Consider the following 144,179-nt stretch of genomic DNA (forward strand, 5'->3'; position numbering starts at 1 on the left):
GAAACCACTCAGTGCTTGCTCACTTCCTGCATGAGGCCCTTTTAGCGTCCTACGTCCGAACTTCTTGAAAAATGATTCAAACGACTTCCTATGACAGTGTTCAAACATGTGTAAAACCACAACATGACTTTCTTTTATCTGCATTGAAACAGCTCAGCCCCTCTCACCTTTGCCTTCTTTTTCTTTTTGAGGCCGCCCGTTCAGAACAACCATAAACACTTCAGTTGTGTAAACCGGTTGAGTTCGAGCATATACCCTGAACGTTCCCCCTTGTCTATAACATGACAACAGGCTCTTTCTCCAATGGGAACTTTCCAACCGCTGGTTTCTGTGTTTACACAGTCTGGCCGCCCCGTTCTTAAAGCCTGTCACTTAGATGGCCTCGACTTGGCGTGCGGCACTCTCGGGCTCATGGGAAATGGTGTTTCTCATTTAAATAAACATTGATACCCCCTCCCCCCCAAAAGTCACCTTTTTGGAGTGAAGGGCACCAGAGGGGTTACGTTACTCGGCTGCATTTTTCGCATCATATCGAAAGTCAACGTGATTTTGAGTGATATTTTCTTAATCATGTAAAAGAGCATAGACAGTTTCGCTTCAGCTCAAGCAGGAGTGAAACCGTTTGGACTTTCTCTTCAATATCGAATGACTTCATGCACATTCCTGTCGGCTCCTTTCTACATAAAGTCCCGTTGAGACTGAGAAAAAAAAACATGTAATAGATTTTTAAATGAAGCAGTGACGCTGTCTAATTCTACCCTCAGAATGAAAGCCACATGTGGCATCTAAAATCTCTCCAAACCACCAACCCTACATGGTTGGAAACACTCCCCCCCCTCTTTTGAAGAATGTGTACTTTGTGAAGAGGCAACATCATAAAACAATATTTTCTGATCAGCACCATTTTGTCCCGCAGACGTCTTCCGTGTCTCCTCCTGCGATTATTAACAAATGAATTCATCGCACCAAAGAGGAGCGGGGATTTTTTTTTTTTACTGTTCAGTTAGTCACCACAGCTGCTCTTAAAAAAATGTGTCGAGGAGGGTGATTCACATCGATGTAAAAAGATCAGAGGTTGGTGACTGACGTCGTTTTCACGGTAGTGTTAAATCTGCTCAAACGTATAAAAGGGGTATTTCTAATCCAGAGGCATTGGGCGTTCTGCACCATTATGTCAAGTTAGTTAGTTAGTTAGTGCCTGTAGCACCCCTGCTGGGGTATAGGCCGTCGACAAGGGACCTCCAGAGTTCACGGTCGCTGGCGTTCTTTTCTATCTGCGACCAGGTGCCTCCCAGTCTCTTTGTGTCTGCCTGAAGGTCCCGGCGCCAGGTGTTTTTAGGACGTCCTCTGCTTCTCTTTCCTTGAGGGTTCCAGGTCAGAGCCTGTCTGGTGGTGTTTGACTCTGGTTTGCGTAATGTGTGCCCGATCCATCTCCATCTTCTTCGTCCAATTTCGTCTGCTGCTGGGGGTTGTTTTGTTCTTGTCCACAGATCGTTGTTGCTGACCTTGTTTGGCCAGTAGATTTTCAGGATTCTTCTGAGACATTTGTTTATGAAGGTTTGCACTTTATTTATTGTGATCTTATTGATTCTCCATGTCTCTGCCCCATAGAGCAGGACGGATTTTACGTTGGAGTTAAAGATTCTGATTTTAGTCGTTTCCCGTATCTCTCTAGAGTTCCAGATGTTCTTGAGAAGTAGAAATGATGTCCTTGCCTTACCTATCCTAGCTTTTACATCTGCATCTGTACCACCCTGCCTGCTGATGATACTCCCCAAGTAGGTGAAGGACTCTACCTCTTCTAACATGGTGTCACCAAGGGTGATCGGTTCCGTACTAGTTGTATTTATCCTTATGTTTTTAGTTTTTCCCTCATGGATGTTAAGTCCTACTTGTGAGGAAGTCTCTACGAGTGTATTGATCTTGTCTTGCATCTGGTGGTAGCTATGTGACAGTAGTGCCAGGTCATCTGCGAAATCTAAGTCATCCAGTTGGGTCCATAATGTCCATCGGATTCCGTTCTTCCTTTGTTCTGTTGTTGTTCTCATGATCCAGTCAATGGCTAGTAAAAACAGGAATGGGGATAGAAGACAACCCTGTCTGACCCCAGTCTTGATCTGGAACTGTTCCGTGAGCTGTCCATCATGTATCACTCTACAGGTCATTCCAGAATAGCTGTTTTCAATGATGTTCACTAGCTTAGTGGGCACTCCATGGTGTCTCAATAACTTCCATGTGGTCTCTCTATGTACACTGTCGAATGCCTTCTCGTAGTCGACAAAGTTGACATAGAGTGGGGAGTTCCACTCTAGTGACTGCTCTATGATAATGCGAAGAGTGGCAATCTGGTCGACACAGGACCTATTCTTTCTAAATCCTGCTTGCTCGTCTCTCAGTTGGTGGTCAACTGCATCCTTCATTCTGTCCAGGATGACTCTATTTAGCACTTTGCCTGGCACAGAGAGTAGGGTGATCCCTCTATAGTTGTTGCAGTTTCCCAGGTCTCCTTTCTTTGGGAGCTTGTTAATAAGGCCCTCTTTCCAGTCAGATGGTATCTCTTCTTCTTCCCAGATCCTTTTGAAGAGTGGATGCAGCAGGCTCACCGTGATACCAACGTCTGCCTTTAGGGCTTCTGCCGGGATGTTATCTGGCCCAGTTGCTTTCCCACTCTTCAGCTGCTGTATCGCTTTCCTGATCTCCTCTCTGCTGGGTATGTCACAGCTGATGGGGAGGTCGGTCTGTGCTGGTGGGATATCTGGTGGGTTTACTGGTGGGGGTCTATTTAGCAGTTCCTCAAAGTGTTCTGCCCATCTGTGTAGTTGTCCGTCCTTTGTTTTAATGCTGTTTCCCTCTTTATCCCTGACCGGTCTTTGTGGCCTGCTGTATTTGCCCGACAGCTTTCTGGTGGTGTCATACAACTGTTTCATGTTTCCATTTCTTGCTGCTTCCTCTGCTTCTTCGGCTAGGTTGTCGATGTATTTCCGCTTGTCCGCCTTAATGCTCCTCTTAACCATTCTATTGATATTAGTATACTCTTCTTGTGCCTTTGCCTTGGATGCTCTTGTACGACTGTTTGTCACTAGTGCTTTCTTCTCTTTTCTTGTTTGGATTCTTTTTTGGGTTTCTGTAGATATCCACTCCTTTTGCTGGAATTTCCTGCAGCCAACCACTTCTTGGCATGTGGATATTAGTGCGTCTTTAATATGTTGCCACTGACTGTCGATGCTGTTTTCGTCTTCAAGTAGGTCCTGGAGAACGTCAAATTTGTTTGATAGTTTCAGTCTGAATTCCCCTTGTTTTTCTGCGTCCCTCAATAGGCTCACGTTGTATTTCTGTCTGTTAGCTGTTGTCTCCGTCTTGTTCTTCTTGAGCTTGAGTTTCAGTCTAGCAGTTAACAAATGATGGTCAGATGCTACATCTGCCCCCCTTTTAACTCTCACATCCTGTAGTGATCTTCTGAACTTCTTGCTTATGCAGATGTGATCTATTTGGTTCTCTGTTGTGTGGTCTGGTGATACCCATGTTGCTTTGTGTATCCTCTTATGTGGGAAGATGCTGCCTCCGATAACAAGCTTGTTCAGTGCGCAGATATCCATGAACTTCTCTCCGTTTTCGCTTGCTTCTCCAAGTCCATGTGTTCCCATCACCTCCTCATATCCGATGTTTACTTTTCCTACCTTTGCATTAAAGTCACCCATGAGGACGGTGGTATCTTTCTCTGGATATTTGTCCAGGATGTTCTGAAGCCTGTCGTAGAACTCCTCTTTTTCTTCTTCTTCACTGGGGTTCGTTGGTGCGTAGCATTGGATGACATTCATCTTTATCTTCTCCTTTGTTGTTCTGAACGATGCTGTGATGATCCTTGGTCCATGGGCCTCCCATTCTATCAGTGCTCTCTGTGCGGCTCTTGATAGCATGAGGGCTACCCCTTCTGTGTGTGGGGCATGGTCATCTTCATGGCCCGAGTAAATCAGCAGCTCTCCACTCATTAATCTTTTCTGGCCTGATTGTGTCCATCTTGCCTCACTGATGCCCATTAGTACAAGATTATAGTTTTTCATCTCTTGTGCTATTTGAAAGGTTTTCCCTGTTTGGTACATTGTTCTTACATTCCATGTTCCAATGGTAATGTTTTTCCTGGTTGAGAACCCACTATTATCTATAAACAGAGCGTCGGGACGGAGGCGTGAAATAGAAATCAAAGTTCATATTATGTGTATTGACAAAAACAAGAACGTTATGGAGTAATTGTGATTGCGTTGCCGTCGTGGGCTGCACTTGGCGAGACGGCGAGCGAAGCCTCCCTAATCTCCATTTATCTTCTGAGGGTAACTGTATCAATCCAATACTTGTTCCACAGAGAAGTGCATTGATTACATCTTTACTCATTGTGATGAGTGGCTAACTGAGCCGTGCCTGTGGCCTAAATCGACTTTGAAATGGCTGATGAAGTGCGGCTGTTTACTGCCATCAGAAGTAGTCACAGCGCCGGCGTGTAGAATTCACCGAAACGGAAGATGTTTTCACCACTGAGGAAATCTGATGTGACTCAGTGTCCTCTGCTTTCATCTTTGATGTTTTGTGGTTTTCAAATTAGACACACAAGTCGAAACAAGATCTGCGAATCCGGTCCATCAGGTTTCTTCTTTTGTTTGTCTACTAATTGTTTAGTTTGGCTGAAACATGCTGAATCCAAGGTGACATCAATTCGTTGAACAAACTAAACCCAGATATTTTAAAGGACAGGATTTAAAGTTGGAAACGCTAAATCATCACAATGGAGAAGCTGGAAACTGAGAATGTTTCACAGTTAATCATTAATGGAGTCAGGGTTTTCCTCAGGAAACAGTTTTAGCCGAGTTGGTAAACCCCCAATTTTGTTTGTAGGAAAATATAACCCATAGCTTCTCTTTTTAAATCTGCATTTACTGTGTAAACATAAAAATATGTAACTGGGTTAATGGTCAGTTATTCAATGCTGATTTCTTTTCATGCAAAAATGACAAACACTGGTTCAAGCCTCAGCCCACGATTTGATGTAATGAATGAATTGATCGATCAACTAATTACCTCCACCAAGGAACTAATGATTTCACCTCTGTCCGTTTATTTGTTAGTTGATTAAAAAAAAAATAACAGATTTTTATCTAATTTTGTAGAAGGATGCTTTCAGGTCGGTGTAGAAGTTTCACTTTCTCAAACATTACTCTCTTTTTCTAGAGAATAAATCTGGCATATTCAGGCGGCTGATATTTATGAGTGTGTGAGACTTGGTGCAGCTTAATTAAATTTAAGGGGACCGTGGGGCCTTGGCGGAGGTATGTTGTTTTACAACTTAGATAAATACAGAAGGATTTTTTTTCACAATCAATCAGTAAAATCACTCTTAATTGATATCCAAGTAACTTACATTTATTTCCCTATTAATCCCACAGCATTGTTTAGATATCAACTTACACAATGTACTCGGTGCAACTGTTCCTTCTGTTGTGTGGATGATAAAGTGCCAAGTGGAGTGTAACTGCAACAAGGGCGCTGTGGAAAACATCTGTTGTGAGCATCAGTTCCCATACTCCTCCCCGCATTCCCCCTTTTCCTCTCTCTCACTCTCCGATTCTCTCTCTCTCTCTCTCCCCGTCTCCTTCTGTCCGCTCCATCTGTGTACCCAGCATGCATTGGCTCGTGCATCAGCGCAAGTCTTTGCCGTTTAGTCGGAGCTAGCTGACTGATCCGGGCGGAGAGGGGACGTGGTGAGCGGCGCTGCTGCGACGTGAACTAGGTCGCAGTGACAGCATCATGTCCCTGAATGTCGATTTACAAGTTGTGAGTGTGCGCTTGGACGCAAACACCACAAGGTGGGGTAGTGGAATTTGTCATGGCCACTGGAAAGGTTTCAGTTGGCTCTGGATTAAACACATTAATGCCTGATAATGCGTCTTGGTTTGTCCTGTGAATAACAGGAGGAAACGTTTAAACAGTGCAGAGTAAATAATGTGGCCAGTCAGGCTAAAATACCATGAAATTCAGCCTGTAAATTATTCATGCGAGCTTTTTTTAAATAAGAAAACACTTCATATTAAACAGAGAGGACAGGCTGCAGGGGGAAAGGAAGGGGGGTTGTCCTGATGTCATCATACCCCTGAAGGGTGGGGGGTTGTGGCACCCACATCTCTGCTTTCAAACCACACCACCACCACCACCACCACCACTGGCATCCAGCTTAAGTATGAGGTCATCAGAGCAGTGTCTGGATCCGACTCCCCCGCTGCCCACCCCCAGGCTGGTTCCAGGCACCTCACCAAAACCCACGACCCCTTTTTATGGGTTTTGTGGAAAGGCAGGGAGGGGCCCAGAGGACTGGAGGGAGGAGAGGGAAAAGAAAACATAGAAAAATTGTAGAAAGTCTCATAACCACTCGCATTGAATGGTAGTGTGTTCGGGTTATTAATTACGGAGAGAGTCACTGCCTGCTGTTGGATAACAATTCCGTTACTGTTTCCTTTTCTTGTGTCTGGTGTCTGCCTGCGCTCGATTGTTTGAGCTGGCATGTTTCTCTGCGGTCGCCGAGAGTTGGAAATGAGCTCCTGGAAAATAACTCATTTCAAAATGAACTCTCCAGCTACAACACTAAGTATTTTAATGACCTGTGGCTTTGCTGGATTGGCCTGGAGATTGGATAAAAGATTGGTCTGGGAGGTGGGGTGGAGGAATGCACCCTAAGGAGATGGATTATGGGTAAAGGGAGCACTTCATAACACAGTAAACGTATAGGGGAAATTTTGCTGAATTTCTGGGCTTTTCCTGTGTGTGTGCAGTATATGTATATTAGGATAATGGGAAGAAAAAAAACAGTGTTGCACCGGTATAAGTAAGTGTATGCACGATTGTCATTAAGATAAGTACCAGATGCCTCGGGGTCGCCCTCCCTTTTATAGTATATTCAGTTGCTATGGAGAAGCTTTTAGACAGAAATAATTCCACTGGAATCACATACAAGGCAGTCGTGTAAGTAATGTCTGTCAATTGTGCATTACAATTCATCCAGTAGTATTATTCTTTGCAGTGGTCCTGGCAGTGTAATCCCATTTCCAGTTAGTGCCGCCTGCCCCACGCTCATGCATAAGTCAATGTGTGTTTAACATTCAAATCATGCCATGAGTACGTGACATGTCACACTATACGAGACAGTTGTTTTTATTTCTGTTGCCGTGTAGCATTCGCTTTGAGTTAGCGTGTTAGTTTTTATTCATGTATGCACGGCAGACCAAGGCCAAGGCTTTAGCAGTGGTTCTCGTGTGCGAATGAAAAGGGACGTTAACAAAGCAGTGTGGCCGCCGCTGCCGCCTCGGCCGTGTGTCTGAAGTCTGATGAAGCAAACGAGCAGAGCTGGGTTTCAGAAGGGTGTGAGCGGGGAACGTGCAAGACGAACATGTGTGTGTGTGTGCGTGTGCAGGTGTGTGTGCGGGCGTATATGGATAGAGGTGTGAGTGTGAGTGACAGCAGATATCCAAAAGGGCTCGTGAAGTCTCGGTTTCTAAAATGCAAACTGGGCCGGAACATGTAACAAGAAACACAAACAAACACACACTAACACACACCCATGGTTAACTGCAATATTAATGAAGAGGCCTCGACTGAATGTGGGAGATGTTGAGGGTTTGTCAAACATCATCAAACGTCTTGTGTGACTCTGTTACACATCACGTCTGTCTGTTGATTTTAAATTTTCTCTGCTACTAGAAGGATGGTGTTGTATCAGAGTATAAATACATTATACCAGGCTATAGTAAAGCATCCTCTGAAATCTATTAGCGTGTAGAAGAACTCTGAACTACATAATTGCATCGTTCCACGAGGTTCATTAACTCGAGGTTTCTGTATGTTTCTAGTTCCATAAAAATGCTTTCCTCAGTCAAGTCTTATTCAATGTAAGGTCTAAGCTTCTGCTGGGGTGGTATTATATTTGCTCTGAAATCCCCCCAAGCTTAATTCCTAAATCCCTCTGTTACAGTGAATCTGGCGGTGTGTGCACAGTCTGGCAAGTATGACAAATGGAGAAACATTAGAATTTGAAAGTCAAACACTGTTTAGTTTGAGACAAACAGAACTCTGCGACGTACTCTCCTGTCGGGATTAGATCTGCAAACTCTAAGTGTACACACCTCTGCCCCCCCCGTCTTTCTGTCTGAGGTTTGACTTTATGAGGTTGTGTGATCTGCTCTGCTCTGCCGAGAGCCAGAGTCTCCGGAGAGACAGGCTAGAAGAAGTAATGAGACGAGTGGATAAGGTTGGTGAAAGAAGCCAAGGGATCACGTACACTGTACAGACTGCTGCCCTTGACATGGATGTGTGTGTGTGTGTGTGTGTGTGGTGTTTGAATATCTTTGCAGGGAGCCAGAAACATTTTCTCCTAAATCTAATCAGCTATTTTAAGAAGAAAAGAGGAATTATACACATGAGGTCTGACGTCTACATTTGGGTCATGTTTTAGAACTTTTGACGTCTTGAAGTTAGTGTGTATTGGAGATGGTTAGATCGCATTTTATTTCTTTTCCAATTACAATTCCTGTAATGTGGACTTTGTTTATCAGCCGATACGAAGTGCGTTTGACAAAATAACATCATATATCTTGTATTTTAACGTCTGTATGTTACTAACCCTGTTTGGCAGTAATAATTGCTCTCATTGGTGTGTGGCCTGACATGTAGTTGGCAACACTAGTGCCAACCCTCGAAACTGAAGTCTTGCCTACAGTACACGTTACCATTGTATTCCTTGGTCCTTGGCTAAGGTTACACTGCAGGAAATGACTTCTTCTTTCCCTGTAAAGTACTTGCCAGTGTCAGTTAAGCACAACTGCTGTTACGGAGCGGAGTAGAAGAGGAGATTTCCAGCAAGAGAAAAGATGCAATTTTATCTGGTTGAAACTAAAATACTTTAAAGGATAGTATCGGATCCGTACATAGATTTGCGTACTCCTGCAATAAATCTGTACAAAATATTCCAGATAGTACCTGTGGAGAAACGACTTGTATAATCTGTTAACCGTGACACAGGTTTATTTACACTGGGTTTAATTATACTTGTTGGCGCTGTAGAAAATATTGGAATAATATTTAATGTGCTGTGTATTTATGCGAACCCGCCTGGGTCCACATCGTCGTCTCTCTTGACATTCTACCACACCTTTGTTAACCAGGACAGGATATGAACATAGCTTAACCATCAGACATCTCATTGGACACTCTACTACTAGTATCTTCAGAGTTAGTGTGGGAACTTGTATCTGTACACACATGTTCACAAAAGTATAGCTCTGTGTAACTTCACCACACACATCATTCGTTGACAGATGTTTTTCACACAAATACAAGTCCTGTCAACACATGAGCTCTCACTTAAACACACACGCTGAGGAATAAAAACACAAAGGACTTTGTGCCTCTAGGTGGTGACACTTGAAAACTTGATTGACTTTATGTAAAAAAACTAAAACAAAATACAAAACTAGACAGTTTATTAAAACCACAATGGGCTTTAAAAATTTTGTTTTTCCAGCTCTGAATAATTCATCTTCCCTGTCTGTTTTGGATCTCTGTGATGGCTCGCTCCTGCCTCTTCTCCTTCCCATTTAAATTTCCTTTTTTCCATCAGGCTGCCTGATGTTCCTCTGCGTTAGCAACACAAGTTTTCAGTCATCCGCACTATTGGTTTTGGAGCCACTGTCATCAGCTTTTTCCAGACATCTCGAGCAAACAGCAGACTTCTTTGCTCCCTCTCCGATATCTTCCTTCTCTAATTGCACAACCGTGATTACACAATATATAAGTTTTGACGACAGAAGTGTCGGCACGCTTTCCACATGTTCAGGAACAAGATACTGACGTTACCAGACACTTTTCTCACAGTCTAAAATATGTATTACTGACCCTGGATAGTTGTGAGATTAGATTTGGATGAAGATGGACACTTCCTCACCTTACATCTGTTTTCATGCAATAATAAACAGGGAACCTCCGAAGAAGGGATCGATATTCCGCCACAATGTCATCTGAGTGCAGGAAGTTATACGTGCTCCCTCATAGCCTTACACTTCACTGAACATCTCCATGGTTAAACAAAATGATAAATGTACTATATATAACTAAATCTTCATATATGTAGCTCACAACCATTATTCACGCTGTCTTCTTTCCACTATGGCATATTTGAATGAAGTGGAATGAGCTCCTGTTGTGTTGCAGCTCAAGCAGTGTGTTTTTGCAAGGCAAAGGTTGTAGGTACTTTGGATTAACTGCTATTGCAAAAAGAACCCTCCCCCTCTCACACACATGCAACCTACACATACACACACACACACACACACACACACACACACACACACACACACACACACACACACACACACACACACACAACCACACACACAGATGCACAAATCACACTCCCCCAGTGTTTTACTTTTCTCTTCAAACTGGCAAATCCAGATTACAGAGTCTCTCTTAGTGGAGGAGATCAGAGGAGCTTTGGGGACGAGGGGGAAGGTGCCGTATTTTGCTCACAGGAAGATGCATATGGTGTGAATTTGTGTGGTAATACAAATGGCCACATTTAACAATGTTGACATTTATTTTTCATACTCAACAAGAGAGGCAGAAATATTGATAATTGAGTGGATCCGTGCATGAAATCACAATCAGCTGGAGGCAAATTGGACTCACACTGCAGACTGATTTGGTTATGCATTCTGTAATCTCCATGCAATCCAGTTGTATGCAATCCTCTGTGCCCTTCAGTTAACATACGGACTTCAGGTGTCAAATCGAGGAGAGTGAGAGGCAGTGACAGTGAGCACCACAGAGGCATCAAGGACATTTCAGAGTGAGTTGGGCAGCAGTTGTGTTGGGGGCTCTGCTGCAAGCATGGGGCCTGGAGGATTAGTGTCCAATCAGAGTGGATTTGATGTTTACTGACAGGACATGGGATTTAGCAGAGAGAACTGTATTTCATTTGTATTCAATGAAGCCGTGCACCCTGCCTGGCCTCCCCCTGCCTTTGCTGTGAATGTGGCAAACTAAAGGCTGAGACCTGTGGAGGAAAGCTCATCATCAACATCCTCAGGTAGGTGACTCTGCAGGAGAGGGTTTGGAGTTGTTGCGGGGTGGAACCTGATTCATTGTTATCATCTTTTACCATAATCATCACTATCACCGGATATGCTTGTATTTGGTCCACATGACGTCACAGTGGGAAGTGGAATTAAAAAAGGCTTTATTTAGATGTAATCCCTCAGAGCAATCGGCGGAGCGAGTAAAATGTCCAAGAGAAGAGAGAGAGAGATAAATCCCATTGGATTAGTACAAGCCCCTGCCCATCCAAATCTATAACCCAACCTATCCCCTCTTTTGCTGTTTTTTCCTTCTTTTTTTTTTTTTTTTACATTTGGTTGCCATCTCACATTTGCATCCTGTTACCGTGCCATTCATGGAGTAGCTGTCCTGCCTCTGCAGTGTTTGGTGTGATGTGTTTGTGTGTGGTGTCCTCTTTCCTCGTGCACAACAAGACAGCATGACCGGAGATTAATTATTCAAGGACTGCCCGCCAAAGGGAGAGTCACCTGACACGGACTTACAATATTACAACCCGATATCAGGTGAAGCGGTAGACCCTGCTTCATCTTCTTTTCAGCTTGTTCTTCTTCTACATCTCTTTGCTCTATTTTGTGATGCTACATTACCTGAAGACTTGAAAGAGAACTTTTGCTACAGGTGGAACAAATTTTTCTATTTTCTTGTTTTGTGTTTCCTCCGTTAAAACTTCTGTCGAGTGTTTTTTGCCAATGCTTGTCCCTAACAAACAGTTGAGTCTTGGTCGCTCCCACAGCTGGGACACTTTAGGTGGGAATGATGTTCAGTGGGAGAGGGCTGAGGGCGTCCACGAGCAGCAGGCAAGAGTAGCGGGCCGGCGGAACTCTCTGTCCTATGGGGAGGGAGGAGGCTGGTACGAGCCTCCACCAGGGGTGCGTCCCCCTGACCTGGATTTGAAACGAGATTTGTATTCCTATCCAGACTCTCATTACGGGCAACTTTACGCAGAGCGACACGACCCACGAGGGATGAGGAAGGGCTCTGTGCCGGATCTAAACCACTACGAACGAGCGACCATGGCTCACAGAGGATCCATTCCACATCAGGATTACTATTCCCATGACCAAGCCATGACTCCTCGAACAGCGGAGGGCTTTTACAGACCAGAACACCAGCCTGGGCAGCCTCAGCCTCATCCACTCAGTAGGTCAAGCTCTCATTTTGGGATGACTCCTGGGGCTCGTGCTGCATGGGATCAGAGTCAGGGAGGGAGAGCGGGACCTCAAGCCCCTGCATCACCTCTACCGCCCCCTCCCCCTCCCCCAAGTGTTCACGAGTTGAGTCGAGCTTATAGAGAACCTGGTGCTGTAACTGCTGCCAAGATGATGCCAGATGGCCAACAGCGTGTACCCTCCCGAGACCCATCTCCTGCTCACTACGGTATGGAACATATGTCTCCCCGGTATGCTAGTGAGCCTCCACCTCTGACTGGTCAGTCAGTTTATACTGATGTTAATGGGCGCCCATTGGATGCACAGCAGCAGGCTGCTACCTGTCTTGTAGTAGATCCTGCCAGTCAAGGTATGATTATGAGGCAAGAGACGGCCTCACCCTACACCGTTCAGCAACAGCAGCAATTACAACAGCAGCAACAAATACAGCAGCAGCAATTACAGCAGCAGCAACAGCAACAACTTCAACAGCAACAAATCCAACAACAGCAATTACAGCAACAGCAACTTCAGCAACAACAGATACAGCAGCAACAGATACAGCAGCAGCAGCTTCAGCAACAGCAGTTACAGCAAGAACAGCTGCAGCAGCATTTGCAACAACAGGCCCTGCCACCTCAACCTACCATGCCTGTCAATGACCCTACCCTTTCTATGGTGGGCCCTCTTCCCGTTGCCACTGTCCCATTGCAGAATGCTGTAGTTGCCACGGCTACACCTGTTCCTATCGAGACTGTCCCAGCTTTAGCACCTCATCATCCTGCCGCTCCACTACCTGCGCCTCTTCCTGCTCTTCCTCCCACTGCCCCACAGACGCTTTTGTCTGTGGTTTCCAAGAAATCTGTTGATCCCGAGTTCCTCGCCCTGCTGCGAAATGAGGGTCTCTCTGAGAGCACCATCTCCTCTCTTATTCATCAGGGATTTGACTCTACTAGCATGCTGGCTGTCATGGAGGAGAATGATGTCCGCACCGTCGCACCCAACCTAGGCCAGGCTCGGGTACTGTCTCGCGTGGTCCAAAACTGCAAGCGGCCCGCTGAAGCTCCACCAGCCCCCTCCCAACCTCAGACCCCCATGCGAGGGCGCTCTAATAGCTTTAGCCATCGCTCAGACATCTACCACCATCAGCAGCAGCAGCACCATCCACAACACCCTTCACAGGCTTTGAATGTGGACACACACCTAATGGGCCCACAAACCCCGGGGGCCATGCACACTATCTCCCCAAGAATGGGAGAAGTAATTGGTAGGAGGCCCAGTAGTGCCCCATCTCAGCAACTCCTGGAAGCCTCTGGAGGCTACCCGGGTCAACCACCTCGCTCACCAGGGTCATATACTGGAGCCCTGATGCCTGTTCAGTCAAGACCCATGTCAGCCTACTCCTCTGGGGGCACAATGCATGGGATGCATGGGATGCCTCTGCAGAGTATGCAGATGATGCCACAGCATATGACTGGGTCTATGCCTACCATACCCGGGTCTATTCACTCCATGCATGGTATGCCACAACATATGCCTGTGTCCATGCCAGCTTTACCACAGCCACCACAACAGGCACCTAAAGCCTATTCCACCAACTACACAGTGCCCATGGAGCTGATGAAGAGGGATAGGAACGCAATGCCCCTGTCACCCATGCATAGTCCTCATCCTAGTCCTCAAATGATGCGTAAGGGTGGGGGATCTGCATCAGACAATATCCATATGCCTATGGGAGCCCCCATTCAAGGCCAAGGTGCCCTGGTTGCTAACCAGAAGCTAAGTCGACGCACAGGTCCACCAGTCATCGTGTCCACTATGCAGTCTCCAGATACAAGTAAATCCTTTAAATCCTTCGCTCTTTCATCCGTGTCATCTGCTGTTTGGCTGATCTCTTGATACATCTTTCTCGGCTGTGTCATTTTAATTGATAAGAAAATGCATGTTAGAATCCCCCCCCTCCCCTTTGTTTTAAAGGTCCACATATCAGTGTGTTAATCAATCATATCATGTTTTAATATATCTGAGAGCTTTCAGGTATAGTGAAAACAACAACATGAGTATTCAGTTGCATATCGCTTAAAAGTATCAGGGATGATGCATCACAATCTTTTTATCCTTCGTCGTGATGAATCATTGATATGTGCTTACCATCAAAGAAGTGGACTTTATTTTTTGTACTCCTGTTTGTGCGCAGCCATCTTTGAGCTGTGGGGGTATTAGTGATCTGTTGGGCTGAGTGTTTAGCGGTGTGTGATTCATGGTGCTTGACCTTAAAAAAGTCCAAACACAAGGAGGATGCTCATAGAACGTTTTTATCTTCCTGGTCTGTGCTGTCATTTGTTTTCTGTCCTGTGTTTGTTCACATTACATCAACAATAGATACATTCTGGGTCTTTTCATCTTATCTAGGCCAGCAGAGCGAAATCTAAATGTCGCTGTCTATCTGTTTTTCAAAACTGTCAGGATTATGAATTAATACCGTAGAAGGAAAAATTTGGCCATTTTGGAAATACATCCACGTCCTATTTTCCATGTCAGCATTTGCTATGATCCTAAAGTAATACTTACATTTCTTTTTCCTCTCTGCTTATCTCTGTAAGTGCCAGATTTTTATCACAATTCCTTAGACTTTGTGTGAAGACCTTTTTATTATTTCAATAATCTCATGATGTTCTTTTGCCAGAATCACATATCACCCCATTAAATACAACAGGAAATGGCATTGACTTGGCACAGTACAGAAGATTTGAGTAAAACAGCTGTCAGCGTTACCCTTTATCGTGCTTTTTAAATTTTAACAAATGTGCGCAATCTTCTTGTTACAGTTACTGTAATCAAACGGTTCCCATTAAGACTTCCCTGATCAGTCATATCACATTGTGTGGAACATGAGGCGCAGGGTTGTATATTTAGCAGTGCTGTACATTTTTGTACAAAATGGATTATTGCATTTGTCTTTTTGCAACGTTTTTCTCCTCATTTCGCTCTTATCAGCCCTATTTAATGCGCTTGGTTAGTAATGGGCAGCTTTGGCTCAGGACGTCGTTCACTAACTAGAAGGGCGGTGGTTTGATCACCGGCTTCTCCAGTTCAAATGCAGAAGTGAGATACTGAACCCCAAATTACCCCTGACAGCTTAATGGTGTGCGATATAGAAAGTGCTGTGTATAGAATAGTGTTTGTGAATGGGACTCGTGCTGTACTTTGAGTCCATTTAATAAAGTAAAAATGCTAGCCTCAGAAAGTTGCATAATGTTTAATGCAGCTGCTCACCTTCTATCACTGCAGCTGCTTTTTGATGAAGTCTTTTCTGCTATGCTACGCGCCATCTCCCCACAGCCCCCCGAGCCCCTAGTGTTGTAAATACGGATGTCTTAGTGCATTATGGTAATGAGGATGCATCAGTGGAGCCGGGGAAGGCTTTACAACCACTTGGACAACACAGCCTTCCTTCAGTTCTGCTGGTGTCAACGTGGACCACTGACCTGCGTGGAATAGCAATAAGCTTTGTTTGGTGCTTCTGGGAGAGATTTGCTCAGGAATGTGAAGATTTAAAGGTAGAGTTTATGTGTTAAGATTTTCATTTATTGTTTATTGTTTCGGATGAATTTATTGAAAGCTGATCTGTGGCCCAAATTTATGTCTCATTTTCCATTTGAAATTAAATATATTCAGTGAGTGCGTCCTTATTATGTAATCAACTGAATCTTTCATTTGGATGCACATATCACTCTTAAAGCTTTAATTCAGCTGCCAAATAAAACTATCTTCACTGTCTTCCACACCCCTGATCTGATAGAAGAAGATTTTCAACATTTTGGACAGACACTGGCTGATTTCGCCATGAGCACATGCTCAGGCCGAGGCTGACTAGCAGCATCATTGAAAAGATAAAATCGAATTACAGCGCTGATGGCCGATGTGTGATTGTGTCATTTTCTCTCTGCAGGTTGTAATGAGCAGAGAGAGAGGGGGCAGTTTAATCCTTCGGATCCTCCATTTCCACTGCTGCACTAATCCACAGATACTCTCATTGTGTTCAGACCAGCCTCCTGGCTTCCTGTGAGACCCTGTGCATTACTGTACGTAGCCAGTAGGTTGAAATGGACTTTAATGGGGGTGAAATGCACACTGGGAACAAATGATTTAACTGATTTTGAGGCCCACAGGAACAGATATTAATCAAATCCCACTGCTTGGCTGTTAAAGCAGGCTGCCGTTCCTAGCACAGGACACATGGGTTTCTTAAACTCTGCCACAATCTGTACAAATACTCTGTGAAATGTGAAAGTGGTGTCAGACTGTGCGTTGGGTTGTTAGCACACACACAGTCGGCGTGAGTAGACCTCATTTGCATGTGGCTGACATTTGCTGCTTCGGTAATTTCATCTGTTAATGGACACGGCCGCAAAGCTGCTCTCAAAGCATGCTTCTAATATGTATGTTGGTAGGCAACATTGGTTTTCTTAGTTGCAATCTCCGGCCCATTGTAAGAAAACACTGCCGATTTACTCATTACGTTTTTTTTTTTCTTTCTTTCACAAAATGGTCGGCTGAGCTAATACATCAAGAGGAAGGTATTAATAAATCATGTTGATTCACTTCTTTTCATGTGGGGTAAATTAGGAGGCTTTGCTTGGTGGATATTAAACCAACAAAATGTGATTTAGCAGCACAATTAAAATTTCATATTCATGTTTTGTCCGGTCAGCACATTGTGGTGTGGAGCACATTTTGCAATCCTTGAAATTCCCTTGTCAGTTTATGATACCTTCAAACTTACAATCTCAGATGATTCATCAGATGAGTGCAGGAGGCAGGACATGATGAATAACTTCAAGAATTCAGATGAAGCCACACATTGTGTGAGGCAACTCTTTCATCCTGAGATGTTTGTATTGTGACAGGGTTTGTCCACTGCATGTTATCATGTTATCATCAACGGGCGGAATTTACCAGCTTCCAGGAACATTACCAGAAGATTTCCAGAACAACTGACTATCACATTTGCATTCTCTCATACAGCCCCCTCAGAACATTTCAGGAAAGTGTTGCATCTGAAGACAGGAAATGATTCTTCGTGGAAAACCCTTAAGCAAAACCCCAGCGTTATATGACTAGCTAGTTCCCGCTCTACCCCCCCACACATACACACTTGCGTCGCTGGTGACTCTGTGGGACTTCCACTCTGCGGAGTGCGTTGACTGGTCAGTTCTGTTCTGTTCTGCGTGACACCGTGATGGGGGGGGGGGGGGGGGGGTCAGATGGTTGTGGCATGTTAGTTCTGGAGATGGCAGATTATGTATTAGCGTGGGTGGGTCAGAGATACAGGCAGTTGTTACGCTGAGTGGGGGATTAAGGGAGAGATGGAGGGAGGGAGGGACACACAGTCCTACTGCAGATGATGATGATGATTGCTGGGTGCAGGGTGGGGGGAGGGGGGATAAGGTCGTTGACAGCTGTCCATCAACTTTGAACTGACTTTGTGAGGGCTGAGTTTTGGCCTTAATCTGTGCTGACGTAGAAAGGTTGTGTTTTTTTATGCTGCTGGTCACTGTGTTGAAACCACTGGATTGAATTGAGATATTTCAGTTTTTACATATGAAATTAGACATCATTAGAACCTCTTGTTCACTTTCCTGGGTGTAGGCTAGTACTTCCAATGCTTGAATGCATAAAGCAAACTCATCAACTTTCTAAGAACATTACTGTTTTCATATTGAATAAAATGTCTTAGGTGCAAGCTTGCACAAAAAATGAAAGAAAGCATTACCCACAATGCCCAAGGAGTATTTTGTGATCATCCAATCACTGAGCTAAAGACTCGTGGTTTGCAATCCATACATTTTCAAATTCTGGGTCATTTCTGGATGTTGTTTGCAGATCGCGACTATTAAGCATTTTTTTATTTCTATTGTTTGGATTTGAGCCTGAGGGGGTTCTTCATTTAAACGTGGCCAGCTGAGTTGCATGGGCTTCACAGTATTTGGAGCCATTAACCATTCTGCCGTATTCCTAAAAATTGAAATAATTGATGCTGATGGCCATATCCTGTGACACCTCCCCGCTCTCTGTGCAGCTTGTATGTAGGATGATGCGTGCGTCTATGTATGTGAGCCTGTGGAAACCAGCAGGTGACAGCGGCGACATCCGTTACAGCACATTGCAGAGCTGCTCTCCCCCACAAGAGCTTCCTCTTAATATCAGTCAGTGTTTCCTTTTCCCTCATGTGGGAGTCGCTGGTCTCCGGCTTTCTCTCACGCTGTCGGGATTACATACACATCTCTCTCCTTTCTTTCTTTCTCTGTTTAAATTGATCCTAGTTTCTCTTTGTCGTCCGTTGGCTCTTTTTTGTTCTCTTGCTCCATCTCTGTCCTCCCTCTCTTTGTAAAATATAGCATTTTGGAAATGAGAGGGAGGTGGGGGAATATTTGGGGGAATGGGAGAAGTATGTTTCTGAAACAAAACGTCATACCCAGCTCAGCAGATTCATTCATGACTGTGGTTGTGGGTAACTGAGCCCGTCTGCATGAAAATGAGGGAGATGAGGAAAGCGAAGATGGGAGGACTGATCCCAGCCAGCGACAGTAGAACAGAGGAGATTAAGTAGGAAAGTTAAGTAAGAGGACTGCTTCAGATTAGATAGCGAGAGACGGACTTGCTTTAAAGCAGCGAGTCTAAAAAATGGGTGGAGGAGTGCAAATGGGGAAATTATCTAAATTGAAAGTAATGCCATCTTGGAGCAAGTGAAGGAGGAGAGGAAAGCAGGGGGAGGACATCTTCAGTCCAGAGTTTATTTCTCCTAAACATCAGATTAAATAACTGAGATTATCTTGTATTCAGACTCAAAAGGGAGGAATCACAATATTTAGAGAATTCATTTGTAATATTATGTAAATAAAGTCAAAAAATATTAGGATATGTGAAAATCTTTTTGTGGAATGTTTCACAAATAACAAAATACTTTAATACGTCATCACCACATTATGAAGTTGCTTCTTTTGTTGAGGAGAAAATGTTTGCTGGTCGACTCAATATCAGGCAGATGTAACAAACAAAGGTGGGTTAGTTTCTCAAGAAACAAATGATTTTGGATCCAGAGGAAATTAACTCGGCGAGCATGGGTTCTGCTTGCAGTTTATTTTCTTTGAAACAAATCTCATTGAAGTAATATTATGTTTTTCCCCTCATGAAATATCGACTCTCCTTGATATATTACAGGTTTTCTTTCTCAATTATGATTTTCTCCTCTATAATATTGCAACATAGTTCTCTAAATCTCAGAAGTAATTTTTCTTCAAAATGGCCCTAACATTCAAAATTGTCAATTTTCAAAATGGCTGTTTTTGTCCAACCAGCAGTCGAAAATCTATTTTACTTAACAAATAAAAGCAGCAAATTCTCACATTTTAGAATCTGGAACCAGTACATTTCTACAACCGTTACTTGATGAATTAATTACGCAATCAAAAAAACTATTATTTTGCATGTTTACAAGTCAAACTGCCAATCTTCATGAAAACTCTATTACATCTGAGCACCTGTTGGGCATGTACTTTTCTTTTCATGCATGTGTTTCTTTGCAGATGTAGTCATGTTCAGAGCCTGTACAGATAATATAGCGCACACAAGCCATGTAAAGAAACTGGACCTTTGAAAGGCAAAGTTCGAGCACTGAGGCAAAAAGCTCTTTGTGGCAAGTTTGCTGCATCTTGTCGGAGACTTGAAGTGATTAACTGCTGGTTGTTGGAGCAGAGGCTGAAGGAAGGACAGAGGAGGTCACACGCTCAAACATTTTGCAGCTCAAAAGAAGAAAAGATGAGGAAAAAGAGAGCAATGAAGTGAGAAGCTGAAAGACTCCTTCCCTCATCAAACCTCCTCTCCTCTCCTTTCTCTCCTCTCCTCTCCTCTCCTCTCCTCTCCTCTCCTCTCCTCTCGGTGCCAACCAGCAGTCGCCCTGAATTATTCATTTTGAGAAAATGAAATCTTCACGGGTGTTAAAGAAGAGGCAGAGGCTGGCTATGTTCTGTGTATACAATACTCGGGTGTGTGTGTGTGTTCGGTGCTTAAAATGTTACTGATGTTGTGGGGACCTAAATGTGTTTACACCAGTAACATGTGGGGACAATTAGCAAGTCCCAATAGCGTTAATCGTTAAATTTAAGGTGAAGACTAAGTTAGGTGTAGGTTAAAGTTGAGGTGTGGATTTGGCACGTACTAGTTATGGTTATGTTTACCGTAATCGGAAATGTGTGTGTGTGTGTGTGTCTGTGTGTGCAGGGCCAGGTGCTGGCATGGATATGTTTAGAGGTGCGGCTGAATGTCATTTGCACCCCGGGAAAATCGTATATACATTTCTCAGCAGGCGTGTCAGTCATGTTCACGGATGCCTGTTCTCACTCTGTTCGTCTAAAACTGCAGCACACATGAGGGATGTAATGAGCAATGCCTCCCTCCGTTTAAACCTCATCCCGTCGCACACACACACACACACACACACACACACACACACACACACACACACACACACACACACACACACACACATACTCGCATCCTCTTTACATCCTCCTCTCTCTCTAACCAGGGCAGTTGGCCACAAGTCACAGTGAAAGAAAAAGGTGGAGGAGGAGAGTGATGGCGGGGGAGCGATGCACAGACGGGGTATGAATGGGATGAAAAGAATTTATGTTCGCCTACCTAAAAGAATAAAGAAAAAAATCCCTCAACATCTGCTGTCCACCTGCAGCCGTGCCATCTCTCGTTCTCACTGCCCTTCTTTCCCTCTCACCCTTCTCCCTTCACAAGAATCTCGTTTTCTGGTGCTTCAATCATTTGGCACCGGCGCGCCGTGCAGATCACAGGAGGCAGATGGGATGGCGAATTTTTGAGGTCAAATTATACAGTAGGCCCTTCTCCCTGCCGCGCCTTCTTTTCATGAATGAGGCTTTTTCCCTCCCGGGCCTGGTTTGTGGGCTCTGGTTACAAGTCGTAACCGAACCTGCTCAATGGGAGTGAGTTAAACTCACCGCTCTCCTGTTGAGTTTACACCAAGTACATCCAACATGCTACACACAATTACAGCATACCACAAAATGCATGTATTGGCTTTGTGCAAAGCTTGCCTCCTTTCTCAGATTCTGTAGAAATGTTTTACTCATCAGCCGACCTGTCCACTGTCACTGATACATGTGTAAGAGCTTAAAAACAGCCGTTTTATGAAAGTGACTCTAATGTCCACAGACAGAATTAGGTTTGAATGAATAACAAATTCAATATTATGTTATATATCATATATTTTATTTTTGTAAAGAGGAAGTACACAAGAAAAGAACACAAAAAAATACAAGTGATATAACAAGGATATTTCCAACAATATGTTTTTTTTTTACATATTTAAACTTTTTGAAAAAATCTGTGAAATTGTCCAAAAGTTTCATATTCTGGATTTTTTGTGGATGAGAAGTTGAAGATCTAAATCCCCCTTTTCCAACCTAACACCCATTAACATCTGGCTTTTGTCTGCAATGGGAATGGATACAATCTGCAATCACCCCTGCGTAAAATGACTCTGCAGTAGACTAAGGTTTTTATCCGCTCCGGCGATCGGCAGTACAGGAAACATGACGCCTCGGTGAAGGCACTAATTTCTTCTTCTTCTAAGCTGACGCGGCACTTTTTCCACTAAGACATGAAGTGCATCGAACTCTGGGGATTTGGGGCTTATATATAGCCATTACTGTTTGTGTACAATATATTGTTTTATTCATCTTGGGAACAATGTACAATTGTGATTTTTCTTTTTTCTTCATTTCCTGCAAGATGCAGCTCTGGAGTGGTTTCAGATACGATGCTTATGATGCATTTCTTTCTGTGACATTGCTTTCTGGGGAGATGCTTTCTGGGGCGTTGCTTTCTGGGGCGTTGCTTTCTGGGGTGCTTGTGATGTCAAACAAGACTTAGCAAAGTCCTCACCAAGCAATGGAAAACCATCTAATCACCATTTATAACCGGGCTTATACCTAATTAAACAAAAGACTATGTATACATGATTATTTTGATGGTATAAGTATAATTAATTAATTAAATTATATTATATTAATTAAATAATCATGACATTTTTTTTATCAATTATTATTACAAATATTCTTGTGACTTGTGGGGACCTTTAAATATGATTCAGGAAAAAATCTGAACTTGTTACATCTAAAACATGTATGCACCGTTATGTCTGTAATACTCAGTGTCTGTCAGCACATGTCTGTTAAAAGTCATTATTTGATGATTTGTTGGTTGATTGATGAATCGTGTGTGTGTGTGTGTGTGTGTGTGTGTGTGTGTGTGTGTGTGTGTGTGTGTGTGTGTGTGTGTGTGTGTGTGTGTGTGTGTGTGTGTGTGTGTGTGTGTGTGTGTGTGTGTGTGTGTGTGTGTGTGTGTGTGTGTGTGTGTGTGTGTGTGTGTGTGTGTGTGTGTGTCCAAATCACACATAATAAAACAGAGATGGAGGGAAGGAGGGAGGGACGGGAGGAAAAAAAGAAAGAAGGGGGGAGCGAAGGCAAAAATGTTGAGCGGAGGGGAAGGTCGAAGAGAATGGAAAAGGGAGTCGAATGTGTGCCAGGAGCGCTGCACCTCTCGCTGTGACTGGTGCTCTTCAAGGATTTTTTTCCCTCACTCTCTCTCTCTCGTCTCTTTTATTTACCTCCCCCTTTTATTTTCTCGTGCATAGCTGTGGCACCAGCTTGTTTTCTCTGGGTTTTTTTTTTCCCGTCTTTTCCATTTTGTCCCCCCACCACCCCTTTCACACTCTCTCTCTCTCTCTCTCTCTCTCTCTCTCTCTCTCTCTCTCTCTCTCTCTGGTGCTCTCTCGCTCTCTCGCTCTCTCTCTCTTTCTGTGACTTGCAACAAAAGGCTAACGGAGTGAGCCTGACGTCTGGATGAATAGCCCAAACCTGCCGTGAAGGGAGAGAGGAGGGAGCCGGAGCAGGAAGGAGGAGGCTGAGGAGTGATTCGGCTGAAGAAGAGCGCAGATTCCCGGCTGAAGACAAATAGAGATCCCAATTTTTTTTTTTTCCTCCTCCTTCTTTGGAGATTAAAAGGAGTTTAACCGCACGGGCGGGTGGCGATTGTATAGTTCTCGCTCCCCCGCACTCAGCCTCTGCCCCCCCCCCCCCTCTGCCACCTTCCCTTTTTTTTTTTCCTTCTCCCCCTCCTCTCAGGAGTCGACCGGTCGTTGGAGAAGGAGGAATGGAGCTTCTGGAGGTGAGGTGACGAAGGCGGACAGATTTGGAAACAAGCAGCGGGGAGAGCGAGTGAAGACAGCGGAGGACGACAGACAGACAGACAGAGAGAGAGTGAGAGAGAGCGAGAGGGAGGGTGGGAGGCTGGAGGAGGAGGTAGAGAGGAAACAAGAGGATAACCCCAGGGCAGTGTGTGAGAATCCCCCAACGCCCACTTCTTCTTTTTTTTGTGTCCCTCTCCTCCACATTTCCTCCTCTGCCATGTGCAGTCCTTGATTTTGAAGAATGTGGAGACAGCATTTCCCAGGCAAGGAGCATGTATATCACGTTATCTTGTGCATACAGTGTGTGTGTGTATATATATATATATATATATGTGTGTGTGTGTGTGTGTGTGTGCATGTACTCATTAAGGGTAATAATACAAATCTGTGGTGTGTGTGTGTGTGTGTGTGAAATGGCGGGATGGGAGGAGTTAGATTTGGCTTTAGGGGTAATGAGCCTCTTATGTTTTTGCAATGAAGTGTGTCATGAGGTGTGTGTGTGTGTGTGTGTGTGTGTGTGTGTGTGTGTGTGTGTGTGTGTGTGTGTGTGTGTGTGTGTGTGTGTGTGTGTGTGTGTGTGTGTGTGTGTGTGTGTGTGTGTGTGTGTGTGTGTGTGTGTGTGTGTGTGTGTGTGTGTGTGTGTGTGTGTGTTCTCTCTTGGTTTTAAACCGCACCGCAGCAAGAGGATGGTGCGATTGGATGGGCTGTCATTTGGAGGGTCAAAGGTCGCAGGAGAAGTGTCTTTATGTGTTAACGGCTGTTCGTGTGTGTGAACGCTCTCGACCTCATTGTGTGTATTCAGGCAGCGTGGATTTAAAGAATGTGGGCTTTAAAGAGCAGTCAGTGTTTAGGCCTCATTAGTTTTGTTTTTTAAAAATACATTTCTGTTCTTATTTAGATGCTTGTAAAAAAAACAAAAAAAAACAGCCGGTGTTATTCAGCAAATTGAATTAAATATAATTTGGAGCACAAAATAAAATAGTGTAACTGAAATGCCTCGTGATCATAATCAGCAGCCATTAGGAGACTTTCTCCCCGCTTTTCTGTCAATGACCAGAGTCTGAGCAGTGACATCAGCCTTCCGTCCTCCAAACACAACTTTCCCTGCTCAACCTGCACACACTCATTTGTGGGTGTGCATGCCAAGAAAGGCTGGCGTGCACTGTCTGCTGTTCATTTGCACTGACAGCTGCTTTTGTCTCTGGACCGGGCAGTTGTTTTTTAGGCCCTGCTATAGTAAAGCACAAAAGACAACTTTAAAGGAAGAGCCGGATGGATTCTCAGCTCCTCCCCCACCACGTTGTCAATATCACACTGATGTCACCTGTGATGTCGTCATGTCAGCTTCTGTTTTCTGCTTTCTTCCTCACCTCTGTCTCTTGTTTTTTTTCTTTTTACATGTAGCTTCACCCTGCCTTCCTCTCTCTCATCCCCTCCATTTCCTCCCCCCACCACCCTCACCCACTCTTGGCTGGGCGTTTTGGGTGGTGATAAGTTTGGATGTGGGCAGGCAGAGGGGAGGACAAACAAGGTCTTTGTGTGTCCACATCGGGGGAACAAGAGACAGGCTGGGGTGGCGGCGGTGCAGCCGGGTTGTGATAGGGTCCGGTGCGGGGGCCTGGAGGAGGCAAGTCTGTCGGGAAAAAAAGGATTACACCTCCCCTCTTTTCTACCGATGCCAGGGGATCATAAACACACTCGGGAGACAGGCGCTGGATTCTCGTTAACATGCATGTTGAGTTGTTGCATGTGATGTTGAGGTATGTCATGGGAATTTCTCAATAATCAAGCACAAGTCATTACAATGTCTTTCTGGAAGTTTATTCTTTTTCCTTTTTTGTTTATTTTATCTATATTTATCTATTTTTTAATTTGAATTTTGATTTGAGATTATTTTCTTTTCCTTTTTAGCTTTAATAAACCCAATTATATCTCGTATTTAGTTACTTTTCCTAAATAGGAGGTTTTTTAGAAAACCTCTTCTCCCCTTTTTTTTTTTTTTTTAAATACCCTTAGTGCATCATAATACTTTTAGAGAAATATCATTCAAATCTCTAGACACACTCTTCTCTCTAGTAATACGCCTCTAGGTATTAAATACTTGGAAATGCTATTACTTATTTTATGATAACAGTTATTTTATCATGAACTCGACGTCAGAGCTCAAACTTAAAGGTGTGTTTAAATAAATAAACACTCCATACATTTATAAATACCTTGTTAAACCCGTTAACATTTGGACCTTTTTCCTGAAAGGTTCCTTCCTGGAGCGCTCCTGGATCCTACACCGATTTTGTAACTCAAAACCTTGCCATGCAAACACGTCTGTTCCTCACTAAATGAGTGGATCTCTTTACCCTTGACCTTTTTCTAAAGATCTAAAACCAGAATTTACTTGCCAGAAAGAAAACTGTAGCTTGTCGTACTCGGTTCGCTTGATCACTTCAGTGAGAGGGCTCTCCTTCTCTTCAGCATCCAGTCCCCACTTCTCCAAACTGTTTAGGGAGGTTGAGGTAAGAGTCTTTTAGACTCTTTTGTGCACTATTACCTTCAGCTTTGAGATCCAGAATGTCCTCTCACATCAGTGATCCTGCCGACAACGCCAAATTGTCATGGGAATTTCTCAATAATCAAGCACAAGTCATTACAATGTCTTTCTGGAAGTTTATTCTACATCTGCAGATGGGCATCAATGTACAAGACCATGGAATGGATCTCATACAATGAGCAATGACATACAAGAAAAGCAGCACTTTATACATCTCCAAGCCCCTCCTAGAGAGGAGATAAATGTTATCGATCAACCTCTTTCATGTTAAGCAACAGGTGACCATTATCCTGTCACCTGATCTTTCCCAGACCTTTGGAATGTAGCATCTGTTTCTCAAAATCCCTTGAGTAGTTTACAAACACAAATCCTCTGTTCTGTTAAGTCTTTGTTTGGTGACCTCGTCAGTGAGGATGTCACATAACAGTCATGAGGGCAACCCCTGACTTCTCAGGCAACATTTGTTATCTTTCGAAAACATCAATATCAATCATTGCCCTAATGAGTAAAATTTCTATCACAGGTATTATGTCACATAGCGTGCAGGTGGACACACACCACCAGCGTTAAGAAAACACAGCGTTGTGAGCTGTGATGCCCTCGAACATTTAATTCATGTGTGTATGTTTTGTTCTCTGCACCCAGGTCAGCAGGACCAGTAGATCTCATGGGGACCATGTCCTAATGAGACAAGACACAATTTCTGAGGTCCTTATGTAGGTGTTAGAGGAGAATTGTGGTTTGGTTAGGTATGAATTGGTCCTGGTTAAGGTTAGGCTGCCCCCCGATGAAAGGAATCCATGTAAAGTCCTAATAAGGATAGCTGTGTGTGTGTTGGCAGTACTGAACCATGTTGGCTTCTGACGGCTCCCTGGAAAATGCCGCAGAACGGCGCCGCTTGTTCCGCTCGTGTTCGGACGCTGCCCTCCAGACCTCACGCTCCGGGTTTGGGTTGCCAGGTTGGGTGGCCTGTGGCACGTTGCCTTCTGGTGGCACGATTTGGTATCATGGAATCAAGCTTTCCCTTTTTTTTTTCACTGCTGCACTTGCCACAATGAAAACCTGCTGGGTTATCAGCCCCCCTCCCCTCTCTCTCCGTTTGGACTATCCCATCACTGGAGCCCCCAGCTTGGGAGTTGCTAGGTAACCAGAACCAGCTGTTGGGCCTAAGTCGGCGTTGAGCCCGTTTTGGCTCGGTGTCAACCGCGGAGTAGTTTTCTCTGAAAGCTCGCTGTGAACCCGGTGACCGCCGCCGTTGTGGCCCCGAAATCATCGTGCCATGGAAAATCTTCCCTCACTTCCTTTTGTTTTTCCAGGTTTATTGTTCCACTGATGCTGCGGCTGGTGTGGGAGCAACCATGGCATGTACCACACCAGTCTGAGTAATTTAGGAGCGCTTCGTCGGCTTTCACACACGACGAGGGGGGAAAGGAGATGGGAGAGGAGCGAAAAGAATGAGCTGATGCTTGACGAGGCTTTGCTAGAAGAGGCCACATGTCATTTAGAGGGAGTTGAAGATGACATCAGGAAATAAGAGAGAATCTTCCAAAGTGAGTCCCTCCTTTTGTAGGTCAGGCTACTTAACTGTCTCCGAGTGCTATTAAAAGAGATTTGAGATGGACACAGTGTAATTATTCTGGAAATCACAATAGTGCAGGTAAGGTTATACCACTCCACACTCCCAAAGAGCACCATTTACCTTTCAAAGTGTGTGGGACTGCCTTTGCAAACAGGTAAATCTGAGGGGAGCACATTAGCTTGCAAATGAAATCATCTTTGCAAACCGACCGAGGAGGGGGAAGAAAAAAACACAGGCCCTGTCAGAAAATAGAGCTGCAGAAGTAAAGATAACCGATGTTGTGCGATGTTATTAAATACCAATTTGAAGACTTTCCAAACCCAAGGGGAGAAGTACAGGTTTGAGCGAGGGGTTTATTTTCTTTCATTGATTGTTTGCGCTCTACTTAGGGAATGATCCCTCTCCCTCTGAAAACTGTGACTCACGGCATCTGGCAGCGGAGCTTTTCTGAGCTGCTTTTCCAAGATCAGCCCCTCCAAATGAGAGAATTAGACAGCAGATCGTATTCACCGGGGAGAGACATATTTATACGAGTTCTGTGTCTCTTTTTTCCCCCCCTTCTTTTTCTTCTTCTTCTGCTTCTTCTAACATTTAAAAAGATTACTTCTATTCCTGTTGTCGGAATCCAAAAAGACTTTCTAGTGTGGAACATCTGCAATCCATTTGCGGTGGAGAGAGTACGCTCTTGACGGCTCTGCCAAAAGTTTTCTTACTGCCTGGAGAATCATCCAGTTTGTGATTAACATTGGCTAAAGGATGATATCAACCTCAGTGCGTTTGAGCTTCCCCTTGTGGGCTGTAACAATGCACGACCTCCACTGAATAAGCCTGCTGTCACTTTGAGCACGGGTTAGATGTAGTTAGTCAAGCTGCTGGCTTTGTTCCTCTTTACTTGCTTGGCCTTCACACAATGCTGGCTGTTGCGCTGTGATAAATACTTTGGGTACAATAACAGGAAATTGGCACAGGCCATTTGCATTTTTTTTATCTGGCCAAGATATCATACCGCTTAATGTAAACCATCTTTAGTCGTGTGTGTGTAGGCTGAGCCGCTCACAGAAGTTTTTTACGTTACAGCGAATGTAGGGGCCTTGAGAAACGCCTCTGCGGTGCCTTTTTTTGTCCTCGATTAAAAGCGAGTCTGGTGTTTTGTCTGCTGTGGGGTGGGGCTCTGTGTTTGGACAGGGAGGAGAGTTCTGGCTCTGCTTTAGTTTCCTGGACAGGTTCTGTGTCTAGCTGCCGGGCGGGGAAGTTGGCATGCTGCTGCCAAACCCGCCGGGCTGGTGATTGACCCTGGGGAGAAAGAAGGATGGAGAGAGAGCAAGATGGATATAAACAGGAGAGGAAGTAGAAGTACCCAAGTTAAAAATATATTGTCTAATATTTCTTCATTTAAATGACTAGACATGCGTTATATATTTTGCTGACTTGTGTACTTGCATTATCCAAAATGTTTCCAACAGTATTCAAACCCAGAGAAATCACCAATTTTATTCTAGAAAACGATTCTTCATTTTGGTCGACTTTTAATTAAAAGTTAATAATTCATAACTGTTACAAAATTACTGATCATAATAATACTATAGAGCACTTTTCAAAATCCCCATTAAGCTGCAACACCAAGGGTGGTGAAAAAAACTACTCCCATGATCCTATGCTGCTTCACCACACCATCACATTAGGTCTTTTGTTATTGTTTTGTTTGAGAGACCCCTAGTGGCCAGTATTACATTGTACATTTTAAAAGAAGTAAAGATAAAAGAACTAGATGCAACTTTTTTCTGCTCTTTATTAAAAGGAGGCTCTCTGGCCACGAGGGACACAACAAATATAAGTTATTGGATAAAGACGTCACTGTTCTGACCCAGAACTTATCATCTGTATGCTGAGAAAGCATTAGGCTGTAATAGTTATTGTTATTAGGGGATAATTATTTCATAATCTTTTTTTAACAGGATCTGTTTTGAATTTTGATCACAAAACAACTAATTCCTCATGATCCACATATCGCAGATTGGCTTCTCATGCATTAATCATCCACAGTCTACACGCATACGGTAACCATTGCCAGTTATGTTACTGCTCACATCTAACATCAACAGATGATGTTATTACAGCCGTCTGCAGCTGCGAGCTAATTCTGAGGCTCGGTAATATCCCACAAGGCCCAATCAGGCCCCTATGGTAATGAACGTTTAGTTTACAGAAGCCTGTAGTGACATAGTGGGTCATAGAGTGAAGCAGTGCTGGAATATTACTACGAGTGTTGCTGTGGTGCTTTTTCAACACAGTGACCTTTATATATTTAACCTTCTTTATAACAGAGATGTTTGAGGCTGAGACTGGCTACCTCAGATTTTACACAAACAAAAAATAAATTTATTAGGATTTCTTTACTTTTATAAATGTTTTTGTTTTACACATTTGTGGACAAGTTTTATTGAATGTAAAAAAAAAATGTTTAAATGATTAATATTAACTGTCAGTGTGTGTGTTAACACTATGCTCACACTGATCAACTAGATTATAAAAAAACATTAATTACAAAATTGAAATACATACCTATAAAACACATGACAAAGATAGAAAAGCCAATAAAACTCTTTGCAGGGGAAGGTCAGAATCACATTTAAGCTCAGAAAGTACGACAGAAAATCCACAGGGAGCATATAACTTTTCTTATCAGACCCACGCACAGTTTATTGAATTTACTCGCGGTCCCCAAGTGAAGACGTTATCGTCTCAAGCCTGAAAGTGTGATATTGGTGTTTCCTTCCCTTTCAGCACTTGAGTTAGTAAAGTGGCAGAATACAGTTATGGTAAAATGTGAATATTGAAAGCAATTGTGTGTTTTCTATCTGAACCTGCTTTCATTTACATTAACAGTATTTTAATTTCTGGTTACATTTGATCATTTTCTTTACTTTAGCAACACAAGCTCTTGAGGCCATTTTAATGAGTCAGGGAGCGAGTGTCATCATGTTGTCAGTGTCTTTCTGAGTCATGTTTCCCTGCTGACACTTTCATCACTGTTGAAGCTCATCGCTGGTGCTTTTGAGGAGTTTACAAAATGATGATGGATTCTGCTCGACCTGCGCTGGCGGCAGGAAAATGTAGTGTAGTGTAACCGTCTGAGTGTGAGACACGAGAGACTAAAGCTCCAAACTCATTAACACTGACGTGACAGACGGTCCCTAGAGCGACGGTCGACAACAGGCTGATCCAGAGTCAACAACGGCAACACTCTTGATTTCTTAGTGAAATACACACTGATTGATCGGGAGAGGATTTTTTTAATTCTCTAAATGAAATCCTTTGAAATTAAGAAACCAAAACACACAACTGCTCAGGTGCAATTCTGTCCTTTTCACTTTTTGTGGGGGAAGGCCAGGTATCTGAGTCATTAAGAGCCTCATTAACGGCCTTGCTGGGCGTTAATTATCCGCAGATTCATCATGTGTTGGATGCAGGGCCACGTTCTGCCTTATTAGGCGGGAGAGAGGCTATTAGCCACCGGGAAAATAATTAATCAACAGCATTTTTTTACCCACTTTCCACAAGTGACGCTGCTGTTTCCAGCTGCTTCTCACTGACATGTCTATACAGTAAGAGGAGCGGATGCCGGGAGGATCAGTGCGTTTCCTTGTGTGTTTGTCGGTTGGATGATGAAGAGGCTTTCTTCCTCAGTCAGGCTGAGCTGTGATAATGATGAACTCTGCAGGCGTGTGATGAAGAGGTGCAGGGAGAGATGTGGAGCCACAGGTGTGTTGGCAAACGGTTTTCCTCTCCCCAGAGCTGCCTCGCTAACACACACACACACACACACACACACACACACACACACACACACACACACACACACAGACACACACACACAAAATGGGTTCCTCCTGTGAGAATAATACATGCTTTCTTATCCGCTATAAAAAGAAGAAAATGGTACAGAAAGCTTGAGTTCACCTCCTCCACATCACTCCTTTTTTAACCTTTTCTGTCCTCTTTTCTCATAATTCTTCTCTATTGATATGACATTTGGGCTTTTATGAATCGCTCGCTTTTATAACGCGCACTGCACAATCTTAAGAATCACTCAGCAGAGCACATACCTTCACCAAGGCCCAATAGTCCCTTTAAATTCAATCAGGCTGCATCAAATTGAACACACTTATAGTTATCAGTCCTCGGAATACCCCTGATTTTTTTTTTTTTATCATCAAGATCCATTAATTATTCCCAGGGAAATTTGAAATATAAAAAAAGGAAGTGGGGGAAAAAAAATCCAAGACACGCCTAGATCCCTGATCCACATCCTCAGCAGAATTTAATGGGTTCTTTCCTGACCCACAATGCATCCTTCAGCCAAGTTTCACGGAAATCCGTTCTGTAGTTTTTGCATACTCTCACTAACAAACAAACGGACAGGGGTGAAAACATAACCTCATTTTGCAGAGGTAATAATAATGATAACGGTTGTAATATAATGAGTATAATAAAAAGTAATGTCTTCATCTGCTATAAGTGGCTCACGTAGCAGTTATAAAAAAAATCTTCAGCTCGTAAAAAGCAACACAAAACATTCAAGAGTAGAGTAAGCAAGATACAAAACACGAAGACAAGGCAATTATATAGAATAAACCGCAGGACAAGGCTAATCCTGATCAACAGCTCATCATTTTAGTCATGGAAATGGCTAGGGAAATCTTTCCCTAAATCACAGTGAGCCGTTCACCGTGAATGGGTTGAAGGAAAAACTCCATTAATTCTTATTGCACATTTTCAGGAACTCATAAGGAATATATTTAGGCTCGCCATAAAAGAGTGAATCCATTTCCCATAAAGTAACTCGAGCCTCTCTGCTTCCTCGAGGCTGTGTCAGACCCCTTCAGGCTTTCTGTGGAAGAAACACCATATGCAAAATTATAAGAATAATCAAAATAATTTCCGAGTTCATTTATATATTGCACGTTTCTCATCAATGTTACCAAGGATTTGTGATGGGGGGGGTCAGTGGGTGGTCTTGATCACACAAGTAGGTGCACCAATAGAGATATTAAGCTTCAGACATAACAAGGATACAGTTTTTCATCAGAGACTCTGCTCCTCAACCGCTGCTCCCTCCCTCCTCACCCACTGCTCCCTCCCTCCTCAACCGCTGCTCCCTCCCTCCTCACCCACTGCTCCCTCCCTCCTCACCCACTGCTCCCTCCCTCCTCATCCACTGCTCCTTCCCTCCTCACCCAGTTTCTTGCCACTCTCTTCCTTTCCCAGTTACCTCCGCTAAGGAGTTTGTGTTTTCACCCGTTTCTGTTCGTTTGGTTATTTGTTGGTTTATTCGTCAGCAGGATTACCTGAGAACGACTTAACCCATCTCTGCCATTTTCTACCAGTTTCGAGTTCTTTATCTTTACGAAATCGGCTTGTCAGGGTTTTGTGGCACACGCCTCACTTTCTCCGATTTTGAATCTGGTTCAATACTCTCCCCTGTGGTTTGATAGGAACGTGGAAGGAAAGAGACAGAAATAACAGTTTATCAAAACCAGTGAGGGCACCGAACAAAAAAAAACTATCAAGCTAAATTAAAGAAAATTCAGGGTATTCAAATTTCAGAACAATACGAGGAAAACACCCTGTGGAAAGGAACAGAATAAGAGCGAACACAGTTTACTGAAACACTGCTGCCTTCACAAGGACCTCCTGTTGTCCCATTAAGTGCATCTACTGTGTTTAAAGCTCATATGTTGTCATGCTGCAGTCGTGTAGGTCACAAACATCATCTTTTCCTCCGAAAAGCTGGAGGAGTTCTAGCGAGAGACACAGAGCGAGCGGGCTAGGATTTCCTCTCCAGCAGCGCAGATGCCACTAAATAAAATATTTCATAATCCTGCCCAAATCCTCTAATCACCATGACAACAGGCAGCAGGGAGCCGGAGAGTGGTGGTGCATGGACCCCACCCCTCTTTTTTCTCGTCCCTCTTTTTTCTCGTCCCTCTTTTTTCGTGGAATTTGGGTCCGCAAATGTCAGATTCCTTCCTCCTCTGCGTGATTCTGTGTTTTCTTATCACATAAGAACACGTTGCATTGTTGTTTTTTTCTATTTCTGAGGGAAAGTTAGTAAATTGTTTGAGTCCGTCAGAGTCGACTGAAGGCGTTCGTTTATTAGTCAGACGAGATTATTACATTTACAGAATCTAGTTGACGGACCTGAAGAGGGTCACAAGTTTAGATGTGATTATTGGTGAACCGGCTGTTTTTTTTCTTTAGGGTTGGAAGGAGGCTACTCTGTTAAGTGGGTGAAGGTTGTAAACTGTACAGTTACAAGAAGGTGCAGACACACACACACACACACACACACACAAGAGCACACATTTAAGGCCTGCCAGCTTCTGTATGGTGATAGGATAATGGAGGTGATGACCTCATGGGGTGAAAGGACCTGTTGCCTGGTAACAGTGTGGATAGCAGCGCAGCAGACGGGTAGTCACATGATCACTCTGTGTCATATCCAGGAGGTGATTCGATCACTCTCACCAGGGAGGTGCTTGTGCCCCCCCAGCCTGATTTTTAACTGGTTTGTTGTTTCTTAACTGTTCTCGTGTGTGTGTGTTGGTGGAGGGTGGGTGTGGGTGTGTAACTCAACAAAGCACAGACTGATTTTCACCAAACTTAGAGTTCATATTCCTTGAGGTACAGATTCCAATACCTGGACTTTGCATATCGGCCGATACTAGTGCATTTAACAAATAACTTATATAACATTTGAACAGCTGAGGGGTAGGGCACCCCCCCCCCCCCCCAATCCTCCTCTAAATCGTTCATATCATATTTGTGTGTGTGTGAGCGCGAGCATGTGCGAGTGAGAGACATCGACCAGTGTTGCCAGGGATGGGAGATGATGATTGTGGTTTAAAGTAGACAGTGGCTCAGTCCAGGTTAAAAGCATCGATTCCACTCAGGGGTATGTGTGTGTGTTTGTGTGTGTGTGTCTGTCATCACACAGGCATAACACACAGTCCTATCCTGTGTAAACACTCCCTGCTCTGGGATGCAATTTCATTTTTTACTGATCCCTCTGCAGCTCATGCTGTGTGTGTGTGTGTGTGTCTTTGTGTGTGTGTGTTTGCGTGTGGGCTTGCATGCAACATAAATAATTAACTCCCTCTCTCCTCTTTCCTTCTCTCTGCAGGTATTCGGCCCCAGATTATGAATGGACCTATGCACCCACGCCCCCTGGTGGCGCTGCTGGATGGGCGCGACTGCACCGTGGAGATGCCCATTCTCAAAGACCTGGCCACTGTGGCCTTCTGTGACGCCCAGTCCACACAGGAGATTCACGAAAAGGTACAAAAATAAAAATCTCTGTTATCCTATGAAAATGTAGCAGCCACTGGTCCGACTGGCAGAAAATTAACCGGTTACATTTTCTCCATTTTATTTTATATTTTCACATAAGCACTGAAACGTTTGATGGTTCTATTCGCAGAAATTTGATATAAAATATCCAGTGCGTTTCATCTAAATTTTATAAATAGTTTTCTTGGAATGGGTCCTTTATATTGAAACACTTTATATTTACATCTGGAGAGGGTCCTCTCTTCGGAGGCAGCCATGTATTTTAACAGTAGCCCAAACTGGACAAAATAGACACCTTTTGAGTTTTTATTGCAACTGAAGGTTTCCACAGGTCCTCTTTCATGCTTGGAGGGGGAGGGTGAGGTGAGGGCTATTCAGCTGCAACATGCAACTTCACCACTAGATGTCCCTTAATCATACACACTGAACCTTTAAGGACACTTATGTGTTATCAAAAGTACAAGTGTAACTTATTTAGAACTAAAACGTTATTATACTCTGTGGTGTCACTTTGCTATTTGCTCTAACACTAACAGTATCTGCAGGAGCTCATGATCCGAAGCAGACACACGCTTTGTGCTCCCACTTTGACTGCGTCTCTTGAATAATTTGCCCTCAGTCGAGTCCAGAACAATGGTCCCTCTCCTCTGTGTCCCCTCCTCTGTAATGTTTTAATAATATTCCAGCCCACTTTCCTGGTCCCCTTTCCCAGTTCAACCATTATGGTTTCATCACTGACTCTAATCCCTCCGGGTGCTGAAGTGCTGCCTTGTTAAATAAGGAGGAGGCTGGTAATAGAAATACAGTGTAATTGTTCCGAGCCACAGCGAGTGGAAGGTTTGTCATCACATTACTGTCTATACACCGGAGCACGTTAACAACCCAACCTGGAGGGTTTGTATTTAGAAAGGAGAATATTATTTTTATCAATCTATGTAATTCTCTAAATCTTCAGTATTCCTCATGTACAATTGAAACGCTGTCAGTTTTACTCTCCTGCCAAACTTACATTAAGTTTAGAGGTTAAATGGAAGAAATGCTTTCCTACATAGAACTCCAGTATTTTTCTTGCAACACGCACACACACACACACACACACACACACACACACACACACACACACACACACACACACACACAATCAATCTCTGTCCAGTAAGATGATCTCGTAGTGAATCCATTATAGACACACAGAGGACCCTTCTGGGAGTGTAGTTGTTGGCAGCGTTCCCATAACTGCACAGCAAACGGTACAGATGGGGCACGCTACACACACACACACACACACACACACAAAATGACTAATAACTTCACTGCACGTCTGAAGTACTGTTCCTCCACTAGTATATAAACATCCTCACACACCAAGCATGCAAACAACAGCACGCGGCCGTCTTCTCCCGCGCTCTGCCATGAAAGTAAGCAGATGCATCGATTAACAAATCTATCACTTAAGGAATCAGTGGAAACTGTAGCTGCTGGTGACCTGCCAAAATGCCGCCGCCTCCGTGGAGCACACATTACAGAAAAGAATAAGATTGGAAAGCACTCATTGTGTGTTCACTACTGTAATTCGGCGCTGTCCTTGGAAAGACAAAAAAGACCTCGTGAATTGCTGGATGTGTTTTTCAAGTGTCTCTTCTGTAACCGCAGCTGAAAGTGATGAAGAGCTGGTGTTTCTGTGCAAAGTACAACTGGTTAAAACCACAGTCGAGAATGCATCTGAGAAAATTACAAGTATCTCGCTGAAAGAACGTGTGAAGGGAGATGGGGCTTGTCAGCGCTCTGTCAGTGTTTTTAAATTCATTCACTTTGGTATTTGCGCAGCTTTAGCTGACAGTGCAGTTATGGTGATTATTTGCGATGTGGCTTAACCGTGTTGACATGCGATCTGATAATGGAATGTTTAGGGGATGTACCACATGGACAAAACATGGCCTGAGCCACAGGAACTGGTTCCATTACCAACTGGCCGGATCATTTTCGGCCTGTCATTCCCCGTCTCAATTTCCTACAACATTTCCTGTCTCTATGTAATAAAGGCACGAAGGCCAAAATATATATGACGATATCGATGTATAAAATTATTGTTCTGGACAAACCACAACTCCAAACCTCAGGCATTTCCTCTGAAGCTCAGCGGCTTATGATCGCAGAAGAGATTCAGAAAACACAGATGAAGTCAAATTACTAACAAAAGTTGAAAAAAAAAAAAAAAATCTAATAATCTATTGAACTTTGTTTTAAAATTGAGTAAGTAAATTAGATTAGAAGATTGACACTATTTTAGAGTCATGCTCACAATGAAGCTCAAGCCGGGGGGGGGGGGGGGGTGATGAGCTTAGCTTAACATTAGAGAACACAGGGAGGAGAGAAAGGCCTGGTTCGTGTTAAAGCTAAATAAATCTAAATAAATACCCTGCAAGCAACTCGAAAAACTCACTTATCAACATGTTTTATAGCTAGAGCCAGGAGGAGATTAGCCTAGCTTAGCATGAAGCTCACTTTAAAGTTAGGTAAATAGCCTACCAGCACCTCTACAACTCATTAAATAACACATATCTCCTAGCTGGAGTCGATAGGTTATTAGCTTAGCTTCGCTTACAGGAAAATGGGGCCTCGATCGAGCCAGAAGCTCCTTTCTTTAAATTTTAACTCATTAACTCTTTACAAAATCCATTTGCTGCTTTTTTTCCACCTTATATAAAAAAAAAATCCTGTTGCTGTGAATCTGTGTCATTTTGTTTGTCTCCAGCCACGAGCTGCCACGGACCCGCTCCACTCAAGTAATGAGATTAATGCACGAGAAGAGCTTTAACCTTGAATTTAGCACCCGGCTCCCACTGCAGCTAGCTCCAATAATAATAAAAAAAAATGTTGCATGTAAATTCATGGCCATGCTAATCTGGCTCGGTTGGGTTAATTCAGTTAGCAGGGCTGAGAATTTAAACCTGTTATTTTTTTTAACGGCCGTGTCTCACAGAAGCTCCTTGCGTATGCTTTCTGGGTTGCTCAGCAGCTGTCAGTTTACTTTATGGCGCTGCCTGCATCCACTCTAAGCTTGTTTGCATACACTCTGAATGAATGCTTTGTGACAAAAACAAGCTTTGGCGGGCACTCATAATAAACACACGGACAAGCACTCATATTTTAGAGCGAGCACATAAACAAGCCATTTGCATTTAGATGAAGAATCGCAGACAAACTTTGGTCGAGAGGAATGAGAGGGTGGTGAAAGCACTCGGGTCGCAACTAGTGGATGATAATGGTGAAGACCAACCATGACACTGTGAGAGTGATAGAAAATGCACGTAAAAGTGCATTATGATTTGAAAAGGAAATAGTGACGCAGTAAGTGATGATGATCTCTAATGTCCCTCCAGGTGCTGAACGAGGCAGTAGGAGCCATGATGTACCACACCATCACCCTGACCAGAGAGGACCTGGAGAAGTTCAAGTCGCTGCGCATCATCATCCGCATCGGCAGCGGCTACGACAACATCGACATCAAGGCGGCCGGGGAGCTCGGTGAGGCTGAGGGACAGATGGGGACAAAAGAGGAAGGGGGACAGATGGGGACAAAAGAGGAAGGGGGACAGATGTAGGAAACACGGGCAGAAGAAGACAGTCGTCATGTGCTGAGATTAATGAACAATGAGGGTCGCGTGTGCACATATGGCTCATTCATCCCCAATCACATGAGAGGAAGTAAAAAATTAGATAATGCATTATGGATATGGACAGTGCACCTTTTGGACAGGGGCCAAACCAAACTCTTAACACAAACAACACATGTAACAAGAGGGGTGACATACTGTAAACAGAATATGTAATGTGACGGATCTCATATGCAGAGCAGATGCTCCAACTGATATGAACCCCCCCCCCCCCTCTCACATTCCCTTTTGGCCCCTTCGGCATATGTTTGGTTTGAGAGCAGGATTTAGTGCGTTATCCTAACTGTTGTCATTTGAGCTGATACAATTCATTACGGTTTATGTAGAGTCCTTTTTTTTTTATGAAATAAACATAATTAGAAGTTTTAATTATCCTCTTACCCTTCACAGTTTAGTTTCATACACGGTGCTTTTTTTATTTTGCACAAGGCCTTAAGAAAATAAATATCCTGCTAATTAAACGTAAATAAAACCTCTAAATTGATCTCCTCAAAATGACGCATAAGCAGCTATTATATCTATTAAATCCGTAAGCATTTTTATGATGCTAATCAATTCAAGTACTTATGGTTGTCACTGTCCTGATCTCCAGGCATCGCAGTGTGTAACATTCCCTCAGCGGCTGTAGAAGAAACCGCCGACTCGACACTTTGTCACATCCTCAACCTGTATCGACGGAACACCTGGCTGTACCAGGCTCTCCGGGAGGGCACGCGGGTCCAGAGCGTGGAGCAGATCCGGGAGGTGGCGTCGGGGGCTGCGAGGATCCGAGGAGAGACGCTCGGCCTCATCGGCTTTGGTGAGTCTCCTTATTTAGGGTTTAATGGGTCAAATTAAACATTTGATAATTTCTGTTAAGCCTTGTAATGTCTCTCTCTCCCCCCCCCCCCCCCCCCCCCAGGTCGCTCGGGCCAGGCGGTGGCGATACGGGCCAAGGCGTTCGGCTTCAACATTCTCTTCTACGACCCCTACCTCCAGGACGGCCTGGAGCGCTCGCTGGGCGTTCAGCGGGTCTACACGCTCCAGGACCTGCTCTACCAGAGCGACTGCGTCTCCCTGCACTGCAACCTGAACGAACACAACCACCACCTCATCAACGACTTCACCATCAAACAGGTCGGGGACCCCGGGTGCTGAGGAAGCTCCAGAAATTAATTGCATGTCTTTCGAAATATGAGCCTCAGGTGATGGAGGATAAAGGAAACTGATTTCACTGCTTCACATTAAACACGCAGCCTGGTCGGAGGAGCTGACGGAGCTGGCAATTTATCAGAAACTGATAAGCCTCGATTTGGCAGAAGCTCTTTCTCATTACGCTCAAAAGCAGGCTGCACATTCTCTTTACAGAGCTAATGTTTCTCCGAGGTCGCTAGGACAGCTTCATGCCAGCGAACCGGCAGCGGACTTGGCCGGCCGCTGGTTCTCCCCGGCTGCCAGCGCTCCTTTAGTTGGCAACTTCCAGTTATTGTCTGTTTAATGCGAGTGGTGAGATACTCGGAACAGACACAGAGGTTTGGAAAATCGCCGGATTCAGAATAAGTGGGACAAACGTATCGGGGGGGATAATTATTGGTGGTGGGACATGTTTTATATTATTTATAAACACACTATAATTTGTAATCGCTCATGATTTGGACGTCAGCTTTGTATCGCTCAATGTGAGGCCCCAGAATGAGTCTGATTGAAAATCCTTCTGCAGCTCTAACATGTTAGAGTGTTGAGTTACTGCAGCTCTGCTAGTCCTTACTACTGCTGCCACCTGGAGGATATAAACTGAAGGGCGATCTGTGTTTCGATTCAATGGTTTGACCATTTGAATCCCACATGTTGACATCGATACAACTTCACATCACAAGTGTTATAAGCTTCAGTCTACGTATGTCTGTCTGCTAGGTTTTCTTATAAACCCTGAATAAGCGCTTGTTGGAAGATGATAGTATTTAAAGGACCAGCACGTAGGATTTTGCAGGTTGCAACCAAATGAAAACCTTTCACCTTGCTCCTAAAGTTCAAAGCTTATAGGAGAAACTTTTATGCTAAAAAAACAACTAAAGGAGATCTTTAGAGCCAGCGTTTGTTAGTTTTTCCCATTATGGAGTATTGTGTTAAACATGGCGGGCTGAAGACGACCCGCTGAAGGCCTCATTCTGCAATAATGAATCCACCATTTTTGTTTCAGGTGATTGTAAACTAATGAAAACATAATTACTAATAATAATTTTTAATGTGTGTGTGTGTGTAGATGCGTCAAGGGGCTTTCCTGGTCAACTCGGCGCGGGGAGGTCTGGTGGATGAGAAAGCTCTGGCTCAGGCCCTGAAGGAGGGCAGGATACGGGGAGCCGCCTTGGACGTCCACGAGTCGGAGCCTTTCAGGTGTTTGTTCACAGCCTCAGCTTTTTAGTGACATTAACATTATCTGAGCTGAAACCCCGTTAATAAGTTATGACAGTGGAACAATCATGATAAAGGAAGTTGTATCTGTTTACCTCCATGTTCTTCTCATCACTTTGCTTCTCCTTTCTTTCCTTGGTTTGCCATCGCAGTTTTTCCCAGGGTGCCCTGAAAGATGCCCCCAACCTGATCTGCACCCCCCACACTGCCTGGTACAGCGAGCAGGCGTCACTGGAGATGAGGGAGGCCGCTGCCACGGAGATCCGCAGAGCCGTCACCGGTAACGCCTCGGAACGCGCCCACCACCACACTCTGCCACGTTGTTGGTCTCTTTCATCTCAACTTTGTTCCATCTTGCCTCCGACACAGGCCGCATCCCCGACAGCCTCCGGAACTGCGTCAACAAGGAATTCTTCATCACCTCGGCGCCCTGGGGAATGATGGAGCAGCAGCTGACTCAAGTTCACCCTGAGATCAATGGCGCCGCCTACAGGTAGGAGGTGGATTTGAAGCAAACCCTGCAGGCAGCTCGCATCGCACAGAGATCCCCTGAACACTGCAGTGGATGAGGCAGAACACGTGGGGGGGCGGGGTAGACTAGATGTTCATGTGTATGTTTGTCACACTTTTGACTTTCTGTTCCTGAATTTTAAGCTGGGTCCCAGTTTTTGTGGCGTATTTCTACGCAGAACTTGGCCCACGTGAACTTGTCCATTGGTTTCTCAGTCTCTACATTGTCTCAACCAGACTGAACTGCTTCTCTCACACAGCCGAGTGAACCAAACCATGGTACAGGCCATAGCAACGGGGGGAATGCAGGACAAATTATATACGTAATTCTCAACCAGGTAAATGAAAGCTACCGCTGCTGGCCCACAGGCCAGCGGAAATGAAAAGTATCATGAATTAAACCCAAATCCCATTGAAACCTGTAGAGTTTTTTTTTGTTGCTTCACACTCCTCACATGCCCTGTAGCTGTACCCACAATGCACTGCATCTCATCAATGCTCCGACCCCTTCTCCTCCCCCCCCCCCCCCCCGAAACTGAATCCATAACTCTGGTGTTGGACATGTTTAAAGAAGCACTCACACATTTAACATTGTGACACATTGGAAATCCAGAAGTGTAATAGTTGTTCAACAAGCAGCACATGTGTAGACAGAACTGTTTTCAGAGTGTGTGATGGGTGAAGACGGGATGAGGCCTCACATCATTGTTTACCGATGAGACTCTCACAACAAACCTGGGACTTTATCACTTGTTTTATTTCCCACCACACTTTCCCCTTCCAGCTCCCTGTAGTAAAGGATCCGTTCACCCACATTACAGAGGTTTGTCCCACCCGCTCAGACACTTTGAGGAGAAGGGCCAATCAAAATATCAGATCTGAGAATCAACATTTACAAGAATAAATTCATAATATGACTGGAATAGAGTCTTTAAGATTTAGATGAATAAAGTTGTATTATTACCAGAATAAAGGTAAAAAATGTATGAGAATAAAATCCTTGTTTTAAGCGACATTTTATTTTATAGGAGGAATATCAAACCTCTCGGCTTTTCCTGCAAAATGGCCCTAATATTTAAATTAATGTATTTTCTCAATATCACGAGACAAATAAATTCCCTCTGTCCTCAGTTGTATTCCTTGAGCAGCAGAACTTTCAGAGATGGAAATCTGTCAGTGTGGTTAAACACCCTGAACAGCAGAGGGGGAATTAGAGTGGGAGTTTGTTCTTTGTAATCTGGGTGAATGAACCTTTAACGTGGTCCTCTACAGACACAACCACTAACATCCTCATTCACTGACTTCATGCTGCACTGCTCCTCGTCACGTTTAACCCTGAACCATCTCTTCACAGAGCTGGTGCTTAGCACGTCCAACAAACACGGACATTTTCAGATCTGCAGTGTTTTATCTGTGTCCTCAGAAGTTTAAGTCTTAGCTACTCTAAAGATTTGGTTGTGACGATCGTCCACTGAGCAGCAGCCAAAGAGAAAAACCCTGATTTTTGAGTCCATGAGTTTTTTCCTTTGCTCTTTGTGGCGTCTGCTGATCGTCTCCTGTCCGTCTCCAGATTCCCTCCTGGCGTGGTGGGCGTCGCCCCCGGTGGGATTCCTGGACCTATGGAGGGGTTGATGCCCGGGGGTGTCCCCATCACCCACACCCTGCCCCCTGGTACCCATCCGTCACAAACCACCTCCCCCAACCAACCCTCCAAACATGGCGACCCCATGAGAGAGCACATGACTGAGCCGTAGGACTGCTGCTGCTGCTGCAAACGAGCGAAGGGGGGGGGCGCAATTCAAAATATAAGAAAAAAATAAACCACGTACATTTAAAACCAACTCGACCATCCGACCGTTTCGCTCGAGTCCATCTGAAGCTCCCAGCAGAGCGACCGCCTGCAGGTCTCCCACTCTCCTCTTTTTGTATGAAGCCACTAAGCCCGTGTGAGGACAGCTGGACGTTCAGACACACGAGCTGCCGCACTGACACGGGACTGACCCCCCCCCCCCTCCCCCCACTCTCTGTCCCTCATTGATTTAAGTGATGCTTTTTGTTTTTTTATCTTTTATTTTTGAGTATATCTTTAGGGAGGCTCCAACTGAACTACTCGGACACGTTGACACGAACCACGTGCAGGAAGGAACCTCCCCCCCCCCCCCCCCCCCCCCCCCTCGTGGGGATGAACTCAAAGGGCAGACGGACCCTTGGTCCTTTTGTTCCTCTTTCCTTCCTTCCACAGTTTCCCCCCCTTTTCCAGTGTTGTTATTCATATTTCTTTCTTTTTTTTTTACTTTCATCTGTTTATCCTATATTCAGTGTTTCTGTTGCAAGTGGATATCTTTTTGCTTTCCGTTCTCCAGTGTGTGAAAATGAATGGATTCACAGTGACTTGTCTGTTTTGAGGAAGACGGGCTGCAGCCTCTGTCGTCTCCGTCCGATTCCTGGACTCTGTCTCCGCTGCTGCTGCTTTCTCATGGTGGTGGCCGGCGGCCCTGAATGTAGAGAGTTGAGCTGGGGGGGGGGGGGCAGATGTGGTTTCTTCAGCTCCAGTTAGAATCTTTCACCTTTTTAGAGTCAAAATGATCCAAGAAAAAAAGATTACAATTTGTGGTTTTGAATTCTACACTGATTCAATTGATTAAATGAGCTGAGGTGCGGAGAACACCTGGAACAGTTTCCTGAAGAGTTTGCATCCAAAGCTCCGACTGTTAGTTTCAGTCAGCGAGGTGAGAGACAACATGGAACTTCTTTCTGACTCAGGAAAAAAATTTAAATAATAACCTTCCCATTCGTACAAATCGGGAAAAAATTTTTAAAAGAAAAGACAAAATGATTCTGGCTTTTCACGTCCTTTCTCCATTGTGTTTTTTTTTTTTTTTTTTTATATATCAAATATATGTTTTTTGATGTTCGAGGTTTTCAGTCCTGTTAGATTTGTATTGCCTTGTTAAATGTTCTTATAATCATAGTCTCATGTGAGCGACCCCCCCCCCCCCCCACCCCTTTCCCTCCGTATAGTTTCTCCTTCTACTTTCTTTTCTCTGTTTGTTGTCCTGCTCTGATGAAAGCCAGCTGTGGCTCTCGGAGAACAGCAGCCACATCCGTCCCTTTAGCTCCGCCGCCATAGACACAGACGGCTGCTAGCAGATTGTTTGGTTTTTAGTGTGAGTATTTGTATTTGTTTCTTGTACAAGGTGAACATATAGTTAACGGTGCAGCTGGAAACAATAAATAAAACTCGCTGTTCTGATTGACGATCGGCTCCGTGGAACGTTTGTGGGTTTTTTCTTTCCCCCTGGACGCTTCGCAGTCTTTCCTCTAGAAGAGAATTTGAGAAATGCGATGAACATAATGCTTGAGTGTTACAAATTTCTCTTTCAGCCAATGTGTGTTATCATTAAAAGTCTGAATTAGTGGTTACTGTTTGCAGTGTCCCCCAGGTTCCAGAGGAAACTAGAAAAATGTTTTGGAGGCTACAAGCAGCATCATTTTTTTCTAGAAGTAAATGAATCAGAGATAATTGTTGGAGGAGTGACGGGGAATCTGAAACGGTGTGTGTCAGGTCCAGGTTCAGCACCAAGCGAGTGAAGAGTCAACTTTTGGATGGAAACGGCTGAAATCTTCACTTTCACCTCCACGACTTCCCATGTCTGAGCAGAAGAAGCTGCTGTGATCTACAGTTTCAATGAGTAATAGTAACATCACACATCTATTTATAGTGGATCACTTGATTACTTGTTTGTAAAAGGACTCAGCAGCTCGTCCCACCAGCCTCAGTTTCTTTAATCTCACTGTTGTGACTCTCCCACGTGAAACCGCTCTCGTGTTGCAGAAGAGAAAAAGAGCCCAACTATTTCCCTCAGGAGTCGCTGGAGACAGAAGCTGGAAGGAGGGAGAGGAAATCGGAGGCCGGACTCTGAACGAATCTTAATGTCGCTGCTCACAAAGAAAAGATCAAAACTCAACTGGTTTGTTTGCAGCTCGGCTCTGCTGCTGAGCTGCTTTGTGTTCACTAAAGAAAACCACAGACAAGACCTGGTCTCTTAAATATGATTAGTGATCATTTTTTAGAAATCAAATTCTCATGGATATAAGAAAATAATCTATAAATAGATGGAAAAAGTATTTTGGAAAATGTTACATTAGTAATTGATGATCTTGATTTTTTTGTTTCACAGATGTAAACTTAATAAGTAAAAGGACGTTTCCACCCGTTACCTGTGATCCAGAGATTTTCACTGTAGACTACAACTCCAGACTACTTATTTTACATTTAGGACCCTTCAAAATAAAGTTATATAAATTGTCTCAATGACCCTTTTGTACAGAGAATTCTGAACTCTTGAACTTAGAAACGTTCTTCAGAGGAGCGCGTGCTGTATTCTGTGATTCTGATTTGAACACATTTAAAAAAAGAGCATAAACCTGAAGAATCTCGGACAGGAAACAGTTTAGTTGGACATTCAAAAAGGTTTCCTTTATTTTTTTCCGTATTTTACCTGTTCTTTGCGTTACACTCCGTATAGTGAAGTCAGGCCTAAATCCACAAACCGTCATAGTCACAACTGCAACTATTGCATAAATATAAAGCAACATACAGGTGATGCTCAAAACATGTATGAGTCGGATGAAACACAGACGAGGTTACAGTGCGCAATGAAAGAAACAAAGAAATGCAAAACATTCACAGCAAAAGAAAAAGAGAAAGGAACGAAAACTCGTTTTGTTTTGTTGGTTTTTCTTCTGTCAGCTTTGGTTTTGTACGATGTGATCTCACGAGAACCCGGATGAAAAACTTTAAGATGTTTTCAGGTGATGACGACGAGCAGGCGTGAGACAGGGAGGGGAACGGACGTGTACCGTGAGGGTGACGACAAACGCTGATAAGGAAACAACGGACAAAAGAGGAAGTGGGAGACGACAGGGACACAAAGTGTGACTCTGGGTTTGAAACCCCCCCCCCCCCAAAAGAAACAAAAAAACAAGAGCACCAGATTTGAGGCAAAACAAATGAGGTACTAAATCACACGCAACAACAGAAGTAAACGTTCCACTGATGGTCACGGTTGGTTCTTTCCTCACAGCAACAGTGTTTGTGTGCAACATGTCTTCATCAAGATTCAGAGAATATAATTAATAAAAACCACAAAGGAGAAGAAAGAAAAAAATATACAGAAAAGCTCAAATAAGTTTCCAAACAATAAATATGTAGAGTAAGTCCAGAGAAGAAAAACCCACACACACTCGCGCTCTCACACACACTCACTCTCTCTCTCGCGCTCACACACACACACTTCTCAGTTCAGTCAGTCTGAAAAACAGTAAACCAAAGATCCAACATGAATGTTCTGTGTGCTAAACCTTAGTGAGATCTGACTCGTCATGGGGAAAAAACTAAAATCTCCCTTTTCAAGAGCTTCATACGACCACCTTAGTTCAAGCAATGATACTGTATTCATATAGAAATGATTTCATAAATGTGCAGTGCTTAGTAATAAGAATTAAAGTCATTTATTATTACACAACCTCTGCTTCTCTAAGGATCATGATATTGGCTTCGTCCCTGCCCGTTCTGAAGGAAAAAAAACACAAACACACAAAACGCTAAACCGGTCGACACATTCTCGACTGGAAAACAAATTAAAAACCTCATAAAATAAATTTGGAAGTGTGCTTTTTGTCAGTGCCCATACTAAACGGATATAAAGTGTTTGATTTGAATCAATGCTGGTATATTTCCTTATACTCTTTTTATTTTAAACAACCACATGCATTTACATCTATGGATAAAGTTTTCCTTTTTTCCTTTGAAACTCAAAAACAAATCAAAAGGTCATCTGCATGTGTAAACCTTTTTCCTCTGCCCCCCCGACTCGCGTGTTCCTCGGCGGGGGAGTTCGTCTGAGTTGAACGTTCCGTGTCTGAACGCCTGCGAGTGCCAGCGGAGCAGCAGAGTCTCCGGTGAAAGGTGGAGGTCGCTCCTGAAGGCTTTCACAGTTTGTCCGTGTCAGAAAAGAAAAAAAACTAAAGAGAGAGAGAGAGGAGGGCGATGAGTCCTGCACCCCCCCCCCCCCCCCCCCCCCCCCCCCGCCTCAGCTTAATCACTCGTCCTCATCCTCCTCCTCCTCTTCGCCGTCAGACAAAGAGGCGCAGGGCCGGATCTGCCGGTAGCCGTCCAGCCACTTCTCCACCATCTGGGTGACGAGCGGGTGGTTGCGGCGGCGCGAGCTCTTCTGAAGAGCCACCAGGACGCCCCCGTCGGTCACGCAGCAGTCCAGCCACTCCCTCAGCAGCTTCTCCTGCTGCTCCTCATTCCCCATCTAACAGGACAGGAGACAGACAGGACCATCAGAGGGCGCCACACATCACTCCTCTACATCCAGGATGTTATTTACGTCTGCTGAATCTCTTTAATAGAAATGTTCTGCCAGTGTCTTCCTCAGAGCAAATTCAATGACTTTACATCAGTTAGTACAACCTGAGCTAAAGGTTGTGTGAGTCAAACTTTAATAAATAAAAAAGAAAACAATTTAGGAATGATTTTAAATCACATTTTGATAAATTAACATAAACATTATTGATCCAGAAACTGACTTTTCAGAGGGTTAAACTGGTGTCGGTGCAGAGCAGCTTTCAGTTAAACAGGTTTCATGCTCACAACATCAATTATCATCATCAAGCAAAAATGTATTTTGAAGAGGACCAGGTGCTTACTTCCTGCGCCGAGAGGAAGTGAATGTGAAGCAGCTTCCTCTCGCTGTCGACCAGCGGCAGGAAGGTGACGGTCACGTCGTCGTCCGTGTTGAGGTTGGCGCCCGCGCCGCGATTGTCAAAGCCGTCGTTCTCCATGGCCACCAGCGCCGAGAAGTGGCCACGAGTGTAGCCCAGAGCGATGGGGCTCTTCCAGCAGAAGCTCTGCTCCCACAGGAGAGGCAGGTACACGCCTGGAGGGAGAGGAGGACAGGGTGTGTTTAGATTCAGGTGAATGGAAGTGATGTCCACTATTGGTTGTATGTGTTTGTATCAATGTGTCTTTGTTGTGCAACATATTGTTGGAGACCAGTTTTCCAGTTGTGTTGAACTAAGAGCTTTACACACTGAGCAGGTTTAGTTTTATAAAACGTTCAAACAAATCCAGCAAAATGAGCAGTGACTTCCCAATCTGCTCTCATCAACCTCCGAGCATGTTTAAACTGACTCATAGCACCACCTGCTGCTGTGGAGGGCAAACTGCGAGGGTATTTGTTAGAAGATAATCAGCACAATCAGCAGAAAAAACTTTGAAAGAAAATGTCTTGACATTCTGCAAGTTTCTTATGCTTTTTTTTTTTTATATGTTGTACTTCTTTGATTGGAAAGTTTTTATTTGTGTGTGCATTTGTTCATGTTGTTTTGTTACTACAAACCACACTGTGCTGATAAATGATAAATAAACAGACATTAGTCATATGTATTGGGCCGATAAGAAACTCATACTACTCATAATGGTTTGATTTTAGGAGCAGAAATCAGCATGGATGTTTCAGAATGAGAGATAAAGAGTTCATTTAACTTTGTTCATCTTTCTCCTAGTCTCATGATTAATATCAGTCTCCTTGAGTGTTTGAGGTTCTGGAGCTTTTCAATGTATTCATTTTAAAAGGCACTGCTCTTTATTCTCTGCATTTCAAGTAGCAACACTGCATCATATTTTATTTTACTAATTAGAATAAATGTAAAAGTGTCCTAGATTTAAGTATAGTACTTAAATGATGTTTATTATATTACTTTCTGCCACTCAGCCATAACTACACAATGAGATACTGGTTAAACACTAAACATGAGACAGCGTTTGTCACATGTTTATTCTCCTCTGTCATAAACAGAGCAGCTCTCACCTCATGAACACTCTGTAACTGACACCTCGACAGTGACGCCTCCGAGAAGTTACTCTCCTCTCCCAGTAACCATTGTGTTTTTACTGGGTTCACTTGGTCACCACTTAACTCCCCTCCCTCTCTATAGGCGCCCATATGCACTGGGTGTTTTACATTGGCTCCTGGCAAAAGTAAATCCCGGGTTCCATCAGTCAGGGCTCTACCACAGGCAGTTGGCCCTCGCACAGCGCTTTCATCATCCTCTGTACGACTTCACTCGGAAGGCAAATTGAATCCAGACTGTTTTTACTGCTGGCAGTAAAGGTGGACCATAGGATTGTTTGACTCTGGGTTCTGATGGTTTACATATGTTCAAGTGGCTCTGGATGTGTGTGTGGAACATTCTCCTGCATCAACACACGTATAAATGTTCTGCCGTGACAAAGGAGGAGGACTTGTTTCGCTTTCAACTGGTATTTTCAGTCCCACGGTCCTGAAATCCCCCTGACAGACACTGGGCCGATGCATTTCGTAAACAGCAATTACTGACAGATCACAGGGTCAGTTATGTCAGTTATTTCAGTTATGTCAGCTATGTAGACACATGTAGGCTGCAGCTATTTCACAGAGGAAGTCTCATCCTTCTACGCCCACTGGAACGGAACTGCACTGGATATTTCTCGACACATAATCAAAACATTGTCAGTCAGTGAACTGCTCACCTTGAAAACGGGTGTACCCCAGCGTCTCGCCACGGAAACTTTTGTAATACTTCACTCCGTAGACGATAATGGGCCGACGAAGAATGTGTGCAAGAACAAAAATGTGGGTCTGCTCCAAGCTGGATCCTGGCTGTAAAGAAATAATAACAAGACACAAAAGGTAAAAAAAAAACTGTTAGAAAGCCGTCGCCACACATTCCCACAAGTTACCTCAGTTTACTCCCAAGTGTTAAAGCTCGAAACACACAATTACTGCGCTTTCACACCCTCATGTAATAACAACCCACCCAAATACTCAGTCTCTGAGGTCACACGGAGCAGTGAGAGGCAGGGAAGTGCAGACGACAACCAGGAGGCACTTTCAGACGGCATTACAGAATAAGTATAGTGTTGTAAGCTCAGTAAAGCTTCTTGCATAATTCATACATCATTAGTGTGTCACATTTTAAAGCACATCAGTCTCCTCTCCTCCATTTCAATCTGTGTTTTCTTTCATGTGCACATACCTGACTGGCCAAGGAGAGGATGAAAGCCCAGTCTTCCTGCCACTGTTCCTCCCGCAGTGAGAAGTGCAGGCCGAAGCTCTGAGAATACCACGACTCCCACTCCTTCCAGCGGGTGTAAAACCTGCAGACACACACAGACACACCATTTTGTTTAGGACATTTTCTACCTCTCTGTGCAGAAATGTGGGCGTGACTGCTCTGCACTGAACTCCTCCATCTCTTTTAAAGATAAGTGTGACTGGTAATTACTCATTTTAGCAAAATAGTAATATCCTCACTGAAAAGTCCACAGCTTCTTAGAAACAGACAAGATAGAGACACTGGGTTGTTTTGTTGATGCAGAACAAAGCTCGGGCTTTCGAGTCTTTTAACTTTAAAAACTAAAAGTTTCCAGTTCAAAGGGTGAAGTCTCTGCATGAGCCGACATCCACACTGGATTCTGGAGCTATATTCAAATGTTTAAACCAACATTTTACTGCAAAAATAACTTTAGACAGTGCTGCATTCATCAAGGATTTATTTTAAAATACGCAGTCTGCATTAAATGTAGAGAAAAATCCAGTATATTCATATTTTTACCCAGGTTGCGGTCTCGGTTTATCAAAATCATACTCCTCATATCATATTCCTGAAAAGCAGTAACCCCCAACTTAGCAGCACCGGTTGCAAACCCTTATTTTGTATTTCATTCTACTAAACACAGATGTATAGAGAAGATTAAAATCAGCACGCCAAACTGTTCACAGATTGTTTACTATAAACTATAAGCTCAACTCCTCGCTCTGCAGGCCTCACCAGTGGGAACAGTCGTGCAGGCTGTCATGGAGGGTCTTGCGAAGCACCGAGTCCTTGTCGTAGATGCCCCATGTGGCCTGCAGCACGGAGTCAAGCAGACAGTCCCCGGCCGTGCGGTTCCACAGGGCATAGAGCCGACTGTCCAACCTCGTCCCGAGCTCCAGGGACCAGTTGATGATGGGAGACTCCTCTTCAAGTTCTAAACAAGAGGGAGAGGGAATGTTGAGTGTTTCATCTCTCCTTAAAAAGATAAAACCTCTCAAAGTGAACACCTTGTGCCAATGAATTCAAGTGAGGGGGGTCTGGGGTTGCATAGAGGCCAGGTCGGATATTTGTTCAGGTTGCTAGACAGGTGATATCATGTGAAAGGACTGTTAGAGTATGAATTACCCCTCACACCTGTAAAAATAGATTTGACATAACAGCAGCTGAATAGATCAGCATGTACAGCACAGCGCCAGAGGACTGAGAACATATACAGATACGTCTTAATGTGTTGCAACGTTCACAGGAAAACTAAACCTGTATTCTATCCAGCCTTCTACATTATGTTTAGACAAGCAGACGTCCATTTCAATGTATTTACAGTCATTTGTAAATAGAAACTTGTTTGAACTATGATGTAAGCCCTTTATCAGATTGTTTGGGACTTGGAGCTTTGGGAGTGGCCGAGCAGTGAGACAAATGAGCTCTGTCGGGGAAGAACACACAGTATTTTCCTGCTGGGACCATGAGTTTGAAATGTACAAATGACCCTTTGTTCAGCTGTGGAGCGATTTATTTAGCAGCTTTTTAAGTTCGTAAAAACAACAAAACAAGATCAAGAAGTTTTGTGTTTTCGTGCACTGAGTATTTAACACAAAGATGCAACGCAGCTAGCATTGTCGCTACACGTGTGACACTGTGCATGACTAATGTGTTTTTATTCTGCATTCACACCATGCATGCTAAAGAAAGCTGAAGGGTTTACAATGGCCAGGTCATCAGGTTTCAAGCAGCGTTATCTGGTCTCGTTTTAATCCCTTAACAAGGAGACAAGGTTTTCTATTCACTTGTGCATTTCATGTTTCCGCCAATACTCCTCACTTAAGTCCAAGCACACACACATTGAGGACCTTGAGCTGAGCTGCTTCAGCATTAAAAACACTGGGATGTCTAAACAGGACCCACGAATAAGCAGCACTTAAGAATCATTTTGTAGCAGAAAAGTGATGCCTTTTAAAAGTGTGTTTTTATATTATTTATGCATGCCTGCAAGTGTGTGTGTGTGCTGAGAGGAAGTACAATCATTCAGGGGGGGATCAGAGAAATCCCTAAAACTCAATTGGGCTTATTAGGGGAGATGCAACTGGTACGAACGATAAAGAAGAGACCCTCTGGCAAAGTGACAAGCTGGCAGGCAAAACAAGAGTAATACAACACTGCCAATACTTGGCTGCCTTCCTGTTATAGTAAACCGTTTGTAGGGGGCTCCCTGTGTTTGCCAAGCTGCCAGACCACCTTGGATCTGGTTTCTCTCTCTCTCACAAAGTAGTTGCATGAATATGTAAACACAGCATTTGAGACGTGTTAAGTGCTGAAGTTTACAGGGAGGAGATTTCACCTTTTTGTACGTCTCGGTCCAGCACCTCATCAAACAGTTTTTCCTGAACTGCTGGTGGCAAGTCTTCAATGTCTAAAAAGAAAAACAAGTCAAAAGAAAGGGGGGTTATCAGAGGAGACACAGGTGAAGAGAAGGTCGTATTTTATTAGATGAATTCATTCATGCAATGTTTTTTTTCCGGATCTGGCTCATTTCAACTCAAGCCACCATGTTTTTGTTCCTTCCACAATAGTCACTGCATGTTCGGAGCTCTTGTCAACACAGTGGCTCATTCTTTGGCTTAACTAAATGAATGCATTGACTTTGTGGAACTGAACAGAATGGCTTTCTATAGTGGACGGGAGCCAAGGTCGGCATTGTTCTGAACACTCGGCATGACTAAAAAATCCTTAGCTTAGCTACTGGCAAAAGACTGAACCATAATAGCCATTCCACAAAATGAAATTCAACAGAAATAGCCCTGAATGGATGTAATTTCAAAGAATGAAATTGGCAGAAAAACCTTAATATAGCATTGTGATGAACAAGAGACGTGCACCGCCGGTGGGCTTGTACACTCTGTATGCAAAAAACAATACTCCAACAGTGAGCCAGAAGTGGCCGCCGTCTTCTGGCAGTGGAGGACAACCATAGCATTATGTCCCCTCAGCAACTGAACAACAAGTAATTTCACACACCACAAGTAAACTAAACAAGTGTTCTATCACACACTTGGCAAGACCGGCTGGGTTTCTTCAGCTACAGAGTTTAACTTTCCCCTTATACAGAATTATTATTATTATTATTATTATTAAAAGTTGTTGTTCTGGCCATATTTGTTTATTTTGTGGGGGTTGCTGACCTGCAGGCAGGGTGAAGGTCACCAGGTCCGTGAGGAAATAGCAGGTAAAGTCTCCCTTGCGCTGGTGAAGAGAGGCAGCGACCTCACGACGGATCTGCTCCGTTAGCTCCGGACACACCATGGCTGGAATACACTTGGCTGCCTGTTGGGACACCTGTAGAAATGGAGAGGAGAAGCAATATAATCTCTGTGTAAATATGCAGAGTATATGAGACAGTGGCTGAGTATTTAAAAACATTTGAATAACTACAATAAAAGCCCTGTGGTTGTATGCCTCTGCCAGCCAGTGCAGTTTCAGTCTACACACTTTTTCCCACTCATGAGGCCACCGTGACCTTGACCTTTGACCACCCACATGTACTAAGTTAATCCATTAGTCTAAAGAAACCTTCACATCAAATGTGGAAGGATTCTCTTAAAGTGTTTTTAAGATTCATCCTAGAGTCCAACTCAATGTCTGTGCCAAAGAAATCCCCAAAAGGCATTTTATTAGATATTGTGTCAGTAAGAATGGAACAGATGAAAACCTAAAGCCTTTGGCCGCTGAACGTCACTGGTGCAGATGCATTCAAACGGATAATACACATTTGGCAGTTGTAAACTATCCAAAGCCAAAGATGTTTTCTTCAAGAAAAGGCTTACTTGAAATATATTGGAAAACCCATTATTTTTGCGTGTTCTTCCGTAGGCCACTCTGTGATTGGAACTAATGATACTTATCTTGTCACTGATCTAATCTAAGTTGCCTCGAGGACAAGAGGATGAAAATAAGTGTTTCAGTGTTTTAGGGTACAGCGGCTTCTCACTGACCCCCTCAGAAAAGAAACTGGGACAGTGACTGAGTGTGGGAGGCGAGGTGTATATGCAGATAATCTGGGATCCCAGTGCTGACGGCAAGCGAGCTGCGATCAAACTCAGCACCCAGACATGTGCCTCCTTGATGCAGACATAACAAAAAATATATATAAATAACCAACAACACGAAATCATTACTAGTCTATTGAAGTTATCATATATAAATCTGTCTCTGTGTGTTTGATAGAAAATGAAGCAAAGAGATGAGTGTGTGGGCGACTTCCAGCCTCTTCCCTCTCTACAAACTCTCTGCCCTTGTGCCTCCTGTCGTCTGATCTCATTGGATGTTGAGATCAGACTTCTCAAGAAAAAGCTGCATTAACGCCGACAAAGACTCAGACTCATAAACAAGCATCGCTGTAATCGTACCAGAACTTGATTCTATTGAATATTTTGTATATCTAACAAACTTTATGTGACTAAATTCTGTTGTACAGAATGACACACAAGTGATTCTTCCGTCTCTACTGACCTCCGTGAGTAGCACAGCCAGCATGTCCTGCCTCTGGAAGCGGATGGCCAGGTGAACCAGCGTGAAGCCGTCATCAAATGCAGAGGACCGATTTAATAAGCGCACCTCGTCTGATGTTAGCTGTCGTGCAATGTCACCTCCTGATGACTTGTAGGCCTCCACAGCCGCCAGGTCCCCTTCCACCACACCTGTCGGACAAAGAGCGAGGAGGAAAAAGGTCACATTGATAAACTACATTAAAGTGAAGGTTCTTTCTTTTGATGCTTTTAAATAGAAGACATTTAACTTAGAACCAATTAAACAGCGCACAGACTGAACAAAGAAGTAATACTTTGGTTTTAATCAGGAGTAGAGCCTGACAAGGATGGAGTGTGGGTGTCTAGTGGTGATATCAATATTAGGGAGTAAAGAATTTCAGACATTGGCAAGGATTCCTAATATATAATTTTACCCTTATGTCAAAGAAATGTAACTGAAGTTTTTCCATTTGACCTTTTAACTATAAACCATGAATAACCAACATATATTTTTTTATGTAAATACATGTAGCAAAGATTATTTTTCATTGTTTATTCTAGAAAATAAAAGGTTTCATTTTATCAAACATAAATGACGATACCAATATGTCTGTTAAAGGCTCATTTTTTATCTACAATCTGATAAATCAGTCAGGGTTTAATTAGAAGTCAACACAAGTTCACAGTTTTAAGTGGTGCTTTTACCGAGAGCTTCAAACACATTCAACAGCACAAGGATTTAAATCTGATAACGAAATTACAGCCATTTCAGTTTCCTTTTGATTGCATCATGTACCTGAACCGACTGTGCTTGGTGAACAAATCAAAAAAGAAATTACGTTGATGAGTGAGGTTAACTCAAATCGTGGCTCGACAGATTCTCCTTAGAGCTTGTGCAGGGAACATTCTGTGCTGAACCAACGAGTACAAAATGGGAGAGATCAAAATGTGCTTCATCTCATGTCACGGAGGGAACAGCTCTAAGACTTATAAGTGGAGGGGGAAAAGACAATAGGGGGCCACTTTGTAATCTGTCAGTTATTTTCTGCCTCCTTTATCTTCAGGCTCAGATCTTAGCGTGAGGGTTGAAGGTTGCGTTTGATCAGATAGATGCAGGTGTTTCCTTTTCTTTGCCTTTTTTGGCCCAATGTGCAAATATTAACCACGACTGCTGCTGCTACTTACTCACAGATGCAAAATAAATAATCTGTTTGGACAAGACCGTCAAATAGTAGAAATATATTTGACTGAGTGCAGCAGAAAACATACAATAGCCCACAGTCTTACAGTCTTATACGCTAATATATGATACCTTTCAAATTTGATGCTCAGAAAAGTCCCCTCATTTCCCATCAACACTGTGTTTTAATGTCGTGTAGTTTGAGAAAACCACGAGGTGAAGTGAATGGGGTGTGTGAGTGCAGCAGTATCGTGAGAGGCTCCAGGATGGATGTATTTTTAGTTTAACTCATAATCCAAAGCAATAGCACACACAGAAAAAATTTCAGCTAGCTATGAAATGTGGATGGGTGTGTATTCAACTCAAAACAAGAAATGTGGTGATGGGGTGAAACCACCGACAGAGCGAGATATAACCAGAGTTATTGAGGACAATAAACCATTTGGACGAGTATGTTATTTCAACAGAGCTAAATAAATTCTCAAAGTGATCATGAATTTCAACGTGACACAGTTGCACTCAATTCCTCTTTCCATTTCTAGCATATACAGTGTAACGGCCATGTAGTATTCTCTCGTACATTTGGCAGCATTAAACACTGTTGAGCTTTTGTTCTTGTGTCAAAGGACCACACACAATGCTCAGCTGCATAATCTGTGGGAGAGTGAGACCGAGAGCGAGGGAGACATGGAGTGGGTGGAAGGACTCGCTGTGCCATGTGGAGCTGGCTAGCAGAGTTAAGAGACGGAGGGAGAAACTGCACAATGGCAGTGCAGTGCGATGGAGAGGGATCACAACCACTTTCCACAAAGCACTCCATTAGCGTGGGTGTGTCTGTGGCCGTGCACTCAGTACTGTACTCACGGAACCTTTAGGAAACACAAAGGGTACAAATATGCAAACAGCCGAACACTTTAAGACCGACTGATGAAAGAGAATCAGGAGAAGTGGTGCTGGTCTTTTCTTGCCTCCACACAGAACATGTTTCTTTTCTTTTAATCAGGTAGAGTGGACGCCTCTATCAATGTGGGAAAAAAAACTGTCTCTATTGCTCAACTAGCAACTGCAATGGGTAATACATCATAAACCAATACGCAATAAACCATATGAGGGTTACTCTCTCTTAGTCCTTATCTAATTCCAAGGAGTACTTTTTTATATACATTAGGGGTCTCTAATTGCATCTGGCTAGGAGCTTATGTTTTCATCCCTATTCTTTTGTACATTGGTTTGTTTGTTAGTCAGCAGGCTCAAGAACTACTGAACAGATTTCCAGCATTATGCAATACAGCGTTTTGACATTTTCATCAGTTTTCCTTCACCTCCATCTCAGATGAAAATATAAGCAACTCAGGTGCAAAACACGTTAAATGATATTAAATGATTGATGTATTAGAGTTCTGTTCATCTTACGCAGCAAAGGGCAATGAATAATCATGATCCATTATGAATGACCAATACAAACAGCAGAAGATGACTAGCTAAATGGCTAACTGGCTAGCAGTGCGTTTTTCCTTCATCATACGTAGTCATAGCAGAGATGGAGAAAGCCATGTGCTATGTTTTAACAGTGTTTAGTTATTGTTGGAATATTGCTGGAAACCTATCTGATAATATAAGTCACAAGTCAACAAAATAAATAACATAGGTCAATTCGTTTTTAGACAATTTAACGGAGAATTGTTACAAATTATGTCTTTAAATTGTGTTTCATAAAGGGGGGTAGGCTTTATCCAGCTACTGCATGTTAACAAATGGAGCTGAATAGCTGTAACTAGATAGAGTAGTGAAATAGTTCATATGCGTCTTCAATAGTTTTAGGAGTATGTCCACTCGAGCATGACGGGATCTGTTACCAGTCTATACAGAAACTAAAGAATAACAATACAGAGATATGATGTGTTTTGCCCAGATCACTCAGCCCTAGGTAGTCCAGTCCCCTTACAGAAAGTAGGACACGTAGGATTGTTTAGTGTTTATACATTCCCCCTGTGTTTCTGTTCACGTGGGCTTCCTTTGACCGGGCTCCTGTTTCCTTTCACATTCTTGAATCAGGAGCAATGGAGGCTTAGAATTGCATTGGATGAAGATATTCAGGAGTATGAGGGATTGTGAGTCTACCCATGTTTATTATCACTGTAATGGATTGATAACCTATCCAGGACATTTCCCAAACTATAGCCCTCATGTGATAAGTAAGGCTCCTGCCCCATCTGAACAAAAGAGTATAAACGCTATCAAATTGCGGAATTGTGTTATCCAAGAAAAAGGTAAAAGTTCCTTATAATATATTATTTGTGGCAGGAGAGTGTAGAATGGTGAAGAACATTTAAGCCCCTGTTATTTGCCTGTTATATACCCTCAGTAATCGTTACAAGATTGGACAATGAGCCAATAAATCTGCACAAATACAGACAAGTGGGCACTTTCAGACTGACCTGCATGACAAGTCAAAAACTAAACGTGTGGCTCACCACATTCCTCAAACAGTCCATAGTGTCAAGCTTCAGGAATCTCGAGGGCAAAGCATTAAGCTACTCTCTCTTAAAGCAGTTTAAGGTTCCTGAGAGAAACCTCTGCAGAGCATGATACACCATGAAAGGCCGTCCTCTGTAAACAATCACAGATCTGTTTATAACCTCTTAAACAGGATTAGATTGTGATGACTTGTCAAGGGCTGAAGACAGAAATGCCAACACGAACGCACCACATGTAGCAACAAGAGTCTAGCTTAGGCAGTCAGTCTGGGGTCGTCCACGATGCCGGGGCGAAGATTGTGGCTGTTGCCAAAGAGCTGATTATATTTGACTTGTGCTGCATGGGTCGTGCTATTTTTAGTGCAGAAGGTCCCTTAGGAAACTGGAGCGTCAAGCGGAACGATGGAGCCACTGTTTACAAACACTGACGTCTATGTGTCAATGAGAGGGAAACCCACCAAGCAACTGAGCCCTGCTCCCTGCCTTTATCCTCTGAAACTGCAGTATGGTCACACCACGTTCACTCACTCAATGTTCCAGACATAATTTAACTTAATTAAATCGAAGCTACATCCTCACTCCTTTGTTTCAATTTGTGTAAGTGTCTCAAAACTGAACCCACACAAGGGCTATAGTTCTGTATCAGTAATACTCATATAATACACCTGGAAAAGCGAATCACGTCACTATTCACATATTTCTTTTCATACTAGAACACAGCTTCAAACTAAAATGGAGTTAGAATGGAGAAGTGCAGACGGCAGACGTAAACATTAGTAAGATAAATTATATTTAAAACTAACAGGTAGTGTAGCCTGAGATAAAAAATGTCCTTCTTGACTTGCTGCTGACAGATGTGGTGAGCTATTAGTGTAAATTGAGTGTCTGTCATCTATGGCATTGCGTTGTGGGTTTATTTGCAAAATGCAATGTTGAACCTTTTTTTCCCAAAACATCCAGACTGGTGCTGAGACAACTTCTCCATCAATCTGTTATTGATTATTCATTCAAGGGATTTATCAAGCGAAAATTGTCTGGCTTCATCTCCTTGAATGTGGATATTTTATGCTCGTCATGTTTTAAGAGAGTAAATGTAATATTTATTGATTTTTGAAGTGTTTGTAAGACAAAAAAAACAAACATATATACACATATGTCAACTTTCGTTCTCAAAACTGTAATGATCATTTTTTTCCCTAAGTGATAGATCAAGTGGATTGGCTGAATCTAAAGTAGATGTACTGAGCATAGTGGTAAAGAGGCAAAGATTTCAGCTGTGGCTTAGATATTAATTCCATAAAGGAACAATGGAATGGAAACACAACGAGTGAACACTTGCTTAAAGAAATTACACCCGCCCACCATCAGACATGAGACTTGGCCTCGAGGGGACAAGCAGCCAAGAGAAGAGGGAATTCACCCCGTCACATGAAGAGATGCTGCGTCAGACCAGAAGCAAATCTACAGAGATATTTCTTTGAAATTCAGACCCAATAAAAAAAAAAAACGAACTATTTATCACTGCAATATCAGATACATGGGTGATTGTCAAATTTCTGCTGTCTGTGTAACACTGAAAGATTATTTTCCACAGAGACAGAAAGGCCGAGTGGGTGTGCTGAACAAACTCAGTAGTCATGGTAAAGACGAGAGAAAGAGTGAGACAGCGGTGTTGGAGAGGAGCCTGGATAAAAAGCAATCACTAGTTTTTCTTAAAATGTTCATCCTCCCTCCCACTCCACATTCAGCAGTCGATAGTGCGGGAGGCCGGACACTTTCAGCTTTTAGTTTTACACAAGCTGAATGCAAAGGATTTCTTACCATATAGTATATCAGCAGTATTATGCGATTCTGAATCATCTGGACTTGGCAATAAAAACTCATAGCAGAAATTACCTTGTAGAGAGTAAAACTATATCGGTCATTCTTGCAGATTCTGTAAAAGCCCATTTCATGATGTTGGCCTGCCTTAAATCACTGACTTCTCTCATCACCAAAATCATTAAACAAAATGCGATGGAAACCAGTAAAATATGCTTCAACAAAATCATATATTCTTGAGACTCACCAACACAGGCATTGAGGAAGAGCCAGTCAGTCCTTCTCATCCTGTTCTTTATCTGCTTCAGTTTTTTGAAATCCACCTCCAGCTCCTCTTGTCTGCCAATCCCTGCCCCTGACTCCAATTCAATCCTCTGAAAGTCCATGTTCATCTCCGACTCCCGTTTCGAGGTCGGTGGAGATCTTCTTTGGCTGCTGCTACAACCGCCCACCCCACCTACCACGCTGCCTATTCCCTGCCCCACCATGTGCCCAGCAACACCCCTCCTGTTGTCCCTGCCATGTTCATTAAGTTTTGTGGGAGGTTGTTGGCTCTCGAGCTTTGATGCCAGTTCGATGGGTTCAGTTAGCAGACTATTTGCTCTGGGGTGGTTGCACATCACACACTTTTGTGCCTTGGCCCAGTTCTCGCAACTGCAGGCAGTGCAGGTCCAGTGCTGTACGTGAGTGTTAAGCCTGTTACGGTCATTATATTCCTCACAGGGGTCTGTAGTTGTGGCCAAGGGAGCAGGACGGAATCCAGAGCCTGAGGTCTGGGGTGACTCTGTGGGGCTGCGTGGCTGCTGGGTATGATGTCCTTGGTGGATGGCATGTTGCCTATGTTGTTGTTGTTGAGCGTGAAGCCTCTGGCAGAGGCACTGGGTGCAACGGATGGCCCGAGGCCAGTTCAGGTAAGTACAAATGTGGCATGACCACTTGCTACTTGTCTCAGGTACATCAGCAATGCGAACACGGGGTCGAGCACTGGAGTCTGGACAAATTAGTAAGCTGGAGCCCCCCTGGGGTGGGCTGTTGCTGAGTCCTGCAGGGTCCCACTGGTGCAGACTAGCATCCAGAGCTGGGCTGCTCTTGAACGGTTCCTCAGTAATGATAGCACCCCCGCTGGGCCTCTGAGCTCGGCACATGGTGCACTTGATGGCTGACTGCCAGTTCTCGTATGTGCAGTATTCACAGGCCCACTTGGCAAGCAGCTCGGTCATCGTCGCACCGCTGCTGAAGGGGACTTCCTGCCGTTCAGAGGGGCTCACAGCTCGGCAGATCCACTCTCGAGGAGATCACACAGCAAGCACTAGTTTGCAAAAACAAAAAATACAGGGAAGTTTAGCTAAATTTACGTTGGTTATGTCACATAAATATTCCACTTGACTACACTAAATTATCAGTGTGTGTGTGGGGGGGGGGGGGTATGTCATGTAGCTCAAAGGCACAACTGAAAAGAGCTTAACTTTCCAAGTTTTTAGAGATAAATCTCTCCGACAGCGCATCATTACACAAACCTCAGACAAAGCACTCTCTATTGGAGCCATCTGTGCCACACAGCCATTGGGACGCTCACTGACAGACACTTGGGATAATCTACAGTGCTGTGTACTATCGGTCTGGCACTTATCTGCAGCTACAGCTCGCAGGCAGCGGAGTGCAGAGAGCCAGAAAGAAACCGAGAAGAAGAGTGCAACAATGGCAAACACCTGACACTGGGTTTAAAAAACACATGCAGTGGGGAAACGTGTCCTACAGCCCGAGCAGGGTAACAAGAGACAAGGGCAGATGAAACCGGACACCAGGCAGGGCGGCGCGTGACTGGTTAAGACACTTTCTGATGCACTGGAATTGGATTCCCCCCAAGAAGCCTCTTACCTGCACATGAAAAGTGAATGATACGCAAACTCGTGTGCTGAACTCCGATCAATGTTATTGTACATACCATGGAGACTGACACAGATGGAGAGATCCAAAAATGACTGCAGCTCTCACGGAGGAGCGCTGTGTTTACACCACGCCTCCAAGTTTACCAACACACCGTGAGAAATTCAACACATTACCGAGAGACAGGAGCAGGGGCTCGGGGGCAAAGCTAACAAAACAATACAGCAACGTGAAGAGCAGTACCCACGTTACACTCGTGTTCTAAAATCAAACACATTCAGCGGAAATAAAGAAAGAAATCAGCTTCTGGAGTTCACGAGCAGCAATGTTTTACTTTTTCCCTAACAAGCTAGCCACCGCACATGCTAATTCGTGTGTAAACAGAGCTAACAGGGGCGAGCTAGCAGTTACATGACAACCGTTAGCCCGGTGACCGGATCATGTTTGGGCTGTCTCTCTCTCTCCCCCCCCTCCTCCCTCCTCCCGCCGCCCGACCGCAACCGCTCGACGGGCCCGGTGTCATCTCCAGCCGGGGGACGGGTGGTGGAAAGCAGCCTCACCTTCGCTTGCCTCGCTGTGTTTACTTCCAAAAGACAAACGGTGCTCTTCCACCCCCCTGCCCGCCACCGGAGCTGTCTCGCCCCCTCTGCCCGCCGCCACCAGCACCGCAGAGACCCCGGGACTCAGGCTCCTCTCGCTCACTACACCCGCCGCATATTTACTTCTTCTTCTCCGGGGGGGCGCCGATCAGTTGCCACTTGAAGGTCCATACATACCGCGGAGGAGGAGGAAGAAGAAGAAGAACCCCCCCTAACCCCTGGTCCCGGCCGCTTCTGACGCTTTAAATCATATTTTTCTCTTTTGTTATCCTTTTGTAATTTCCTCCAGCCTCTTGCTTCTCTTTTTTTCCCAAACACCGAGCTGACGGAGCTTCAATGGCGGCGAGAGAAGCAGCGGAGGGAGGCTGGAAAACACTATGAGGGAGAGAGAGAGAGAGGGTAGAGAGACAGAGGAGATCCGATCCTGGATCAGGATTTACCACCTGGATCTGCCGGGCGCGACCATTGGCTGGCTGGCGAGTATCCCCCCGACGCGGACCAATCACAGGCCACGTTTCTCGTTGCATGCTGTTAAAAGGCTCAGTGAAATCAAAATAGACTCGAGAGTCACAATAATAAACCCGCAGGGGATTTTCCCCCTCTTTTTTTAAAAGTCTCGACGGGATCAGTTATTTAGAATTAGAAAAATATGTTTTACTCGAGCATCGTTATTAGTTGCATCTCCCACCAGTAACCACGTGGTGTCCCCTCACTCGAAGGGTGCTGAGGGGATGATGTCATCGTAAAAAAAAAATACTGCAGCAAGCAGTCTGCAGTAATGCATGACAGCTGGAGCGATTGTTATTGATGAGCATCTACAGAAACCCATCACCAACATTTAATCTGCACCAAATTAAAGATTTACTAAATCATTGGTTCACAGGCGACATGTTATGCATCCGTGCAACTCTTGTTTACTGGGAAGGACGTCCCACTCTTATGTGATGTCACCGACAGAAGCACCAGTACGTTTGGCGCATAGAGCGATGCCTACAAAGTAACTATGAGTTCTGCACAAGTAAGAAAGAAGATAGAATCTTACGCAAATGATCTTGCAAAATACATTTTAGCAGTATGAATATATCCAAATGTATATATTTTAGTGCATGCAACAAATCTCTTGCACGTTTTCCAATGTATGGCAATAAGAAAACCAAGGCACATCTTTTCACATATGCAACGCATGTCTCATTTATTATCCCCCAGTTTCAGAAACCATATTCTCTGTGCTCGTCCAACCAAGTCCTGTGTCTACTTTCGTCAAGTACACAAATCCAGAGAACAGCTGAGAAGATCTAAGCTGTGCTCTGGCCTTTGTGCTTCAGGGAGGTGTTGATGTTGCAAGAGTCCACACAAGGGTACGTAAAGGAAGAGGAAGGGTCACCCCCACCTCCCCATACAGTAAGAGAAAATGAGTGTATATTTGTATGACTGTTGGAACTTGATAGGATTCTAACAATGACAGTCCTCTCATACCGGCAGTCCTCAAGCACCAGAGCCCTGCAGGGTTTTCAATTCCGGCCCTCGAGTCAGGGTTACCCCTGAGGATGCCAGAGAGTAAGACATAAAATGCAATCATCTAGAGCCTGAGAAGCAGGATTAAGAGTGAGGACCGACACAGAGAACTGCTGCTCTATACCACAACAATCGAATGAAACTAGTTTGTATATCAAGTGCTGTTTAAATGCTACCCTCTCCCTTGTCTACTATACATTCATTATTCATTTCCTTATTTTATTCCAGTATTCGAAGGAAATTAAAAGTCCCAGAAATGGATTTTGTCATTTCTTTTAACATTGTGTGATTGTTTTACCCTGGGTGATTATTAAGTAACATTTGGAGTGCCAGTACCCAATCAGTGATGCATCGGCATTACACACTAGGGCAAATTAAATGACCCTAAGGCAGAAAAAAAGACATTACATACAAACAGGCAATGTAAATAAAGCGGTGCTTGTTCACAAGGCAAAGCTTCTCCCACCGCAGAATGTCAACATTTCTAAAGCGAGTGCAACCTGCTGATCACAATGTCAGACACCCTCCATGTGCAGTACAAACATCTTTCCATGCTGAAAATAACAAGTGTTTAGAACTGAGCAGGCCGTGCAAGGAAGGTGTCAACCCACACCTCAGCTGTCCTCAAATGGCTCAGGTAATTAAAAAATTAAATAAAAAGTCTATTATGCTCATTATAAAAACTTTGCCTTGCCGGGTGTTCGCTCACTAACAAATTTACAGTTCTAATTCAAGTTACAAATACTAAAGCGAGCAAAGTCACAGCTGCCCCCTTTCAATGCAGGTGCAATTTGAGGCTGTCAATAACATTACAAAAGGGAGAACGGGTTCTGAAAGCAGAACACAAAAACACAACATGGTCGACAGGAACAGAAGGGAGGCGTGGAAGTCAATTATTGCAAACACAACACAGTTTGTTATTATTTTACCCCTCAAGAGAGATCTGTACGTGTGATCTGTGAGCAGATAGAAATTGCCCTGAGTGGAAGGCACTGAATACAGAAGCAAGGTCATAATAGTTTTGTCACATTATCCAGGTCCACACACAGAACATTGACCCAACCGGGTCCGAACACGTGAGGTCTGCTGACAACTATGCCGAGACAGGAAGGTGATCGCCTCCTCTCTGTTCCTAAGGTTACAGTGCACACACTACAGGGGGGTATCAGCCTTCCGTTTGGACTTTAATAGAGAACAAGACAGTGAGAAGTGTGCTTGAAGTGGTTATATGATCACGCTCAGTAGTATTAGAGACAACAAGCACTGTGAAGTGAAAGTAGCAGCCAGGTTTTTATAAGAAGAACAGACAGATGCAGTTTTATAAGTGGTAGTTCTCAGTGTTGCAGCAGCAGCAGCAGAAGAAGGGAACCTTAAGCGTCTGGTTAATAAAGCTATAGTACATCTTGTTTGCCCTGTGAACCCTGTACAACGCACAAAAGCTGAGCTGATTTTGGCTCAGGGTGGTCAAGGAGGAGGACTAACTCAGGTGGCACAACATGACAGCATTGGTATAGCACATTAATAAAGAAATCTTAAATTTTGTTAAGTGCAGCAAAGCGCATACAATTTCAGTGTTATCCAAGAAGAACTAGACATTGACATTTTTGTCAATCGAATTAGATTAACTGCTAATGTGACAAAATATATTTATATATATGTATATATAATAATAGAAGTGGCAAGTAAATTTTGTTTGAAATCTATTTAAATAGGCAAAAGGTATGATTAAAGACGGAAATAACATAAACAAAATAAAACGTCCAAAATCAAACAAGTTACACATATATTTCTTTGTTCAAATTAAAAAATTAAAAGTAAACAACCATTTGCCTACTTCATGAAAAAAAAATAATCACTCGAAGGCCGCAGAATATTCTTCCATTGCTTTTCTTGGATGGGTTTTTTAAAAGATGGCAAAAAAGTGCAAGAGGTAATGCAAGAGAGGGTGGTCAAGAGTTGGTGATGCAAATGTGAAACAAAAAGAAGAAAGAAAGAGGAGAAGGATCTGTCTTTTAGGGAGCTGGATTGCCAACCAGTTGGCGTACGTTGTGTTGTAATATCTACTTCTAGCCATGAAACCAGACACACTGAAACAAGGACCCAGATCAAACCCCATTCAAAAAATAACAAATTTAAACAGATGACTCCCTCCCCCCCGGTGAGACAAACCTGGTGAGCCTGCAAAGCCTGGCAAGGTTTCCACATAAAATGGAGATCAGACTAAGACAAGAAGAAATACACACAGTGACACCACCTGCGCATGCCTTTCACTTTCAGGACTGGCACTTCTTTTGTCTATATTTGTCTATCTTTGATTGCTTGAGATGCCCACCTCTCAAGGTGCGTCACTTATGTATGTCCCTCACACGCCCCGTGGCATGTTTTTATGTGGTCTGTGAGCCACGAGCGTCCCCATCAGGACTGAGGGCAGCTGGTCGGCCTTGAGCTAAAACGCTGGCAGCGACCATTGGCAGGTGAGCTGCTTCACTCACTAAGTTCTCATATTCGCTACTGTCTTCATCTTCTTCATCGTCATCGTCGTCATCTTCCTGCCCTGCAGCTTGTCTGTCCAATGAGTCAGAGCTTGATCCGTCACCATTGCCAAGGTATGGGGTGCTGGGAGTGGTGACAGGGTTGGAGCTGGCACCGAGACCCAGGCCCAGCCCGAGGCCCAGGCCCATCCCCAGTGGACCAGGGGTAGGGTGTCCTGGGGAGCCCACAGCTTGGGGCCGGGGCAGTAGAGCAGCATTGGTAGGCGGGGAAGAGGAGGAGGGCAGAGAGTCATCCTGGATCAAGAGGTCAGCATACGATGGTGGGTTAGGTGAGGTTCTGGGCCGCTCTGGGGCAGAGGGTGTGTGGAAGGTCATTCGAGACAGAAGGGAAGCTTCAGAAGGTTCTGTGTTCTCCTCTGGAGTGGAATGGGAATCTGCATTTTGGGCTTCCTGGAGCTCTGTGGAAACACACAGATGTAACTGGTAAAAAAAACTGTTGTGCTAGGTTAAAGCGTGTGAAGGCTTTTGTTGACTGTTGTCACATAAATTCACAGTAAATCAAGTTTGACTGGGTGTTTATCAAATATTTAAAAAGGGCTTGTAGGAAATGGAGTAGCTCAAAATAACTAACACACATGCTGCTTAATATTTCTTGTTTGCTATTGAGCTTGAGTCAATTTGTATTTCAAATGACAAAATCAGCATAAACACAAATTTCAAGATCAACGCCATATTTCCGGTTCATAAAATCAAAAACAGGTACGTACTTCTCTCCTCTTCTGCCGTCTTGCGCTTCCTGAGAGCAATTTGTTCTTTGAGTTTATTTACATCCTCTTGAATTTTCTCCTTCACACGTTCACTTTGTTCTACTTCCCCACACACGGCCTAAAAAGAAGACACAAAGGTGAAAAAGTCACATACTAGAGATATTTTTAGTCATCTTGTGATCAAACTTTTTCATGTCATTTCAATCACCTGCAGTTTATCTTGTAGTGCACTGTAGACTTGAAATATTGTTCGTATATCCTTCATCACACCATCTTTGTCAAAGAATTCAGCCCTGGGGAAATATTTCACAACACATACACCCAGTGAATCATTAATATATGATATCACACAGTACAAGCTCACGAAATAAGTTCGTCAAAAACCCAACATCCCCTGGATGTCACTGGATTAAAAATATCTGCTGAATGAGCTGAGGTGAAAATAGAGTTTCAGAGGTTAGACAGACCTTTAGTCTTAATGATAATGATGCATTATATTCTAATTATCAATGACAGAAACACTGGGTCTGTCTAGATGCAAGGCACAGAAACACAGACCTGCACATACTTGTACTTGAACTATCTTTTTGTGAGGAAACACTTTGACATTCCCTAACCCTAACCCAACCCTTACCCTTAACTTAACCATCATGAGCAAACCCTTATCCCTAATCTAAACCTTATAAAAACCTGGAACTTAAAACCAAGTTTTTAAACTGCACTAAAGGTCAGAAAGTGAGGAACAGGAAAGTACTGGAACTACACACCACCAGAGGGACCAAGGTTAAATCCCTGCCAACAGTGCGCCCCATCAAATAGAAAAGTGTTTGTGGCAGGGAATCAACCGATTAGCGGAGGAACCAGCATGGGCAGTGAGAGGGAATTGAATGTGTCATGTCCTCAAGGTGAAGCTGTAGTATGCCGTCACATGAAAACAGGTGGCTGCCGCAAATCCAAACAAATGAGGGGACATGTGACTGTCTAAACCCTCCCTGAGCCAAAAACAGCGGTAGACTCTCACCCACACCCACACAAAGGTGGGAGTCCAGACCTTACCCATGCTCTTTGATGACCTTGGCATAGTTTATTGAGGTGTTGGGAACAGAGGAGACTTTGTATTCCTGCTGGCTTGTGTTGCCAAGGTTCGGGATTGTGAGGGTGATCCTCTGGTTGTACCTGCTAAGGGGAAATAACCAGTTAGCACAACTACTATATTACTGGTCATTACTATATTATGACAGGGTTTATCTTTGTCTCATTTGTTTACATCACAAAAACCTTGCATTTTAACAGGGGTGTCTAGACTCTTTATATCCACTGTAGCTACTGCTTTCACTGATTCAAGTTATGAAGCACATCTTTTCTTGATGATTTATGAAGCTGAAATGACTGCATGTAATTCATGCAAGTAAACATGAGACCACAGACTTAATGAATGTAACTGAAGACAGAAACAAAGACTATTTAAAAGACATTGATAAAGACACTGCGTCACATAATGAATTCCCCCTGATCTATTTAATTTTGGACAGGATACCTATCAATCTGTAGTATTTCTGCGCAGAAGGAACTTAGATATAGAAAATAATCTTTGGTGTTTCTGTGTAAATCAATATCTGGAGAGTGTGTGTGAATGTTCTATCATTCTCACCTGCGGCTAGGTCTAAAGAGCACATACTCCAGTGCATGCGTGGAGCTGTTGGCAGTGGAGATGAAGCTGAAAAGAAGGAAGACGAGGTCGGGCACACCGAGCAGCTGAGTCAGCTGTTTGTGGATGATCTGTTCCCTGAAAGTCATCTGTTGTTGTGTGTTCCTCCGGAACCGGTACCAGCCAATGACGTTCTACATGAGCAGCGAAACGAATCTTTTAAAATGTGGTTTATCCAATAAAGGTTGGCTAGTTCAACTGAGTTAGGAGAAACTACAAACAATAATGTACCAATAACAAGTGTTGTGGCCACCAAAAAACTGTCCACAACCTGTTGAGCTACCAATCGATGCTACAGTATGGAAATGTTACACATACATTTCAATGGCAATTTTTTTGGAATGATGTTTTTAAAAACAAGTGTTAAAAATCAGGACATTTTCACAAATTAATTGATATTTTGAAAAGCAACAAACACAATTTCTGTGTAAAATCACTCAATTTACAATAAGTCTGAAATTAAAAAGAAATAAAAAATGTTTTAATTAATGTCTGATTTATGAGGATTTAATTTTAGGGGAGCATTGGTTTAAAATCATCAAGATGACATAACAAAAATTCCACAGGCCATTGATAACAATGTATGTTGGAGTGACATCAATAAAAAACATGAACTCACTTTCCGCCTATCTTTAAGGATGTTGTTGAGATTTTCTTCACAGATTTTGCCTGCGTTGTCATAATAGCTGATGAATAGAAAAAACATACACCAGTCATTTCCAACTGAATCATCATGAGTATCAACTCATACTCATCATGTGAGACTGTACTCAGTCTTGTCAAGTGGAGCCATCTACTGTCCAATGTTTACTTAATTCAGCCTGTGCTCAATTTGATAAATGTAACTGAGGTATCCATGTAAATTGCTTCTCTGCACACAGGCACTTTTACTGCGTAATATTAATGCACAAAGATCCCAATAACTATTAAAAAGTGCCACTTTAACTTATTTACCTTTTTTATGTCAGGGAGTTTCTCAAATTAAACTATAATGGGACATTTTGTTGGACACGCATTTCTGTTTCCCTAAACCATTATTTGTTTAAGAATGGTATAAACAATATGCATTGATGATGACTGACAATAATAGAACCTGTTTCAGAAGAAAAAGCTCATCTTACCTAAACAATTGTGCACAAGGATAATGGTTTTGGATTTCTGTTGGGAACAAATATTGACAAAGGTTTTCATTATTATATAGAATTGTAACTGAATATATTTAAAGGCATAATCAAAATGTACTTCAAAGTGTATCCCAACAACCAAAATTCACAACACAGGCCTGCAACTTGTTGCCATTTACATGAAGATCTTTGTTATCACACCTGCAAATTACAATATATGGCTAAACACATAGTGTTAGCCTTCTGTTGCTGATCATGTTGCACAAGCTTTTAGTTTTAGTTAATATATAAGACAAACCACACACCATACAGTCTATTTCCCCCCCTTTCTTTGTATGTCCCAATTGGTCTATGGCTTTACTGACAGTTAAGAGAAAGCTTGGGTACTGCTATGAGGGGAAATACCAGATATCAGCAAAAGGTATGCACTTCTGAAAATGATAAAAGCCATCTCTAATAGATGTGACTGAATTACAGAGGAGGGCATTTCAGTCTGTACTGCACACGCCTACACAGTCTCAGAAAGAGCTGTTGAGCAAAATAAGTGAGAACACTTTGTGGGTGGACCATGAGTGTACAGGAGCTTTAACAGACCTAGTATTACATGTTGCTGTAAAATGAAAAAAATGTAAAATGATGCAAAAGTTTTCAAAGGTAACCGGCTTCTTTCCCTGCACATACTTTAACTTGTCGTTAAAAACGTTAACCAGTTGCTAATTCATGTTTTGGATGCCACAGAGTTTATGTTTTAAATCTTTCAGGCCTTACCTACTACCTGGATCAGCTCTGCAGTGCTGATCTGTGTGTCACTGATGCTGACAGTCTCTTCTTGCCTTACATCTCCTAATAGGAAGCCCTCCTATGCAAATACATTTTAAAAAGTGGTTAGGACATTATTGTGCACATGAAACAATAAGTGCATTAAACAATTAGTTAATTAAGAGAAGATTAATTAACACCAATTTCGATAATCAATGACTTGGTTCAAGCAAAAATGACAAAATTATTCCTGTTACAGATTTAAAATGTGGAATTTGTACTTTACTCAGTCTTAGAATAAATGTAATGTTTAGATTTTATGACGTCTGGTCAAACACTTTTCAAAACAAGGTTATGTAGGTTTCAACAAAATATGTTAAGACTATTGAAGACCGCAATTTATACAATTTAATATGTATGACAAATACAATGGATAAAAAGGATTATCGGTGGGGCCAGAATAAGTAACATTTCGTAATAATTAGAGGTTTTAGTAAATATTGAATATCAAATGTACATTAACATGATTAAGACCTACCTAAATGTATCGGTATACACAGTATAAATAGTATTTAGTGTGAATATATTTTGACAGATTTGTCAATATTTTATAGAATAAAAATAGTAAATGATCAATCAATTAAAAAAAAGGTATTAGCTGATTAGCATGATTCAGAATAAAGGAAGATGAATTCTTCATATAAGTATCAAAAACTGAATCAACACATTCCTTCATATAACATTACAATCAGTTTTGGTTCCGGGTATTATGTAAGTTGTTTACAACCCTGACAGCTGACAGTGGCTGCTTGACACAGGGCTGCCTTGCTCAACAGTCACCGGCTTATGTCAGGAATGCCGGTAAACTCGAAAGCAGCAACTCCCCACAGATGTAAACAGTGCTAACGTTAGCATAGTTATTTCCCTTTATCGCAACGTGATTCTCCTGCACGATCCCTCCGCAACTAGCAAACCAGAGCAACACCACAATTCAAATACAGTGATAACACACACGTACAGCACGTCACTTTGCTGAACTGTGTTGACTTTCATGCTACTGACGTTAGCCGTCTTAGCTCTGCTGACACAAGAAAAACTAAAGTGCTTTCTGACTCCTTGTTTTAAAATGTGCTGTGTTGACGTCTTGCACTTGTTGAGACACCGGCCTGATATCAGATGTCAGGTGGGGGGGAAGATGTTGGCAGCACCTACACACGGAAGTCACTTGACTTGGTGACTTAGCAAGCATGCTAGGAAGCTAACTGAGTACTTCCTGGAACACAAACTTTCCATGCAGCGTTCCTGTGTTACGACAGCAGCTCTTCGCGTTCACAGCTATTTGTTGCTAATGCTACGAGTTGATAATTAACGTCTGTCTGACGTGGTCATGTTAAAATGACCAGCCCTGCCTTCGTGTTGCCGAAGCGACACACTGTGATTAAACCCTCAACCCGCCGGTGGATAGACGGGACCGATGCTAGCTAGCCAGCAACAGGATGATGACACTGGAAAACAACACAAACTAATGGCGACGGTGGACGGTCACACACGTCCCCGAGCCCCGCGCCCCCTTTAGCAGCCGCTGCCGTGTTAACTCGTCAACATGGATGCGGATACTCACATGATCGGAGTTGCTGTTGGCGCTGTGATAACACACAGAACTAAAAGTATAACCTGAAATGGATGCCGCCATGTTGGAAACATCCCTGTCCATCCCGATGCCCCCCCGCGGATGCAGGCACGCTCCGGAACTGCAAGGTCTCACGGGAAGTGTAGGCGAAGGGTTTTCACCAGCATGGAGGACACGCGTGGTTGTGGAGACGCCACAGACCCGGGAAACAAATGCTCGGATAACGACTTTGGGCCGTCAAAGCTGGGGACGAAGGAACAGTAAGTGTCGTGACTGAGATCCGCTGCTAATGTTAGCTTCCGGTGTTTTGGTTGTTGCTGTCAGAGCTCCACTGCTACGAGACACAACAGCAACAAAGCTAACTCATGTAGCTTCAACTGTTTTCCTCAACCATCGCTTGAAGTTTATCCGGAATAAATGCACAGACTTGACAAAGCGGACGTGTTCCTGTATGTGTTTATATTCGTTGCAGCACGACATGTCATGTTTCCGGTGTAAAGCAATGTGTCACATGTGCATGAGCTGTCAGTGACCTGTCTTCTTCTCATAGACTGTTTATGCTTCCTCTGCAGTTGGGACGATGCATACGAAAAAGAACTGGAGACGTTCAAAGACATTGGGGATATTGGTGATATATGGTAAGCATGCAGATAACTACGGTGGCCCTGAAGTGCAGATCACAACCTACTCATCGCCTATCGGACAGACGCACTGTGCAGCTGCTTTTAGACATGCAATGAACTCCGGATAATCCCCTGAAGTTATCCAGAAGGGATTGCACGTGAGATCGTAAAGGTCCAAGTCAGTTGCTGCGGACATTCTCCAGAGTGTATCCTGTCAGCCCCCTTGTAAAAATTCCCATGTGAGAATACAACAGGAGATTAGCCGGAGGATTCACAGTGAGCAAGTTCTGTATTTGTAACGCGCAACACAGGCAAAGCTGTAAAATTCTAAAAGAATGCAAGCATCTCAGGATGAAGGTGATGTGCCATACACATAAAAGACAAAGACGAAGATGTCAACTTGGAAAGACACTGAGATCCGAGAGCTTTTGACAAGAAGGACTGATTCAACTCTTTTTAACAGGAAGAGAAAGCTGAAGAAATACATTTTCTTATTTGCTTGTCCTTATTTGTCCGAAGAAATACATTTTCTTATTTGCTTGTCCTTATTTGTCCTTATTTGCATATCCCATCCTTTCACTGAAGTCTGTGTGTTTCCGTCTTGTTGTCAGGTTCGGTGAGGAAAGCATGAGTCGTGTGCTGCGATGGATGGAGAGAGCCGAGATCCCAGAAAACGCTGCCATTCTGGACATTGGCACCGGAAATGGAGCCTTTTTAGTTGAACTGGTGTGAAACTACCTGAAAACTACTGATTCACATGTTGTGTTTATAAATGATGAGTTCACCACGATCACAGCAAATCACAAAAATATAGAAACATCTGGACAACAGGGAAATGAATAATGGAGGTACACAATGTTACCACCATAGTGTTCAGGAAAAAGCAGAAATCTTAAAACCAAATACCATCTGCTTGAGGAAACACAACAATGGGTTAAGTGGAAATATGCTTGCACTGCTGAAGGTCTGCTGTGATGACCTACTTCAAAAAGCACTTTGACTTTCCTCACACATTTCTTCAACTGTTGATTAACTGCTTTTTTCATTTGCTGTGTTTTTTTTTACTGCCAGGCCAAACACGGCTATAGGAACCTGTCGGGTATAGATTATTCTCCAGCTTCAGTGGAATTGGCCAGAAATGTTCTGCAGGCGGAGGACTTGACAGATGTCACCTTAAAGGTGGGTTCAGACGTGTTTGTCATTAAAACGGTTTGATCACTTGTCACACCAGTAGAGGAATCCAATTAGTGGCCACAGCGGCTGCAAGTTCACATTCGCTTATTAGGTAAGAAGTGACGGCTGTAGATAAAAATCTACCACATCTACTTTCAAACCGGGAGTTGAAGGTTTGTGGGTTTTGTAGCAAACACGACAACACTGACATGGTGTGCATTGAAATGTGTGTCTTCATGTGAAAGTGCCCAGCAGAATGCTGATGATTGAGAAGATGGCAGATTCACTTTGAACTGACAAATTATAATTTTTTCGCTAAAAGCAAATCCACTATTTGTAGGTGCTTCAACATAATATTTGAGTGCATCTGGATGTACTCACTTCCCATCGAAATCAAATGAATACCTTTCATTGTGGAGGGCCCGTGATACAATCCAGCTTTCAGCATGCTCTGACCGACTCTGGTTCCTGGAAGGTGAGAGGAACCACTTCTGTGTTTGCCATGCAGGAGAGTGAAACCGTCCTGAAGGTGTTGGAAGTCTGCCCACCATTCAGATTAACCTGCTTCAAAGCCCCAGATGAAGTGGCAAGATTTAACACATCTACTAACATACATATATGCAAGAAAAACACTTTATAAATGCTGGCCGGTCTATAAGGGCTGTGATAAGTGAGTTTTCCTTCCCGGATCGCATGTTGCATATATGTTATATATGTTATATGCGTAACACATTGATGACAGTGTGGGTTTTGCTTTGGCCTCAAGCCTGCCCTTGAAGTCAATATTGACCTTAGTTGGACAGGGGAAGCACAGTGAGTGTATGTATGTGTGTGTGTGAGGGAGAAAGAAACTTAACGTTGGCATCTTTTTCCACAACTGCAGAGTTTCAAAATGAGTGTGTGCATGTGTGCACACGCAGCCACATTATAAAAAAAGTTTTCTCGTCAGGTCTTTACCTCAAAGGTCACTCACACTCTCAAACCTACGCCAAGCCCCGTCTCTATTTCCATTCATCACGCCCTACTCTGTGTGACACTTTCCCTTTTATACGTTCCTTCCACGTCTTCCCAGTTTTTCTGTTTTTAGGGTCACACTCAGATTGAACTCGGGTCAGCTGCATCAATATATCAACATATCTGTCTCCTGTGAATCACTGTTAATCCTCCCCCGTAAATTTTGTGACCCATGATTTGTGACTATGTGGCTCTCGAGCTCACCCCAGAGATCTGGTGCTCTGCCCTCTGTCCAGATAAAGGGCTCCTTTCACTGGCGATAGAGCAGCAAACTTTCGCAGAATTAACTGCTGTCATGTCGACAGCTGGAATTTCGTTTTAAAGGCAAGCAGTTAGGTATAACAAATTTAATCTGGGTTGATGTTGAAAGATTTTTTTATTGTCCAGGTGACCAGATGGTTCGCCCTACGGATAACGAGTCAAACTAAACATTACTCACTGTATGTCTACTGATTAACTTTTCCTTAACTTTTATCTTTTATTTTAGGAGATGGATTTCTTAAACCATCAAGGCCAGCTGAAGGACTTTGACGTCTGCATCGACAAAGGAACATTTGATGCGATAAGTCTAAACCCACACAACACAGATGAGGGCAAGGAACTCTACGTCCAGGCTTTGAAAGACGCTCTGAAGGACAAAGGATTCTTTACCATCACTTCCTGTAACTGGACCAAAGAGCAGCTGCGACACAGATTCACTGAAGGTGAAGGGAAACTCTGACCATTATTGATCTGATCATTTATCTTGATTGGTGTTATTGAGTATTGCTGAGTCAGCGAAAAGCCAAGTGCAAGTTGAGTCTGTGGTCGTCCAAACTGTACTAAACCTATATTTAGTTCAGATTTAATCATAAACCTAACCTGAATTGCATACTCTTTAAACCCAGGTGCAAGTTTTCAGTGTTATAAGTAGGTTAAAACACTTGTCAATCCTTTAGGTGTGCGTCAATGTGATCTACAGTTTGTGTTTGACATGTGAAGCCTTTGCACATCTGGGTGTTTTTGTTGTCTGACCCTCAATTCGAAGCATGGAGACGGCTCCACAACCATGACGGTTACCTGGCAGGTTGTTTAGCTGCAGGCAACAACACCCTCGTAAAGTCAGAATCTCGGAGAGCTTCTATTTGCAGTCACCCATCTCGGTGTAGTCGCTCCACAGAGCCTGCAGGGGGCCAAAGGGCTGAGAGATCTCATCTGTCACACCGACAGCCTGTCTTTACTAGGCCCCAGGAAGCAGCACAGATGGTGGAGTGATAGTTCCTCACTCACAGTTTTGCTCCTTAACACTTTGTAGCTAAAGACTGCAAGAGGAGATTTTAGGAATCTCTGTTTAAGAAAAGTATGTTGATGTACTGGTAGTTTGCATAATGCACATGTCTTAACCTGCACTTCTTTTTCCTCTGTGTTGCCTCTCAGGATTTGAGTTTGTACAGGAGTTGCCAACACCCAGTTTCCAGTTTGGAGGCGAAAGGGGAAACACTGTGTCAGCACTCATCTTCAAGCGAGTGCATTGATTTACACGTCCCCAAAGAATTTTTGTCCTTTTTTTTGGATCTTTTCTCTGTAGTTTATTTTTTTCTATTTATCAGAGGAATTGATAATGTAATATCTGTGCAAGATATTTTTAATACAAGATCTAATAATGCAGGATTCTAAAAACATGGAGAGTGTTTTGGTTCTGATGTTTTCATTTAATACCGATCCTCAGTTCTTAAGCCATCTGGGATGTTTATGCAATTCTCAAGATGAGTTGTAAAATCCAATTTCAGTTCCAAGAATGATTATATACTGTTGTTTATATACTGAGCGGTTTCTCATATAATATTCCAGATATCAACCTGAAGTCATTTGATATCTGCTTCTTTCCAAACTGTTACATAACAAAGATGTAATTTTGTCACTGAAGAATATTAAACTCACATTGGAGGTGTTCTAAAATAACATGATGTAAACACAAACAGCTGAAACTGAGATAAACTGATTTTGTGTAACAAGAACTGCTTCCACATGAAACCTTTTACGTCTGATTAACAGAAGTTCTCCGAGGCCCTCGATGTCGTCCAGGTTCCCATGTCCGTGGCATTAGGAGACTTTCATACGTGTTCTCTTCGTCCCAGTGCACCCACTGACACTTCTTTGACTGAAACATAGCTTTCCTGAGGATATTTGTGGTAACAAGTCAGCCAGACTGTTATCCTGCCTTTGTTTGTTTGATTTGAGTAATTATCGCAGACCTAGAGGCCATAAGTGGGGGAGGGGGCTGAACAAAAGTACCTTACATGTTTCCCTATTTCATAAATCATTGTGAAAGCCCTTAAATGACTTTACAATGTTCCTGTTGGGTGTCCTGACCCACATATTGACAACCACTGTTCGGTCTTACCAGGCACTTAATTGCATTCATCTTTCATGTCATATGAAAAATAGCCTCCTACCTAATTGGCTAAACTGGAATCCAGCAGGGCTTGGGGTCTCAGGGACCATGATTAAGAACTTCTGACATAATGAATAAACAAGAGGCCGTGGCATCTGCGAGCAGAGGAGCTTGTCTGCCATTTCCTCTCTCAATGGCATCATTAATAACTGCCAAGCTCTGGCTCCTAATTGCAGCCCGGGCTGGTGGCCCAATGGGAGCCATCGATGTTGAGGCACGCTGTTGAGTAAACACATGCGAGCTTTACAAGAATTACTGCCTGGAATTTTACAAGGCGCTGGATATCCTGCCTGGATGTGCATAATATGCCCCAGTTTACAGCTCACTCACATTTTCCCATGAAGTGAAATCTCCTCTGTGGAGCTCCAGCTCAGTAAAACATCATTTTCTTTGCTTGTGTCAACTTTCACTCTTTTAAACGTCTCATCAGTCAGCTCTGTGAGTGGCATGAGATATTGATATGTATTAAAGTTGAATATACTGTGGCCCTTTCAAGTGCTTTACACATGTGCTGTTATAAGATAAGGACTACACCACACTTTTTCGGTTGTTTAATCTATGACTCCTCATTCCTAATAATGGACCCTGCAATATTCAAAACAAATTACTCAGAAAAAATATTCTATTTTAAAGAAGTTGCGGAATACAGGATATTTATGATTACAAAGTCATCATGGAGTCCTGCGGATGTTGATGTGCCACGTCTGAGTAATGTTGTGGTGACACTGTGTTGGAGGGGGACATCGTCTGTTAATGTCAATATGTGGATTTACAGGATGTGTAGACTCATTCAGGAAGTCAAACTGGCTTCCCTTCAACGAAGAGGGAGGTTGGATCCACTTCTTAATGTCATCTTTAAAAGAGTTTTATTACCGTCCACCGCAAAGAAAAAATACAACTTTTACTCTGCATCTTCCCGAGTTGAACTGAGCTTGTACAGAACATTTACTACTGTCAGCACTTTGGCTTTCAGGGGTTGGCACACGTTTTTTAAGCTGCACTTTTATTCCACTCGTAATGTTAACCTATGGGTTTAGACCTCATGCCATAGCCCACTGGCTGCCCTACCAGCATGACTACCGCACTTTCATTTCAACCTCTCGAGTGTGATACTGCAAATATTTATGTGTTTTCTTTCACTCCATCTCCCTGGAAACTCGTTTGAAGGTCTCCTAATAGGATTTCGGTGGATTGGTTGGATTACTCCACCGTGTAGCAGTGGAGTTTTCCATGGCAGCAGAGCCAATGTGGGTTTGGGAAAGACTTTTACTCTTTCCAAGCATTTCCTACCTTTTCAATATTTCTACATATACAACACCATAAATATGCCCATTCATTTTCTAAACCGGGTCACTGATTAAAGTCAACAGAGAAGGAAATGAGGAAGTGACATTCAATAGTGGTAAGTTGTTTGTTGCTTGTGTTAATCAAGCTTTTCCACTGACACAGAAGCAATTGAAAAAAATAGTTTTTTAAAATGTAAGAAATGTACTTGTTTAATATACTTCCAAAATAGATGGATTGATAGAATACAACAAAAAAAGTTTTGTGTTTTATGTACCTAGGGCTTCAATGAAATCTTGTATGGTTTGAAGTCAGTGGGCCAGTCTCCTGAGAAGTTTTGGGTAAAATATTAATATTCATTTAATTTTTTTAAAAGCACTGAAATCTAGTAAAGAGAGTTGTGTCCTGTTTATCCAGTGTAATATTAATATCTGATGTGATTCAGAGTCAGTAAGTCACATGACAGTACAGCTATTGAGGAAGATATGACTTCTAAGATGAATATTCATGAACAATAGAGAACATACTAAAATACAATACAAGGGTGTATGTCCCGTTTGTCTAGGGTGGCAATAACATCTGATATGATTTGGAGTCAATGTGTCACATGATATGGAAACTAGTGAAACAAAGTTATATCCCATTCAAAATGGAATTCAGTGCGGATGAATGTGAAATCTTCAACCTTATAAAAATAACTTCACCACGGTCGTTCCCTCACACGAAGCTGCAGCTATTTGCACCATTAACATCCATAAAAAGCATAAAAGTAATAATACAATAAAAAAGAAGCACGAGCATCGTAAATGCCTGGAGGGAGGACCACTGCGGAACGTACCAACTCAGAAGGGGTGTGAAAGTCAGAACACAAAACTTCACGCTGGGTGTAAATAACAAACTGAGCGTTTGTTTGTAGTTTTAAATCGATAGTAAGACCAATGGGATTCAACTAAATTTAAAATTGGTGTTGCAGTTGTTGACTTAACCTGCTTCTGGGTCAGTTTCCTTTCCGAGCGGAACCCCTGGCCCCGGCTGACGTGGTTCGCCCGGACGCGGATATGGTTACAATCGATGCATGAGCAGAAAGTCAGTGAGCTCTCAGCTGCTCTCAGCTGCTCACGGTCCGGAGCTGGACTCTCTGACTGAAGCCTCCGACATCTTTTACTTTGACTCCTTTTATTCCTTTTACAAAATGGCCTCACCTGCTTTGTCCGTGGTGAAGATGACTTAACTTCGAGGGAGCCTCTGCTGGCCAGGTAGTAGCTCAGATCCCACTTCAGAGCTGTGTTCAGACATCATTCTCCTTCCTCCTCCTCCTCCTCCTCCTGCTCCTGCTCCTGCTGCACTCATGTGGAGTTTACTTTGTCTGCTCGTGCTGCCTTTCCCCCCCTCCTCTGTCCTTCCATCACTCCATTGAATGCATTGTACATGTCAACCTGCCTTTACAGCAGATTAGACTCAGCTTCATGTTGAGCTCGTTGCAGAGGATTCTGTTAAACCTAAACTCCAGCTTTGTGATTTTGCAACCTGTATTGGACCTGATCAATTGTTTTGTTTGGAGCGTCTGAAAACATGTCTGAATATGAGAGGATTAAAGTGCTGCTCAGGCGTCAGACCAACCTGTTGCTGCACAGTTACACTGTTGGTGCACCATAACCTGCTTTCAGAGGGGGGGGGGGGGGGGGGGGGGGGGGTTGCACACAAGCCTCAGTGTGGCCCAGCAAACTCCCCTCCATCTATCAGCCGTGCTAATAAAAGCTCACTGCATGCTACCTGTAGGGCAGAGGAGGCAGAGTGGACACACACAGCTCCACAACACAAGTCTCTGAGAGGAGATCACTCTTGAAAATGAAGCAATACCAATAATAATCAATGAGAAAAGTTCAATATAAGTTAATGTGATGTGTATGAGTTGTGCAAAGAGGTCAAACACATGATTGTTTTAGTGTGGAAAGTGTTTGTCATTCTCCCCTCGCATAGAAAAAACCAAAACCTTCACTCAGGAGCAAAAATCTGTCTTCCAACTTGAAATAATGAAACAGTGATATTGTCATATCCAGTACTTTTGAGGCCTGGTTGTGTGGATCTGTCACCAGTCTCCACCTCTCATTTATGGCCTTATTTCCTCTTTAAACGCTGATCAGCAATAAAAGTATGTTTATGAGCATTCTTTTTCTATCCCTAAAATTTTTTTAAGCCATGAGCCACGTTCGTTCTTCCTCAATTTAGTTTCTGTTGTGCAAGCAACATAGCGAAATAAGTCCACAAGCTTAAGAGTCCACTCAAAGTAACCTACACTGTTATTAGTCCCTGTCATGACAACGCCAGAGAGGATAACATACACTGAATTTGTGTTACGACGCAATAATGAAACTGAGCTTGCCCCCATTGATAAGAGCTGATAAGAGCGTCTGTAATGTGAACTCATCACATCCAGGCATATAGAGAAGAGTGTGCACACCCAAAGCCTAAAAGTGTGTTATTGTCAAATGAAGAAGGTCTATTCTGCTTTTATTTATATCGAGTTATGTGTGGGTGTATCAGTGGCTATGTGTCCCAATCAAAGGGACAGGGTTCATTCTCATTCCACAACTACTTTATGGCCCACTCGGTTGAAAATGAAAGCCAATTATGCTGAAAATGGAGCACAGAGGCCTATTTATCAGTGTAGTTTCATGTCTTTTGGTGGATATGGTGAGAAGGTAACTGTTGGTGCTAATGTTTTGCCCTTTCTACCACTGCACCGTAGCCGGTTGATCTTTGTGGACACCATAAACACAGTGCCACGGAAGAACTGGTTTGGCACCAGGGCGCCCTAATTGAAAATACCTGCAAATGTTTCCTGCTGCCACCGTAGCAGTGGTTGCCCTTGACTCACAGGGGGAGGCTGGTTTGGTAAACTAAACAGGAAATGTCAGTAGTCGTCTGAAGAATCCTGCTGAGAAATCACTCTCACAAATGCAAAGTGTAGCTGCAGTCGGGAGGGGAAGCCGAGAGATTTCTCTACATGTCAGCTCTAGTGTCTAATTACAAAGGGGATGTTGATGAGGGTGCCTCACAAATACTGGTTAGGCTCAGAGGAAACCTGCTGTGAGCATTTTCAATCTGCCTCCCCAGTTTTGGGGAAGATTATGATGACTATATACCTTGCTTTGATTTCCAAAATAAACCAGTGCTGGAATGTCACAGCTCGGTGTGAACAGGCATGTTTAACTATCAGATTCTATCATGTGAGCCTGCAAAATGTGCTGTTGACTGCTTGTGTTGATTTTATCACAAGGACTGGGTTGAATTTGTAAACCAGTACCAAGTTTCTGTAGCTCTACCAAAACAAACTGTTTGTTTTGAAACTCTGCTTGGGGTAAGCTTTCATTATGCAAATTGTCTAATACTATCATAAAGAGCTTTGAATAAAGGTGATTTAAATCTGTAAATGACTGATTACTTAACTGATAAAGGAAAAATCAATCATTGAATGGTAGTTTTTTAATACTGCATTATGAAAATGTTTGGCCTTTAAAAGAGGTTTGACACTCAGCCCATGATCGGACTCCTCAGGAAGAAGCGAGCAACAGTTGCTAAAAATCCCTTTTTCTTTTGTTTGGTAGTTCTCAGTGAAACAAAACTTGATGCACTTGCACTGCGGTTGTACTCGACAACAGCCTTGGCATTGTTCGCCTGCTCCCACTTGTTTGGGACGTGCTATAGACATAATTTACGGACGCTATCAAGGCGGGTGGGTTTTTAAAGGGGGATCACTCTGCGCTGCAGTGTGTGCTTAAGACACGCACATTCGCAGCGTCTTTGTGTTGCAGGCGAAAGGCCCTATTAGAGCTCTATTCTGTCCGTGGGCAGCTGTGTGCCCCTGTGCGCTGAGCTGCTGGGCCATTCTCCGTCTGTGTGTACAACTCGCACCCAGACTGTGCACTGACGCACACACTGCCACTTTTCCTCCCTCTGTCAGCATCTGTGTTTTTCCCCACTGTGTGTTTCAGTATAATTTTTTTTTCCTGTTGTTTGTCTTTCTCTTCCTCTAATACCGTGGCTCTCGTTCTCTCTCTCTCTCTCTCTCTCTCTCTCTCTCTCTCTCTCTCTCTGCTCCTCTGGCCCGAGGCGTTATGCAAAGCTATCAGAAAAGGGATTGTTAGCCATGCTACTCTCTATTCACTTCAGAAGCTTCCCTTTCTGCTGTGTGACCTGCAGTCACAACTGCTGCTGCTGCCTCGAACACACTCGCTCCACTCTGCTTCAGGGACTTAAAAACCACTACATTGGTTATTTCACAGCATATTGGCTTCAGTGCTCATATCTCATTTTGTATATTCCTTCCCCATTAACATGATGGATTTGTAAGTCTGGCATCTTGACTCCCACAGAGCCAAAGACCTGAAGCTGAAAAGAAAAGAGGCTTTCTCACATACACCAGAGAAGCACTCCCCCAACCCCCCAAAAACACAGGCACCAGACTCTACTTAGAGATGAAAGGCATTCTGGGATGCAATGGGAATGCTCCCATCAACACGTCCCACTGTGTTTCTGTTGGCTGAGAGTTAGGATTCATCGGGAGTTTCATGTTTGTTGGTTTTCGTAGCTGCTCGATTCTCAAATCCGTGATTGTGTAGCCTCGGGGTCTTTTATATCTCGGTCTGAAATAAGAGACGCTTCATTCGCAAGGATTTGTTATGCAGAGTGTGTTTGTCTGTTGGCAGAAAATGTTGCTTGCAAAAGGTGTGTGTGTGTGTGTGTGCAAATAGTCTAGATAATGTTTTGTCTTTTGCTGCCTTATGTCATCTCAACATCTCAGTTATGAATGACAGTGGTTGGCACTCTTCCATTTATTTTATTTAGTAGTTGCTGTACAGCTTCTACTTAAGCCATTGCACAGCTCCTGTCTGAACAATGTGGTTGGGTCCACTTGTCTGGGGACCCAGCTAGAACCCACTATCCCAAGTTGCTTCCCGTACAAAAGAGAGAAATTAAAGCTTTTGGCACAGACGGCCTAATTTCAAGTATTTTTAGAACTGTTTTTCCAGAGCTTTGCCTCCAAGATATAGAACTTTTACAGTTAACCGCAAAATATGTACCTCACACGAACCTGGCGCTTAATGTACTAGATCCTACAAAACTGGTTCTTTGTGCAAACCCAGGCTTAGAAAACGAACCAGTGTGTCCTGACCATCCTGCCTGCACAAAGTAGGCCAATTATTGTTAGGAAATATGTTACAACTCCTGGCTGATCTCTGCTATATGCTCATTGGTTCTGTAATCATGTATTACATACACCTGCAGGTTATTTCAAACATCAGACCAGACTGAACACCAGCAGGCGACACTATTAGCAACCAATTAGCATCCTGGCTCAATGCCCCAGGTAGAGATCTAATGATCTATGTGTTGGTGAGGAAAAGGTTTTGGCAATTTTTGTCTGTGTATGTTAGTGAGTAAATTTCAACTTCCAGTCCAACTTAGACTGTGGTAAAAGTAAAAAGATGTATCCTGTATCCGCTCTCCCATTGCCCAGCATATGGTACAAATCATAACACAGCGGTGGTGTAACAGTTGAATACCACAGCAGTTTGATTTTCATTACTTACTGTATATTGCGAGAATCACACATACTGCCTACACATTGATTATTTGATAAAAGAAAAATAATTCCCACAAGTACCATAGCTTTAAAGGTGACATGTGGGGGGAAAAAAACCTAATAGTCACTCTTCCTGTCCAGCTGAGAAAATGGAAAACTCAAAAACTTGTCATTCCGCACTGTCTTCGACCGTTTTTCAGTGCTAGCTCTTCAATGACACACCTTCAGCGGACTCGCAAATCTTGATTTGATGCCTGGCGTTGTTTTGCATCCTGCTACACACCACGCAGCAGTCAGAGAGTCCATATGTTGAGCGGAGCATGAATGAATGAATGGACCAAAGGAATGCCGCTCATTCTCCCAGCCGTACATGCACTCTCCCTCAACTTGACCATACGCACCTCCACAACTTGAGCTTGGCATTATGTAATGGCGTTAATGTCACTTCATTGGTTGATTGGTAGTGATAACTGTATAGCATCACCTGCTTACACAGCATAGGAGCGGCATGGTCTCCCTCATTTAGCTGAGCAATCACAAGGGATTGCTAGCAGCGCTGGGGGCTCCCATGTAATGTATCCCTGATGGATTAGGCCTCTGGTTAGTTTGCATAGAACAGAACAGGCACTCATGGGTAATGGAAGAAACCACTGGCGGAAAGGCAAGGATTGACGGAGGGAGGGGGTTTAGTGTAATTAGAGGGGTACCTGATGTGTGTGGAGAGCCTTGGCATGCGAAGGTCACTCCTGGGGGCAAGAGGCCCCATAGGTTCTTTTACTCAAACTGAAACACCTGATGCTACGCCTGTCAAGCTTCTCATGACTCTTGCTAACAACTGCAGGTCTGAGATGCAGGGGTGGTCACCTCGCTGCAGCTGGGTTATCTGGCCACGTTCAACAGCCCAGTTTCCTGTAAATATAATTTTATCAACAGTTGTCACTGTTATCCCATGTTTTCTGCTTGGTTGCTATGGCTTCCTTTTATTATTAGATTCTTGAAACTGGTGTACTTCTTAGCAACTGCTTTATGTCAGAGAGAAACCGGACTTCAGAGATATCTGAAAAATCCTGCAACACTGATGCTTTAATGCATTAATTGTGAAGTACCTAAATGATGTTAACTTATATGTTCTACCTTAAATTACTCACTACCCTCTGGTAGTAAATCCATAAATGCAGATATGTTAATTGAACCGTATCGTAAAGCTATCACATAAGTAAACACAGTGGGGACGAGCCAATGACCCATTTACTTTACGATGTAGCTTTCTTACTGTAAACGACAATGTAAAATGATGGTGTGATGTTTGTTCCACTAGTGTATAGGGTGTTCCCCTCTTTTTTATTTAAGCTGTGAGGGTCAATGAGGAGGTATATGTGAAGTTGACACTGTGCCACAAGGCTCGTGTATTTCTCCCTGCATGTATTTGGTAATAAAATCTGTACGTTCCCCACCCAGTTCAGCAGCAGCCTGTGACCACAAGGGAAGCGGCACTCGTACCCTGCAAAGGGAAGTGCACTCTCATATGGGTGTTATGCTCGTGTGTCTTCATACAGGCTGAGCAATGAGGGGAACTTCAGCCTAGACTGGACTGTCAGGCTGCCTCTTGAGAAAAAGGCCCAAGAAGTTCTCTGAGTTATGATTCCTGCCTCTATATTCATTGCAGAGGTGTTGTTAAGGGTGACAGTTTGAAATAAAGTAAATGGTCTTTTTAAGTTGCCTGCTTTAAGTGCGGCTTGTGTTTATGTAAAGGTTGATGGTCCCCGTTGTTAGAGAAACGTTTGGGGGAATCCACAGGAGGAGGCCAGAACCTGACCACTGACAAAGACAATGACTGAATGAGCGCTTCATTGTTCATGCACTTCTGAAGATCTAGTGGTGGGATGGTGTGTTGTTTTTGGCCAGTGTTCCCCTGCCAGTGGGTACTAGGGTGATGGCCAGAGGATTCAGTGGTATGTCTTGACCTCTCTAGGACCATTTTTACGACCTCGTCGCATTATATGAAAGAGAGGTGGCTGTCTGTTCACCCTGAATTAACAATCCACACTGCAGACATTCACAAAAGAGTGGCTCTTACTTCTATTCACCAGCTCTTACACAAATCCTGCATGCGCAAAACATTTCCTTTTGATGTTTTAACTTTTGTTACTCATGGCTGTGTTAACAACTGAGCTCAACGTCCAGCTTCGTGCAACATAAATTGTCCGGGTAATCCCAGACTGACCAGAAAAAAACGGACATTTAACAATTTCCACATAAGTATCTGGAGTTTCCACCTGTGTCACCCATGCAGTATTTTGTTTGTTTGCTCCTCCATCGTGTCATTAGTATGAAATGAGTTGCTTTCTTTCAGCTGTAGCCACCGATCAAAGTCTTGACACCAGACGCGCTCTGCACAAGTATGCGGCAACCAGAGCCAATTGGTGATGGACACCAAACACCCCGTCACAGAGCTTTAGGGGGCCCCAAATAGGCTTCTATTCATCTGCCTGTACAAATCACAGTCTGGGCAAAGAGCCATATTATCTTAGCTGCCCTTTCTAGTGCCCTCCTGAGTCATTGGCTATTGTAAACCAAGAGCTGCTGTCTGCGCCCCAGCGTACACAAATCTGACCAGAATTACCATTCGATTTTTAGTCCACTGTGGAGGTCAGGTCTAGTTACACAAACCTACAATGATGTGTTAGCCCAAACAATAGCTCGCTTTCCTCTTGATGGCGAAGCTTTCCTTCCAGGTAGTGCTAATCAAGAGTTGTACGACTTATCGCACAATTACAGAGAACAGATTTGACACAACGTTGCAAAAGCTATAGCTCCATCTTGTCTGGAAAGGCTCACTAGACATTTGCTTTGGATGGGCATTGTTACTTCCGCCAAGGAGGTTGTTTTCCTCGATGTTTGTCTGTTAGTTGGCAGCATTACAAAAAAATCAACTGGACAGGTTTCCATGACAGTTGGCAGATGTATGTGGTATGGACCAGGAACAAACCCATGACATTTTGGTGTGGATCAAGATCAGAAGGGGAAGGATACAGGAATTCTTTATCCCCCTCTTTAATATTGAGAGAAAGGGTGTTTTTTTTAGAGGATTTCACCAATGAATGTAGATGAAAGAAATCAGGCATATTTTAGGGAGTGATATATATCAGGGTGTTATTTGGTGGGCCTTGGCCGGGGGTATTGACTCTACTGAGTGCTCACCTAGTTGCAAGAAGAATGACAACTATGTTACTACTGCTCTACTTTCTGTGCTTTCATTGATGTGTACTGCTGATCTTCAAACTGGAAAACCACAGCAGCGCTCTTGAAAAGGTCAAAGTTCATGCAACTGAATTAAGCTGAAGGCAGAAGCACCGCATTCAGTCTCACTCAGACAATAAAGGGTTTTCATACAGCGAGATGTAGGTTAGGCAAGATTCACTTTAAGCAGTGCAAATCTTATCTGATCAGACGAGGCCCTGCACAAGTGAACCACAGTTCTGTCTCCATTAAGCTCTGGTTTCCCCATCGTGAGGAGTCAGTTCATTAAGTAAGCACGGACCCAGGGCTGAATTCACACTCGCTCTGCCCTCTCCCATGACCCCACTTGCCACTCACTACGCACGCACAAGTGCAGGCTCGCATAAACAGACATGCATGTGCATAGACGCACCACATACACACTCTTTTTATCACTGTCGAGGTGCAGCTTAAGCCATGGCGGAACACGTCACACTTCCTAACTGAATCAGTCAAACGGCAAAAACTGTAACAACCCTTTAAACATGCAGTAACCGTCATGCTCCTCAACTCAGACACACACACACACACAAACCCTGTTACATCGCCCCACCCATTACTCAGTGTCAACCCTAATCAGGGAAGTAATCTGCAAAACTGATCAAGAAGAACATTCCCTTCTCCTCTGACTCCCACCACCAACACCAGCCCCTCTTGCCTGCGGAGGCCCAGTTGTGCTCCAATGAGTCTCCGGGATAAATGGAGATAATGGGAGTCATATGCTAGCAGTTGGTTCGAGGCAGGCCTACATGAAACATTTATAGTCCTCATGTAGTCATGGGGCTGGAGAAGAAGAGGAGAAGGCATACAGATGACAAGTGAAGTAACAAGACATGACTAGACTGGTTATAAAACTGCTTTATCAAATCTGTGAAACGAATACACTCTCCTTCCATCTTTGTTTTTATCTGCCCCCCCCCGTTTCACTTTTCAAGATAACCCAGCGCACACTTGCATCTCTCTCTCTGTAGTGTGTTATATAAGTGCAACAACCCTTACTTAACAGGAAACCACATGTTAAACGAGCAGAGTAGCATAGTAGGCCTGGAAGATCCATTAGCCTCATGTGTTGCCCCACAGTGGAAAGCTGTCATTAGCCACCAGGCGACTGGGGGACGTGAACCATGCTTATACTCTCTAATTCAATGTGTCAGTGTGTTTGGTGGTTGGCTAATGAAGGAGAGAGGCTCATATCCAAGGTCACTGCAGTTATTTCTACTTTACCCCTCGCACTAAGGGTAAAGACAGCATAACTGAACCTGCCCATCATCTACTGAGATCTTTCCTATGCATTAAGTACAGGATCAGGACGGCTAAGCAGAGCAGGCATGACAGGGGAAGTTTGTCCCAAAAAAGAAAGAAGGGATATGGACCATCTGCCCTGCATATAACTCCCTTCAAGCATTCAGGAGTTAGTGTTTACTGCAGCAGCAGCAGCAACTGTCTGTGCTTTACCATCTGGTGGTGCAGGCGGTGGATAGGGCAACCGCAGCGCCATACAGTATCCATCATGTTCCCTTTTCTATGCATGTTTCCTCGCCACTTCTGTAGTCATGAGATGTGAGTGGTGTCTTTTCCCGGATTAGCTAAACTTGGCTTTCTGTTACAGCATGTCTAGATTCTGGATCATGTTCACATGCAGAATGTTCCATCATTTACAGGGGATATGGAAACAATTTCCCCGTGTGGCAGCGTGTTTTGTTTACGCAGACAGTAGCTTTATAGGCGTGCATATGAGATGCTGGGTTGCTGTAAGTGACAGGGTGATAAACGTCTAATGGAAAAACATCAGTCAGCACTTTCAACTGTATCTAAAGTGTTGATTTAGGTCAGAAGTCACAGATTAGATTCAGACCAGAGATGTTTCGGAAAATACAGGCCTATATATTTTCAATATGTGCAGTTTGTATATTTTTTCAATTCTTACTAGTATCAAATAAATATATATTTGTTAAGAATTGTATCAGAGGGTAGACATAATGAGAACGTTTGGGCTAAAATAGATATAGTATATTTTGTTACTACTCTGATACAGGGTGTCCCCACAACAAACGATGCATTATTGTCATCAACAAAACAAATATAGTAGGATAAAAATAACCTGCCTTGTTTATTTTTGAAGGGCTGGGCTGCGTTCAGTCTCGACAACATGTTGCAAAACGTCACCTTGAATGTAACCGGTTTGCGTTTTATACCCTGAGCAACCACGGCAGCTGAGAAGGCCATTCTCGGCATTCTGGTGGAAGAAATCTCTGACATAGATGACATGGGTTTATACGTGCCTATTATATTAATTGACTTCATTATAAAGTACTTATGACGAATATGTCTTCCAACATATTTAACTAATGGGAACATTAAGCATCACCTGCCGCATTTATAGCAAACTTTAGAAACCATTGTGTGCACTCCTTTTTTAATATGGCAAAGTTAAGTTACACATATGTGCTGATTGGGCAACAACTCTGACACCTCTGAGCAATCTTTTCGTTCAACCAGGAAACCATAGCAAAACGATTCAAGATTGAAACTTCCCCTAAAAACTAAAACGACTCAAAGCTATGAAATTAAAACTTACCTTGTTATAAATAATTATTTTCCCACATTAAGGACTCATGCAACTGTGAGTATGAAAATCAGGTTAATTTAACAGTATTACTCGTAGACTCAGTGGATTTGTACTTGTTTCCACATCATACTTGAGTAAGTCACACACGGAATCATGATTGGATTCCAAACTAGTTGCAATGTTACAAATATCCTGCTTGTATTTGCACGCCTTTCACTCTGATTTAAAGTGGCCACAGAGCAAATGAATGTGAAACTCAAAACATTCAACGAAAGGTTGAATTAAAAACACATTTTTGAGTAGAGGGGCCCTTTAATTAAGTGGATTATATTATTTATATACGTCATTCATCTGGTCTGGTTACAGTAACTATGGTTTGCATGCATCTCATCTCATTGTACTAGAACTGGGTGATGGAAAGTTAAAGGGTTTGGATGAGCTTTGCACCACTTTTTTTGTCGTCAGCAGGTTATTGAAATATCACGTTAAACTATATGAAATCTGTATCTTGTTCGAAAATGTCCTGCAAACGTACCATACAAGATTTTGAGTGTTTGTATTTAAATTAATTTTCTTAAACCCAATCTCTTTTATACAACAGGGATCGGCTGAAGTGTGAGTGACGCCCTGTTACCTCTGCCACTACGTCTTCAGCACTTGAGATTTGCTCTGCAGATGGGAGGTCACCAACCGGTCGCCTGTTTCGCCTAAATGCACGACATGCCCTCCACCCTCATCTAAGATGGCCGCCCACTGCCTTCTTCTTCACCCACACGGATTGGAGCAGAGCTGCGTGCTACCATGGTGATCATTTTATCCAAAACACTGGAAAAGAAGAAGGGTGTCAATGATGTAAGGCCCAAGAGCATCGAGAGACGGCTGGTGAGAGAAACGTGTCACACAAAACAATCCGGTTTATGGTTGACTATGGTTACACTGATCAAGGATCTGCACAACGTCTCATGTGATAAGCAGCAGTCGGTGAAATGAATAGGCCGGTGATTATATAACATCAGTGCATATCCACAGGCGACAGATGCCACTGATCGTCATGTACATTCACTTGCACAGTGCGAATAGCGGTGTCAGACCACAATCTGATAGGTCGTTATTGTGGCAGTGAAATAACGATTAAGATATTAACATTGAAAATTCAAGAAATGAGATTGTTTTGATGAGTGGAAAAGCATGCATCAAATCTAGATGAAGGGTAAAAGGGGTCTGATTCATAAAGGGTGGTATGGCCCCCACAGTTACCATTACTCAACCGGATTTCCCAGCCCAGCAGAACACATTTGCAGAGAGAATATTTTAGAGAAGAATGTTGTTCATCCCTGAGACTTGTATCTCTGAACCGGACCAGCATGAAACCGATACACCTTATATTTCCAAAAATGTCAAGGCTCCTCTAACACTTAATTTCACCCCTTTGCCCCTTAGTGTTACAAAACTGTAAATGATCTGACAAGTCCCAGATTAAGAATCTAGACGTAAAATAAGGAGGATTATTTACATTTTATTATTCACCACTCTACTCAGATAGCACAACAGTAGAGCTAGGTACATTATTATCTGGTTTGATTTAATCTTTTCACTTATGCTAAAGGCCTGAATCTGTTTTAGAAAATCTCCTTTTCCTGTTGTGGTAATAACCCTCGAGGTGAGTCAGAGCAATGTGTTGTGGCATTTTCCTTTTGTACTTTGTGCAGACACCACCCTGTTGTAAGAATGAAACAGAGAAAAGATAGGTTTCTAATTTGAAGAAAGGCGTGTGAGGACAAAACGCTTTCATACTCTGAATCACCTTCATTCTTCATAAAACCTCCAGTATAAAACCGGTGTGGTGTGAAATTTATAAATAAGGCTCTCCACTGTGTACAATTATCATCCAGCAATCATGTGAAATCATTCTCTATGTTTTAAGCCAAACAGTTTTGTGAGTCTGCCACAAGCTTAAAAGAACTATGTGGCAATAGTGAAGAAATGTTCTTAAAGGTATAGTTCCCCCAAAATCTAAAATTCGCTCATTATCAACTCACCACTATGCTGATGGAGGGGTGGGTGAAGTGATTGAGTCTACAAAACACTTTTGGAGTTTCAGGGGTAAACCACATTTCAGCCAAATCCAAGTAAATGGTGACCACATCTTCAAACATAAAAAGCTTCGTACGGCTCCTGTGTTGTCATCCAAGTGTCCAAACGCCCCTACATTCAAATTTGACTCAAAGCGTCGTCATTTAATACATTTTGTTAGCCTAAATGTCAGCTGTTATTCATAATTAGTGAAACACCTTTGACCTTTAACGAGATGGAGCAAAATCAGAAATAAAAAGTCCAACATCCACTCTCCTTTTTGCTCAGCTTTCTTCTCCACCACTCCTTAGGAAAATACCTATTGCTCTTTAGCTGCTTAATGCTTCACTTAAGTTACCAGCTTGCACACACACTCATAAACATAGTGAAAGAAGCTTCTTATCTGTGGGTTAACTGCTTTAAGTTACACCCATGTTATAAATAGTAATTTGACCAATTGGCAATGCAAAGATTAGTGCAGCTTTAGTTATCATTTCAAAGTTGTAGCCAATGAGGTGAATTATTGTGTTGTGTTGGATGATTTGTATTGCAGGTAAAATATGCCCGTCATTATTGATTTATTCAAATCTTAATTATTAGTAATTATACACAAGCTGTAATGTATATATTTCAATAGTTCAAAGTGTAATGTTTCCCACTGAGATGTAGTGAAGAGGATTTTTCCTAGTAGGATAAATAGTGACTAACCTTTATCCTAAAAGAATTAAACTAAAATAAAATTATTTTTCAGCTCCACCGGGGTAATGAAAAACATGCGGAATTTGGTAGTGAACTTCTCATTTATTGTCGGTTTTACTTTTGTATCTCCCTGACTGTCGACCCCTCTGTCCTCCACAGAGCGAGCTCCGCACCATGAGCAGAGGGACCACCCTTTTCTCCTGTGGATCTGTTGGTGAGTTATCTCCATCCGTCTGTTTTCCCTTCCTGTTCTCCTATAAATTAAGTTTCCACCTGTCTGTCTCTTGCTCTCACTTAAGGTCTGGACAGTGAACCGGCTGAGGGTTTTGTTAGATTCGTACAAATGTAACAGGATAACAAATTGCCCCCCCCTCATCCTTTCTGATAGATTGGACCACCAAGGTCAGCGGTCCTCCCTCTAACAGACTCATTGTTTTTCCCCTCTGTCACACTTGGCTTCAGTCACTTCTCCTTTTCTCCGTCTGTCAGTCTTCCCCCTCTCATGATCAGGGTGCACCTGCCTCCACACAACATTGCACACCGTTCTCATGGGAGTGAACAGTAATTGAATATGCTGTTGCCAATGTCAACAATTTCCCTTTGGCTCTGTTAGCGTTGCAGTAATTACCCCCTGTGTTAAAAGACATGCTACTGTCAATACAAGACACAATCGTCTGTCTTTCTTCTCGGGGGAGACGTGGTGACGTGCATGGATTTTTTATTTCCACTCTCTATGTTGACATTAACATGGTCTTGCATGTCTTGTTGGTTCAACCAGCACTTTGTCTCTTGCTTTCAAAGGGTGGCCTTTTGAAGTTCATCCCTTTCTCCCTTTTGTGGAGTTGTTTTCCTAACATTCCAGTCAGGTCGTCACTGTAGCCCCCGTGCATTGTTTGTCTGCCCAAAACAATGATTTCCGTCCACCAGTCTGGACGAGAGTGTGCCAGATTTAGAGACAAGCATCCCGAAAGGATGGGTTTTGGATCGGCAAGGTTCCCTGTTTGCCAAAAAGCCTCAATGGATTCACAACTTCACCTCTTGGCTTGGTAGCTCAGGCCACTATGGCACTTTGCTGTAGGTGTATTATGTCCCGCGAGTGCATGATAGACTCTCTAGTCTGGACGGTGAGACAGCTGGCACTAAGCACGGTGCTCTCCGAAGCTCATCTGTATGCTCTGTGATTCCTTTTTTTCATCTTGTAGTCCATTTTGTTAAAGTTTTTCAACTTCCTGCACAGTTACAAATGAGGTTAAATTAAACCTGTCATTCCTCTTACAACAAATGACTGATGATAATCTTTTTAAAATGCTCCAAAGCTCATATGTTGATTTTTGTACATAGCAGAGTGTAACCACCCTAAATGACCTTAAGTGTATGTTTAGTTCCTCTGTAGTTAAATACCTCCTAACTGCAGTTAGTGGAAAATAATCTCCCTCTTTTTCCAAACAGCGTGTCCTTACAGCAACCGTTCCCTCTTTAAGCTTGTTTCCTGTTTGTTTGTTCCTTTGTGTCAGTTAAGAACTTTATATTCCTCCCAGATATCACTGCCTTCCTTTAAGCTACACCACATTATGCTGTAATTACCGTAATGCAAGTGATTACAAAGAGAGAAAGGACTGCTATTGAGGTCAATGAGAGTGTATGTAATGAGAGAATGTATGTTTCTTATATTTCAGAGGCAGACAGGTGGCTGGACCTGGGGCGAAGCTGTGCCATCCAGCAGAGAGCTCCCTGCCAGGCTGGTGCCGGTCTGGAAAGCCTGTGGGATGTGATGCCTGAGCCGGGAAGCTGCCACTGGGCCACGGAGCCCGGCAGCGCCACGGCAATCACCAGTCTGATAAGGGATCTCAGCATAGTCAACGGCAGCCTAGCCAGCCCCCATGCCGACACTACGTCCACCACCGCACACTACACCACTACAGCCACCAGCCAAGCTCCCGTGGCACCACCGAGCAAACGGCAGTGTCGCTCCCTGTCGTTCTCTGACGAGTACAGTGGGTTCCGCTCATCATGGAGGCCCCAGGGCTCCCGAGTGTGGACAGCGGTGGAGAAACGAAGGTGCCACAGTGGGGGAAGTGTTCGGGGAGGAGGGGGTTTCGCCGGTGGTCATTTCCCCACCATTCAGCGTAGCTCCAGCTTCAGTTTGCCCTCGTGCTCCAGCCTCCCTTCAGATGGAGGCCTTGACTTTTCATTCTTTAACCAGCGACTGCCTCTGCACCCTCAGTTCACTGCCTCTCCAGTCTCCCCCACCTCCCCCTACTCGCATCATCACCACTCCAGCCATCACCACTTCCTCAGGCCCCTCTCCCTGTCCCACGAACAAATCAGCCTGCCAGAGCTTCAGAGGGAAGAGGCGTCGGAGGCCAGCTCTACAGACTCCACCCCAGAGCTGGGGAGGAGAGCCGGCCAGAGAGCTGGGGGCACGGGGTTTCTATCTCGGAGCCGGTCCCAGCCGTGTGTGCTTAACGACAAAAAGATCGGTATGAAGCGCAGGAGACCAGAAGATGCCCAGGAGCAGCGGCCCTCTCTGGACCTGGCAAAGATGACTCAGGTTAGCTGGACATGTTGAACACTGACAAGCGCACATACCCAAATTCATGTGAATGTGTCTTATTATAATTTGATTCATTTTACAGAGTTTAGGATCACTTTTCTTCACTGACTAAACATAAATCAGCATTAGCTTATTTCTAATTTGGCTGTCCTGCTGCTAAATGGGCTCTATTATGTTTGGTTCAATCCTGGACCAAATGCATTTACCACGCAGACAAATACCTTTTTGTTCTAGGACCAAGTTCAAGAGCTCCTCAAAAGCAACTGAGCCGTTCTCTCTCTGAGTCTGATCAGGGGCTGGATTGAATCAAGCTGATTTAGGTTTCTGGGTTGTTGGTCCGAGGCTTCAGGGCTGAGTGATCTCAGGCCTCCCTCCTTCCAGCTCAGGGAGTGGCACTTACTAAACAAGCATTCCTCATGTTCGGTCACGCTGCCTAGCGCCACACTCTAGCAAGCCGGGCTGCACTTGGTCATCTAATTTACTCCGCTGGGTAAACAGTCTATCGAAAGGTTCGACCCCCTCACCTTTCATTTGCAACTCCTAGGCTGCATTTCCATCTTTTTAGGCCTCCTGTCTTCTGCAGCTAGAGCAACCAAAGGTGATTAATCCTGGGGATATTTAGATGCACAGATTGCTTTCCCCACAACAAGAGTTTGTTTGTTCTAACGTGAGGTCAGAGGAAGCAGAGGAACAGCCAGAGAGTATAAATGAACACCGGACAAACCCAGCCCAAGAATAGAACCGTAAAAGTATTTTAATGACACGTAGCGTTTTTTTTGTGTTTGGCAGTGCTCTGATGTTTATACAGAGCCCAGAAAAAAATCTTTATTTGATTTTTATATCACATCCTGTTTCATTATTTATTTGAATGCTGTTGAGCAGCTACTAATACCCATGCCTCCCTGCTCCCCTGCACTTCTAATGATTTAGCATGTCATTCATATGATATGCTAAATCATTGCTTCAACAAACCCCCTGCTCAGGAAATATTGTCCTTTTTGTTAGACTCTTATTAGAAAGAACCCCCGGCGCATCCCTTGTCCCTCCCTTCCTTTTCACGAAGATTTGTGAGCCTTTCACCCTCAGGACCCGGCCAGGGTTGGATCAACAAGGCTTTGGTAATGGAGCCTAGCGAGCATGTTTCCTCTAGTCATGCCAGCTGCTAAGAGGGGAAAATCAAGCACGATGATCACACACATATACACACACATGGAGTCAGTTTTATGTTACCTCTGGTTGCACCAGAGCTTTAAGGCAGGAGCACACGTCAGCAGATGATTGTGAAATTAGTGTCAGTTCTCAGGGATTAATCAGCAGAACCATCGTTTCACGTGTCAGTTTTTTTCCAGTTTTATTTCCACATGATTGCATGCACTCTCTTGCAGGACATTCGCAGCACATGCACTTTCATTTTGAACACCTTAACGCCCATGCTTCTCTCTCCTCATAACTCCTGATAACTTGATTTTGGTCTATGAGTCTGTAACCAGTGCAGGTAAAATGCTGCATCTAGTGCACCCAGGATCCTAAACAAGCATGGTTGTACTATGTCTCAATAAATAAAATGACCCCAAACTCCCATTGCAGGGTCACATTGTTGACTTAGGTTAACGAGGTGGTCCGTCTCAGTGACAGTCGAGGGAAAGGGAAAGCTCGTAGCTGGCAAACAATCTGGAAAAGGAAGTGATGATGTGGAAGCAAAGGGCTGGTTACAACTTGTGTCGGTTCTAGTGAGGACTGAAGTCGTCCCTGCCCTGGGGTGTCAATTAGGAGTTATTACACCCTCTCATATCTTTTAATGCTTCCTCAATTTTATGTGTGCATGGATGAGTAACACAGTCTAAAGTCCAGGTAAAGAGAAACAAGAGTAGTTGGTGAATATGCATCAGGGCAAACTTTATAAGTATCCTGAGTCAAATGTTTATTTTCTTAATTTGCGGGACAATAAATGCAGTTGTGCTGGAGGCTCCGGTGTTGAAGGACTATGAGGGTTCACTCGTAACAAGACCCCAGTGTGTGTGTGTGTGTCAGTGGAACATGGTGTTATTTGGCCCCTGGATTCCTTTGACCACACCAATGAAGGAGGGTGTGAATTCTGTGCATGCATGTCATGCTAATCAGGCTATAAATCGACTACCGCAGGGATTAACTTGCAATACCCCATAAAATTCATCGGATATGCTCCCTGTCAGCCATGTATTTCAATTCACTGCACTGCTTTTCCCCCTTTCATTTTCTTTTCCCTCTACAAAACAATGAAGGGAGTCTGTGGCGAGCTGTCACACTGGAAACGTTATCTCTTGATTCTCAGTCGATTCACACAGCTCCTACTTTGCCATTGAGGAAACGGCCCGTGTGCGGCCCACCTGGTCAGTTTCATTCAAACGCGAGTTGTCTTCGTGACGAGTTCACTTGGATCAATTTACATTTGGAAGAAAGAATTAAAGGCTTAGCTGTGTTAGCAGAAGAGGTGGTAAAAGGCAGCGTGTTGAGTGAGTGCTTAAAATTGTGAGTGTGTGCGCCTGTGAATTCAGGAGAAAAATGGCCAGGCAAAAGAAACACTGGCAAACCACCACCTCACTCTTCTCTATTAATATCATCTCGCTGCCCCAACTTCTCGCTGCGCGGCTCATCCCCTCCTTTCCCTCCATCTCACTCCATTCCTGGCATGGCAGACATGGTGATCATAGCTGAGCGTCGAGCCCCGCGGGCTTGTGGGATCACCCAGGTGGGCGTCTCGAGGTGCGGCGCTCGCCATGGACATAAAGACATGTTGTGACTTGTCCCAAATGTCGGTCACACTTAGTACCTGTGATCTGTTCTACGTAATCATGCTGCATTTATCTCTTCTTTTTTTTTTCATTTTGCGTTAAGGCATGTTTGCTCTTATCGGCCATGCATTGTTTCTATGGAACAGTGAATTCCATAGACATAGCGGAAACAGAGCCACAGACGTCTACACACAGACACCAACACAGATAACTGAGGTGTGCAAATATGTCGTCTGGCTGTCAAGAATGAGTTAGGTTGTCAAGTCTTCGCCTGCACCTCTGGCCTCTCTTTTGTTTTGTTACAGCTGTTTGCTGTCGAGGCTCCTCAGAGCAGTTTGTCTTAGGATGTGATTTATCAGTCCTCGTTTCGCCAGACTAGACTATTTTTAATCTGCATAGATCTATAGAAAAGAACCTGCATGACTCTTAGTGTTTTTTGTTAACACTTCTCTCTTTATACTGAATGTGTTTCTGCTCCTGTGCACAGTGGGACTTTTGCCGTAGCAGTTAGCAGGGTATTGTTTATCGGTTGCCCTAATTATCAAGAGGACATTTGGAGAACCTCTTGGCTTGTGCCTCTCTCAGAGCAGCTGCCTTTTTCGATCCCGTCTTGAAGATAACATTATTACAGGATGAGTTCTGGTTGTGTTGCTTGTGGTTGGTAATAATGCCGTTAAAGACTAATAAATTTTTGATATATTTTCAGTAGTTCTTCTCTTTGTTTCATTGACAATAGCTGACCCTTCCCTCTCAAGTTTCAAACTAATGTACACGATATCCCAGAAGTGCTACATGCATAAACTGGATGTGATTGTTTTTAAGATAGCAAAAATTAAAAACTCACAATACCGGGGATGGTTTAAAGCTAGGGTTGGTAATTCTGGAAAAGCTAGTAAGTGGCGATACTTTGAAAATATGCAACCATTACAATCCACCTCCTCCCATCGGCCCTCTTGTCAAAGCTACGCCCCCAAAACACATGAATGCCCACTTTCTGCTAGAATGCACCTTTTCGCTTGCCAACTTCTGGCTATCGTCTCTGCTTCAGCTTCATCTTTTGCAACATGAAGAGGATTTCAATAGATACATATAAAAAGTGTTTAAGAAACTACGTATCAAACCTTCTTCACTCAGTAAAGAGATAAGGCCTTGAAGGAAGCTGACAGGGCCAGTGATAATGGTGCACCAGCCCCCTGGATTTTTACCTCTTTGCCTAGTGGCTATTACAAATCTGACTAAAAGTCTAAGTTTATTGTGAGTGCCTCAACTTTTTGGGGAAATGCAGTATTACATCACTGATGTGCTTCTTAAAAGCTCCTGATTTTAAAGTGTTTTAAATGATGATGTATTCCATCTGGTTGGGGGTATGCTCAAGTGAAAAAAAGGAAAAAGCACACAGGCAGAGCTGGGTACACAGCCGAAATCGTACCCTGCTCCCCCCCAACCAACCACCACACCCATCCAAATCCCAGCCTGAGTAGATTTTATAGAAAGCATATTGTGGAGTAACCGCTCTGCCCCCTCCCCTCCTCTTTTCCTCTCGTCTCCTCTGCTGTGATAATTAGTAGCGGGGTAATACAGGGGTAGAACAGAGAAAGAGAGGCCTCAGAAATCCCCCTTTCTCCACCCCTGTGGGGTAACTGCAGCTGAGGCCTCCCCCTCCTCACACGATCACCTCGAGCGTTGTGCGGATGAAGTACCTGTGTTTGAACAGCTAACATGAAAAGTAAATCCGGCGACGAGTGAGCGAGCCCCTTCACTCAGACAAAAAAGAAAATTCGGAGACTCAAGAACCGGGAGACTCCCACCTCATTGTAACAGGAAAAGCAATGTCCTCACACATGCTAGGGAACATTAGAGTTGTCGGTCATGTAAGCCCAGGCTCTATAGTGGAAACCTCATCTCTATTCACCTCCATGCCTCCAACATCTGCTACTGGGGCACTCCAGAGATCATTAACCCCTTCGCTGCGCTGCATGGCTGCTCGTCTTTGTTGCGGAGAGGAATTCAGGACATGAATGCGAAACAGGAGACAACTTATTAGTGAATTAAATCTCCTTTAAGGTCAAACTGTGAGTGTGAAAACCCAACCACGTGTGCAGAATTACAATTTGTCTTCAGAAAAAAGGTGAATAACAAGGACTTTAACAAGAAATGTCCTGCTTGGCTACACAGGGCTGTGTGTTCTGGCCTGGTGTGTTTCTGTCACAGCGGCTTCCACCATGATAAATAGGCCTCAGGCTCAGTTGGGAACTAGATACCGTTGCGGTTTGCAACGCATCCCAGCGTTTTGTGTGTTTTTCTCGAACAACCCAGATGGTTTTGTTTTCTGTGTTTGTTCTTCGATGGCTTGTGTGTGTTTACATGTTCACTGGCCATAGATAGTAGGCCAGCTTTTGGCGGCCCGAACTGAAACCCAATCTCAAACTGACATTCTGGGAAAACCTGACCCCCCCACCTCCCAGACAAACCCTCCTGCTTGTATAGTCAGAAAGTGAACACAAGCTAAATCCAGCATTTGACACAGTTTTTTTTTCTCATTGTCTCCTCTGTGCAGAAACTCCAGACATTTCAGAGCTTGAGTTGCCCCGGGTTCTCAGCCGCTGACGGCCGCCAGTCCAGCCTCGCACTTCCCTCCGCTGAGACCTCCAGCCAGCCAGATTCAGACTTCATCAGTGTGTGCGAACCAGGGCTGGAGTCCCCCCAGGAAGTGGCTGGAGATGACGAGGAAGAGGACTCATCCTACGAGGAGCTGGACAGTGATTCGGCCTGCAGCGTGGACTCACGGCCCGGCTCTCCTGACGCTGTCATGGCCGACAAACGCACCCTCTGGAAGGGTGATCGCATGACGCAGAGGGACATTTTCCAGCTGGGAGGAGAGCTGGATCTTGACCAGATTGAAAGAAACTGAACACTTTACTGGAGGTTTTAAAAGACTGTGTGTGTGGACTGTTGCAGGAAATGCACGATGTACCAAAAGATGGCTCTTAAGACGGGTTTGTGAGAAATGAAGTGGAGGAGGGTTGGTTTGAAAGGGAAAGATGACAGAAAGTCTAGAAAAGTGATAAAGATGATAATGAAATAAGTACGTGGCTTCTCGATGACACATTTGCCTTGAACATTCTTACTGTTTGAATCAAAAAACAGTGACTGTTAGATTTTTTTGTTGACGAGGGACATTCAGCTTAACTCAGGAGTGGGAAAGTGAGGGTTAGTCCTCAGAGAACTTCCTAGCCCCTCCTGTCATTTCGACCTGATGACCTTTCCACAGTCAGCTAACCGTAGCTTTGTAGTACTGTAGCACCAGCTGGGCTCCTCTGTATTTAGCTCGAGTTTGTTTTTTGGAGAAAGTGGGAGTGTCAAGGTTTAAAAAACAGCGTCTAAGAAGCGTCTTCTCACAGAACTGCCCTTGACCTTCCTCTTTGTCTTTTGTGCACACATGAAAATCTGTTTTTCTTTCGCTGAATGTAGACTCTGGGTAAGCTTTATGAGGAGTTGACAGACAGAAATTAACAGTGCCTTCTTTCAGATGCTTGCTCTCCCGGTCATGTCTTCAAGAAAAACTGGCCTCAATCGAAGCCACCATTTCAGATTTTTGTAGTTTCTTAATATGCAAATTGTATATTGAATTAAACACTGAATCTCAAGTTTTCAGTCCTACTATCAGTGTATATTTTTCTAAGTAAGTGTTTTTTATGAGCTGTGTTGTGAAGGAGCAAGAATACAAGGACTTTCTTCTGACAGAATGGACACGAAATAAATGTACAAGCTGCACCCGTACGTCTGGTGTGATTTGTGGTCATTAATGAAGGTTACGTGCTTTGTGCTCAGAGTTGAATTGGTTCACTTTCTGCAGATCAAAAGTCTGAATGAGCTTTGAAAGTTTCCAGAGTGTCTCCTTTTAGAAGTCGTGCTTGCTGCTCCACACTCACTTCCTGCCTCACCTTTCAGAAGCAAGCTCACTCACTTGGACGTCATTGTTTTGAGCTTGCAGGGAGTTTTGGGAGCAAATGAGTGTGTCACAGTGTCTACCAACAGCTTGAGGAATACGATAAGTCGACTAGACATCTGTGCAATGCCCTGATGTTGCTCACCAGCTCCAAACACAACAGCAGGAAGTCTAGTCGTGGAATATCCCTGACCTCTAACCCAGCAGTGACCAGAGGGGACCTGCGAGGCAGACGGACAACATCAGCCGGGCAAGTTGGTTCCTCCCTGGGATTTCCTATCGCGTCTCTCTTATGTCTGCGCTTTTTTCAGAACTTTGGACAAGCACCTGCCACCTTTTGTTTTTAGAATGTAAGACTTTACGTCTACAGGGGTTTCTCCCTTTAAACTGCATCAAACGCTTGTTGTCATTATCATTGGTCTCCGGGGGGGGGGGGGGGGGGAAGAGGAAAGCAACGACTGCATAATAGTGTTTACGTTCAAAACAGGATGTTCCAGCCTGTTGCAGCTTTTCCTTCGATCATAGCCTTGAGGTAGGTGAACTCCAACATCTCAACCCTGAAGTGTTGTTTGTTCACACAAACACACAACCAAAAAAAAACAACGTACAACACACCTTCAAAGGTCCTGAAATGCAGACACCCTGCCACCTGGCCTGGAAAGCTGGACCAGCAATTACTTTTCCTTCTGGCTCGAAGTCAGTCCCTAGATTTTTAAAGAATAGAGTTGAGGGGACAAAATAGGTTGGGCTCAAATTCCAGAGGATGAAAAACACAAATCTGGTGAAAGGTTCGGACATCTGTTCACATCTCACTTCTTTAAACCGACACAAAAGGCTGGAAACACAAAATCCTGTTGCTATCAGCAGCAGTCTAGCTCCCAAAGGTCAGTAAACCCCCCACACACACACACACACACGTTTCCTCTTTGGCAGGAAGTAGCAGGCTAAGCGGGGGAGAGAGTTAATATCTGAGGTAAAAAGCGCTATAAATAGGGAGCATTGTAGTTGTGGCTGGTAAATGTAGACGTTTGGAGAGAGGGAGGGAGAAAAGGCCACGTTACACAAATTTACAGCCTCCTGGCGATTACACGTGAGAAAACATTGGCTGCGTTTTCAGAGAAAGCTGTGGGTGTTTCACACTATCGGCAAAATCACTTCAAGCGTCCGCTGAGGGAACTTCAGAGGTCAGAATAACGATGAAGGTTTTTTGGCAGCCATTAAAGCAAAGTAATCCAGTGTTTCTGTCCAACTAGGTGGGAATCGTCGCTTGCATTATAGATTTAAAAGAATATCAGGTTTCGGTACATGTGCGATACTGATAACTTTGAGGCTACTGACAATTTGTTTTGTTTTAAGTGAAGAGCTTGAAAATGGATTTGTCTCACATTACATCACATCATCTTTGTGTCCTCTGACTAATCATGTTGAACGTACTCGACCATGATATATTCTCCTCATATATTATGACACATGACTTTCTTCTATATGATAATAGGGGTTTCAGGTGCTTTTATTCATTGAATGGGTTCTGTGTGGTTATTAATAATAGGTGTTACGTCACTGATCTAATTTATTATTGGATCCAAATCGTATTCTGTTGTTTGTCTACTTCTGTCAGGGAGTCAGTCGGTGGCCCTGAAATGCAAAAACACAACAAGACATCACAAAACACAACGTTGCTGATTTGTACAGCTGTTTTGTCATTTCAAATGATTTGATAATAGTATACAATATGCACAGTACGTTACAAACACAGTCAAGTGGCAAATCAGCAGAGAAAATGTAATGACTAGTAAAGGTAACATGCTGGGAAGCGCTGCTCCCGTAACTGAAAGGACACGCTGTGCTTTAGGTCGGACACGTTAATCTTCCTGTCCAGGACAGCTGCGTTTATCTGGGTCTGCATGTATGCTTGGAAGTGCATACGTGTGTTAGCAGACACCTATCGGGAGTCCGACAGGTGGCCGGCAGTGTCACATGTCACTGATTGACTAGTTCTCCACTCAAAGGTGACAGAGTGCAACCCAACACTTTGTCACCATGGTTCCCATGAATGCTGTGCCCTCCCCTCCACCTCTGCATCTCTGTGTGATTTACATCTTCATAATGCTCTGTAAAGACAGGGTTTGTTATGTGCCACCCAGGAGAACCCAGACATTCCTGGAGTACAGGCCTGACAGGAAGACTTATGTATGACTTTACATAAGAAAATCACATACAGTGTGTTTAAGCTTCAATACTCTCTATATGCTCACATTCTAAGAAAGACATTCCTGCAGAAATTAGGGATTAAAATTGTATTGCTTAAAAAAGATCCATGAAACTCTAGGAATCTGGGAAATTGTTGAAAATGCTTTACAAAAAAAATTATATCCTGAAATCTGCACCAAATTCTAATGTGTTTTTCCCTGACCCATAACCCATTCTCCAAGTTTTGTGGAAATTCTTTTCACAGTTGTTTTTGTGTAACCATGCTTACAAACCAACCAACCCACAACAAACAGATAGGAGAGATAACCATCCTGGCACAGTTCACTGGAACGGTGCTCAGAAGAGCTCATACCTTACAATGTGAAAGAAAACGATGAAAGAATTCTGTCCCGATCAACAACAGCATTCTTTTACTGTGCAGCTGCTGAAAAAACCCTTTATGAAACCACATGTAAATCTGCAAGATCCAGATTTCTATTGAGATCCACACCGAATTGCACACACTCATTAATATACACTTTACATCTCAGTCCATGAATCTGGCAAAGTGGTGAAAATGTCAAATAAAAAAAGGCCAGATCTGGCAATGTTAATGAAAGATTCCTGGATCGGCTCCTTTGAATCCATGGCAAGATTGAATAGGTTCTTCCGTGACCCATGTCGCATCCTCCCTCCGAGTTTGGTAGAAGTCATGCTGACAAACAAACGAATGGGGGTGAAAACATAACCTCCTTGGTAACAAAGTCAATAATGGAGTGGAAGCTATTAGTCACTAACCCTTTTAACTCATCTGCCACAAACACTTGATCACATTTGCCTGAGGATTTGTGTCTTTAAATATCAACATCAACATTTTATTACTGTCCTAAAATCAGCCTTTAACTCGCAGCTGTCAGTTTGAGGGGGAGAGCGATAGGCGGCTGATAGGCCTCACCTGAGCGGCCCACGCTGTTGACTTGACCGAGATAAACCCTGGAAAACGCCAGACTCCGTGTTGTAACACAGCTCGTAAATCTCGCCCAGTTTATGGGGAGCAGATGGTGACATTGTTTGGCGTTGATGTGCTTCGCCGCAGCAGCTCATTCAAATCAAGTCCTTCTCAAAGGGCCGGCGCTGCCAGCTCTCGTGTTACGAGAGAGAGGAGTGCCGTGCAGCGCCACAAACTATTTGACAACACATATGCTGCCAAGCATTTATTATTCCACTTTGTACTGCCAACGCTGGCCAAACATGTCCCACTCTGTCCCTGCTGCAGGAGAGTGCATGGTAGACGTATGAGGGAGAGGAAAGTAGGAGACGGGCAGTGTTACTCAGTGGAAGGACACGTGCTGAGAGAGGAAACACATGCCCCCTTTTTTCTTTTGTGAGCCAACGGGTAGTACGCACAGGAGACCGACTGTTGGCCTGCTACACACACAGCGATGACTGAGCTCCAAACAATGGCCGACAGAAATAGATGTGTTGTTGCAGCAGCGGCTGGTCCACATCCATCCATCACTCCAGCAGTCACATCTGGGTCGACTAGTGCTGCCTGGAGCGCCTTCCCCCTGGTGCGAGTCCAGGAGTCGAGACGAAACATCAATGCTGGAAAATCACCCTGGTGAAATATCTGCAGAAAATCATCAACAGCTCCTTCTGGAGGACATTAAACAAATGGACAAATTGTTCTGTCACAAATTTGACTTTGGTCTGTCTGGAAACAATTGATAAATACTGAATTAGCCTTATGCCACAGCTTCATTCATATGTAGCAACTCAACAAAAAACACTCTTTCAGTAAAATTGGAGTAGACATGGTACAGAGAACCAGGGTAAACAGATCCGTATCACTATTCAGTGTAAAAGCCTTGATTTATAATGTGTCTCTAAGTCCTCAGAGGTCACTGCCCAATTAAATCCAGGATTGTTTGTTTACCAGCTCGTGATGTGAGAGACCAAAGCAGACGGGGGTTGAGTCAGGAACCTGAGCTGTAATGAAACTGAGATCAGTTATATCACCAGGTCAACGACTACTGCTTCACGAGTCAGCACGCAGGCGGCACATCCCAGCGCGCCTGCTTACCTTTGACCTTGGGTGTGAAGGTAGTCGGAGGCTGATGGGGAGGTTTCAATTTCAGGAGTCTTGCCTTTGTCATGGCTAATGGAGGCTGACTACCACCTGGGGGGGTTATGGATGTGAAATGACCCCTTGTTTGACCACATCATTAAGTTTAGTCAGAATTGTTCACATGCATCTGTAAGATAATACTTTAATTTATTGCAATGTGGTAAAGCTTCAGTTGCTGTCGTATAAATACATTTTAATGGATTCGAGGAAAGTCTCAGAATGAGTTCCCAGGCAGAACTGATACTTGACTATTACATTCTAAAACCCTGACTCAGCTTTCCATTTCAACTTTGACCTTTTCAACCTCCACCTGCTCTTTGATGAACTTTGACCTTTAAGTTCAGTGGATTGACTAAAACTAAAGGAATCCCCACTGGATGTGATTATAAAGATCTACCAGAGCAAAATATAATCTTACACTTGCACATTAATTTTGCACATTTTACACCCTCACAGTTTGTGTAGTCACGTGTTTTTGAAACCCAGTAATGACACATGTATACGAGTCTCTGCTCTTATCCCCAGATACCGTTTCACTGTCAGTCTTCATCGGAGAGAGCAGATGACCTCACCTGCAGCCATCGATCACTTAGAAGGTAATGTACAGTGTGAGAATGATATACACGTGTCACAAGGAGGAAGAGGGGTCAGGACTGATGTTGCTTAATGTCCGAGTGACCATTGGTTCCCTTTTTTGGATTCCAGTGGGCCCCTCATGAAATCCCCATGTGGTAAAAGTGTGACAGGCCCAAACAGTTCAGAGACTGTTAATAAAGATGGATGACCTGTTTCCACTACGTGCTGCCGTCTGCACAATGGTGATCACGGTGCTACAGCAATGGACCAATCACGTGTCAGTCTCAGCTGTCAATCACGATATTTCACTTCATTTTTTAGCTTCATCTGACTAATTAAATCATTCTAAATAAACACTTTGACATACATTAGTGTATTAATTAAGAAATTAATATGTATTTTGACTTTTAATTCATTATTTTAGTCGTCCATGTCCCATCCACTAACACACATGAAGTTGATTTGGCTTCACTTTGGGGGGGCTGTCATGGCGTCCATATTTTATTTACAGTCAGACCGGTTACACAAGTGCAATCATGTGAAAAACCTTGGCAGGAGAGTTTCATGGAAGAGATCCAATTGAAGTAGTTATGTAATAAAAGATATAATAGCAAAAATATAAAGATAAAATGTACAAGAGAGAAGAATAAAACGTGTTTATAGTAAACAAGAAAAATCCAGCCATTGTCCCACAGGAAAGGCGCCTGCCACGGTCACACATCTGTAAACATGGGCAGACGAGGAGGCAGCAGTCGCCGATGTTATCTCCGAAGACATTAGCTGCCGGGCAGACAACAAGTGGACATGAAATAGCTAATTAGGTTCAAATTATGTCCCCAGATAAACTGCTGAGTGAATTTCTAGCTGATCAACAAACAACTGGAAGACATTTGACTGCACTTTATGTAACTGCAAACAACGGCACAAGTCATTGCTTTAAAATCGAGTCTTTATATTGACGATTATTCATCGGGCGTATCCTTGAAGGCACATGATCTAAATATTCTTGGATTTTCCCTCAAATGCAAATGGTAGTGCATTTAAGAGATTTTAAGATGTTGTGTTAGCTTTTTTGTTTTTTCCAAGAACACAGTTGTTGTGCAGATAACAATAATATATCGTCTTTTTCTTCTCACAACTCCTTTTTAAAATACACTGTAATTAAACTAAGCTTGGCACATAAAACAGGGTCATAACAACAGAAGAAATACACAGTTCATTTTTAATAAGGGAGATTTGAGATTTACAGTCGGCCACACACTAATTATGCAATATATCATGTAAATTAGCCAAAAATGAAATTCTTGGTATTTTGAAAGACTTTTTGAAAACTGGTGATCTGATGAGGAACCTATTTTTCTGTTTATTCTAACGCTGTTTTTATTTTCCTGTGAAACAATTATAACATCTCCCATATTTCACAGAGCAGCTGCCCTCTCCGCGTGACAAGTGAATTCACTTTGATAGATGTTTTCACTAAAATGTGAAGGGAGGAGGAACAAACAGGATCTTGGAACGCCATCAGATCCCGTGGGAGCAGATTCTGTGTTCTGGATGAGGCTGCTTTCAGTGTTTCAGGCTCCCACTGCTGCTTTGGTGTGGGTCCCTGTCAAGGATGGGCACACATAGAAGTGTTTGTTCTGCCTGGGAGGAGAGGCAATAAGAGTGCTTAGAAAAACAGCTTTTTTCCCTGTAGAAGTAGGAAACTGTGCGTTACAGTCACTTTCTTACTTTTCCCGGGCAAAGCTCTCAAGGTTAAAATGAGCGAGCTTTCCTTTAATGATTCCTCCAGAGAGAAGGAAAGGTCACAGTAGTGGGAAGTACATTTACTTTGTTACTGTACTTTAATGCATTTTTCATGTATCTGTACTTTACTATATTATTCTCCTTTTCACTTTTACTCCACTAAATTTATTTCAGATGCTTTCTACTCCAGTACATTTTTTCAATGCATTACATTACAACTATAAATGGATTCAAAAAGGCCTCCATAGACATCCAGACATTCATTAATATGACAATAAAAATTTGTTTTGAGTAACATTCCCACAGTATTCTCTATTAATATGTGAGATTTGGTATCATTTTATCCAACAAAATATATGGGCATAGTTACTGATGTAGAATTTTGCATTAGGGGATAGGCTAAACTTGGCAAATATATATATAAAGAACTCTTTTCGTCATGTTGTGAGGTTAATGTGGTACTTTTACTTTTAGTAATAATAATAATATTATAATAATAATAAACTTTATTTGTATAGCAACTTTTATAACATAGCTACAAGGTACTTAACAAGTTAAACATTTAAAATTGAAGGCAAACAAAACCAAATTGAAGATGGACTTTTACTTTCAATACTTTAAGTATATTTAAAAGCAAGTACTTACTTTTATGTCTTACTTTCACTCAAGAAATTTTTGGTTTATATTTATTTCTACTTTTACTTGAGCAAAAGACATTTCCTTCACCTCTGGAAGGCAACACCTGTAACTGACAAAGAGAGGAAGCTATAGAGAGGCTTACTCTATTCATACATTTGTATAGACCTGAAATGCTGTGTTCGAATTTTCACTTCTCCTTCCATCCTCGGTGTCCTGCAAAGTCACACAAGCTATAAGTCGGTCATTATATAAAAAGCTCTGCAGGGAGATCAATGTGAGCGGTTGGGTGTCTCTATGAGCTGCAGAGATATGAGTGAAAGAGGAACACAGAGAGGACAATGGGAGTCTATGTGCGAGGCCGGTTTCTGTTATTACTGCCTCCCTGTAGGTTTGCATGTGTGTGACAACAGAGAAAGGCCTCTTCCTATGTTTGCACAGTGTGTGCTTTCCAAGTGTGCGCCCTGCTTCTGGGCTGGTTGTGTGCAGTGTGTGTGTCTGCCTCGCAGTGATCAAACACTGTGGTCGGTGAGTAGGAGTCGCTGTGTGTTTGAGTCAGTTGATGCACTTCAGGCCCGTCTGTGATTTGGTTGTTTCCTCCTGTTCTGGCTCTTTTTTCCATCACTCCTCCCTTCCTTTGACACACACTCATAATCAGTGAGATGAAGGGATTGGAGGAGTGCCGGAGGAAGGAGGAGAGAACGGGGGGTCTCTTTTCTCTGCACTCCCATCACTGGGTCGTCTGATCCCTCGTCTCTGGAGCACGTGGCGGTTCTCTCCCAGGGTTAGAGAGCAAAGTCCGTTCTGAGGAGAGGAAGTCGAACTGTCACTAGTGCTCCAATTTATCGGCTTCCCTTGCAGGTTCACAGTGTTATCGAGGAAGCTGCTCCTCTGCACCAGGATCCACGGGCTGCACACACACACACAGGGACATATGTGCACACATGCATAGTCACACACTAGCACAGGCCCTCCATCATATTGGTGCATACGTGTCTACAGCAATCTTCTGTGTCTGTGTAAAGAGGAAGCGGAGGGAGGAGAGGATGAGTTGTGAAATGAGACTTGCATCGAGGATGGAACACTGCTACGTGACCGAAATGACCAGAATTTAAACAAATTCGCTTCTGCAAATGTTGCTTGTTTTACAGGCCAGACTTCAGTGTTTTTCTCCACACAGGCCACAAAACATTCTTCAACTCTTGTCCGTCATCGCCAGCCAAACAGTTTGTCAGCTGGAGTAAATCTGGGTAAATTCAGCACAATGTAGTTTACAATGGCCTTGTAAGGAGTCTGGGTTTGGAAAGCCCCACAGCATGCTATTCATTTTCCCTCCCTGTGCGCTCGCCAGCCCACTCCACCCGGCTATTATGGCGGGGTTGCTCTCCAGGGACCCCCAACACAGACGCAAGTTTGGAAACCCCAAGCATGTCCCGACTGCCTGCATTTCAGCGAGGAGGTAAAAAGGGAAAGACGTAAAGAAAGGAGAGAGCCGCCCGGCTGCATCTTCGTGAGTCTGTGATTTCCCTCCAGCGTGAACATAAACAAACAAGGACATGAAGGAGGAAAACACCGGCAGCGTGCAGAAGTATAAAAGAGGAGGAGGAGAAAAGAAACAGTCAGCATGCAAAACATATCTTGGCATGAAGCGTGAGACACAAGTCAACTCGTTCACTGGTTCTGCAGCCAGAGACATAAAAAAACCATGCTGGCAACAAAAGCTGGCTTCCAGACATGCTGGCACTGGGAGCGCTCATGATACACATCAGCTCAAACTCTGTGTACAACAGCTGCAGGACAAAGAGTTTTCATTTGGGGATTTAAGAGACCTAAATACACATTATTACATAATTAACTGCAAACCACAAGAACTGATGAACAAGTTGTTTAAACAGATTTTTTAACTAATTTATTTTGCCTCAAGATATCCTCCTGCTGCAAGATGACATACCTTTAAAATCTTTTTTGTCAAAATTTCTGCTCGTAAATCATAACGTAGCTCAAGGACAAACAAAGGAGGGAGTTGTATTAAGTTTATTTAAATCAAATTAGCAAATCTATTAGAGACATCAAAATACAAACTAACCCAAGCCCTGAGGAAGCCAGGGAGAGAGAGAGGGAGGGAGAGAGGGAGAGAGAGAGAGAGAGGGAGAGAGGGAGAGAGGGAGAGAGAGAGAGAGAGAGAGAGAGAGAGACTGGCTGAATGCCACCAGTTTATAAAGACTAGATAAGGTGACGCCCTATGACTCTCCTGCTCAGAGAGTGGCTTCAAAGTCTTTATCAATATTTATCAGTTTTTTTAAACATGTATTAACTTAAAATGTTTGAGGTCATCAGAACGAGTTATCTTACAATAGGTTGCAATATTGTTCGTTGGACTTATGAGAGAAGATACATTTATTAAGTTGTAAGCTCTTACATCCAATTTTTTAAATGTCATACATGCTCAAGTCCATCTACTTAAATTGACACACATACAGTATATTGACCAAGATATTGTTCACCTTTGGCCAATTTTCAGCCTATAGTCATGGTGGAGGGATAAATGTGATCATAAAAACACTCATTCGGGGACATACCCACATTGATTGAGTTAAAATGAACACGACTATTAGACGACATACTCAGTTTGTGTTATTCAGTCTGCAGCTGTAGAACAACTCGAACTGTAGCTCTGTCATGATGCAATAATGTAGGGATGTGGATTTTATCCTCCGTTATGAAGAAGTTAAAGAAAGATTTGCTCAGTGGCCAGTGTAGAATAGAGGAACTAACATAGAGACTCATAAACCCTTTTAATTTAGGGATGTAGGTATTGAGTTGAGAAGCACTTACAAACCTGAACAAGCTCTTGTATGATCCAAGAAGGGAGAGATTTTAAAGGACTTTAATTAGAAGTTATCTGTTTTATTATTTGTGCCTGGTTGCTATTTTTATGATTTTAAAAATGCGTTGAATGTTTCCTGATGCTTCTGATCTGTACTTGTATGGCTCTTTTACTTCTGTAAAGCACATTGACCGACCTCGTCTGATAAACCGCTATACAAATAAATGTTCCTTGCCTTAAAGTTGGTCCCTGCTTGTATTTCCTTTGCCAAATGATTAAAAGATGAGAGGAAATATAAAAAGTACAAAACAAATGATCACGGTTCATCAACCTCGACTAAGGTTACATTTCTGCGATGATTTACATCCAGTGCTGACGTGAGATTATCTCTTATAAAAACATTTGCCTGGACGGAAGGAATCAACAAACTTGTGGTTTGCTGTGGAAAATACTTGGTGGTAATGTAAGGAATGCACACGGCTGCTGTCCATGTGGTCTGTAGCTCCATGTTTTTAATCCCATGACCATTATCTGTAACTTCAGCTTGTCGGCACGTTAACATTACATTTCTGAATCGTAATAAATCTTGGGGAACAATCATCATAAGAGCTGATTTACTTGAAATTACAGTAGATTCTCGTTGGTGTGTTTTTTTTTTAAACGAGTTGATCACGCTGGCGTAAAATCGCAGTGACGTCAGCGTATGTGTCCACTGTAAACAATGAAGGTTCTTGTCAGCTCATGACAGCTCCTGACATCCAGGCCTGGTGCAATAACAAACTGTTGCATAGCCTGTGCAGAACAAGATGGTACCATGTGGAAAAGGCCTGTGTTTAATGGGTGGACCTGTGCGGGGAGCTGGGCGGCAGGGACAGATTGATTGGGTGTAGGGAGAGAAGGAGGAAGGAGCTTTATGAGCTTTGAGCTGCGGTTTCTGTTTTCAGCGTTAGTCACTGTTACCTCTGTCTCGCTTTGTGTTTCCCACTGACTTCTGTTCCTCCTCTCATCATAACTCCAGTGATAAAAAAAACGAGGAAGGCCTCGGTGTCGATTTAGTAAAACCTCATGTGGGAGCTGACGTGTATTTTTTCAGCATCTGAGGAGGGAAAATCCATCCAGAAAAAGTTCCAGCTCGACCTCTGTCAGTGCAATGATCAGATCTGCTTCCCTGTTCTCTCATATTCTCCATCAGGAGAAGAAAAATATCAAAACATGTATTCACTATCTCAGCCTACATGGAGCCATCTTACGCTTTAGCCTGCAGGGAAATTCAAAAGGGTTTCATTTAAGTTTATTTTACTTGTTTTCTTCATTACACCTTATCTTACCCGGGTGCATACCGTGGATGCTATGGTGGTGTGTTCGGCTGCCAGCGCCGGCCACAAAGTGCTTTCAAATCTTTGTCATATGGCCCCTGTCTCCGCTTCACTTCCCCTGCGGCCTCACCACTTTAAAAAAGTGCAGGCGCCTTAACATGAAGGTGGAATGCACTGGATGTTCCACGACATTATATATGGACACTTTGTTTAGAGAGATTAACCTCTGAACACGGCCTGATCTTATCATTTCTGTAATTTAGCTGAATCTAAATATTTGCTAAAAGCTTCCTGCTATTCAGAGGGTTTTATAGTCAGGACGTACATGCATCAGATTTTGGAGTGGGGCCAATCATTGAAGCTGTTCCTGCTGCAGGTGATCCTGTTGTGAAGTGAGCCAACAGAGCTGCACATAGGTTGATGTAAGGATAATGGCTGTAAATACAACTTCAGCAATGAGAAAGATGGAACACAAAGAACTTTATTGAGGGAGGGACACAGAATAAACATTATCATCCATTCAGAGTATTTTTTGTAATACAAGTCAAGTATTCACTCCCCCCGGTAGAGTTGAGATGAGGTTATCTGTAAAATGACTGTCAAAATACTGATGAGTGCAGCTTTAAAGTTGGTTAATCCACAGACAAATGACGGGCGATGACAGATTTCAGCTTCTTTCTTTCCTTTTGTTACTTTATAAAAGAGAATCGATGATTCATTGACTGGCCGGACTTGTGACACTGCAGCTTGTTTTTTACTTTCCCTCGAACGTCTGCCGTGAACACTGCGCTCCTCTGTGTGTTTTGCTTGGAATCACTTGAACCCCATCCAGTCGTACTGACATGAAGCCCTTTGGATGATCGAAGGTGTTTGTCCGGCAGAGGCTGTCAGACGACGGGGGGCGGGGGGGGGGAGAGAGAGAGAGAGAGAGAGAGAGAGAGCGCTCGGTGTTGACATGGAAATTGTGGGTTTACGAGAGACGGAGTGATCCGGGATGCAAAACAAACAGTGCTCTTCCTTCTTTTGTGTCCTGAAGTCCTGACGGCAGCTTCCCCTGCACGCTGCTAACTTTTAATTAGTCAAAGATCATATCAGTGTAATCCTGAATGAGCAAATACACCACTGATGGAAGTAAACTGTAGTTGTCCTCCTACTTTAAACATTTAACACAGGTCCCAGGCTTCCTCATCCACAGTGCGGTGTAAGGTTTCTCTCCTCCATCTGTCCCCCCCGCCCTTGGCTTCCTTTTTCTCCTCTAATGGTCGTGTTTCATCGAAATTGACTTGTACAGAGAAATCGATCCAACTAATGCACCCAAGTAACCTGGTTTATCACACTCCAATGTCATAACTGCGTTAGAATAACCCAGTTATATCTATGCTGACATTCCCATTTATCTGGGAATATTCTTGATGGTTTACGTGTTGACTTTTTCTTCTAGTGATTGTGTGAGATTCCTGTTTGTAATTCGTGTGACCTCCTTCCACCTTTGGCCGCTTTCATGGCGAACTTGCAAAGTGAAGCAATAACTGCTCCTTCAACTCGGGGAGGGTCATTTACTGTTCACTGAAAGAACAGTGTGACGTTTAGTAGCTTTTTGGCTGAAAACCAATATGAGTAAGGGAGGATTATACCACTCTTAAATGTGTCTGTTAAATATGCAGCAGTCAATGTGTCAAACCTTTCCATTAAAGTTATGCAAACATATTCTGAAAGACACGTCCTCAAACATGCCCATGAACACAATGTGCAAAAATAGGACAGTGTTTATCGCAATTCCACGGGGGTTATCTGTGATGTAGGAAGTGTGTGTGTGCAATGAAGGAAGCGTAACTAGAAGATAAACACACCACACCTCATACTGTCCTGTCCTGTCAGATCCTGTCTCACTCTGCCTGAATGCTACTGCCGCCACCGTCATCGTCACTGCTGCGGTCGCCTCCAGGTCAACAGTATACATGACTTTTCAAAAAATCGCTACGGCCTGTCCACACTGGTTCTAGGCTTCATTATTTTTTTAATTGCCGTATTTTTGGGGGGAAATGCTTCAGATCCACGGGCAAACTGCCCAGAAACAACATGAGACTAGGTGCATTCAGTGGACACTATTATCTCAGACTCAATGGAACACAGGACAAGGATGCACTGACACTCCTTAACCGCACTCACACCTATAAACAGATTGTATCATGATTCCTAGCAAGGCCTTTCCTTGACGACTCTAAAGCCGTTTCCAGATGGGACCTGCAGGTAAAATCCGAAGAATTGGCCACAGAGTTTAGCAGCAGTCTGCCTTTCATTAATGGACAAAACAGCTGGAGGTTCTCTGCACAGACACGTTCACCGTATAGCCACAAATCCTCCGCATTACCCAGGTGAGAGGCGGAGCAGCAGGAAGTGACGTAGCTCAAATGATTTTCCTAAACACACATGGTATCGGCTCTTATCACAACAAACTCATCCCTGTCGGTGTATAGATATTTGTTTTGTTTTTTCATTTTTGTTTGTGAAGCGTCATCAACCCCCCCTTCTTAGTGATTCCGATGGGGGATCACCTGCTGTGTTCTCACATCAATGTCTCCCAACTTTCTGCATACTTTATATCGAGAGTCCAGGTGGAGAAAGCCTGCAGATGATCCACCGGCTCTCACTTGGACTTTTGCATTCACACATACACCAGGTCAGCTTCACCTTTTAGTCCCATAAGTCAAAAAAAGGTCATTTAAACTAGAAAGAAAGTGTGAAAGAGTGTGTTTACTTTACCCGCGCGTCGTGGCATGGACAAGGACAAAAGGTTTTTGTGCCACACAATACTTATACAGGTTATTTCTGGAGGAGAAGGATGAAAGACTGGTCACAAAGGAAAGAATGTGGTTCCTGTTGTGGTCTTAGGGGGGTCATGGGCGAGTAGATGTGGGGGCGGGGTGTCTGACTTTTCACATTGGGTGGCCCCTGGGGTGCATGAGTCAAGTCTGTCGTGGGAGATGCAGGGAGGTGGAGGGGTGGAAATGGTTGTTTAAAAGAGCAGAGCTGGAGGGGTCAGAGGACTGAGTTAGGTTATGAGAACGAGACCAAACAAAGGACGCCACCTCGGTGTTAACCTGCCAAAGATAAATGGGTTTTAAGGAATGTAGTCCAACCTGGCACTGACGTGATGTTTCAAACAGACGATGGAAGAGGGATTTGGTAAAAGTCTCTCTCTCCTCTTTTGACGATTTCCCTGCAGCGACGTCTTGGCCTCGGCTCGTATAACAAACCAAACACTCCCAGACGAGGCACAGGACATGTAAATCCCTGTGGTAACACAATGTACACTACATGAATTTGTGCTAAGCAGATGCGTATATATGCATACGTGCACGGGAGAGATTTTGCCTTCACTTCTGGAAATGTTTACTTTGCAGTTGTCATGTTCTGACAGCAGAAGTAACATTTTTCTAGTATATCATCCATTTAAGTTTTTTTTTTTTACAAAGGGTTGTATACACACGCTCTACTTTCTGGCAAAGTCCCATAACTGCCATTAGGTAATGTTACCACAGAATCTAGTTCTACCACTGTCTGTCTCTCAGTCTGTCTGTACTCACTACAGCCACAAGCCTGTTATTATCACAGAGACAAAGAAAACCCTGTCACTGCTGATGACAGGACTCACAGGTAGGCAACTTTATTCTTTCACTGACAGTAAGATTTAAATGTCATGGCTGCAGAAGCAGTGACGTAATTCAAAACAACAATCATAAAAACAATCATGACATAAACCGACCCACTAAATGGACACAATAGCCTGTTCAGCTGTGCCTTTAGATTGCGTACCGATTGCAGTCACGTGTGTAGTGATTGCCCATATTCACGTACGTCACGGCGGCGTGTAGAAGCAGAAATATGTTTTGTGAGGAGGACAAAACAAAAGCCTAGTATTCATTTTTATCGTTTACAGATTCTTCGTCCATGTTGTTGACTATGAGCAGTCTCACTGGGGGAAAGGTCCTTGATCCTGTGGCTGCTTGTCTGACGGCACGACAATACAGGAAGACAACACTTATAGTACGTGTAGGAGGACACAGCAGAGATGTCAATACAAGGTATACAAGAACCCTCATAAACATATTACAAATACAGGCGTCTGCGTATTTATTCATCAGTTGCCTGATATCTTTACATTTCCATATTTTATTAGTTGCTAATGCTCACAGAGCAGATATCAAGAGTTCAACACTCCAATGTGATGAGGGTGATGCTGAAAGACGATGAAACAAGAATTAACTTAGAGTCATTACTGGGAATTACTCATTGGGCAATGAAATCGCACTTACACAACCTTTTATTGTCTCAATAACTTATTTAGTATGTAGCTCGTACTCCTGCGTTCAACCCCTCGTGACAGCTTTTATGATGCTGCTGTTTGTGTGCGTGTGTGTTTTCATGCTGAGCTGTGGTTTTACCTGCACCACCGTGCCAGCTCCTCTTAGATAAGAAAACCTGCTAAATTGCTTTGTCTCGTGCAAATGTCTCCTTTTTTCTTTCGACGAGCCTGGGAAACATCAACACACAGATGGATTCTCTTGATGTCACTCTAAACAATGAAATGTAGAAATGTTGATGGGAAAAACAGGCTGCTGCACACGATCCACACGGCATATTGTGAGCATTACAGCCTGGTTCAGTATTTATATATATGTACTGTATACATGGTATATCCATCCAAGCTTTACAATCTGCACAACACATGCCATCTTAGTAGAAACCCTTGATTTGAAGAATGGAAAATGCTCCCCCCCGCCAAGGCCCAACTGTCCCCTGGTAAAACCACATTAAAATTCTCCTGATCCAGATTTTTACTTAGATCTGTTAAAAAAAACTGCACATAATCATTATATTAGCCCCATAAATATTGTTCTTATTCTTGATGTTCCAAAATGCCCTATTTCTCGATGCAAAAGAAAGTGATAAAAATAAATCCTGGATCCGCATCCGCACCAAAATGTAATGGGTTCTTTCTTGGGTCATTCCCCACCCTTCCAGTAACTTACACGGAAAAGGATTGGGTAGTTAAAAGAACAAACACATAACCTCCTTCTTGGAGATAACAGCACTCAGGAGAGCACATGGTAAATGGAGACTGTTTATATAGGTCTTTACAGTACAAGTCATATTCACCCATTTACGTACACATGGCTATATGCAGCGCTTTTTCTATCACACACCATTCGTACACAGAAGGAACCGATGACCTCTTTACGTCCTCAACCACAAATTGACAAAAAAAATCCATCCTCCAAATTCTAATAAAATCTGGAATATTTTCGTAATCCTGCTAAAAGACACACAGCATGGTCAATTTGGCGGAGTCATAAAAAAGCCTTTAAAATGGAAGAAACCTCAAGAGCGTAGAGAGAAGATCACATTTACAAAACGTAATGAGACGATCCGAGCAACCCAACCTCATTTCCACCATGGGTACCCTCACACAGAGAGAAGAACAAACAAGGAAACCATACGAGAGATGAGATACAAACAATTGGTGAGGCCGAATCTCTAGGACGACAGAGCTCCAGATCCAAAAGGTCTGGAAATATGGCAGTGAGAGGACTGAGTCGGTCCCTGCCTGTTTACATCATGTGCACAAACAATACAGGAGCAAAAGGATCCCACTCAAATTTCCGACAACGACTGAAATTCTGAGAAACAAAGACGCAGAGGTCAGTTCGTCCCGGCGCCCTGAGGATCTGGTAATCTGATACAGAGATGGAACAGCAGATTTCTCGACTTTAACAATAATCCCTCAAGATCCACTTTCACTCAACAAAGTGGTTACAACATTAAATTGTTGTGTAATGTCACTATCGCCTCTGCATGTAGGGAGAATGAAACCAAATAAGTGAGCTGCTGACTCTGCAAAAAATAATCTCAGTTAATCAGGCGGTCCTCCCGAGAGCTGGGAAACAGAGAGAGGCATAAACAGGTTTGGGTTCGGCTGCACATAACTTTTAACTACTGATCCACAGCGTTTGCATCTGGCCACGCACAAATAAAAACACATCACAAACGGTGTTCAAGTGCAATGTTAATGTAAAACGCAATAAATCTGCACTTAATGTAGTGCCCCTTCCTGGAATGTCTTTATATCACACTATGCTCCTGTTTCAAAAAAATAAAACAGACGTTTCGATGCCTATCTGGCAGAAGGACATGGAATCTGAGAGGCCATAACCAAACCAATAAGCCGAGCGACGATTATTCAGCAGCCTGGCTGAGAGACAGCTGTCAGGGAAACACAGTCACACACTCCCACAGGCTTTGAACCTGAGCTGAGGCATCATGGGAGCAGAGAAATGAAACGAGGTTCAGACGGGTTTGACTTCCTATGGCAGCTGTGTTTGTGTGTGTGTGTACGTGTGTACAGGTGTTTATCATTTTGTGGGGACCGAGGACTATTTACAGTCATTATGGGGACTTGTCACGCTTATAGGGACAAAAACCTAATTCCCTTAAATAATTTAATGTTACGGTGAATACATGTTATAATACAATATCACTAATATTTTTTAACACAGCGGACAAGGCATGCATGTGTGAGTATGTGTGTGTGTGTGCATCTGTGAGTTGATGCCCTTTTGATAAGTCCCGTCCTGACCTTTCCATCACGGTTTTGTCCTTGATAGTCTTCGTCATCATTCACAAACAGTGGCACAGCACCTCTGTAGGAACAAGCTGTGCGGCCAGTGACGCCCACACTCAATAAAGACATCCAATTTCCTCCCTGTTGGTTTTATATAAGAGTGACGCTGAGCCTGTCAAGTCTGAATCTAGTGACCACAATAACAAAGGCCCCATTATAAAGATCCAGTCATTTGTGGGACAGCACTCCAGCCATCACAGTGTGTAACAGCTGATTACAGTGCCGAGCCAGCAGATGGCACCATATTACCTTTATACTTGCAGAGGGGATGGCTCCACAAACTGCACAGCCAGCTCTTTGATTTATTAGGGCAGATATTTATCACTTTTTATTTGGCACTTTGTGATTTTGTTTTTTAATTGTTCACTCATTACAACTATTATTTATACTTTTTGATATGTTTTTTTTGCAAGCGTTCAAATATATCTGATTGAACCTCATATCTATCACAGTGCGGTACAACAGAATCGGACACCACCCTCTCATTTATTGATCTCAGATGTTTGAAATCCACTATTATATTATTCTGTTACATTAAAATCGGAGAAAACATATAGATCTCCAGCTGATAAACATCTGACAAACTAGGGTTAGTTTTAAATCAAAATTAAGTTGTGGATAGTTGTTTATAATTTGGTTGAAACAATATTTTCCTTTAGGTATTCTATTTATCACATGTATGTTCATCACTGTTTTAAAATCTTGTGCTTTTTCACTTGTCTTATCCTTTAAACAGTATATTAACTTTGGGGGTATTTTTTCTAGCAGTAATCAGTAATGAAATCTTCCCCCTTTTCCTGCTTATCAATTTTCATAGTTCTTTTTAATTAATGTGATTTAAAACCAGAGCAAATAAACTAAACTCAAACTAAAGAGAAGTCAAACTCATTGGTTGAAAAGCTCAGGTTTAGATCCCTGAGGTCACAGCTCCCTCTTCTGACACAGAAAGTCACAAACAGCAGCACATCACATTCTCCGGTCACAGTGTGGTGTGCTGCTGTTTGTGACTTTCTGTGTCCTGAGAATTTGAATCTTTTTTTAATGAAATATTGCAACAATGGTAAATAAAATGAGGTGAGATGAAATTCTGAAAATCAACAGCAATATTTTTCTAACGTGAGTGTCGTGTTAAAATGAATAATGTTTGTCTCATAGATCTGAAAATCTGAAGTTGCATCAAACGACACACAGGATGGAACTTTGTGCCAAATCTAAAGCAAGAACCTAATCACAGGTTCAGTTCACAGCTTACCCAGGTGATATTCAATATTATATATAAACAGAACAATCTCCTGAATTTAATCTATTATTTAAATGAATAAATACACATTTTATGAAATGCAAACAAACTCAGCATTCACATCTATTGTTATGAGGATTGTTATGCTGCATAGATATTAATGGGGTTTTTGGTGGAATCATGGACATTTTAAAGATCGGCAACATGACAGCTTCCTCAAAGGGAATCAAAATAGTCTTCATCGACCCCCGTTGGCTGGCTGCAGTATAGGCCATAAACCTGCCTCCTCCATGTTAGTGGACCATGATTAAATAGTAAAAGTACATGTTTTCTCAACGATGGTTTCTGCAGATACAGTAGTTTTTTATTAAGCTGATGAAGTATGTTCTAATGATATTTATATTCTGGTATTGTAATTGCAGATGTTGGTACCCATATAACAACAAAACACCATATCATACCATACACAGGAAAAGCATGATTCAGTGTTCTGTTAACTGAGGAAAATCCCTCCCCCGAAAACTACCAGTGAAAACCATCCCCAGTCAACCTCTTTAATTAAGGGCATGGTCTGTAATTGCTCAATAACTTAATGTTTGCCATAAATTGATTAATGGCAGCATGGGGATGGGAGGAAAATAGAGTTACCGCCCCCTGAGAGTTCTCTCTCAGTCCCTGAGGTCTTATCATCTGCCCTCTTACTGCCCTATTTGCTGCTGACTGTCACCCAGCCAGATAGGTGGAGGTCTAATAGAGAGGCCTGCTCTGTTAAGTGATTGAGCTGTAAATACACACTGACCTGAACTAAAACTCCCATCATCTGTAAACTCATTCAACACTCTGCGTCCTCTCCCTTGACGTCTGAATCATTTCCATCACGGGGCAGGGAGGCATCTCTGCTCGCGGGACAAGAGTGCAGCCACACAGCTCACAGTGTATATAGATACCAGTGCGCCTGTGTGTATGTGATGTGCGTGTAAATGAGTATGCGAGGGGGCGCTGAAGCATCAAACGACAGCCCCGAGATGATCTTTCCATCAGTCCCACTGAGAGCGGAGATTGTCCCAGACAGAATTTATGGAAATGGTCATAAAACGTGAAGACCTCAGTAATGGGATCTGTCGATAAAACTCACGGCGGCACAATCTACGGCAGTTTACTGAGGAGATGAGTGGCCCGACTGTTAGACAACTCCATCCTAATTTTCTCAATAAAGCCCTGTAAGTCAACAACCCTAAAGGTTCCATAAATCATAATATAGGACAGATTCATCAAGGCCGTATTTATTGTTTTGGCAGAGGACCCCTGCAGCCTCCGTCCTACAACCCTGTGTTTGCTCTAATGGAGAAATTAGCTGTTTTTTTCTACAATTAGTAAAAACTTCAGGGTTTACAAATATTTAATTTCAAAAGAAAAGTACATTGTTGGACCAACTTAAAAAATTACTTCAATCGGTAACACAGTAATCAAATAAGCAGTTCAAACAAAAGCTAACAAGTTATACAAACAGAATTGATATCTTTAATTTGAAAAAACGTAATTAATTTGTGTGTTATCAATTTTATTACAATTCTCAAAAGCATCTTTCTCAAAAGCATGTACTGTTCCTTGTAATTACTTTTCTTGTGATAGTATAGAATATTGTGATACAATATCCCATTCGAAAAATAACACATGATTGTAATAATGATGGTGTTAGCAAGAGGTGATCCTTTAAAGTCTTTAACCTCTTTAAATTCGCTCACCAGCAATTTATTATTTGATCATTTCAGGCTTAGTGAATATGTTTTGATTTTAATCACAGACTCATTCAATTATTACAAATTAAAGTTACCTACGACAAAGAAAAACGGTGGAATTTGTTGTCACTGCGATGAAATGTATTTACCTGAGAGACACACAATTGGTGTTTAATCTTTATTGTCATACCCCCCCCCCCCCCCCCCCCCCGTCCTCCTGATGCTCCACATGAGCAGTGATGCCTGCGGAGCCAGACAACCACAGGAAAGACGTCGTATGAAAGCCAGCGACTCCTCCCCCTTGGGGAGGCAGAGGACCCTCACCGTTTTACTAGCACAGAAGGGCTATAAGCGCTTAAGGAAAACAATTATACCCCAATCATTTCCGATTCTGTGGCAGTCATGGGCCAAAGCAGTCTGAGGATGAAGGTTACAGGGCAGCAGAGGGCAACTATGAACACCCACTGATGCTTTAAGCTGGAAAACTGAAACTACCGACAGAAATACCAAGAAAGAGTGGAGAAAGTGATGCTTAAAGTGTTACGTTCCTGTGTTTGGGAAAAATTCAAAGATGCGTGTGGGACTGTGGGAGGTTTGTGCAAAAACTGCTTCCTTAAAAGATGAGTTCATTCAAATTACCAAATGTCTTCCCAAACAAAATCTCTGTAAAATCCACACAACTCAAGTTTTCAGTGGAACTGCTATAAACCAAAGAAAAGGACCCTGAAAATACGCCATTATATTAAGTGTTGCCACGGTATTGTTTTTGGAAAGAAACATCTCAATTTAGAAATCACATTTACAAAAATATATATATCTGCATGTTTGGGAATTTTAGGGAATTTACTTATTTGAAGATCAACAAAATTAATTTATAAAGCAATTTTCAGGCTTGAGCAAAAATATTTTTCTAGGTGAATATTAAGTAGAAGTACATATTAAAGTCAGAAACATTACAATTTAAATTTAATAAAAAAAATACTATTTTGTGGTTAACAAATTAAATGTAGGAGGACGTATAGCTTAAAAGAAAAGGTGCTACATTACGAGAAGTGGAACTCAAGTAAAACAATTTGCAAAGTACTGTGCAATTACAAGAAATAATCTCATGGTGAATATGTTATATTTCTATGAGATTATTCAAAATCTCATAGAAATACAGTCAATGGCTGCAGTTAATTTTTTCGTGTGCAAGCTTCATTGTTGAATCTCAGTCGTCTAAAACCAAGGCTGGAGCTACACGTCCCTGTTTCCTGCACAGGATCAAAGTGGAACACAGGCGATCGGTCTCATGAACATGTTCGGGTCTTTATTTGAGTTGGTGGTGGCGCTCGGTGTCAGGAGAGAAGCTGCTTGAGCCTGGATCAACAGTAATCCTCATCTCATTGAGGTCACCGGCGAGTTAAAGGAGGCAAAGGTTCCCTCCGCCGTTCACCGCCCAAACTTCCATTAGCAATCTGTTAGCTGCAGTCCATTGAGAGGGGAGGACTGAGGCACACAAACATAACACACACACACACACACACAAACACACACACACACACACACACACACACACACACACACACACACACACACACACACTGGCTCACGGCACAGACCTTGTTTGATGAAAAAGAACAATTAAGGGAGAAATGAGGGAGAATCATCAGGGGAAATGGCTGATGAAGACTTTATTGATTAGAGTAGCTCCACTGATCCAGCTCTCACTGTAGCAATTACCAACCGCCGCCTGCCGCCGGTGAGGGGCCCTCACGGTGCAGGGGCCTCGAAACAAGACCATGAAGGGGAAGACAGGAACTGAGGAAGCACTTTTAGACAATATCAGACAAAACTGCAAGCAAAGCATTAGTCTGCACTATCTTCTTTTTATAGTACTAAAGCAGAATTACTTTTTTAATTGAATAATTGCTCATTAAAACAAACAGCTACAAAATTGATAACAAAGAATAGAGGCAGTATATGAGACGAAATAATAATTAAAAAAGGGTTCACAGATGAATGTATCTGCTTTTCATTATTATATATTAAAATATATAATATACAACATTTCTTCCTGTCACTTTTTCATCATTTTCCAAAACCCTAACCATTTTATATAATGGGATTTAACACACAGACACACACACACACACACACACACACACACACACTCACACCAAACACCAATGATTAATTCAAATCCCTGGTGAATAAAGCAATAAAGCCTAATGGGGGCACATCTGAGTCAACATGCCTACGTACCTACAGCAGAGTCCGAGCATTTCCATTTGTTTGTTTGCTCAGCTAAGACAGCTTACTCTTCATATTTAAATCAGACCGTCGTGCCTTTGAAGACCAAAGACGCAGCACAGGCTTCTTTTCATGTGCATGTTGACTTATCGCCGAGGTTGTTTGGATTGCGCACACTCTCGTGTATGGGTTAGGGTTAGGGCTGTCGGAATATGAAAGGCAATAGGTTACATCTCATTAGGCCTCATGTCATCGTGCACGGCGAGGCGAGAGACTTGTGCTGGATTAGACCAAGCATCTTCAGCCTCGTGGCTCAGACGCCAAGTTCAAAGGTCAGATGAGATGACCTTCGAACTTTCCTCTAATTGGAGGTGAGGGGCCAAGATTTAATCTGAAATGTGACCCGGAGCACAAAGCATCCTCTGCTGCTCTGCTGGCCACTGTCATGGGACTGAATCCAAAACAAGATATCAAATAGAATTTAAAGTGCAGATAATTTGATGTTTTTAGCAGAAGATTTCTGAATATCGAGTATTGTAAAATCAACCAAAACTATCATTGGAATTTGAGTTTAAAAAAAATATTAAAACATTTTTTAGTACATAACAAAATTGTAAATGTGATTTCATTTAATTAAATTTTAACTTTACATAAGATTGAAGAATTACTTATTTGGACCTTGTATCAGATCCTCAAATGGATAAGCCACACAAAGAGACATTTTCAAATATTTGAGAAGTATTATTCATATGTGCAGTAAAAAATAACCCTCAGTTAGTATTTATAAAAATATTAAATATATATAAACATATGACATCTGTATAGAAAACCCTTTGCTAAACATATATATCATATCATATTCATATATGGATACGCTAGACATTAAACAAATATTAAAGGATTTAATGTAAAATGTAATTCCTGCTGATCATTGACTAAGCCTGAGATAAGAAATAAAAAATAAATTGTCAATGCTGTAAAAATGCATCGAATCTTGTTTATCATACCAAACTATATTGAAAGAAGCCCCTCTGTTTGGGTGTTCATGTCATTCCAGGCTGGGAGATAGATGAAAAAATCCACTCCTCCCAGTTTGATCAGTTCTATCCACTAGCAGAGCCTGTGTTGTCTCAATCTGCAGCTCCCTCACTAACTGCAGCCTCACCGGTCCCCGGCCTCACAGGCTATTTGGCAAGGGCACCGAAAACAAAAAAGAGATAACAGTCAATGGAGAAATATAAAGGGACAAACACAATCTGTTTCTGCACTAGATGGAGATGAATGGGGGATAATCCATTGCTTCCATCACACCTCCCCAGTCGGCACCACGGCTGCTCCCCGCTTAACCACAATGATGATTAATCCCACACCCACTATTTATATTTCCTAATTGTAATTAGCACGAATTATCAATTACGGTTAGTGCCTAATTGCCCTTCATAAAGACAGCTCCCCAGGTTTAAACGGGTCCATTTAAATAATGTAACTAATAGCTCTTGCCTTTACGTTGCGGATACATCTTCATTGTTCCACGCGTGAACCGTGATGGTTGCTCGTAATTTAACCGGGCAATCGGGAGAAGGAGTGCAGGTGGCACTGCGGGACTAATTATTGTTAATGAATTATGATGTGACCTTCTCAGAACAATGGCTAATCAATGCCCGCGTTGAGTGACAGTGCGCCGTGTGCAGATGCCGGGTACCACGCAGCCGTAGGCCTCAGCCGTGTGTAAAACCGCCAGCTGCAGCTCTTTCTGTCCATTCAGTCCCGGTCTCTGTTGTTACGTACGCTCACGACACTCACCTCTATGTGGCTGGGATCGTGTGGACAGACGAGACCCACCAAAATAACTTTGTGGTCTAATGTACAGACTGAATAATCTGAAGGTCTCCCTCGGTCATTAGGCCAAGTCAGCCTAGCGTTCTGTGAAAGTCCTAGTCCACAATCAAATGTGTTTTACCCTGATCTAAACCCTGATCTTACACCAGACGTTCAGGATTCATCCTGAGAACTAGCAACAACAAACGGCAGTGAAAACATAACCTCCACGGCAAAGGCTAACAGGCAGGTTGAGTTTGAGGAATGGGACAAGATCAAATGTTTTGATCCTTGGTCAGTCGCCCAGAGCTGCCTCAAAACGGAGGATGCTTTTCATTGATTTCTGGATCCATGGATTCCTGCAAACTGTAACGTTAACGCCCGAGGAAGTCATTGCATATTGTGTGTGTCGTTAAAGAGGCAGAATTGAGGTCAAATGCATTAAGGCAAGTTTTTTAAGTAGCACATCTGTGATCCTCTGAGCAGAATGGAGAAAACATTGACTTCAAACATTAAGAAAAGTCTAACTATCCAGATAAAATCATTGGATTTTCCACATACACAGCTACAAAGACGTTTTTTAGACAGAAACAGATTCAATTAAAGGATTAAACACTTTGAACTGAACATCTACAGTTTGTACATGAAGGAAAGTTTGCTGACATGACCGAGCTGTGCTGAGCGCCGGCGTTTGAACTGACCTTTACCTTGCCGTGACAGGGGCGCAGCATGACTGACAGTGTCCCTCAGCATAATTTACCCCCGCCCCACATCGCCCTCCATCTCCTCTGTGATGCAGTTGACCCCCTTTACAAATCACCCCCAACTTTACACATCTGCTGCCTGTCAGCATCTGCCAGGCGCACTCACCCGTCCCGCCCGTAATGAAAAACTCTCATTACTCGCCTCCACCCAACAGGTATACAGGCCGTTAGGACAATTACTGGGCAATGCCACTGACCTTGTTGTCGGAGAGAGTCAAACAAACATGGAGGTTTAACTGAGAGCAGGGCTGGCAGAGGCGTGCAGGGGAGACACCTCTGCAACGTGTCGGCAGCTTCATGCCTGTTAAAAAAAAGATTGTACTTTATAAATACCAACTCCCTCTGAGTGCAGATGAAGCAGAAAGGTAGGAGAATTCAGTTCTCTCACCGCTAAACCGTCAGATTTAAAAGACAAACATAGGAGTAAGAGATACATGAGGGATAAACTGTGGAGTTTTTGCATGTTGAAGCCGTTGAGAATAATAAAACCCAAAACCTGAGGTTAGACCTGTCAGTACAGAATGAAAATTACCTAGTAGAGGATCTAAAGCTGTTTAGGTTTAAAACATCAGAAATCACTGAGTCATCTTTGATTTGACAAAGTTACATTGATCGGTGACAGATATTGCCTGTTATCTGCAAATCAGCTGCTGCTGTGAAAAGAATGATTTTGTCGTTTATTGTCCGAAAAATATTACGGTTACTTATTAAAGGATAATGTAACATGAATGTGAGCAAGACTAGAAAAGAGGTTTGCCAGCAGCGATCTGAAGCTGGAGAAAAATCCACATTTAAGGCATCTAGCAAAAAACATTCAAAGATTTATAAACTTCAGTATGAGTAGAACAAAGGTGCTTAATTTCTAGCTTTTTTCAGGAATTCAGGGCTTATTCCTGCAGCTGTTTTGAGTCACGACATGAACCCCATGTCTTTTCCACTTGAAGAACTCAGCAGGATAACTGAGCACCAATCGCTCTCAGCATCTCTGTCAGCGTCTTTTACATGTACCCATCTGAGATATTTCTATTCTTTGTGTTTTGCATCAGTCGCATGTTAGAAGCGCCATCAACACGCCCACTCAAACCAAAGTTTGCTGTTTTATCACATGGGCATTTTCAGGATATCTTACTAGGGCACTGGCAGGAAAAGCTCTGTTAAATGTCCCGAGCAACTCACTTGAACTGTTGTGGCCTCGTATCCAGCCTCTCCGGAAAATGTCTGAAAACTATCTGGACTTCAGCGACTTCAGTGCACGTCTGAAAGCATTTAAGTGTTGGTGAGGAGTCGGTAGGATTGATCCTCAGGGCACCATGAATGTCTGAAAAAATATCTTTCAGCCGTGCCTTATAGTAGATGTAGAGATACTTCACTGGTGAAGTGAAAGCTAGAGATCACCGAGGTTATTAAGATTCATCACATAGCCCCAAGATCCGACTGGAGACCTGCACTGGCACCGTTCCTCATCTCTGAATAATTGTAACAGGAAAAACCATCAATATATCTGCATCTTAGAAACCATAACAACCTCAGAGTTTAGGAATCTGACACCGAGGATCTAACAGCCTCCCTGAATGCTCGACACTTTCTGATCCTTTGTTTGACTCCCTCTTTACGGGAGACTTGTGGAGACAGTGGAGGACTTCAGAGAAAACAATGGACCCTGTGAGTCTGTGAGTAGAGCCGCAGCTCATGATGCCGCTGCTGCCATTAGACAAATTATCTGACGTTTAGCAGACTGGGGTCGGCCTCCCTGTGAAGTGATGACTTTATTGACCCTGGAGGGGGGTCTTGGATGGAAGTGTGTCTCTCCGGCTCCCCGTGGTGTCCGACAGCGAGCGCTCCTCCACACTGAGATCTCGCTCTGGCCCGTACAGACTCAAAGCCGAGCCAGCTGTTGTTCCCGCTGTCTGAAGTCCACCTGAGGGCCTCTTTGTCCTCGGGGGTTGTCCCCTTTGTCCCGCCGACCCAAACAAACAGATGTCCGGCCACTGGGCTTTCTCGTAGGAAGTTGTAAACCTCCAGCGTGCGGTGGGCCCTATTCATATGGAGGAACTACAGTAATGGCCGCACAAGTGCCATACACATGCAAATGCAGACATGCTGACACCCCATAGGGTTTTGCTTTAACAAATGTTTGACTATGTAACTACTGCAGACCATGACAGTCCACCAGACTATGCCTGGGTAGCAATGAAACCTCCGTGGAGCAGAGTAATCACCCTGAAGTGTATAAGTCACACAGGAAGTTGCGTGGGGAGGAATTTGGGAGACCTTTAACAGTGTGTAAACATGATCAGATCCCCCATGATACTGACACTGAACAGAAAAACACAGAGCAGGCCCCTAAGCCTGTCTCATGCACACACGAGTGTAGACCTCACAGGCTTAGATTGTAAAACATGTTAATTCATAAACAAATGGAGCACAAGAGTGACACCACACTACAGCTGGCAGATAAATAAATACAAAATGAATATTTTCTAATTCTAATTGGAATAAGTGACAATAAAAGCAGAAACCAAACGTGAAAAACACTTGGGTCATTCAAGGACTGGGGAGCTAAAGGAACCTTCAGAGAAACCTTCCTGTTTTGTAACTGGTTTGGCCTTCCAGTATCCAAAATGACTGTCTGTAGCCATCAGGTATTATCTGTATTGGACACCTGCTGAGAATATTGATCCGGCGCTGGTTTCACCATTTTAGCCATCACGAGGCATCGAGCTTTAAACAACCCTGTGCCACTTTATATTGAATACTAATAGCGGAGACTAGGGGGAGCGATTGATTGTGAATATAAATCTATAACCTTAGGTGAGAAGACAATCAGCTGTATTCATTGTGTGGCCACAGTTTAGCTCCGAATGCTCTTAAAGCCGCTCCGACAATAGAATTCATCAAAGAACCTTTTAGACTGTGGAAAACACAACCTCCTTCATTTTTCTATAAGAAGTTCCTGTCATTTGTCATAGACTTTAAATAGTAACAACAACTATTTCAATCTTGTGATTTGCTCTAAGTTAACTGTGGGAAATGTGCTGCAATGTAATGTAAATGGAACTGGAAATATTATCATCATAAAAATAACAACAAACTTAATTCATAAATGCATTACAGAATAGAGCTGCAATTATGAATAAGCCAGACAAAAAGGAGGAATGTGTTCAAGACTTAATACATTGATATTCATACTTTAAATTAAACCTGTTTAAGCTGCCACGTCAGTGATTTAAAAATATGTCTTTACACACTTTGAATACACATTTTATATCACTATATTATATTATCTCCTATAGATACATTATATAATATACATCTGTTTATATCCTTGATTGCCCTCTTTTGAAGTGTAAAGCTTATTTTAATGCTTTTCCATTTTAATAGAATAAAGCTATGGTTTGCACTGATGGTAAACATGGTGCTACAACAATCCCATCCATGGTCAGCTGTTTATAAGCAGAAACCGTTTGTTTTCGATTAACACAAAGTTTTTGTGTCGCTCAGGGGACGTGAAAATCCCCTTTTCCTGACAGCATTGCCTCTAATAAGTGTCCGTTTCTAGGTTAGACAGGGCGATCTCTGATATGGATCAAGTGCCATCTGTGCCCAATTTACTCTCGGGTCGTGCATTATTGAATTTAAGGATATGGGTGATTATCGACGAATGCTTTGAGCCCATTAGGTGGTCGTGTGAAACACTAATAGTGTTTGTGTCACGTGTCTGTGGCAGAGAGACGAGGGGGGACATGCAGACGCTTTAAAGACCCGCGCTCCGGTCGCCTCATGCACGCTGCATCCAAGACTGACAGACAGAGGCAGGGGAGCGAGGTCCACACAACTGCGAGGGATCATCACCACTAAGCCGGTTCGATGAAGCTTGAAGACAAGAAGAAGGCGAAACTATGAGAAGTTCCTCTCCGCACGCGTAATTACGCACGTCAGTCATTTTTTTTCTTCTTTTCCTCTCCATCCTCTTTGAGTGGTCTCTCGGTGAAAAAGGATGCTGGACCCCGAGGACTGTGGAGTGACAATGACGTCCACTCATAAGATTTCCTTTTCAATAATTGATATATTGGATCCTAACAAGTTCAACAGCAGAAGGGGGAGCGAACTTTCCAAGGAGAAGTTTCCCGGAGCAGATGCAGAGGAAGCAAGTTTGGAGTCGGACAGCGCTGCGGGGGGAGACTTCACGGAAGCAGGTAAGAGAAAACGGACGATTTAAGAATCATAATTCATCAAACATTTACGCGTAATGTTAGATCAAACATTAACGCGTAATATTGCTTAGATTTTTTACTGGATGTGCCGAATATTGTAAAAATGCGAATCCACATAAGAACGCAGTGATAAATAAAGAAATCTCTCCTGGGTCTGGATCCGTAAATAAGACGCTATTTTCTATCAGATTTACTGTCATCTCTCTATGACCTTCCCTTAATTTCCAAGGCTGCGTTTCCTTTTCACGGAAGCCACAAAGGCTCGCTCCCAGAGCCCCAGCGTGTGATTGGCACTGGGACAGGCAGGGCAGATAATTGTTTAAATCGTTCCATTGAGGATGCCTCTGCGCGCTTTTGATCGATATCCCATTACCGCATCCTGCATATCTCCCTCCAGCACCTTGCAGGTACAAACTTCACACCCCATCCATGTCTGATCCCAAATATCGCTCGATTAAAACTTCGCTTTAAATAGATGACATTTATCGATCCGCGCGCAAATATGAAACTCCATTAGCACGTCACGGCTGAGGTGTCGGGGCTGGGTTTAGACGGGATTTCTTTTCCGCAACATGACATTTGAGGCGCTGTGTGGTTCATAAATTATTTAAGGATTAGTGGCCGGGTGTCCTCTCCCCCTTCTCTTCCTTCTCTCTGAGTCTCTGCCGCGCTCCAGCGACCTCAGGTTCCCAATCAAACACTTCACAGATGTCAAGCAGACAGTTTTGGGTGCAGAACGGACAAAGAGGAACAATATTTCACAATGGTGATTAATTTCTTAATGTCTCCAGGGGATGTCCTCAGTCAGTGCAGCACGTTTACTCTGGGACTTTTAGGCCTGTATCTCAGTTTCTTTCTCAAATTTTCCTAAATGTATCAAATCAGGACAGCGTTTGTGTGCCAAATCTAAAACAGTCAATAAAGCTCTGAATATTTGAATTCGTACAGCATCCCCCTTAAATAGCTGCTAACTGATAATTACTTAGAATATTCTGCCATCTTGAATTTCCCCAAGAGGTTGTGAACTAACAGTTATTTGTATTTCTCAGGGGAAGAGACCAGAGATACGCATCCATCCCGCAGGCATCACTCAGACATTGCCGACCCCCTCCTCTCCTCCCCGGCGGACACAGACCCCGGTCTCCCCGGAGATCAGGACCAGGACGACGGAGAGCCAGCGGTCAGCCCGCAGGCCCCATCCGCGCACAAGCGTCGGCGCACGGACCAGGCCTGCGCCAAACCGCGGCGCGCCAGGACAGCGTTCACATACGAGCAGCTGGTGGCTCTGGAGAACAAGTTCCGCGCCACTCGGTACCTGTCCGTGTGCGAGAGACTCAACCTGGCCCTGTCCCTGAGCCTGACCGAGACCCAGGTGAAAATCTGGTTCCAGAACAGGAGGACGAAGTGGAAAAAGCAGAACCCCGGGGCGGACAGCACCTTGCAGCCCGGCTCCAACTCCCTCGTCAGTCCGAACCCGGCCTCCTGTGGCTCGAGCTCCGCCAGCTTCCACCAGACTTTCCCGAACTTCAGCTCCGGGAACGTGATCTTCCACACGGCCGGTGCTGTTCCGCTTGCATCCACCGGGGGGCTCCTGCATCCCTTCATGTCCAGTGGATTCCTGCAGCCCACGTACTTTAACCCGCATCTATGAGATGAACCAAGACTGACATGAGGCAGCTGGAGACATGTGTTGACTGGGACAGAGCAAATGTAATTGGATTCACTGTCACTGCCCAGAACCATTGTAGCTGCTGCATCAATGTCCCACCATGTTCTCCAGAGGGAAGGCAGCTGTTGGTACGAGCTCTGTTTCGTCACATTGTCCAAAAGGAGTTTAAATATCACTAAACGACTAAAGTATGCAACTGCAGCTAGTCAGCATCACAGAAAAAGGCCAAACCAGTGTCCGGTGACCGAGCCGAAGCTTTTACAATGTCTGGTTGTGTCAAACCTGCACCTCTATGCACTGACATCATTGTGTTTGGCTCAAACACCTGCTCTGTATTTAACATCTGATCCGGGTTCATTTTCTGCATCAGCGTGTCTCTACATTTCAAACTGCGGCATATTGCAGCCACCCAGCTGCCTCTCAGAGGTTTACACAGCTCAACGTCTGCTGCCGTTAATACAACCACATCAGTGTGATAACTTAATAAACGCAAACATTAAACATCTGTGTCTGGCTCGTGTGTTAGAATAAAAACATTTAAAATGAGGATGAGCTGTGAGATGTTTTGTGTCCCTCTTTAACTTTAATTTGGATGAGAGTGACGTCAGTGTGAGGCTGGTAATGAAGGTAGATGGATTTTAAAGGGCTTCTGTGCTGACAGCTCCGGGGTAATAACGCTACACTTAGACTATGTGGAAGTAAATCTAATATTTAACTTTATCAAGTACGAGCGAATCAACTTTAATGTTGAATATTAAGGTAAGAGGCTTATGATTTACGATTAAAATGGAAAACAAATTCTCCATCACAGTTTTATCGATAATATAATATATAATTATGTACTTTTAGTGAACAGATAAATGTTCATCAAGGGGGGTATTAGATGTTAATGTCATATGTAATCATCTTTTTTACAGTCAAGTTAATGTATGAATTCTGCAATTATCTAGATATACAATAATAGTTACCGCCAAGGACCAAAGTTAAATGGTTTATATGTTGCCACTTTATCAATGATGATTATCACTGTTAAATCAATAACTAATGATTTGAAGATGTCTTGAGGGAGTTAACCAGTTGGTTAAAAAAGATTCTATATCATTTAGATTTAAGTCTGTTTACTCACTAGTTATTGAATTGGTTTTATTCTGTCATAAACAACCTTTCTGACACACATTCCCACAGTTTCACCAAAAACTGGAACCTTTCCTCGTTCCACTGGTTAAACCTGCTGACACTAGACTCACTTACACTCTGCTACCACACGGTGTCCCCATTTCATTGTTTCTTACGACACAGTCTCAGTTTGCATTTATATACACTTGAATCATAATTACACACTGACTGACTCCCTGCGCTATTGATTGAAGATTAGGATATAGGAATGGGAGGTTATTTAAAGGGGACATATTATGCCCATTTTACCACAGTTGATATGGTTCCTTGGGATCTTAATGAAATGTCTGTAACATTTTTTGGTCAAAATACCACAAGCATCATTTAAAAGAGCACATTTTTACCCTGTCTAAAACAGCCCTCCTCAGATTGACCTGTTTTGAGTTTTTCCGGGACGCTAGACATGCCAGATACCCAAATTAAAGTGTAGAAGCACTACAAAAGTGGAATTTTCATAATATGTCCCCTTTAAAGTTCGGGTGTATCGTGGCAAATTCCCTTGTATGAGACCATTTGGCCGTGCACCAGTAAGTTTGTTTGAGATTTTACTTTCTATCCTTTGTGTCGATCTATTAAAGACCCTAAATCACTCCATTTTTTTGATATACTAGTAGTTCCTAACATTTGGTGGTGATGTTTATAAGAGAAATGTTCCTGATGAAGAATTCAGACTTCTGGTGTCTTAGTGGATGCATCTTTTCTGCAAGTTACATTGTATATTCCAATTATTTTTTATTTAGTAAAGTGGACTCGATTATTAGTTTATTTAAAAAAAATATCATCCATCCATTCAACAGCCCTTCATCCTTTCCTCCACACATCGACCTGACTTAATAAATGCTGAAGTGGCTCTTAGATTGATGTGTTTAAATGTGAACACCAGCTGCGACATCTGTGACTCAGTTCCCTTTAAACTACCTGAGCTAGATTAGAACTCTACAATTTAATTTTCTTTTAGAAGAACAGTGCAACCCCTGTTATTTGCTGACCTTGGGTTTTTGGTGTCACTGGTTCTGGGGATTCACTTGCTTGCCTCCGTGTGCAGCAGGTGTGCATGACCGATGAAATGTATCACAGCCTGAGCTGAAAGGAGACAGGTTTAAGGTCGGGGTGATCAGTCCTGCAGCAGAGGACCTGGATAGAAGAGCTTCAAACCGACTGTCATGCCATTGTCTTCCATTGACATCTTTTCAAGAGTGTGTTGTGCTTTCACTGCTTTTGATCTACAGTAAACCAGGTGAAGAAGAGGCCTCTGTCTCCGTCTGCAGATGGGGAGCTGCTGCTGGGTGGAGGAGACGGGAGGAGAGTGAGTGGTCGGTAGCTGATCTTCTCCTGATATCACTGTGATGGCTGCAGGCCTGAAAAACATCCTTCAATTACAGGACTTTTCTCACCGCTGTCAAAACCTGCTCAATGTCAACCTGGTGCTGACGTGCTGGTGTCAGTGCAGCGGCTATTTTGGTGTTTTCTTTCCACTTTGTACTTATTTTTCCCCTCTTTCACATACGTGTATCATATCTTTACACACACACACACACACACACACACACACACACACACACCTGCCCCTCCCTATGGTTCAGTTTTATTTTTCATTCCAATGATGCCCTGCATGCAGCTCAGAAATTTGACAGTTTTGATTAATACTCTAGGAAACCAGCCACGATGAGCACATACCGTATTTTGGCTTGAGGCAACTGGTACACGACAATGTGATGAATAATTTGGCCCTGGTGTCTGTGGAGGGGGGGTATGGGCGAAGAGGGCGCATGTTTAAAATTCATGTTGGAGAATGCTCCAGGACAAGTTCAGATGTTTATAGTTACAGGCCTGAGCTTCCATGCCTCTGTGTGTCTTTGTGTGTGTCTGTATGTTTGTGGACTGTTTTGGAGAGAAAATTCCTTCTACCCGACCTGTGAGCTCAACTTAACTATCGCAGAGAAACGAGTGGGAGTTTTGAATAAATAAAGTCTCCTGCAGTGGTGGAACTCCGCTGACATTGTTTCCACCACAGTTCACAGGTCAGCCAGGAAGGGAATGGTGATGGGTGACAAGAGATAATTTAATAAATAAACATTAAATCCTTTGTGTCTTGATATTTGAATAACATAAACCAATAAAAATGTTAATTCAGATGATTTAGTCAGAGCCCATATATGCATGTCTCTTATTAACCGGACCCCAGAAGGGGAGGAGGGTTGATGTCTGGACCTCTTGCAATTTTAGTTGAAGACCCCTGATCTAGGGTATAGATCAGAGTTGACAGAAGTAACATGCATCTATTCGAAGGATTTTAAAGCAACATTCATGATGAACCTGATCAATAAGTGGCTGTGATGTGAACAAGATTTATCTATACTGTTGGTGTTTCCTGCTCCACCCCCCCCCCCTCCCCCCGGAAAGTCGCACATGTCGTCGAAACAGCTCCAGTCGCTGTTCGGTCATAGAGAGCCGTGTTCACTCTGAGGATAGTGTCACTGTCACCGGTGGGTTGACCCGTTCCACGCAGCGGACACCGGACATGCTGGTGTGAGCTCCTCCGGCTCCACAGCGCAGGAGACACTCGTGGACTCAAACGTAGCAGCTCCAGCGTGAGTACATCTTTTTTTAATTTAGATGTAAAGTATAAACAAACAATTTTGCTCGCTATTATTAAGCTGGACGTGCGTTATTATACAAAAGTGAGTTGTCCTCATATAGTGTTTTGTTATTAATTCCCCTGTGTGGAGGTGGGGGGGCTGAGGGAGAGTACCTTCACCTCTAAACAGAATATAACCAGTGTGAGCAGAGTTTATAAAGTGAACAGTTAAGCTTAACTAAACCATTACATTAGAAAGATAAATAAATAAACACTATAAAAATAAGTAAAAAATTATGAAGTCCCCCAAAGCAGACACCAGTAAAGTTATAAACAAGTAAACAATAAAAAGCACAAACGAATATAAGAATGTGTATAGAATAGCTAAACTTTATCCAAACTAGTGGATTATAAAGTTAAACAATAAAATTCATTCGATTAAATAATTAAAAAAAAACAATACTATAAACATATTTATGTTCAATGTCAATGTCTTCAAACTTTTATCTGCGTCCTTTACTCTCATGTTGTTGTGTTGAGTAATTCTCCGGATGGATGATGCTTTGCAGCGGAATTTGCTTTTTCTTTTCCATCCAATGATGTTTTGTTTGAACTCTATAGTTTAAAGCAAATGTTTATTCTTCTCTGTCCATGAATACTCAGGCCATTTTCACTAATTACTGGAGAAAATAAGTTTTTTCTAAAGTTACACAGGTATATTATTCGATCACTTTAAGTTTTCTTTTCAAAGATTTCACCTCCAAACAGTTTCTCTATGAGGCCAAAGAAATGATCGCCTGTTCATGAATTCATTCAAATCAAAATGTTGTTTGCTAGGTTCTTCCATTTCCTTCTTATCAAATCAGTTGTCTTCACAAACGTTCACGTTCACCTGATAGACACTCCAGGTTGGCACATGCAAATTTACTTTGAAAATTGAATTTGCATTGAAATCTTGAGATAATTTCAAACCAGCTGTGAGAAGCATCATCATGACAACCATCTGCCGTCAGATGCCAAAGAGAAGTAATACCATCCATTGCGTATTGCAATATGTCTATGATGCCTTTTCATAAGTGCATGCACATGATTCCTCTGTTAGCAATAACCAGTGCTTTGTTGCACAGTAATTAGTGGACGTCTATGGCGCCTCTCGTTGTGTTCCAGATGAATTGGGGATCAGTGCGAATGAGCCACATTAGCCCAGTTATGGCGCCCATCATTTTGGTTTGTGGAAGCAAAGAAATTATGATATCTCTATGTGACTGTATGAGGATTTAATTTCTATATGAGTTTTAATCTCTATTTGACCACAATCATATGGGAATGTGAGTTTCATACCGAGCAGACTGGTTGCTAAAGATGAAAAATAAAACTTTAATTAGCTGCATATGTGCTGCTTTACCCTGAAGTACATCCAAGATGAATATTTTCTCTAATGTACACTACCGTTCAAAAGTTTGGGGTCACTTAGAAATTTCCTTATTTTTAAAAAGAAAAGTACGTTGTTTTTCAATGAAAATAACATTGAAATTCTTTAATTCTTTGAATGTTACCCTCAAAACGCCAGTGTAAACTTCTACATTGAAGAGGCGACTCCGGGATGCTGGCCTTCTGCAGAGTGGCAAAGAAAAAGCCATATCTGAGACTGGCCAATAAATATAAAAGATTGATCTGGTCAAGGAACACAGACATGGACAGAGGAAGATTGGAAAAAAGTGTTATGGACAAACAAATCAAAGTTTGAGGTGTTTGGATCACACAGAAGAACATTTGTGAGACGCAGAACAGGTGAAAAGATGCTGGAAGAGTGCTTGACGCCATCTTTCAAGCATGGTGGAAGTAATGTGATGGTCTGTGGCTGCTTTGATGTTGGTAGAGTGGGAGATTTGTACAAGGCAAAAGGGATTTTAAATAAGGAAGGCTATCACTCCATTTTGCATTGCCATGCCATTCCCTGTGGACACCGCTTGATTGGAGCCAATTTCCTCCTACAACAGGACAATGACCCAAAGCACACCTCCAAGTTATGCAAGAACTAATTAGGGAAGAACAATCCAGCACAATCACCAGATCTCAACCCCATTGAGCTGTTGTTGGAGCAGCTTGAGCGTATGGTACGCAAGAAATGCCCATCAAGCCAATCACACTTGTGGGAGGTGCTTCAGGAAACGTGGGGTGAAATTTCTACAGATTACCTCGACAAATTAACAGCTTGAGTGCCAAAGGTCTGCAATGCTTTAATTGTTGCAAATGGAGCATTCTTTGACGAAAGCAAAGTTTGAAGAACAAAATTAATATTTAAAATAAAAATTAATATTTTTAAGCTTGTCAATGTCTTGACTATATTTTCTTTTCATTTAAACCTCATTTGATAAAAAAAGTGGGAGTTTTCATGGAAAACACGAAATTGTCTGGGTGACCCCAAACTTTTGAACGGTAGCGTACGTCTCAGTGGAAGCAAAGTAAAAGGACCAAGACACTGGCCTGTAGTTTGACAGAAGCATTTGTTTCTATTCATCAACAGATCAAAAGGTTGAATTCCAAATTCAACACACAGCTGTGGGATCTGTGCAGCTGTGGTCTAATTAAAATGAAATAATGAGCTGTGTGGTTTGTCTCTATAACAGCCACAAGCTGCTGACATGATGGACCTTTAGTCAAAGCTCAACATATTGTTATGAAAGTAAACAACGTAATTCACTCCAGCATCTGTGAGGTTCAGTGGCCTCCGGACAGGCGGTGAAGACTTCGGTCAACAATCTCAAGCATAACAGAACTTATTTAAAGTTGCAAATTCTGCAAATTACAGTTTTGTTTGAGACATCATAATGAAAGCTGCGTAGAAGTGGTGCCCCATGCAAGGCTTTAAGAAGGAGACTGTGGCAGAGGGAAGAACATTATCCCACAATTCATTCTATCCATTTTCCAGAGGTGTAAAGTAACGAATTACATTTACTCACATTACTATAATTGAGTAGTTTTTTTGTGTACTTTGTAATTTTTTGAGTAGTTCTTGAAATGGGTAATTTTACTTTTACTTAAGTAGATTTTGACAGAAGTATTGTACTTCGCTACATTGAAAATTACATCCGGAGTAAAAAAAAAACATAGTTCAAGGCGCAAGGCAATTCTCACCGCAGTGGTAGATGCTGCATAGAGTGGATGAGGTTCCATAACATTAATGTTCAACATATGAAAACTGATCGTAAAGTTCACTGTTCGCGAAAAATATGCGCGACATGCACAACACTGCACAGTTAGCCACTGCAGAGGTGCTGAAGAGCAACCCGCGGCTGAAGAGCCAGCCACGGGTTGCCGACCCCTGGCTACGGCGAAAGAGCGATTTGTTAACTGCCCCCCCGTTAAAGAGATGTGGATGTCAAAACATTAGTTCGGCTATAATATTAGTTCCGCCTCGCATTTTCTCCTCCCGGTCGCGCGCCCCACCTTTTATGCCTCCGCGCCACATCAGTGAGGTGCACCACACAGTTTGAGAATCACTGCGCTACACAGGGCCGGCCCTAGCACATTGGGCGCTCTATGCAAGCTTCACTCCTGGCGCTTTTAGATTAGATTTAGACAGCGTCTCTCCTCAGGAAAAGGAAAATATTCCGTAACGTTTTAGCTAGATAATACCTCAGATAATATGAACGTGTTCACCGTTCAAATTCATTTTTTGTCATTAAGTTGCGTTCAGTTCAAAACATGGAGAAATTAACAACAGGCAGGAGTTGGTATCAGAAGTAGCAGCATCAACTAGAAAGATTACTATACTATTGTAATTAGACAGTTGTGTCATTATATTTAATTAAATGAGGCCCCATTACAGGGTCAGAAACAAGTTCTTTGCCCAATGCAGGCTCACAGATATTCACTCCACTCATTCCTGATTAATCTACAAGGGCTCAGCTGTCCCATTTAGAAACCTGAGAGAGTGTGAGTGCTTTCTTTTGGACTTTTCAAGCCATATGTGCACACATTCATTGTTTTGTCCGCACTCATGGAGACTCTGCTTGAGTAACCCGCATTTTCATGACATTGTTGCAGTGGTGAGATAGTGATGAAGGTGTTGAGCATTGGTTGAGCATCCATGACATGATCTTGAAGGGACACTGAAGGGATTTATTACTGCACACCCACGAGGGACTCACACACGAGAGGCTACAAAAATCAAAGCAGCAGAGGCTGTTCTGGATTTTATTCTTTAGTCTGTGTCAAACTATAAAAAAAAAAAATCCTACTCCTAATGCAACCTCATCAGACTCTTCCTCAACGAACGCAAACTTTGTCCGACCAAAAAGATGTGATGCTTGTCTGACAAAGTGATGTTTGAACATTAAGGACGTTAATTTTGCTGCTGTGACACCGTATTGATTTTAAAATGAAAAGGCAACAAAATAAATGAGTAGAATAAGTGAATCGGTTCATTCTTTTTCTATCTTCAAATGCATTTCATTCAAAACAGTTAGTGACTACAAAAGACAATTTGACAACATGTTTAGTTCACAACAATAAATTTGTTCACAAAAACAGCCGCAGTAATAACTTCAAAGATCAATGAATGATCGTCGTTTTTCTAACAGTGGTCACGTATAATTGGTAGAACTGGTTTAGTGACTTTCAGTGTCCTCAGTGATGTGAATGAGTTCATCTTTACCCTCTGAAGTTGCATCTCAGTCAAGTACAGTGAGTGTGAACATATTGCACATAATGTTTTTGTAACAGCCCCCTGCTGCGGGGTGAGAGTAAAAAATCACTGCAAAAATAGAGAACGCTGCATGAAGTTTGCTGGAACTGGTGCCAGATTTCATTTCCTGGTCCAGTGGGATTGTTGCATTTTACCAACTCGGCAGCCAAAGAAAATGTATATACATCTATGGCTGAGGAAATATATCAAAATGATTTTACACTTTGATATCTGCAATTTTCCGGCATGGTACGCTCAAAATATCCACACTAGTTTCTTATTATTCATGTTGCGGGGAGAGAAAACACCGTGCTCACACTTGCCACACTTGGTGTCCACCTGCATCGATACCTCATACTGGTTCCCAGTGTGAAAAACCCTGATCTTGAAAATAATATTTTCAGGTTGAGAAAATAGAGCTCTCAGCAGACCCGTAGCTCACAGTGAATTATTGCGCATTTTTAGTTTTGAATTACAGACCAACTATTATTCTGACCTTGAACGTCTCTCAGTAGAGTCTTGACGTGTGCTATATAGCCCTCATCGTAAAGCAGGGGTTCTCCCTCCAGCAGACCACACACACTCTGCAGCTGACCTCAGACATTTTAGACGTGGCTCACGCTATAGAAGGGAGTATGGTCATAAATTCACACACTGATGCTTCAGAGGGAAGTAAAGCTTC

At 43.1% G+C, this 144,179-nt stretch overlaps 6 protein-coding genes and 1 long non-coding RNA gene across 11 annotated transcripts; 5 read left to right on the forward strand and 2 right to left on the reverse strand.

Annotated features, from left to right (window-relative positions):
• The first annotated feature begins 11,840 nt into the window (after positions 1-11,840).
• Positions 11,841-43,795, forward strand: ctbp2a (C-terminal binding protein 2a). Its single transcript, XM_053436144.1, has 9 exons — positions 11,841-14,136; positions 34,894-35,048; positions 38,444-38,588; positions 39,330-39,536; positions 39,639-39,853; positions 40,980-41,110; positions 41,281-41,408; positions 41,498-41,621; positions 43,209-43,795. Exons 1-9 carry the CDS (start codon positions 11,841-11,843, stop codon positions 43,390-43,392), a joined length of 3,585 nt encoding a protein of 1,194 aa, XP_053292119.1. The 3' UTR covers positions 43,393-43,795.
• Positions 43,796-47,714: 3,919 nt separating this feature from the next.
• Positions 47,715-63,732, reverse strand: zranb1b (zinc finger, RAN-binding domain containing 1b). Of its 4 annotated transcripts, none has more exons than XM_053436147.1 (10): positions 63,234-63,732; positions 61,034-62,095; positions 55,292-55,479; positions 53,965-54,118; positions 53,124-53,195; positions 51,521-51,719; positions 50,726-50,846; positions 50,220-50,349; positions 48,356-48,585; positions 47,715-47,961 (listed from the first exon to the last, which is right to left on the reverse strand). In XM_053436147.1, exons 2-10 carry the CDS (start codon positions 62,004-62,006, stop codon positions 47,743-47,745), a joined length of 2,286 nt encoding a protein of 761 aa, XP_053292122.1. In that variant the 5' UTR covers positions 62,007-62,095; positions 63,234-63,732; the 3' UTR covers positions 47,715-47,742. The 4 variants fall into 4 exon arrangements, with proteins under 4 accessions (XP_053292122.1, XP_053292124.1, XP_053292123.1 ...); XM_053436149.1 differs by lacking the exon at positions 63,234-63,732 and adding an exon at positions 62,732-63,174; XM_053436148.1 differs by lacking the exon at positions 63,234-63,732 and adding an exon at positions 62,665-63,174.
• Positions 63,733-64,437: 705 nt separating this feature from the next.
• Positions 64,438-73,513, reverse strand: abraxas2 (abraxas 2, BRISC complex subunit). Of its 2 annotated transcripts, none has more exons than XM_053436151.1 (9): positions 73,259-73,513; positions 71,647-71,737; positions 70,876-70,912; positions 70,374-70,440; positions 69,698-69,888; positions 69,103-69,222; positions 68,255-68,339; positions 68,047-68,164; positions 64,438-67,737 (listed from the first exon to the last, which is right to left on the reverse strand). In XM_053436151.1, the coding sequence occupies exons 1-9, from the start codon at positions 73,349-73,351 to the stop codon at positions 67,172-67,174; spliced, it is 1,368 nt and encodes a 455-aa protein (XP_053292126.1). In that variant the 5' UTR covers positions 73,352-73,513; the 3' UTR covers positions 64,438-67,171. The 2 variants fall into 2 exon arrangements, with proteins under 2 accessions (XP_053292126.1, XP_053292125.1); XM_053436150.1 differs by having other exon boundaries at positions 69,103-69,225; positions 73,259-73,510.
• Positions 73,366-78,074, forward strand: eef1akmt2 (EEF1A lysine methyltransferase 2). Its single transcript, XM_053436152.1, has 6 exons — positions 73,366-73,527; positions 73,840-73,905; positions 74,502-74,616; positions 74,962-75,069; positions 76,565-76,781; positions 77,494-78,074. The coding sequence occupies exons 1-6, from the start codon at positions 73,370-73,372 to the stop codon at positions 77,589-77,591; spliced, it is 762 nt and encodes a 253-aa protein (XP_053292127.1). The 5' UTR covers positions 73,366-73,369; the 3' UTR covers positions 77,592-78,074.
• A 2,789-nt stretch (positions 78,075-80,863) lies between these two features.
• Positions 80,864-103,101, forward strand: LOC128453326 (protein FAM53B). The gene is made up of 5 exons (XM_053436155.1): positions 80,864-81,051; positions 91,832-92,112; positions 94,162-94,216; positions 95,679-96,553; positions 101,885-103,101. Exons 2-5 carry the CDS (start codon positions 92,032-92,034, stop codon positions 102,236-102,238), a joined length of 1,365 nt encoding a protein of 454 aa, XP_053292130.1. The 5' UTR covers positions 80,864-81,051; positions 91,832-92,031; the 3' UTR covers positions 102,239-103,101.
• Positions 103,102-118,267: 15,166 nt separating this feature from the next.
• LOC128453779 (uncharacterized) lies at positions 118,268-121,687 on the forward strand. The gene is made up of 3 exons (XR_008341545.1): positions 118,268-118,352; positions 118,636-118,780; positions 120,170-121,687. It is a non-coding gene; the product is annotated as an uncharacterized LOC128453779 (long non-coding RNA).
• Positions 121,688-133,167: 11,480 nt separating this feature from the next.
• nkx1.2la (NK1 transcription factor related 2-like,a) lies at positions 133,168-135,035 on the forward strand. Its single transcript, XM_053436392.1, has 2 exons — positions 133,168-133,366; positions 134,434-135,035. The coding sequence occupies exons 1-2, from the start codon at positions 133,168-133,170 to the stop codon at positions 135,033-135,035; spliced, it is 801 nt and encodes a 266-aa protein (XP_053292367.1).
• Positions 135,036-144,179: the final 9,144 nt, after the last annotated feature.

Source organism: Pleuronectes platessa, chromosome 12 (genome assembly GCF_947347685.1).
Source record: "Pleuronectes platessa chromosome 12, fPlePla1.1, whole genome shotgun sequence".
Classification (NCBI taxonomy): domain Eukaryota; kingdom Metazoa; phylum Chordata; class Actinopteri; order Pleuronectiformes; family Pleuronectidae; genus Pleuronectes; species Pleuronectes platessa.

Bases quoted from the DNA above. Each gene is read 5' to 3' on its own strand.
- ctbp2a (XM_053436144.1), top strand. From the start codon at position 11,841: ATGCTTGTCCCTAACAAACAGTTGAGTCTTGGTCGCTCCCACAGCTGG. The intron at 38,589-39,329 runs GTGAGGCTGAGG...CCTGATCTCCAG, and splicing joins CAAGGCGGCCGGGGAGCTCG to GCATCGCAGTGTGTAACATT. The intron at 39,537-39,638 runs GTGAGTCTCCTT...CCCCCCCCCCAG, and splicing joins GCTCGGCCTCATCGGCTTTG to GTCGCTCGGGCCAGGCGGTG.
- zranb1b (XM_053436147.1), bottom strand. From the start codon at position 62,006: ATGACCGAGCTGCTTGCCAAGTGGGCCTGTGAATACTGCACATACGAG. The intron at 50,350-50,725 runs GTATGTGCACAT...ATTTCTTTACAG, and splicing joins TCCTCTCCTTGGCCAGTCAG to CCAGGATCCAGCTTGGAGCA. The intron at 48,586-50,219 runs GTGAGCAGTTCA...CTCTCCCTCCAG, and splicing joins GGGGTACACCCGTTTTCAAG to GCGTGTACCTGCCTCTCCTG.
- eef1akmt2 (XM_053436152.1), top strand. From the start codon at position 73,370: ATGCAGGCACGCTCCGGAACTGCAAGGTCTCACGGGAAGTGTAGGCGA. The intron at 74,617-74,961 runs GTGTGAAACTAC...TTTTACTGCCAG, and splicing joins GAGCCTTTTTAGTTGAACTG to GCCAAACACGGCTATAGGAA. The intron at 75,070-76,564 runs GTGGGTTCAGAC...CTTTTATTTTAG, and splicing joins TGACAGATGTCACCTTAAAG to GAGATGGATTTCTTAAACCA.
- abraxas2 (XM_053436150.1), bottom strand. From the start codon at position 73,351: ATGGACAGGGATGTTTCCAACATGGCGGCATCCATTTCAGGTTATACT. The intron at 71,738-73,258 runs GTGAGTATCCGC...GTATTTGCATAG, and splicing joins CCAACAGCAACTCCGATCAT to GAGGGCTTCCTATTAGGAGA. The intron at 70,441-70,875 runs GTAAGATGAGCT...TCTATTCATCAG, and splicing joins CCTTGTGCACAATTGTTTAG to CTATTATGACAACGCAGGCA.
- nkx1.2la (XM_053436392.1), top strand. From the start codon at position 133,168: ATGCTGGACCCCGAGGACTGTGGAGTGACAATGACGTCCACTCATAAG. The intron at 133,367-134,433 runs GTAAGAGAAAAC...TGTATTTCTCAG, and splicing joins GGGAGACTTCACGGAAGCAG to GGGAAGAGACCAGAGATACG.
- LOC128453326 (XM_053436155.1), top strand. From the start codon at position 92,032: ATGGTGATCATTTTATCCAAAACACTGGAAAAGAAGAAGGGTGTCAAT. The intron at 94,217-95,678 runs GTGAGTTATCTC...CTTATATTTCAG, and splicing joins TTTCTCCTGTGGATCTGTTG to AGGCAGACAGGTGGCTGGAC. The intron at 96,554-101,884 runs GTTAGCTGGACA...TCCTCTGTGCAG, and splicing joins ACCTGGCAAAGATGACTCAG to AAACTCCAGACATTTCAGAG.